Source organism: Henckelia pumila, chromosome 2 (assembly GCF_033568475.1).
Source record: "Henckelia pumila isolate YLH828 chromosome 2, ASM3356847v2, whole genome shotgun sequence".
In the NCBI taxonomy this organism is placed as follows: Eukaryota; Viridiplantae; Streptophyta; class Magnoliopsida; order Lamiales; family Gesneriaceae; genus Henckelia; species Henckelia pumila.
The window spans coordinates 114066812-114168220 of record NC_133121.1 but is presented as its reverse complement, the minus strand read 5'-3'; the positions used below and the strand labels follow the sequence as shown (position 1 = coordinate 114168220).

The window sequence follows — 101409 nt, the reverse complement described above, 5'->3', positions numbered from 1 at the left end:
TTACCAGCCAATCTAAAATATGTATTTCTAGGAGAGAATGAAAATTTACCTGTCATAATTTCTTCTTCTTTGACAGGTGAAATGGAGGCCAGACTGCTGGATGTTCTCAAAAGTCACAAGAGTGTGTTTTCCTGGAAGGTAGCAGATATCAAAGGCATTAATCCATCTATCTGCATGCATAAAATATTAATGGAAGAGAACATCAACCCCTTGGTCCAACCGTAGAGGATATTGAATCCCAAGATGCAAGAAGTAGTGAATGTTGAAATGATAAAACTTCTGGATGCATGTATTATTTATCCCATTTTTTATAGAGCATGGCTGAGTTCAGTTCAATGTGTACCAAAAAGGGGGGATAACGGTCATTAAGAATGAGCAGAATGAGCAGATACTTATTAGGACAGTTACAGGTTGGCATGTGTGTATAGATTATAGGAAATTGAATGACGCAACCCGTAAAGACCATTTTCCCCTCCCATTCATTGACCAAATGCTATAAAGACTTGCTGGGTATGAATTTTATTGCTTTTTAGATGGGTATTCAGGATACAATCAAATTGCGATTGCATCTGAAGATCAGGATAAAACAACTTTCACTTGCCCATATGGTACGTTTGCCTATAGACGTATTCCTTTTGGTCTTTGTAATGCTCCAGCAACTTTTCAGAGATGCATGACTGCTATATTTCATGATATGGTTGAAAACTCTCTAGAAATATTCATGGATGATTTTTCCATTTTTGGTCAGTCTTTTGATGCATGTATGAATAATCTGAATAATGATTTGATGAGATGTGAGGAGACGCACTTGGTACTCAACTAGGAAAAGTGCCACTTCATGGTGACCGAAGGTATTGTACTAGGGCACCGAATATCTGAGCAGGGAATAAAGGTGGAAAGAGCCAATGTGCAAGTCATTCATAATTTACCTCCACCGACGATGATCAAGGGAGTCAGAAGTTTTCTAGGCCATGCCGGGTTTTATCGGTGATTCATTAAAATTTTTTCAAAAATTGCAAAACCTCTGTCTTATTTGTCGATGAAATATACACCTTTTGATTTTGATTCCATTGTTTACAGGCATTTGAATCTCTTAGAGAAAGATTGGTGACTGCTCCAGTACTGACATCACCTAACTGGGGTCTCCCATTTGAGGTCATGTGTGATGCAAGTGACTCAGCGGTTGGAGCTGTATTGGGCCAAAGAATCGACAAGGTATTCCGTACTATTTTTTTAAAGGAGTATTCCGTACTATTTACTATGCTAGCAAAACCTTAAATGAGGCTCAATTGAATTATGCTACCACTGAAAAGGAGTTTTTAACTGTAGTTTTTGCACTTGACAAGTTCATTCATACCTTGTACTTTCAAAAATCACTATATACACTGATCACTCTGAAATAAGACACTTATTGGCTAAGAAAGATGCAAAACCTATGTTGATTAGGTGGATCCTTCTCTTACAAGAATATGATTTAGAGATAAAAGATAAGAAAGGGGTAGAAAATGTTGTCGCTGATCACCTATCTAGACTAGAATGCATTCCTGATTGTGCACAGAATGATAATGAGGATATAGATGATTGGTTCCCTGATGAAAATTTGTTTGTCATAGAACACTCTCCATGGTATGCTAATTTTGCAAATTACTTGGTCACGGGCACACTTCCACATAACTTTTCTTTTCATCAAAAGAAAAAGTTTTTGTAAGATGTAAAGCATTATCTTTGGGAAGAACCTTTCTTGTTTAAAATTTGTGCTGACTCTATGATCCGAAGATATGTGGAGGAAGGAGAGATGAAAAGTATCCTCAATCATTGTCATGACCGTGAGGTAGGTTGCCATGCTGGGTGTAGTAACCCGTACACTGTTTTAAGTTAATTAAATATTAATCGTGATTAAGGGTTACTAAATATATGATCAAGGTATTAAATGAGTTGAACTAATTTTAATCGAGTCAAATTTGAATCCCGAATGAATGAAAGAGTACACACAGTTAAACATGTATACACGATTATATTGTAATATATACATATATAGATATCACGAATTTACACGTGCCATCACTATTCACGGTCACATCATCATCTTCAAATTTCCTGATTCACGTTTCTCTCTCCTCGCGCCGCCTTCAAACCTTCGTAACTCCACCTTCGGTTACCAAAACTCGAAACCAAATATATCGTTGGACTCCTCGCGACGAGGGCTATCCACGGATATCCACTTTGGCCATTTTAGACGCACCCCGACGAACCCGACTCTAGAGCCGCCGCTTTATTGTCGTCGTTCAGCCGTCTCCGGCCACCGAAACGTGAAATTGAATATATGGTTGGAATTGTCTCGATGAGAGCTAGCTATTGATACCAATTTCGCAAAGTTTCGTCGCGATTGCCAAAAACCCATTTTTTCGACCGCCGCCGTAAGTCGCCGGAAACTTGAAATTGATTGAGGCGTTTTTTTCCTTATGTCATAAGCTTCATTTTGATATAAATATTTTGCAGAAATACCCAACTCCGACGACGACTGATTTTTCGGCCGCTCCACTGTCGCCGCCGGACCGCCGCTGTGCCGCCGCCACTGTCGGACATAGTTGTTGATTTGGTTTAGTTGTTGGGCTTGTTTCGACGCTTTGACATATAATTGGGAACACATCAACGGCCTAACTACGGACGAAGGTATGATCCGGGAATCCTATTAAAAACTAGGAGTATCTGCTAGCTTAGTTAAGGCTTGTAGATAATAATTAGTGATACAATAAATATTTGATTGTAGGCTTAAATCTAGGTCCTGACGTAGACTCGAACTATTACGTAGAAGGTAGTAAATATTGACTGAGATAGCCAACGAGTATGCATGTTTATATGTTGCATTTTTACGTGGCATGATGTATGTTTTACTGATTTTATATTCATATGTCATGTGTACATACACGTTGAGCCTATTTTCTTTGACATACCTATGATAGTAGGGCCACTCAGCTCTATACCAGTATATGGTCTAGCACTAGTAGTGTAGCGGAGATGGATACGTCTGGCTACTACGGTGTTTTAGACGAGTGTGGCTGTACCCAGAGGTTGATCCGAGAGGTTCAGACACTCATGTAGACGCCTAGTATGAGCATGATTTGATGGATTACCCGATGTCCAGTCATCATATGCATGCATCATATTTATATGTTTACTCATGTTTACGTACTGGGCGTTAATCACTCACGTTCTTGGTATTATCTTGGACAACCCATTCGACAGGACAGGTTCCGGGTTGGACAGAGCAGGAGATTCGAGGCAGGACTAGAGCGCAGGAGTTGTTAGCTGTATAATAATATCTTTTAGTTTTTATTGTATATAGATCGATATGGTTGTATCACTACAGATTTGGGTTTTAGTACCGGTTTTTTTCTGCTGGTTTATGTATATTATGGGTTTTTTTTTCCGTAAGTTTTACTCTGATAATTAAGTACTTTTTAAGTTGATTGCATGCTTGTTAGTAGGTGACTCAAAGAAGGGTCACTACACTGGGCCTCTCAAGACGGCTGTTAAGGTACTTGAATGTGGCTTTTATTGGCCAAATATTTTTAAGGATGCTCGTGCTTATGTCCTTGCGTGTGATAGATGTCAGCGGACAGGTAATATCTCAAACCGTAATGAAATGCCTTTGAATAATATTATTCAGTGCGAGACATTTGATGTGTGGGGAATCGACTTTATGGGACCATTTCCAAACTCGTTTACAAACAAATACATTTTGGTCGCCGTCGATTATGTTTCTTAATGGGTAGAGGCTGAAGCTTTTGCAACTAATGATGCACAGGACCAATTTTTGAAGAAAAACATTTTTAACTTGTTTGGTACACCCCGTGCAATTATTAGTGATGGTGACACCCACTTTTGCAACAAACTCTTTCAAAAAATTTTGAAGAAATATGGTGTCATGCACAAAGTTTCTACATCCTATCATCCCCAAACTAGTGGCCAAGTAGAAGTTTCCAATCGAGAAATCAAACAAATTTTGGAAAAGAGTGTGAATACGAACAAGAAAGATTGGGCACTTCGACTTGATGATGCTTTATGGGCCTATAGAACAGCTTTCAAAACTCCCATATGCACCTCTCCATATAGACTGTTGTTTTGTAAAGAATTTCATTTGCGAGTTGAGTTAAAGCATAGAGTGTATTGGGCCATTAAGACACTAAACTTTGAATTTGCTGCCGCAGGTGAGAAGAGACTGCTCGAACTGAATCAATTGGAGAAATTTCGAGACAACACATATGATATAGTGGTATCGTACAAGGAGCGGACTAAGAGGATACATGACAGACGTATTCTCCATCGAGAATTCAGAGAAGGAGACATTGTCTTGTTATTTAATTCCCGGTTGAAGCTCTTTCCCGGAAAATTGAAGTCTAGGTGGTCCGGCCCCTACAAAATCACCAGGGTATATCCATCGGGGGCCATTGAGATCAAAGATGCCAGAAATGAGTCTTTCATAGTCAATGCTCAAAGGCTAAAACATTATGTGGGAGGTGACATTGATTCCATGCCAGTCATCACCACGCTGACTGTTCAAGACTAGTTTGGGGAGGAGCAAAGTCAAGCTCTAGACTTTAAATTGAGAACTACTTTATTCACTCTCTTTTGTTTAGTTTTGTCAGACTATATTTTTTAGGTTTTTGTTCAGTTTTTTTTAGTTAGTGAATTTTAGTATTGTTTTCAATTTTTTTAGATGCGCTCGCGCGGTCATTTTCTACCGCCCGAGCGTCCAATCTTTGCTTCAAGCCTTTTATTTCAAACTAGGGTGCGCCCGTGCGGTGGTTTTCTATCGCCCGCGCTCGTACCCTCTGTTTTCAAAATTCTTTTTTAATTAGGGTGCGCCCGCGTGGTAGTTTTCTACCGCCCGCGCACACATTCTTTGTTTTGCCAATTTTTGCTCAAAAAAAGGGTGCACTCGCGCGGTCATTTTTTACCGCCCAGGCGCCTCGCGCAGTTTCAGAATTTTAAAGCCCCAATCCCCTTTCCTTTCTTATCTCTTTTTTTCCTCTTCTTATCTAAAACCCTACGCCTCCTCTATTTCTCCCTATTTCTCACTTTTTCTCCTTCAAAACGCAGGTATCTATCTTTTAATTCCCAAATTTTGCTCAAGATGGGACCAAAGAGAGAAACGATTGCTTCCTCTCGTGCTTCTTCTTCATCATCCACCATTATCGACGGCAAGTTCATCTCCATGGAGGCTAAAGCATGATATGAAGCCGAAAAGATCAATAGGAATCCGATCCCCGAGAGAGGAATCGATCTATCCGAGAACCGCACCATCTCTCTCGGCATCCCGGAGTGTGGATGTACTGAGTTCTGCCGCCAACCTCAGGCGGCCATCGTACCTTTGGTAAGGGAATTCTATTCTAACTCCCCTGAACGAACCGACTACAAAGCCTTTGTGAGGGGTAAATTATTTTCTTTCGACCCTGAAACTATTAATGCTTTATTGCAAACACCAGAGGTCGACGAGAGCCAATTTCAAGCGTTTAAGGCTAGCCCGGATTATAATCTAGTCTCTGCTGAACTATGCTATGATGGGAACGTTTGGAAAGATTCAGTAAAATTTATGTCGTTTAAAGAAAAGTTTTTGAATATGGAACCGACATTGTGGTATGCATTTCTAACTCACAGGATGATGCCGGTGTCCCACACGCATGACATGGTGATGAGTCGGGCGTTGTTGTTGTTTTATTTGCACAAACACTGGCCAATCAATGTAGGCAAACTTATCAACAGGGAGTTGTACACGTCCATCCGCTCGACGAACATTGGCATATTTTTCCCATCTATTATATCCACCCTTTGCGTGCGAGCCGGAATAGTAGTGCGAGATGACGAAGCATGGCAACATCCAATGCAAGATATGGACAATTCAATTTTGAAGACAAAGCACACTTTCAGACTGCAGGAGTTTACCTCGCGTGGGCAGGCGAATTCTGGACCCGGTCAATCTTCGAGGCATGTACCAAAACCAATACCCAATCGTCGCCCCAGTACTGAGATGACTACTGAATTATATGTCTGGGCTCAGTATCAGAATGAATGCCAAAACGTCACTTTTTCCCACCTGGAGTCTCAGAACGATATGCTTCGAGGGTTAATCTCTTATGTCGGGTTGGACCCTGTGGCCTTTCCTACTCCACCACCATATCCTCCTCTGTTCCATTTCAAATGCACTGCTCTCCGCCATAATCTGCCTGATGATTCAGATGAGGAAGCCGATGGGGACGATGAGGACCAATGATCAGGGGAGTTTATGTTTTTGTTTTATTTTGTTTCTTGTGTGTGTTTTGCATCTTTAGTTATGTTTGTCATTTTCCATCCTTTTGGGTTGTTTTTTTTTGTTTGTTTAGCATTGAGGACCATGCTTGTTTCTAGTTTTGTGACGGTGTCTTTTATGTTTTCATGCATTTTTGTCTGGGACTTTTGTTGTGTGTTGTGTAATGCATGCTGTATGTGGATGAATTCATAAAAGCCAGTGCTGATGCGTAGGAATAAAATGCTTAAAACAATTGTGAAATAATTGTGACCTTTGGATTGAGTGTGAACATTTAATTGCACTATAGTTTAACTAGTGAAATGCACTAAGAAAGAAGAAGTTTCAGTGGTTAGATCATTGCACGACACTAAGGGTTTTTTGAACTCGATTAAATACTTTGTAATTTCGGTTAACTCTACTAACGCACTAATGAGTTTGGAAAAGTGAATGATTCATAGCGCACCCGTAAAAAAAAATTTAAAATTTTAATGTTACATCCGGGTTTTATTTAGGGATTGAAATCCTAATTTCGAAATTAAAGCTACGTTTGCGGATTAATTGGACATAAAAAAAACTTATTTCTTGCAAAAAGAAATCCAAATTTTTTACAAATATACTCCATCCGGGCTATAGACGGATTGAAATCTGAATCATATCAAAGTTATAGCTAAATCTGCGGGTTAAATGGGGTATAAAATTTTTTTTAAAAAAATTTCCATTCGAGCTTGATTTGGGATTGAAATTATAATCCTAAAATCATAGCTAAGTTTGCGGACCAAATGAGATTATAAATTTACCGGATGTAAAATTCGATGGTGCGTAACTAATATATATGAATCATTTTCTGCAAATTTTGAAGGAGGTGAAAAGGTGGAGAACATAACTGAGAGAACAGGTGTTTACGAGTTAGATTTACCCTGATATGTCATTTAGATCTTATAGCCCAATTAAACTGAGTTTCTTCAAGGTGCGTGACATTGGGGCCACTGTCCACACACTCACGTTCACATGAAATCTGGAGGGCACACTAAATTTTTTTTATGCAAGGCAAGGAAATATCGGAGGCTTCAAAAATATGAGTTTATCCATTTTTGTTTTGTGTTGTTTTTGTGTTTTATGTTTTGGATTTGTTCTAGTGTCACCTATTTTGCTTGAGGGCAAACAAAAGATTAGTTTGGGGAGGTTGATAGGAGTCATTTTTGTGTGTTTTATTGTTTGTTTTTTTATGTATTTAGCATTAGTTTTTTGTCATTTTGTTTATTTTAATTTATTTTTTTTGAATTTTAGTGTTTTCTCATGCATATCGTTCACTCCTCTGGTTTTTATTGTTATTTAGCAGGAAAACAAGAAAAAGAATTTTTTATTTTGGAAAAGTCAGAGTGCACCAGAGAGCAGCAAAGGCAGTGGTTCACAGGGGGTGCGCCTGAGCGGTAGTTTTCTACCGCTCGCGTGCGCACTCGATGCATAAAACAGTAGCAAGGAAGAAGGCTTGCGCCCGCGCGGTAGTTTCTATCGCTCGCGTGCATGCCTGTTTGAAATAAGGGATGTAAGGCAGAAACCAGCACCCGAGCGGTTGTTTTCTATCACTCGGGCGCCCGCGCGTAAATTTGGAAATTTTATTTCGGAAGTTTTATTTGGAAAGGACTTTGATGGTCACTATAAATAGGATTTTTCAAACTTTGCAAGGGTTGGATACGCAGAGAATTGAGGAGAGGCGGCTGCTGAAGATCGATGAATTCTTCTTCTCGTTGGGAGTTCTTCTTCTTCACAATATCTGGATTTTTATGTTGAAAAACTTTGTTAGATTTAATTTTCATGATGAGTATTAGTAGCTAAACTCTATTTTGTTGAAATTTAGGGGATCTGAACCCCGAAACATGTTTGTGTGATTGAATCTTTGGACGAATTGATTTTGATTTATACGAGTATTTGATTTTTTCATGGTTTATTATTCTATGTTGAGGAGTAGCTAACTTTAGCATAGATTCGTAAGTTGTGAATTGCTGTCGAGAGATAGATTCATGATTAGGACGAGTGATAAAATCCATAGACTTAAAATATGCATAGAGATATGATATTTAGTACATGTTGATAACCATAAACCACCAGGTTGAAAATTATAGGAATTCAAAGAACGCAAAGCAATCAGTAATGATAAATAACTAAAGAGATTTAATTGTTTCATTAACTTGAATTAGATTGGCATAAACTCGAGAGAGAGTGTCGATATATCAGGAATTCTTGTCAAATTTATGTGTGTAAAAGTAAATTTCAATCGTCCAATTCAATTAGGGGGAAGGTGACCGAGATTCCAACAAAAATTCCTCATATTATATTTTTATGAGCTAAGCATTGTTGTGGTTAATTTTATTTTCATTCAAGTATTTTAAGTTGAATTCTTTACTTTATAATTTTAGTATATTCAATCATTAATCTTTTGTTACTTTGGGTAGAGAAATAAAATAATTGAGTTATTGTGTCGTAGTCCCTGAGGACGATACTCGTACTCCGTACACTTTTCTATAACTTGAGTCGTGCACTTGCGATAATTTTTTAGCATAAAAAGGAAATATTTATATTGATTTTAAGTGTTGGTATTTGCTCGATCATTCTATCACTGTCATCATCACAAGGGAAAACATTGAAAATATATTATTATTAGAAAATTTAAAGTTGAATATTGAATGTTGAAAATTGAGTTGTAAAATTTTGAAAATTACTGTGTGATGATGTAGATAATTTTTTATTAATTTTTGGATTAATCTTCAAATGAGATCTATAAATAAGTTTGTGTAAAAAATTACAATTTGAGAGAAAAAATTTTAAAGTGTGGAGTTTGATAATATTTTGAGTTTTTTAATTTTTATCTTTTTACAATAAATTTTTATTTTTTCAAAATATCATGAAATATTATAATTTCCCAAGAGGCAAAAGGATGAAAGACAAATGTAATATTCTTTGACTAGATAAATGTGTTAAATGTCTTTTATATTAATTGGATAACTAACAAATCATAATTATTATCAAATAATAGTTATAGAACTTATAATAATGATGATGATGATGATAATCATAATATTATAAATAATGCAAAAGACTATATAATTTGTGTAATTAAAAATTAATTAAATCTCATAATTTCTAATTTATTGACTAAACAATATCTATCGAGTAAAGTTTATTGTGTAAATTATGAACTTAACCAAAATAAACCTAATGGTGACAACCAACGCTATGAAAATCGCTATAAATATATGTGTAATTTCTGATCTTTGGTCTTTGATCATTTGTTCATTTGTTGGTCTACTTTCGATAAAGTTGATAATTTACATAAGACAACTTTACTCCATAGATACTTAAATTAATTAGAAATTATTAAACAGGGCTCTAATTAATTACACAAATTAGATAGTCTTTTGCATTATTAATATTAATTACAACGATTATTATTATCATCAGTATTATTATTATTATTATTATTATTATTATTATTATTATTATTATTATTGGTTAGTTATAAATCAATGACAATTATTCAATAATTAATATTACTTGTTTGTTAACTAATTAATTTAAGAGACATTTAAGGTATCCAGTCAAAGAATACATTAATCTTTCATCCTTTTGCCTGCCTCTTGGGAAGTTAGAACGATTCATATTTATAATACTCCCTCCGTCCCAATTATATTGTTCACGTTTCCTATTTTGTTTGTCCCAAATATATAGTCATATACCATATTTAGTAATATTTGTTTACACTTCTTTACTAATATACCCTTATTAACTACACCTTAAAAATTGTGCAATTATTTTTTAATCCGTTAAATAGGGATAAAATAGAAAGTTTATATAAAATTTATTTTCCCAATAAATTTTTCTTAATTCGTGTGGAAAAAAAACAAGACAACATATATGAAACGGAGTGAGAACTTTTTTGACAGAACACATACATACATATATATATACATATCATATAATTGTATTTCCTTTAATTTCAATACATTAGTTGTCCTATCTAATTCAGTGTCAATGATAATAAATAATTATTTTAGAATAACAGTTTTTTTTATATAGTTTTCATTATCAAAATACCCTTAGGTTGCCCTTGGATGTAGTGATTTGGATTTGAAGGTGGATTGATTTGAAATCTTATATTTATTAAATTCTTGCTTGGATGAACATAAAATTCGAAAGTGAATTTTAAATTCGTTAATTCGAAATATTTAGCTTTGCTAAAAAATTTGAGAATTTCAAATCATAAATTTGTTTACTCTATTATTTTTTATATATTATGAAATTAAAACAAATATTATGATTACAAAATAACCATTTTAAATTTAAAATAAATAAATTTAAATTTTATTTATTTAAATTGGATAAAATACTAAATTTATATAAATAAACATTCAACAAAATATTTCCTTCTTCGCTTCGTTTCTTTAAGAATTATAATAAACAAAATAAAGGGCAAAAAAATCATTGTACTGAAAAGTAAGGACACGAATATCAATCTAACGAAAAGTAATTGTAACGAAGGTGAAAGTAACAAGAGATTTCAAATAACCGGCTTTAGGAATTGATTTCAAATCAGCTTGAAATTAGAGTGAGCCAAATCAGCTGATTTGAAATTTCAAATCATTCATTTTGCCAAACGGTTAGAGTGGATTTGGGATGAGAATTTCAAATCCAAATCCACTTATCCAAACGAACCCTTACTGTTGTTATTATTTGACGTTTACTCATTTATTATATTTAAAATTTTACCATTGTGATTTTCATCACAAAACGAGCCATATAGACAGAACTTATTTAATTAATGATAAATAATAAACAATGGATTAATCTAATCACAAAGCAGTAACTATTGCTCATTTCCGTACAAACAAAATAATACTACTATTGTGGCTCAAAAAAATAATAATAATACTACTATTGTTGTTTTTGATGGTACGTATGAAATATGGGTGCAAACGAATCGAATTGAGTCGAATAATGATAAAAATTTTAAGGTTCGAATTCGGCTTGATAAGAGTATATTCGAGTTCGAGTTCGAGTTCGATTTAAAACTCGATAATTTCAAATATTTTGGCTCGAGCTCGGCTCAAAATAAAATTCAAGATCAAGCTCGACTCGAAATATTCGAACCTATTCGTGAACTATTGCTCGGATATTATGGTTTGAAATGTTCGACAACGTTCGAAATGTATATATTTATTATATTATTATAATTAAATATTAAGGCTCGCAAACTATTCGCGAACTATCGAACAAAATAATTTTAGCTTCGAGCTTGACTTGAAAAAAAGTTCGAATTCGGCTCGAGTTTGATAAGCTCGAATACGAATTAAATATTTATCGAGCGAGCACGTAAAACTCACGAACCGACTCGATTCGTTTGCACCCCTAGTACGAAAGTAACCACTTATACGAAAAACTATTTTGTTTTTCTATTAGGTTATTCCATTGTTTAATCATTGTTAATTAATGTAGTAACCCGTATCCAAAATTAACGATTAATGTGTAATTAATCATGTGATCATGTTTGGATTAAGTTAAACATGATTAAGGAAATTTTTGTTTGATTAACCGACTTCGAAAATGGATCCAGGACACTTGAAAATAGCCGAGAGAGTCCCAAGACTTGAGTGGCATCGGAACCATCGTTCCAGGATCGGAGCTTCCTATCTTGAGGAGTTCGGAACCACATAGGAAGCAGGACGATCGGAGCTTCCGATCAGCAATCGGAGCTTCCGATCGGCCGTCGATGACATGTGTGTGGTTGCATGTAAAAGAATCGACGTGTGGCAATCGGAGCTTCCGAAGCAGGAACGGAGCTTCCGATCGTGGAACGGAGCTTCCGATCGTGGAACGAAGCTTCCGATCGATGTCTATAAATATGTGTGCGAGGGCCTCATTTCAAAGCGCACCGAGTTCCTCTCCTTCGCCCACGTGGCTCTATTTTAGGGTTTTGGGTACTCTTATTTTAGAGTTGGAGTAGGGAGTATATTTTAGTATAGTCAGACAGTGTCTGACATAGTAGCAGAGCAGTGCTCGTGTAGTAGAGCCGTGCTCGAAGCTGTGGAGCTGCAGCAGGGGTGTGCCCCTAGTTGCGGGATAATCACCATCAGCGGGCTGACGACGGACGCAGGTATAGGTGTGGCCTCCTTAAAATATTTAGGAGTATGCAATAGCTTAGTTAAGGCTTTTAGAACTTATTGAATGATGCATGGGTATTTGCATTGTAGGGTTAATGATAAGCTTGGAACCTAGAATGGGACTGCTAGGAACTGCCTGTAGAAAGGTACGTAAGTACTGACTGAGATAACCAGCGGGTTTTGCATGCTTATGTGTTGCATTTATGTGTCATATTTGCATGGATTATTATGCGGCATTTGCATATCATATTGTGTCTGTACATCTTTTGAGATGAGCCATGGAGGGCCGCTCTGTAACACCCGGTATTTTAAATACGTAAATCCGCATGCATAATTAGGATATTTAATTATTTAAATTTTAGATTTATGGGTTAAATAATTATGTGAATTATTTGTGCATGATTTAAATTATTTTTAAGCATTTAACCCATAATTAGTAATTTTATGATTTTTTTTAATATTTTAATTATTTGATCGCGTAGACGGGACCGTGGACGGACGAGATGACAACTTTCTAGCCAAATTATTTTATGAGCCTTTTTAGAGCCCTAAAATATTATTTTGAGTTTTATTATCTCAAAATTTTAAGTATTTAATTTTATATAATTTTAGGAGTCCATTTTATCCAAAATTAGCCAAGATAATGACTTTTAATCACTTTTAAAAATTCCCTTAATTTTAATTTTGGGATTTTTATTAATGTTTCAGATTTTTAAATATTTCTTTTAGAGTTTTGTGTTAAGTTATAATTTATATATATATTTAATATCCTTAATAATATATTAATTACCCTATATCCTAAGTATTATTTTTTAAAACCTAATCTACCCACACACACACACGACCCAAACCGATCACTCCCTGCCTCTTCAGCCCCGGGCGTCACATGCCCACCAGCTTCCGCTTGGTTCGTCTCCGAACCATACCGTACTAAGAGAGGTCGTCTCTGATACCATTTGTAACGCCCCACTGTATCAAGACGGGTCTTTTCAGCGTGCTTATGTCCTCACTCACACGCACCCTGGAAAAGTTCCCAGGGCGTCACCCATCCTATAATTGCCCCAAGTCAAACACGCTTAACTTTGGAATTCTTATGTGATGAGCTTCCGAAAAGAAAATGCACCTTCTTTATATGAGCAGTACATATGAAATCTTTTAAACCCTCCTCAACTATGTAGTCCCATACCTACACAGTCTCAGAATCCCCTCTCATTCCGGCACGAGATCGGTTCATTCATGTCTCCCTCCGCCAAGAAGCCTACCAGGTGTAACACCCGGTATTTTAATTACGTAAATCCGCCTGCATAATTAGGATATTTAATTATTTAAATTTATGATTTAGGGGTTAAATAATTATTATTTGTGCATGATTTAAGTTATTTTTAAGCATTTAACCCATAATTAGTAATTTTTATGATTTTTAGTATTTTAATTATTTGATCGCGTAGACGGGACCGTGGATGGACGAGATGACAACTTTCTAGCCAAATTATTTTATGAGCCTTTTTAGAGCCTTAAAATATTATTTTGAGTTTTATTATCTCAAAATTTTTAGTATTTGATTTTATATAATTTTAGGAGTCCTTTTCATCCAAAATTAGCCAAAATAATGACTTTTAATTATTTTTAAAATTCCCTTAATTTAATATTTCGGGATTTTATTTTTAGTATCAGATTTTTAAGTATTAGTTGGACTTATAAATTTTATATTTTAGTATTAAAATCATTATTTATATTTTAATTATCCTAAAATCTATTTTAGTTAAAATAAAACTCTAAACCTAATCTACCCCAAACCCCTTAGCCGACCGTTCACCCCCTTAGCCGCCTCCATTCTCCATATTCATCTTCTCCACCTAGCAAGCCAAGGAAGAACACCATAGCCCCACTTTTGAAGGACCAAAGCTCGTCGTCGTCGCCCCGTTGTCCCGGAAACGTCCTACGTGCGTGCTAATCGACTTCTACGGTGAAAGGCATGATTTCCTTCTATACTTTCATGCCTATCAGATATATTAGCGTGTATGTTGTGTATGCATCGAAAATCATTAAGACTTTTTTTTTTTTTTTCAGAAAATCGATTTGAAGGTGGGTTGTATGCGCATTGTTCTTTGCTTTATTAATCATGCTCACGTTTTTGGCTAACCATGGCTTGGATGACTGTTGGCTAGGGTCCCTAGGGTGTCCTAGGAGTGACTGGACTCGAGTGGCTTGAATGGCTCGAGCCAAACGAGCCCAGGGAAGCAATTACAAGCAGTTCGGCCGAGAAGGGTGCAGGTTAGGGTTTGGGGGAAGGGCCTTCGGGTTTGAGGGTCTAGGCTGCATGGGGGCTGGGGTCAGGGCAGGTTAGGTCCGCCCGGACGTGGGCTACGTTCGGGCGGCGGCGCTTCGGCCAGGGGCGGCCGGAGCAGGCCGGCAGCAGCCATGGAATGGCTGCTGCACACGGCCGCGGCCAAGGAGAGCCTAGGGCTTCGGGTTCTAGGGTTATCTGTGGTCCGGGTCGGGTTCTTGGGTCCGGGCCGGGTCAGTAGGTTAGTGGGTCGGATTAAGTGAGTCCGGGTCCGGGTTAGGTGGGCCGGGCTCGAGTCTTTTTATTTTTAAAATATTTTATGAATTAATGGGTTTTTTAGTCAATTAATTTGAAATAAAATTATTTGGACTCTCAAATAATTTTATTTGAACTTTTAAAATTTTAATTAAGTTAGTCCATTAATTTTATGGCCTTTTGAGCCCATAAAAGTTATTGGGCCAGTCTTTGGGTTTTTGGGCCTATTGGGCCAGTTTAAGTCGTTATTGGTGTTGGGATCGGTTCAGAGGGTAGAGGGGGGGGGGGGTGAATACACTCTGAAACTTTCTTCTTCTTCTTTTAAAATGATCAAGTGAGGTTTAGTTCACTTAATCTGTTTTCTCAACTTCTAAAACGTTTTGAACAACTTAAATAGTGCGGAAATAGTTCAGAGGTTTTAGTGATGCAAAGTTTATAATGCAAAGTATGAGCAGAATGTAAGATAAATGGCAGTAAAGGCTAAAGCACGATTTTATGGAAGTTCGAAGGCTTAATCCTTCTACGTCTCCCCTTCTTCCACTTAGGAAGGAATTCACTAGAAGACTTTGGTTATTACAACGTCTTGTAATACACCCACTTCAGACTTAGGACTTATCCAATGCCTAATCCGAAACTCCTAGATTTACACAGATAAGATTCTCAGTTCTTATCAGACTGGTGGAAGCTTTCAGAGCAGCTTCAAGTCTCTTCAACACTGGGTATAGTTGAGTTGAGCTTCTCAAACTGCAGAGCGGTCGAGAGGCTTGAAAACCCTAAGATGATCCTTGATGATCAGATACGTGAACTTGTAGGCGAGGGTTTATTTGAGCAGCAGATGAATAATCTTGAAAGAGTGCTCAAGTATATCAGATGAGGACTTCTGATATTACTCAAGTGATTGAGATTTCTCTGAATTGCTTGTCTCTCTTAGTTGTCTCGTATCACTTGTTGTTGTATCTCTTTTCGTGTTCGTCCTTCTTGTTCTTGTTGTTGAGCAATCCTCCCTTTAAATAGGTCAATCATCAACGTCTTTATTTTGAACGTTCTGATGCTGCATTGAATGCACATTTAATGCTCATAAATGCATTGATGATTCTGCATGAGGATCGTACACTGCAGACAACTTCCAGGGTCCAAAACTGGAATAAACGGTCGAATGCTTTATCTGCAGTCATTCTGTGTTTTTGCCATTTTGGTACAATCTGTTGTCTTGATTTGCAGGAGTCAACAAATCTTCTGATACGCCGGTTCTGCTTTTAATAAAGGATCCTGCAAAGAACATCTTGTCACAGGTACTTGTCACGAGATATCTTGATAGGCAGTTGGCATTCTACTGGTAGAGATATTTGTCCTCTGCTGGTTTGAATAACCAGTCGATAGGCTTGAGACTTCAACCGGTCAAGAGACATAGGCGGTTGACAAGCTTCCGGTAGATGGATTTATCTTTGTATCTTCAGCCGGTCGAGAGCAAGGCGGTTGAAAGGCTTTCCTGAAATACAATGATTGGCAGCACATTCCTATACAATGAGTTGTTGTTTGTTATCACCAAAATATTGGATTCAACAATTTCCCCCTTTTTGGTGATGACAAAACTTAAGTGCCCCAAGAATAATATGAAAGCAGTAAAATGAACTTCATTGAGAGAATGAATTTCATTAAGTACAATAAACATTTTTATTACACCTACAAAAGAAAGGCAAAATGAGATGCAGCTGAGATAAGTGAAGAAAAGACAAGTTGTTCATCTTTTGAACCAACTGGCTCCTCCCGACCTATCGCCTTCTCTTCTTCTTCTGTCGGCTTCTTCTTTTCTTCTGGACTCTTCTTCTCGTCTTCTTGCCTCTGCTGCTCTACGTTGCTCTTCTTCCCCCTTTTTGGCATCACCTTGGTTGAGTCGAACGATGACTTCAGTAAGTTGAGTGCCAAGGCAGGCTTGCATATTGTCAATCTTTGCATCGAGATGAGCAAGTAGAGTAGCTTGCATAGTGTCAATATTTATGACAGTGTAAAAGCTAAGCTATTAATGTCATAATGGCAATTATTCCCCCTAAACACATGCATACTAACTCAGATCTGCTAAGCCAAGAATATTTCGAAAATAAGAAAACTTAGCGTCCGGTAGAGGCTTGGTGAATATGTCTGCTGCTTGCTGATCGGTAGAGATGTATTCCAGCTTAATTTCCTTCTTTAAGACATGATCTCGGATAAAGTGATGCCTGAAATCAATGTGCTTTGTCCTAGAGTGCATCACTGGATTGTGAGTGATGGCTATGACACTTGTATTGTCACAGTAGATTGGAGCTTCACTCGACCGGATTCCATAATCCTTAAGCTGCTGTTGAATCCAGAGTATTTGAGCACAACAGCTGCCAGCAGCAAGGTATTCTGCTTCGGCGATCGAGGTAGCAATTGATGTCTGCTTCTTATTTGACCACGAAATCAGTCTATCTCCAAGGAATTGACATGTGCCGCTTTTACTTTTGCGATCAATTCTACACCCTGCATAATCTGCATCTGAATAGCCAATAAGATTAAGTCTTGAATCTTTGGGATACCAAAGACCCACATTAGTAGTTTCTTTAATATATTTAATTATTCGTTTGGCGGCAATGAAATGAGATTGCTTAGGTGCTGCTTGAAATCTAGCACATAGACAGACTGAATACATAATATCCGGTCGACTGGCAGTCAAATAAAGCAATGAGCCAATAAGGCCTCGATACATGGTTACCTCGACCGGAATTCCCCCTTCATCTTTATCAAGCTTGATTGATGTACTCATGGGGGTAGATGCAGTTGAGCATTGTTCCATTCCAAACTTCTTTACCAATTCCTTGGTATACTTGGACTGATTGATAAATATTCCAGTTTCAAGTTGCTTCACTTGAAGTCCAAGAAAGAAGTTTAGCTCGCCCATCATGCTCATTTCAAACTTCTCCTGCATTAGCTTAGAAAACTTTGAACACAACTTGGGGTTAGTTGACCCAAATATAATGTCATCAACATATATTTGTACTAATAACACATGATCACCTTTTACAAATTTAAACAGGGTCTTATCGACCGTTCTAATTTGGAAATCATGTTCCAGTAAAAATTTTAGTAAAGTGTCATACCAAGCACGTGGTGCTTGTTTTAATCCATAAAGAGCTTTGTCAAGTTTATAGATATATTGAGGATGAGTAGGATTGACAAAACCTGGTGGTTGTTCAACGTACACCTCTTCTTGAAGTAGACCATTGAGGAATGCAGACTTGACATCCATTTGATAGACTTTAAAATCCTTAAAAGCTGCATAGGCAAGAAAGATGCGGATTGCTTCTAGTCTTGCAACTGGCGCGAAAGATTCCTCAAAGTCTATGCCTTCTTCTTGTCTGAATCCTTGAGCAACAAGTCGAGCTTTGTTACGTACAACAGTGCCATGTTCATCGAGCTTGTTACGAAACACCCATCTAGTTCCAATCACATTTTGATTTTCCGGTCGAGGAACTAGATGCCAGACATTGTTGCGGGTGAATTGATTCAGTTCTTCTTGCATTGCCTCGATCCAGCTGGCATCTGATAGGGCTTCATCTATCTTCTTGGGCTCTACCTGAGATATGAAAGCTGCATGCAAGAATTCATTAATCATTTGACCACGTGTTTTTCGAGGCGCAGAAGGGTCACCTATGACCAACCCAGGTGGATGATTTTTGTTCCACCTAAAATAATTCCCTAAAGGGTTGTCATCAATTGGTTGATGAACGTCCTCGTTTACTGGATCATCATTGGCAGGATGATCGTTATCAACCGGTGGATCCACTTCTGGCCTTGTTTGATCACAAACGGTAGAGGGAGCTGGATCATCCTTCTTTGGAGGATATAGATCACTGTCACTCTCTTCTTGTATATTTGTGTTTTTCAATCTGTGACTCAGATCATTTATGCTCCCTTGAGTTTGTTCTGTACAAAGAGTAGATTCATCAAAAACAACATGAATGGTTTCCTCGACCGTTAGTGATCTTTGATTGAACACTCGATAAGCTCTGCTAACGGCTGAGTAACCAATAAAAGTTCCTTCGTCTGCTTTGGCATCGAAGGCTGTCAAATGGTTTTTGCCATTGTTGTGGATAAAGCATTTGCACCAAAAATTTTGAAGTATGAAATATCAGGTTTTTGCCATTGTTGTGGATAAAGCATTTGCACCCAAAAATTTTGAAGTATGAAATATCAGGTTTTGTGCCATTCCAGATCTCATATGGAGTTTTGTTAAATCGTTTATTAATCATAGATCTGTTTTGAGTATAGCAAGCTGTGTTAACTGCTTCTGCCCAAAGCCTTTGAGAAACATTTGAATCAGCAATCATAGTTCTGGCTGCTTCTTTTAAAGTACGGTTCCTTCTTTCAGCCACCCCATTTTGCTGTGGGGATCTAGCAGCTGACAACTCATGCTTGATTCCCAGATCATCTAGATAGGTCATAAGAGTAGTGTTTAAAAATTCAGTCCCTCTATCACTCCTGATCCTATCTATCACAGTGGATTGTTCATTTTGCAAACGTTTAAAAAGCTTAATTAGGTGAGGTGCAGTTTGATCTTTTGAAGAGAGAAAGATGACCCAAGTAAATCGAGAAAAGTCATCTATAACAACAAGAGCATATCTCATTCCCCCTAAGCTTCTTACTGGTATAGGACCAAATAGGTCCATGTGAAGTAAGTCTAAACATTTGGAAGAAGACATACACCCTTTATTTTTAAAAGTTGCTCTCACCTGCTTTCCTAGTTGACAAGCAGGACAAACTTTGTCTTTTATAAAATCTCCTTCGGGCAGTCCAGAAACCAACTCATGCTTCCTCAAGTTAGAAATGGACTTAAAATTTAGATGATTTAATCGCTTATGCCACAACCAATGTTTATCATGATGAGCAGTAAGACAAGTAGGTGAAGAAATGTGTGAGCAGGACCAGTTTACCTTGTAGGTGTTTAGGTCTCGTACACCGGTCATAAGAGTCTCACCTTTGATATTTTTTATGATGCAAGTATGTTTGTGAAACTCGACCGAATGATCATTGTCACATAGTTGACCAATACTTATCAAATTATAGCATAGTTTGTCAACAAGTAACACATCTTTAATAATGATGTTACCATGGATAATCTTACCCTTACCCACGGTTTTACCTTTGGAGTTGTTTCCAAAGCTGATCTTTGGTCCTTTGCACAACACCACTTCTGTTAGAAGTTCTGGATTCCCTGTCATGTGTCGTGAACAACCGCTATCTAAATACCAGGTAGTGTCCTTGATAGAGGTGGTTTTCTCGCCAGTTTGGACTTTTAGTACCTGCAAAGAGTGAAGAACTTTTGGTACCCATATCTAGTAGGGTCCAGGTCGGATTAGCCCTTTCGGGATACACACCTGGAACACCCTTACAGGTTTGCCCGTGTGTGTGTCCAGAAATCTGTGCGGTCGATAGGCAGTATATGTGTGTGCTTGTGAGGTTGCTGTGTGCTGCTTGCTCTTTTGATTTTTATCAGTTAGCCTGTACCTCTTTTGAACTGGCCTGCAATTAAAGTACTGGTAAGGCTTCTCCTTTGACCATCTTTTCTTAGAGTAGTTAGGCTCATTCCATGGCCTTTTGAGATTAGATTGGTTTCCCTTTCTTCTTTCATTAGGTTTAGGTTTGATCCAAGTTCCTCTTTGATTAGAAATCTGGGGATCAACATATCCCAGCCCTCTATGCTTAGAGCTTCGTTCGTTAGATACTTTCTGATTTTTGTCAAAGCTGCACTTATCGTGTTCATATATCGTGCTGGACCTGACGAATCTTATTTTGTTAAGATTGCCTTTGTCCAGGCTTGACTGAATACAGGACTCCATAGACTGTTCATTAGTTCCAAACCCTAGACCGGTCTTATCATGTGCCGGTCTTTGGATTTCTTGAATCTTGTCAATGGTTACAGAAGATTTATTCCAAGCCTTAATGGTTTCAAGAAGTTTTTTATTCTCAATCAAGGTAGCTTGGAATACTCTTTTCAAGGTGTCGTTCTCAGTAGCCAGCAGACTTAGCTTGACCTTAAGACCATCAAGCTTTTTTTACTGCATGCAGCTTGATTTGCTTGACTTATCTTTTAGGTCGGCTCTTTCTGCCTTTACTTCCTCGAACTCCTTGGATAATGCTTTGTATTCATTAGCCATTTCGTGTAAAGCAGTAACCAAATCACTGTGAGTAAATTCAGGTGAGCCAAAGTCAAATACCTCCTCAGCTTCTTCTTCGATGTCAGCCATAAGGCATTCCACCTTTTCATCATCGCTGTCATCTGAAGAGCTTCCGGTATTGGAGTTGTCAGAGTCAGACTCAGCCCACTTGCTCTTGCTTTCGTCTGCTACTAGAACCCTTTGGTCTCTTCCTTTTCTAGAGATCCTCTTGTCCTCCTTGCCCCTTCTTCTTTCAGAAAATTGTTTCTGATAATTGCTTTTAGGCTTGGTGCACTCTGCAATGAAGTGGCCTGGCTTGCCACAGTTAAAACAAGTGGGACCATCGTTTGTATGGTCCGATTTATGATAGTTTTTAAATTTAGAATTGTTTTTACGCATAAATTTACCAAATTTCTTGACAAAGAGTGTCATTGCTTCATTGCTGATTTGCTCAGCTGATCTCTTTGGAGCTTCCTCGACCGGTGGACGTATCACGGTTGAGGTTAAGGCCTTGGTTGGTTGAGAGGTAGATGGTTCATCTTCTGTTCTCATGTTGAGCTCGAACTCGTAGGCTTTGAGATCTGCAAAGAGATCATGCAGCTCAACCTTGCTCAAGTCTTTTGACTCTCTCATGGCCACCGTCTTGATCTCCCATTCTTTGGGCAAAGCTCTCATAACCTTCACAGCAATTTCACGGTTAGTATAAGTTTTACCTAAAGCAATAAGATCACAAATGATACTACTGAACCGTTCATCAAATTCAGCCATGGTTTCCCCTGGCTTCATTTTGGCGTTGTCATATTTCTGAATGGCCAAGATGAGCTTGTTTTCCTTTGTCTGGTCATTCCCTTCACACAGCTGAGTGAGTTTCTCCCAAATCTCCTTTGCTGTGGAGCATGACTTGATTTTGCTGAACATATTCTTGTCCAGTGTTTTGTATAGGATGTCCCGGGCCACATTGTCAAGATTGGCCTTCTTTTTGTCCTCAGTGGTCCACTCAGCTCTTGGTTTCTCAATCATTTGTCCTGCACCATCGGCTAGAGCTGGGTTGACCTTCATAATTTTGATAGGACCGTCTGTTATGACATATAGCATGTCATCATCCTGTGCTGCAAGATGTGCCTGCATGCGAATTTTCCAATCATCATACTCTTCTTTAGAAAACATAGGAATTCTGTTGAAAGAAGTCATGATTTTAAAACTTTAGATCAGCAGTTGAGAAAGGAACCCGCTCTGATACCACTTGTTGGGATCGGTTCAGAGGGTAAAGGGGGGGGGGGGGGGTGAATACACTCTGAAACTTTCTTCTTCTTCTTTTAAAATGATCAAGTGAGGTTTAGTTCACTTAATCTGTTTTCTCAACTTCTAAAACGTTTTGAACAACTTAAATAGTGCGGAAATAGTTCAGAGGTTTTAGTGATGCAAAGTTTATAATGCAAAGTATGAGCAGAATGTAAGATAAATGGCAGTAAAGGCTAAAGCACGATTTTATGGAAGTTCGAAGGCTTAATCCTTCTACGTCTCCCCTTCTTCCACTTAGGAAGGAATTCACTAGAAGACTTTGGTTATTACAACGTCTTGTAATACACCCACTTCAGACTTAGGACTTATCCAATGCCTAATCCGAAACTCCTAGATTTACACAGATAAGATTCTCAGTTCTTATCAGACTGGTGGAAGCTTTCAGAGCAGCTTCAAGTCTCTTCAACACTGGGTATAGTTGAGTTGAGCTTCTCAAACTGCAGAGCGGTCGAGAGGCTTGAAAACCCTAAGATGATCCTTGATGATCAGATACGTGAACTTGTAGGCGAGGGTTTATTTGAGCAGCAGATGAATAATCTTGAAAGAGTGCTCAAGTATATCAGATGAGGACTTCTGATATTACTCAAGTGATTGAGATTTCTCTGAATTGCTTGTCTCTCTTAGTTGTCTCGTATCACTTGTTGTTGTATCTCTTTTCGTGTTCGTCCTTCTTGTTCTTGTTGTTGAGCAATCCTCCCTTTAAATAGGTCAATCATCAACGTCTTTATTTTGAACGTTCTGATGCTGCATTGAATGCACATTTAATGCTCATAAATGCATTGATGATTCTGCATGAGGATCGTACACTGCAGACAACTTCCAGGGTCCAAAACTGGAATAAACGGTCGAATGCTTTATCTGCAGTCATTCTGTGTTTTTGCCATTTTGGTACAATCTGTTGTCTTGATTTGCAGGAGTCAACAAATCTTCTGATACGCCGGTTCTGCTTTTAATAAAGGATCCTGCAAAGAACATCTTGTCACAGGTACTTGTCACGAGATATCTTGATAGGCAGTTGGCATTCTACTGGTAGAGATATTTGTCCTCTGCTGGTTTGAATAACCAGTCGATAGGCTTGAGACTTCAACCGGTCAAGAGACATAGGCGGTTGACAAGCTTCCGATAGATGGATTTATCTTTGTATCTTCAGCCGGTCGAGAGCAAGGCGGTTGAAAGGCTTTCCTGAAATACAATGATTGGCTGCACATTCCTATACAATGAGTTGTTGTTTGTTATCACCAAAATATTGGATTCAACAATTGGGCTTAGTGAAATTTTAATGGGCTTTATTAATTTAATTGGGCTTAGAATAATTATTTGGGCTTAAGTATGTTAATGGGCCAGATTTAAGTTAATGGGCTTGAGTGTTAGGGCCAGCAGTCCAGGACCATCCATGATAAAATTTGCATGTGTCCTGAATATATATTTAATTATTTTTATGCATTTAAGTTATTTTTATATTTATATGTTAGTAAGAAAATTAAATTAAATATATATGAAGGACACACATTTTATTCAATTACATGCATTCATGAAATAATATTTTATGCATGATTTAATGTTTAAGTTGAGCAATAAAAATATTTTATGTTGGAAGTTGAAGTAGTGTGACAATTTAAGGGGGATTCGTCCCCATATAATTGAAGGACAGTTTACTGCCAATTTAAGAGGCGATTCGTCACCGACCACGTACGTAGGTTTCCACGCTGATCAGTATTTAATGTATGATTTAAGGTTACACTACGGATACAACCATGCTATGTTAGAAAATGAATTGCTCAATAATGTTATGTATTATGTTATTTATGTTTATTTAAGTTAAGTTATGTTATGTGATTTTTAAGCATGCTCATTCATGTATATGTATGTATTAGTATTAAATTGATTTAAATTATTTTAAACCCTTGTTATGTTAGCATGTTGGGCCTCTAGGCTCACTACACTGGTATGGTGCAGGTGAGTACGTTGAGGATGATATTGTACCCACCGGAGGCGAGGACGTATGAGCAGACATGCAGTGGCCCCGTGACCGTGAGAGATGTCTGAGCCACCATGCATGTTGTTTTGAATATTTTAGTATGACACGTTTTATTATTTTCAGTGGTTGAGAGCCTAGAATATTTATTTAATATTTTCAGTGCATGCAAACTTTTTATTCACTTATGCAGTATATTTTTAATTAAATGTTTGACTCAGATATTTATTCTATTTTAAAGAATGCAACTTTTATTTAAGTATTTATTTGTTTAATTATTAATTTAGTTATTTTTTAAATCTTTGTATTTTGTGCATATATGTATGGGCATATATGTACAGATTTTATTTAGTAAGTATAAAAAAATTTTTTTTTTCCGCATATTTATTTATTATAGAGTTAGGGTCGTTTCAGTTGGTATCAGAGCACGGTCCTCGGAGTGGTCATTACTGCTATGCGAGCTCAGAAATCCACGCTACCGGTCTGTAAGTTTTAAGTGTTTATAGTATGATTTATTTTAAGGATTTAAGTTAGCATTAATTTTTAAACTACTTAGTTATGCATGGCGATTTACGTAAATAAATATGTGGTGGTGCAGAATGCCTCCAAGACCAGTTAACAGACGTGGGAGACCTCCACCTCCACCTCCACCGCCACCTCCGCAGAACCCTTTATCAGCATTGGAGCAGGCCAATGCTACTATGATGGCGGGGATTACTGCTCTGTTGGAGCAGCAGGCTGCACGTCCCAGACTATCCCATGAGGAGGACGTGGCTGAGAGGTTCCAGAAGAAGAGACCTAAGGAGTTTGTTGGTACCACCGATCCTTTGGTGGCTGAGGGATGGATTCGCTCTCTTGAGTCCATCTTTGATTATATGGGGATCACAGACACCGACAGGGTGAACTGTGCGACTTACATGATGAGAGGAGATGCAGCCCTTTGGTGGGAGGGTGCAGCTAGGGGAGTTCACTTGCCTACACTGACGTGGACAGAGTTTAGGCGTATCTTCTACGCCAAGTACTTTACTGAGGATGTGCGCAGCCGCATGATCCGTGAGTTCATGAGTCTCCGACAGGGGGACAAGTCTGTTGTGGAGTACGTGAGCCAGTTCGAACGGGGCTGTCGTTTTGTGCCTATGATTTCAGATAGTCCACCTGAGAAGTTGAGGCAGTTTGTAGAGGGTTTGAGGGCGGATATCAAGCACGATGTTCGCATGGCAGACGTTCTTACTTATGAGTCTGCAGTCAGTAGAGCCTTGCGTTCCGAGGAGGGTCGGAGAGAGATCCAGAGGGAGCATCAGGGGAAGAGGCAGTTTCAGGCTGCATACCAGCGACCATCTTCGCAGCCTCCTGCGAAGAAGCAGTATACCGGGCCGGCTAAGGGCCCGAATCAGCAGCAGAGGCCACAGCAGCAGAGGGGCGGGGCCCCTAATGCCATAGCTTATCCCACTTGCCCGAAGTGCCAGAAGATGCATTCGGGACCTTGCCTATTGGGAGCAGGAGTTTGCTTCCACTGTAGGGAGCCGGGGCATCAGATAGCTAATTGCCCCAGGAAAAAGAACACCGCTGGTAGGGTGTTTGTGATGCAGGCTGAGGAGGTAGATCCAGACACCTCCTTGATCACCGGTATATCTTATCCCTAGCATTTTAATAATTTTTCCCTTGGTTTAAAAATTTAGTCTTTAATTTGGAATTCTTGTTATTTGGGTTCTTTGACTGCATGTTAGAATAGGAAGCATGTTTTACTTGTGATTAGAATTAAGAACTTGTAGTGACTCGTTGGGAAAATTTAGTAGTGGTATGAAACTGTTGGGAATTTTCTGCGTGCAGGGAGAATTCTAGTTGGAGGCAACTCCACGTTTGCGTTGCTAGATTCAGGGGCTACGCATTCGTTTATCTCCCTGGAGTTTATCAGACGGGTAGGCATCACACCTGAGAGTAGTGACAGTGGGTATGATGTTACTATGCCGTCAGGACAGATTATTTCTACCTCGAAGGTTATTCGAGGACTGGAGTTAGAGCTGCAGGGACACTCCATTCGAGCAGATGTAGTAGTGTTACCTTTGAGTGGATTTGATCTTATTTTGGGTATGGACTGGTTGACAGTCAATGGAGCTTCGATTGATTTTCGTCGGAGATCAGTGTCAGTGAGACCTGCAGTGGGCGACCCGTTCACCTTTCATGCATCTCAGAGCAGCGATATTCCTCAGGTGATATCTTATATTCAGGCAAGGAAGCTGTTGAGACGGGGTTGCCAGGGGTTTCTAGCGAGTATTGTCACGACTTCAGAGCCATCTAGCAGATCATTATCAGAGATAGAGGTGGTTCGTGACTTTCCGGATGTCTTTCCGGAGGAGGTTGCCGGAATTCCACCAGTGAGAGAGGTGGAGTTCAGCATCGACTTAGTGCCAGACACCGTGCCTATCTCTAAGGCACCATACAGGCTTGCTCCTACCGAGATGAAAGAGTTGAAGGAGCAGATTCAGGAGTTGTTAGAGAAAGGCTTTGTTCGACCTAGCTTTTCTCCTTGGGGAGCTCCGGTGTTGTTTGTGAAGAAGAAGGATGGCAGTATGAGACTGTGAATCGATTATCGAGAGCTTAACAGGGTCACAGTGAAGAACAAGTATCCACTGCCGAGGATAGAGGATTTATTTGACCAGTTGCAGGGAGCTTCAGTGTTCTCCAAGATCGATCTGCGATCTGGTTATCATCAGTTGCGTGTTAGAGAAGCAGATGTGTCCAAGACTGCTTTCCGGACACGATATGGGCATTACGAGTTCTTAGTGATGCCATTTGGGATGACCAATGCTCCAGCGGTTTTCATGGATCTCATGAACCGAGTCCTTCAGCCGTATTTAGATCAGTTCATCATAGTCTTTATTGATGATATTTTGATCTATTCTAGGAGCATCGGGGAGCATAGACAGCATCTTCAGACCGCCTTGCAGACTTTGAGGGAGCATCGTTTGTATGCCAAGTTCAGCAAGTGCGAGTTTTGGCTTGAGCAGGTGGCATTTCTTGGCCACATTATTTCGATAGATGGGATTGCAGTCGATCAGTCTAAGGTTGAGGCAGTGCAGAATTGGGGCATTCCGAAGAATGCTTCAGAGATTCGCAGTTTCTTGGGTTTGGCCGGATACTACAGGAAGTTCATCAAGGGTTTTTCCTCTATTGCAGTACCCTTGACTTCCTTGACCAAGAAGAATGCGAAGTTTATCTGGAGTTCAGACTGTCAGAGGAGCTTCGATTAGTTGAAGGAAGCACTTACTACAGCACCAGTGTTAGCGATGACAGTACCACACGAGGAGTTAGTGGTGTACACCGACGCGTCTAAACTTGGTTTAGGCGCAGTTCTTATGCAGTGTGGTAAGTTTATTGCGTATGCGTCGAGACAGTTGAAGATTCATGAGCAGAACTACCCGACGCATGACTTGGAGTTGGCAGCAGTGGTTTTTGCTTTGAAAATCTGGAGGCACTATCTGTATGGCGAGAAGTGCAAGATTTTCACAGACCACAAGAGTCTCAAGTACTTCTTCACACAGAAGAAGTTGAACAAGAGACAGCGCAGATGGTTGGAGTTGGTGAAAGACTATGATTGTGACATTAGCTACCATCCGGGTAAAGCTAATGTAGTGGCCGATGCTTTGAGCCGGAAGTCGTCAGTGGTATCATGTTTGACCGTACAGTTACCACTACAGAACGAGATTCAGAGATTTGGCTTGGAGTGTTATCCGAGTGGCCATGCACCGAGCTTGTCAGTGTTGACGGTGCAGCCAGTTCTGCGAGATCGGATTAGAGAGGGACAGTCCACTGATGAGGAGTTACAGCGATGGAGACAGAGAGATGAGGCTAGAGGTAATCTCTTGTATACAGTGGAGGATGGTATCGTTCAGTACCGTGGTAGGATGTGGGTACCGAACGTCGATCAGTTGAGAGCTGAGATTTTAGCAGAGGCTCACACATCTCCGTACTCCATTCACCCCGGAAGTACGAAGAAGTACAAAGATTTGCAGCTATTGTATTGGTGGCCCGGGATGAAGAGTGACATCGGGAGAGTGGTGTCAGAGTGCTTGACTTGTCAGCAAGTCAAGGCAGAGCATCAGCGTCCAGCAGGACTTCTTAGACCTCTCCCTATTCCGGAATGGAAATGGGAGAATATTACGACGAACTTTGTGGTTGGCTTACCGAGGAGTACCAGAGGTTGTACAGCGATTTGGGTGATTGTGGATAGACTCACCAAGTCAGCTCATTTCTTGCCGGTGAGGACTACTTATACTTTGACACAGTATGCAGAGCTTTACATCAGAGAGATTGTTAGACTGCATGGCATACCAGTGTCGATTGTGTCAGACAGAGATCCGAGATTCACATCAGCGTTTTGGAAGAGTCTGCACACAGCGTTGGGGACGAGACTTTTGTTCAGTACAGCATTTCATCCCCAGAAAGATGGTCAGTCTGAGAGGGTGATCCAGGTTCTTGAGGATCTTCTGAGAGCTTGTGTCATTGATTTTCGGGGCTCTTAGGAGACTAGACTGCCATTAGTGGAGTTTACCTATAACAACAGCTTTCAGTCGTCTATAGGTATGGCTCCTTATGCAGCATTGTATGGGAGGAGATGCAGATCTCCTGTGCATTGGGATGAGGTTGGTGAGCGGATTTTGCTGGGTCCTGAGATTGTGCAGCAGACAGCTGACATTGTGACTCAGATTTGAGATAGGATGAGGACTGCTCAGAGTCGTCAGAAGAGTTATGCAGATGCCAGACGACGAGATTTGGAGTTTGCTGTAGGTGATCACGTATTTCTGAAGGTGTCACCTATGAAGGGAGTAGTGCGTTTTGGCTGGAGAGGCAAGCTTAACCCGAGGTATATAGGGTCATTCGAGATCTTAGAGAGAGTTGGCACGTTGGCCTACCGTTTAGCTCTACCTCCAGGGCTAGCGGCAGTGCACAACGTTTTCCATGTATCCATGCTTCGGAGATATGTCTCCAACCTGTCGCATGTGTTGGATTTCGAGCCCTTACAGTTGCCACCAGATCTAGTGTATGAGGAGAGGCCAGTACGGATCTTGGCAAGGGAGGATCGGAGGCTTAGGACGCGGGTCATACCGATGGTCAGAGTCCAGTGGCTGAATCACTCGAAGGAGGAAGCTACTTGGGAGACCGAGGCAGACATGAGGACTCGCTACCCGGAGTTGTTCGGGTAAGTACTTTAATTTCGATGACGAAATTCAATTTAAGGGGGGGAGAATTGTAACACCCGGTATTTTAATTACGTAAATCCGCCTGCATAATTAGGATATTTAATTATTTAAATTTATGATTTAGGGGTTAAATAATTATATGAATTATTTGTGCATGATTTAAGTTATTTTTAAGCATTTAACCCATAATTAGTAATTTTTATGATTTTTAGTATTTTAATTATTTGATCGCGTAGACGGGACCGTGGACGGACGAGATGACAACTTTCTAGCCAAATTATTTTATGAGCCTTTTTAGAGCCTTAAAATATTATTTTGAGTTTTATTATCTCAAAATTTTTAGTATTTGATTTTATATAATTTTAGGAGTCCTTTTTATCAAAAATTAGCCAAAATAATGACTTTTAATTATTTTTAAAATTCCCTTAATTTAATATTTCGGGATTTTATTTTTAGTATCAGATTTTTAAGTATTAGTTGGACTTATAAATTTTATATTTTAGTATTAAAATCATTATTTATATTTTAATTATCCTAAAATCTATTTTAGTTAAAATAAAACTCTAAACCTAATCTACCCCAAACCCCTTAGCCGATCGTTCACCCCCCTTAGCCGCCTCCATTCTCCATATTCATCTTCTCCACCTAGCAAGCCAAGGAAGAACACCATAGCCCCACTTTTGAAGGACCAAAGCTCGTCGTTGTCGCCCCGTCGTCCCGGAAACGTCCTACGTGCGTGCTAATCGACTTCTTCGGTGAAAGGCATGATTTCCTTCTATACTTTCGTGCCTATCAGATATATTAGCGTGTGTGTTGTGTATGCATCGAAAATCATTAAGACTTTTTTTTTTTCAGAAAATCGATTTGAAGGTGGGTTGTATGCGCATTGTTCTTTGCTTTTTTAATCATGCTCACGTTTGTGGCTAACCATGGCTTGGATGACTGTTGGCTAGGGTCCCTAGGGTGTCCTAGGAGTGACTGGACTCGAGTGGCTCGAATGGCTCGAGCCAAACGAGCCCAAGGAAGCAATTACAAGCAGTTCGGCCGAGAAGGGTGCAGGTTAGGGTTTGGGGGAAGGGCCTTCGGGTTTGAGGGTCTAGGATGCATGGGGGCTGGGGCAAGGGCAGGTTAGGTCCGCCCGGACGTGTTCTACGTCTGGGAGGTGGCGCTCCGGCCAGGGGCGGCCGGAGCAGGCCGGCAGCAGCCATGGAATGGCTGCTGCACACGACCGCGGCCAAGGAGAGCCTAGGGCTTCGGGTTCTAGGGTTATCTGTGGTCCGGGTCGGGTTCTTGGGTTCGAGCCGGGTCAGTAGGTTAGTGAATCGGATTAAGTGAGTCCAGGTCCGGGTTAGGTGGGCCGGGCTCGAGTCTTTTTATTTTTAAAATATTTTATGAATTAATGGGTTTTTTAGTCAATTAATTTGAAATAAAATTATTTGGACTCCCAAATAATTTTATTTGAACTTTTAAAATTTTAATTAAGTTAGTCCATTAATTTTATGGGCTTTTGAGCCCATAAAATTTATTGGGCCAGTCTTTGGGTTTTTGGGCCCATTGGGCCAGTTTAAGTCGTTATTGGGCTTAGTGAAATTTTAATGGGCTTTATTAATTTAATTGGGCTTAGAATAATTATTTGGGCTTAAGTATGTTAATGGGACAAATTTAAGTTAATGGACTTGAGTGTTAGGGCCAGCAGTCCAGGACCATCCATGATAAAATTTGCATGTGTCCTGAATATATATTTAATTATTTTTATGCATTTAAGTTATTTTTATATTTATATGTTAGTAAGAAAATTAAATTAAATATATATGAAGGACACACATTTTATTCAATTACATGCATTCATGAAATAATATTTTATGCATGATTTAATGTTTAAGTTGAGCAATAAAAATATTTTATGTTGGAAGTTGAAGTAGTGTGACAATTTAAGGGGGATTCGTCCCCATATGATTGAAGGGCAGTTTACTGCCAATTTAAGAGGTGATTCGTCACCGGCCACGTACGTAGGTTTCCACGCTGATCAGTATTTAATGTATGATTTAAGGTTACACTACGGATACAACCATGCTATGTTAGAAAATGAATTGCTCAATAATGTTATGTATTATGTTATTTATGTTTTTTTAAGTTAAGTTATGTTATGTGATTTTTAAGCATGCTCATTCATGTATATGTATGTATTAGTATTAAATTGATTTAAATTATTTTAAACCCTTGTTATGTTAGCATGTTGGGCCTCTAGGCTCACTACACTGGTATGGTGCAGGTGAGTACGTTGAGGATGATATTGTACCCACCGGAGGAGAGGACGTATGAGCAGACATGCAGTGGCCCCGTGACCGTGAGAGATGTCTGAGTCACCATGCATGTTGTTTTGAATATTTTAGTATGACACGTTTTATTACTTTCAGTGGTTGAGAGCCTAGAATATTTATTTAATATTTTCAGTGCATGCAAAATTTTTATTCACTTATGCAGTATATTTTTAATTAAAATGTTTGACTCAGATATTTATTCTATTTTAAAGAATGCAACTTTTATTTAAGTATTTATTTGTTTAATTATTACTTTAGTTATTTTTTAAATCTTTGTATTTTGTGCATATATGTATGGGCATATATGTACAGATTTTATTTAGTAAGTATAAAAAAAAAAAAAAATTTCCGCATATTTATTTATTATAGAGTTAGGGTCGTTTCACCAGGAGCCGCTCATTGTCCGTGCAACCTCTTGGCACCGGCGATCACTCTCTGCCTCTTCAGCCCCAGGCGTCACATGCCCACCAGCTTCCGCTTGGTTCGTCCCCGAACCATACCGTACTAAGAGAGGTCGTCTCTGATACCAAATGAAACATCCTAAAACTACTACTGAATTTTTTTTAAATCTCTTATTATAAAATAATGAATATAAATATATATATGCCCATACATATATATATCGTACTTAAAAATAACTTTACTTAATTTAAAATAAAAATACACAAAAAATACAATAAAGGTACACGCATGCAATTAAATACTTAAAACTAATTACTAAATAATAATTTATAAGAATGTCATAATAAAATTCCTAAATAATATTTCTTTCACAAAAATTCATGAAAAATTAGAAAATAATTACTTAAATGTAAAATCCATGCATATACTAAAAATCTATAATAATAATACATATGCGGAAATATATGTTCTAGTCTCAACATAAAAATCATCTTAGAGCAATGGTCACGGGTTCTAGCCGCCTGGATACTCATATGCCCTCGCCACCAGTCGGGAACACATTAACTTCATTAACATTCTGCTCACCTACAACATTTAAATCTAGTGAGCCTAGAGGCTCAGCACGTTCTATCCTTATATAACAAAATGAAACCACACACAATCACACATCATATAAAATACGTGAATAATAATTATACGTGCATGCTCTTAAAATATTATGCATATAAACATGAATAAATAATTATAATGCTTCATCATCATGCTAAACATAAACATCATATTTAATAAATCTCATAAAATGTCTTATCATAATTTCTTAGTTCTCAACAGGTCGTATCCATGTCGGTGGCATCATACTGAGCGATTGATCAATCTATAAACCAACGTACGCGGCGGTGGGGTTTTCACCTCTGTGCTGCCACTTCACCAGCCCTCTCAGCTGGATCCATAAGCTCATCATACTTATACATAATTAGAAAGGTCTCCGGGCCCAGGTATCCCGGCCTCCAACCACATCACTTTCCACCTTCACTTCAACTTCCATACAAATATATTTTTCTTAACATACATTTAAACTTATCATAAAAATTCTTACATGATGCATGAACTTAAAAAAATATCATTTATTTCTTTATTTCATGAAAATTTGTCCGTAAATATATATTTAATTTATTTTCTTAAAAATCATACTTATATATCTAATAAAAATGCATGCATGAATTAAATATATATTTACGGACGTTTATTTTTCCAAAGACTTGTTCGAGCTGCTGACCACTAGACTTAAACTTAAAAATTCCTAGACTGGCTCAAAAACCCAAAAGCCCAACCTGACCTGGCCCATTAAGCTTCATGGGCCCCCAGGCCCATGAAAAACTAATGGGCTCACTAAAAACATAATTTAGGCCCATCAACTTATTAACTTAAAGTTAAATTAATAAAATTATTAACTAACCATTAACTTATAAATTTGACTGATAAAATTACTAAACCCGAAACAACTTGGCCCAATAATTTTCATGAATCACACGGCCCATGAAAAATTAGTGGGCTCACTTCATTAATTATTTAAGCCCAAAATTAATATTAAATTAGTGTAATTAATTAATTAAGTCAAGCCCAAACCCATAAATTATTAACTAAATTTCTTATTTAATTTAAAATAAAAATACCCGAGTTCAACTAATATACCCCAGACCTGGACCAAACTAACTCGACCCATTATATTTTAGACCCAACCCGGACTCGAAAAGCGGAGCCCGGCCTGCCAAAACACAAGACACAACCCTAGCTTACCTCTCCCTAAGCCCAACTCGAGGCAGCCCTGAGCGGCTTCAGAAAATCTGATCGTGCCACCTGCTCAGGCCACCTTTGGCCGTGAAACCACCTCTCATACTTAGCCAACACCCAGAAGGTTCTAACCCAACAACTTTTACCTCAAACCGTGGTCTGTGGAAGAATAACGAACCAAAACACTCTAGACCTAGTTTCTGCTCGCGTGCAGAACGCGAGCAGCCACTTCCGGCCGTTCGGCCGCCAATATCCGGCAATAACCGGCCGGATAACCACCTGAAACATCTTCCTCAAGGTCTTGGGGTTCTAACCAAACTGGAATCACCCTAAAATACGCTCTATGGACCGAGAACGAGCAAATCTCCCAACCTCGCTCAACCTGCGCGACCTGCTGCGCACCAGAAGATATGGCCGGTTCCAGCCCTTTCCAGCCATGAAACAGCCCTCCAAACCGACTCTAAGGACCCTAGATCAGACCCCTAACAAAGGTGCAGTAGTCCCGATCAAGCCGTGGTCAGAAAACTCGTCAACATGAGCCTTATGCATAAAAAACGTGATTACATGCATGAATCATGAATAATATCCTTAAATTCTGAAAACACATGCATTAACAAATCGTTCATAGTAAAAATCAGTGTATATGATTTAAATGGTGGCCAAGAATAGATTCGAGACGTGCCTTGATGAATATTTGCAAGAAATAACGTTTATGTCGCGTCGTACGGCTCTCCGGGACGAACAAATCTCCAACCAATATAAAATCTTAAAAACTCGGCTACGGGGCTGTGAAAATCTTGCTGGAACGATGAAGATGATGGAGAAAGGTTGAGGGAGGCGGCTAGGGAGTTGAGGCGTGAGATAGGGTAGAAAATCTTAGGATAATATTTGGGTAGTCTAGGTTAAATATTTAAATAAATACTTTGGGTAGATAATTACTAAAATTTAAACTAAAAAATACATGATAATTTGCTAAAAACTTAAAAATCTCGAAATAATAAAATAGGTGATTTTTAAAACTTAATAAAAGTCATTAAAATGATTTATTTTGGGTAAAAACGGACATCTAAATATACATATATATAAATACCATAATTTTCTTCAAATTATACCTTAAAATAATATTTTAAGGCTTCTAAAAATCTCCGAAAATATTTTGGGTGAAAACAAACATCTCGTCCGTCCACGGCCCCGCCTACGCGATCATAAAATAAACTTTCTCAAATAAATTCATAAACCACAGAAAACATATTTAAATGCCGAAAAAAATATTTAAAACATGAAAATAAATCACATAATTTAAATAATCACTTAAAAATAATTTAACACATTTTCACATTATTTTAAACTTATTAAATATCTTAGTTATGCATGCGGATTTACGTAGCAAATTTCCGGACGTTACAATTCTCTCCCCCTTAAATGGAATTTCGTCCTCGAAATTTGATTTAACTTAGTCGTCTAATAACACATGACTAAAATGTTTCAAAACTAATTTTTTAAACTTATATCCCAAAAACATAACTTAATTTATATATCTAAAATTCAACTTAAATCTCAAAAAGAAAAAAAAATTCCTAACTTGTCAAACTTAAAATCTAAAATCATAACTTAATCTACAAATCTAAATGTCAAACTTACGTCTCATAAATTATCAAACTTAATTTTTTAAACAAATATCATTCTAGTCATCCTGGTGTGTAACGTATCTCAGAAACATACTGTAATTTCCATAAATTCTCTACGTAACCGCATTGCATAACTATTTTTTTTTTTAACTTTAAGACTTTCATAACTTAAAATTATCATTTTCATAAATCATTATAACAAAAATCATGTGTCCCATGCATAAAACATAATTTAAAACATTTAAAACTTACAGACTGGCAGTGCGGCTTCTGAGCTCCGTGTAGCTGGCTAGTAACCGTCCAAGGACCATGGCTCTGATACCAACTGAAACGACCCTAACTCTATAATTTAATAAATAAATATGCGGAAATTTTTTTTTTATACTTACTAAATAAAATATGTACATATATGCCCATACAGATATGCACAGAATTAAAAGATTTAATATAAATAAATACATAAATAAGTAAACACTTAAATACTTAAATAAGAATGCATTCTTTAAACTAAAATAAATATCTGAGTCAAATATTTAATTAAAAGTACTGCATAAATAAAATGATTAACAATATTCCATAAAATATTCAAAATTCCCAACCACTGAAAAATAAAATAAAATGTAGCAGGCTGACAAAAATAAACATGCACATGACTCAAACATCTATCACGGTCACGGGGTCACTGCATGTCTGCTCATACATCCTCGCCTCCGGTGGGTACAACATCATCCTCAACGTACTCACCTGCACCATACCAGTGTAGTGAGCCTAGAGGCCCAACATGCTAACATAACAAGGGTTTAAAATAATTTAAAACAATTAAATACTAATACATACATATACATGAATGAGCATGCTTAAAAATTACATAACATAACTTAACTTAAATAACATAATACATAACAATGTTGAGCAATTAATTTTCTAACATCGCATGGTTGTATCCGTAGTGTAACCTTAAATCATACATTAAATACTGATCAGCGTGGAAACCAACGTACGTGGCCGGTGACGAATCACCTCTTAAATTAGCAGTAAACTGCCCTTCAATCATATGGGGACAAATCCCCCTTAAATTGTCACACTACTTCAACTTCCAACATAAAATATTTTCTTGCTCAACCTTAAACATTAAATCATGCATAAAATATTATTTCATGAATGCATGTACTTGAATAAAATGTGTCCTTCGTATATATTTAATTTAATTTCTTACTAACATATAAATATTAAAATAACTTAAATGCATAAAAAAATAATTAAATATATATTCAGGACACGTGAAAATTTTCTCATGGATAGTCCTGGACTGCTGGCCCTAACACTCAAGCCCAATTACTTAAATCTGACCCATTAACACTGATACTGGCCCATTAACATTTTTAAGCCCAATAAAATTATTCTAAGCCCAATTAAATAATTCAAACCCAATAAAATTGATCTAAGCCCAATTAAATAATTATAGCCCATTAAAACATTCTAAACCCAATAACAACTTAATCTGGCCCAATGGGCCCGAAAGCCCAAAGACTGGCCCAATAACTTTTATGGGCTCAAAAGCCCATAAAATTAATGGACTAACTTAATTAAAATTTTAAAAGTCCAAATAAAATTATTTGGGAGTCCAAATAATTTTATTTCAAATTAATTGACCCAAAAACCCATTAATTCATAAAATATTTTAAAAATAAAAAGACTCGAGCCCGGCCCACCAAACCCGGACCCGAACCCACTAAACCCGACCCACTACCTTACTAACCCGACCCGGACACCCAGACCCGACCCAGGCCCAGTACCCAGCCCAACCCGATCCCCCCCCCAATCTCAATTCCTCTCGGCTGCGTGCAGCAGCCCTTCAAATCAAGACGGGTCTTTTCAGCGTGCTTATGTCCTCACTCACACGCACCTTGGAAAACTTCCCAGGGGGTCACCCATCCTATAATTGCCCCAAGTAAAGCACGCTTAACTTTGGAGTTCTTATGTGATGAGCTTCCGAAAAGAAGATGCACCTTCTTGATATGAGCAGTACATATGAAATCTTTTTAAGCCCTCCTCAACTATGTAGTCCCATACCTACACAGTCTCAGAATCCCCTCTCATTCCGGCACGGGATCGGTTCATTCATGTCTCCCTCCGCCTAGAAGCCTACCAGGAGCCGCTCATTGTCCGTGCAACCTCTTGGCACCGGCGATCACTCCCTGCCTCCTCAGCCCCGGACGTCACATGGCAACCCCGTCTCAACAACTTCCTCGCCTGAATATGAGATATTACCTGAGGAATATCACTGCTCTGAGATGCATGAAAAGTGAATGGGTCGCCAACTGTAGGTCTCACCGACACTGATCTCCGACTAAAATCAATCGAAGCTCCATTGACTGTCAACCAGTCCATGCCCAAAATCAAATCGAATCCACTCAAAGGCAAAACTACTACATCTGCTCGAATGGAGTGTCCCTGTAGCTCCAACTCCAGTCCTCGAATAACCTTCGAGGTAAAAATAATCTGCCCTGACGGCATAGTAACATCATACCCACTGTCACTATTCTCAGGTGTGATGCCTACCCGCCTGATAAACTCCAGGGAGATAAACGAATGCGTAGCCCTGAATCTAGCAACGCAAACGTGGAGTTTCCTCCAACTAAAATTCTCCCTGCACGCAGAAAATTCCCAACAGTTTCATACCACTACTAAATTTTTCCCCAACGAGTCACTACAAATTCTTAATTCTAATCACAAGTAAAACATACTTCCTATTCTAACATGCAGTTAAATAACCCAAATAACAAGAATTCCAAATTAAAGACTAAATTTTTAACCAAAGGAAAATTATTAAAATGCTAGGGATAAGATATACCGGTGATCAAGGAGGTGTCCGGATCTACCTCCTCAGCCTGCATCACAAACACCCTACCAGCGGTGTTCTTCTTCCTGGGGCAGTTAGCTATCTGATGTCCTGGCTCCCTACAGTGGTAGCAAACTTCTTCCCCCAATAGACACGGTCCCGAATGCATCTTCTGGCACTTCGGGCAAGTAGGATAAGCTATGGCATTAGGGGCCCCGCCCCTCTGCTGCTGCGGCCTCTGCTGCTGATTCGGGCCCTTAGCTGGCCATGTATACTGCTTCTTTGCAAGAGGCTGCGAAGATGGTTGGAGTTGGTGAAGGACTATGATTGTGACATTAGCTACCATCCGGGTAAAGCTAATGTAGTGGCCGATGCTTTGAGTCGGAAGTCGTCAGTGGTATCATGTTTGACCGTACAGTTACCACTACAGAGCGAGATTCAGAGTTTTGGCTTGGAGTGTTATCCGAGTGGCCATGCACCGAGCTTGTCAGTGTTGACGGTGCAGCCAGTTCTGCGAGATCGAATTAGAGAAGGACAGTCTACTGATGAGGAGTTACAGAGATGGAGACAGAGAGATGAGGCTAGAGGTAATCTCTTGTATACAGTGGAGGATGATATCATTTAGTACCGTGGTAGGATGTGGGTACCGAACGTCGATCAGTTGAGAGCTGAGATTTTGGCAGAGGCTCACATATCTCCGTACTCCATTCACCCCGGAAGTACGAAGATGTACAAAGACTTGCAGCTATTGTATTGGTGGCCCGGGATGAAGAGTGACATCGGGAGAGTGGTGTCAGAGTGCTTGACTTGTCAGCAAGTCAAGGCAGAGCATCAGCGTCCAGCAGGACTTCTTAGACCTCTCCCTATTCCGGAATGGAAATGGGAGAATATTACGATGGACTTTGTGGTGGGCTTACCGAGGAGTGCCAGAGGTTGCACAGCGATTTGGGTGATTGTGGATAGACTCACCAAGTCAGCTCATTTCTTGCCGGTGAGGACTACTTATACTTTGACACAGTATGCAGAGCTTTACATCAGAAAGATTGTTAGACTGCATGGCATACCAGTGTCGATTGTGTCAGACAGAGATCCGAGATTCACATCAGCGTTTTGGAAGAGTCTGCACACAGCTTTGGGGATGAGACTTTTGTTCAGTACCGCATTTCATCCCCAGACAGATGGTCAGTCTGAGAGGGTGATCCAGGTTCTCGAGGATCTTCTGAGAGCTTGTGTCATTGATTTTCGGGACTCTTGGGAGACTAGACTGCCATTAGTGGAGTTTACCTATAACAACAGCTTTCAGTCGTCTATAGGTATGGCTCCTTATGCAGCATTGTATGGGAGGAGGTGCAGATCTCCTGTGCATTAGGATGAGGTTGGTGAGTGCTACAACTTAAATTGTAATTCACCCAAGTGTAGGTTGTCTGCAAGTAATATACTCGTGAGTACGAGATCGATCCACGGAGAGGATGTTGTAAGTTTAATTTTAGCAATAATATATTATAGATGAAAATATTATTATAAAACTTCAAATACACAAATTATAAAATTGTCAAGGTTTCAAAGGTTCATTGTTGGTTTAATTAAGATTGCTAAATAAAAATAAATAAAAGAAACTAAAATAAAAATAAACATAAAAGAACAATGAAATATTTAAACAAGTATATCATATAATATAGTTCCCACTATATTAATATCAGATTAACCGATATTTAATACATGGTACCCATAATATATATATAGATGAATAAATATAAACATAAAAAGAACAATTAAATATTTAAACAAGTATATCATATAATATAGTTCCCACTATATTAATATCCACCGATATTTAATACATGGTACCCATAATATATATATAAATGCATAAATATAAATTGACATAAAAGTAAATGTTAGATCAAATCACAATATTTTATTTAGAACAACCGGCAGAGCCACGCTATCGTCTAAATAAAATATATGACTTTATGTTAGATGCGATAAAGTAAATGTTAGTTGCGGAAAAGTAGAAGTTAGATGCGAGAAAGTAAATGTTAGTTGCGGAAAAGTAAATGTTAGTTGCGATAAAGTAAAAGTTAGATGCGATAAAATAAATGTTAGTTCAAATCACAATATATTATTTAGAACAACCGACAGTGTCACGCTATCGTCTAAATAATATATATGACTTTATTATAAATAGATACATATATTTATAGTATATAATTATTGTAGTAATTATTGTATCATATTTGATAACAAATCAAGGTAACCACATTCAAGGTACCAAGCATTTGATGTAAATAGATAACAACAAATCATTCAAAATTATACCTACAAATAAAGATCAATTAGTAAAAATAAAAATAGAAAAGAAAAGAATATACAAAATATAGACAATCTTACTTGACCAACAATGAAACCTTTTCACCTTGACATAAAAAGATTTAGCTTTCCATGAACATGAAACTCAAGAATAAAGATAAAAGAAATTTCATACTTGAACTTGAGAAACTTGCACACTCAAACTTTTATTCTCACACACACAATATTTATTTTACAAATGAAGAATTCTCTACACTCTTGCACACTACAAAGCTTATACAACACATCTATTTATAGGCCAAATGAGAGCAAGAGTCCAAGGCTCATTAAATGTGAAATAGTAAAGTTGGTGGGTGCTTGTCTCCTTGAATGTCAATACCATGACCCAACTTTAATTGGCATGTTTGATACCTTAGACCACCGATTCAGCCTTTCTTTTCAACATAAAACACGTAGGATATTTTGTGTAGATGTGTTTGGACAACTCATTTACCCCTTTTGGATAAAATATGAAATACTTATGATATTTTTACTCAAAGCTGGTCATAGTAAAAGTAAATCTATCTCCATTTTGATTTTTTATTATTTTGATCATCTTAATGAAGTTTTTGGAATTTCTTGTCTTCTACAAAGTTGAAGATGCCTCTTTTGTGATTCTACAGGTTTTGAGATTACTCCATTATGACCACTGTAGCTTGAGTAATTTTATTTTTACCAAACCTGCGCAAACCGTAAAATACAACATTTTAGTAAAACATTTAAATATAAACACATAACACTAAAATAATACAACTTCATAATTTTAATTAAACTTAAATTTTAAAACACACTTTTTAACATATAAATAATTACAAATTTTAAGTTTCATCACACCCCCAAACCGGCTAATTACTAGTTCCTTAGTAATAAAATATCATAAAATATCATAAAATATCATAAAATCACAAGTTAGATTTTTATTCCTTAATATATATATATATTCAAATTTGCAAACTTTAAAATTTTAAAAACACATTTGTGAGGAGATCATATGTTTATTTATAAATCTCATTATCAACCAATATATTAATATGTAATTGGATGGGCTATACATATATATTTCACACAATATCAAAATATTAAATATATATAATTTTTTTTTTTTTTTTACATAAATATTTTCTAAAAACTTTGAGAATAATATAATTAAAAGGATAATAGAAATCATTTTCATAACATGTATATCATCAGGAATATTAATGTAAAAGTCTCAACTCCATATTCTCTCGGGTTAAAGTATTTCATATATAGCTGTTTTTCACTCGTGGAGTTGGAAGAAAATTATGCACTCTTTGAAAATGGCTAGTAAAGCAGACAATCAAATAACCTAATATTGAAAATAAGATAGGATGATTTATAAAGAATAAACCCATTTTTTTTTTGTTTTTTTTGTTTTTTTGTTTTTTTTGTTTTTTTGCTTTTTTGCTTGGCTGCAAAATTGTTTTTACATAATCAAATACCTCCAATAAACTTTGAAAATGTAACATTTTTTTTCAAAGTTTATTTATTTTTTTATTTTTTATGAGGTAAATCTATTACATTAATAATTATAGTAGAGATATTAATACTCTACATCTTTACAATCAAACTTCAAACAACTTTGCAGCCAATTTTCATTTTTCTTTTTTTTTTTTTTTAAAATGGGTTTAATCTAGTAATCAACCATTTCTTAATAATCAATAAAAGCTTATAAGTTGTTTTCTCAATTCTTACCCCTCACTCACAAAATTTATGTGAGTAACTATTATACTTTTACAAATTAATTCCCTCAATTATACATGTTATTATTTATTCAATCAATATCACTTTAATTATATACTCATAAAAGTTTTAGAAAATATATATTTGAAAACACACAATTATATATTATTTATAACTTATATCCCATCAATTATATATTTTCTATTAAATTGGTAAAAAGAAGAATAAATAAACATCTATACAAAAAGACTTCATTTTCTTAGTAGTTTGCAATTTAAATATATACGGAATATTAAAATCTAATCTATTGTGATAAGATGATAAATAAAAACTAATGCGTGTCAGGAGTTTTTGACTCCTTACTCTGCCATTGAAAAAGAAAAATAATATTATTATAGAAATATATTTTTTTTAAATTTTAAATTTTTTTTTTTTTTTTTTTTAGAGATAAACCCTCCCCCAAACCTGAATATGACATAGTTTTTAATTTTTTTTTTAAAGAAAAATAAAGAGTACATGATGAAAGAGATATCACCTGGAATTATTGAAGATGAGGAACAAACACAAACCATTTCATGACATGTTGAATCAATGATCCAGTTTTCTTTTCTTACTGGTTGGTTGAGACCAATTGATCTTTGTTATAGCTGAATCAGGTTGATGAACAAAAGCTTGGAGATCATCAATTAATTGGTCTTCATTCGAAGCAGAGATGAGCATCCTTCGTGAATTTTCTGAAATAAAATTTTGTTCCACGGCTACATCGAGAAAAGTCAACAAACCATCATAATAGTTATTGATATTCAACAAGCCAACAGGTTTATTATGGATATTAAGTTGTGCCCAAGAAACAACATGAAAAATTTCTTCTAAAGTACCAAAACCACCAGGTAAGGCAATAAAAGCATCAGAATTTTCTATCATTTTAGTTATTCTCTCGTACATTGATGAAACTTTCAACTCTTCCCCAACCGTAACACCTGTAATATTTCCTTCAGCTAAAGCTGTAGGAATAATACCCAAAACCTGACTACCTCCAAGATGAGCTGCTGTTGAAATAGATCCCATTAACCCTATATTGCCTCCTCCGTAAACCAAGTGAATTTTTCTCTCTGCTAACTTTTTTCCAAGATTAATTGCTGCATCAACAAATATTTCATTCTTTCCAGTATTAGAACCACAAAAGACACAAATATTTTTCAATTTTTGTGAAGAAGATCCTGTCATGTTTTTTTCTTTTCTTTTAAAAAATATAGAGAGAGTTGAGTAATTTTATAAGAAAAACAAGGAATAAGACAGAAATAGGAATACAGATGTGAACAAAATGATAAAAATAGTAAAAAAAATAATAATATATAATAATAACATGCATGCGTATAAACAGTGATGTGATTGTGGCTCACAGTGTTCCTTCAATATTTATGAGTCGAGGGTTGGCTTACCATCCAATTTTCTTATAAATTGGCAAATAGGGTCTTTTTTAGTCAGATTCCCAAGACCATCACCATGACGCTGCGCTTGGAATAGTTTCCATAAACGGAGAAGTTGACCTTTTACATCTCCACTAGAATGCGTCTCAAGAGTCAATGAGATATCATCCAATGACTCTTTACTCAGCCCATTCTTAATGAAATCAATTTTATCTTCTCTATTTGTGGAAACATATCCCAAAGATCTGCATTGTCTATTACAAGTCCATCTGGCACAATTATGACAAACATCTAACCTTTTAGCCCTTCTTTTCTTCGCATAGGTACTTTTTCCTAGTCCAGACATATTTCGAACAAGTAAGAATTTTGGAACTTCACCACTTAATCGAAACCTTGGCTTCAATTATAAGACGAATATCCTCCGGGATTCCTTTTTGCATAAGCATTCTCAATCTTTCACATCTGCCTTCATAAATCATTCTCAGAACTTTTTTAGAAACAGATGGAAAATATTTACCAAGTTTTTTGATATCTTCATCCATAATATATATTTATATATATATATATATATTCAATTATTTTGGGAAATTGAAATAAAACCGACTGAAAGTAGTCACGGAGTACCGTTATCCGCCACTTAACCGGGAAGTGAACTCAATTCTGCAAAAATAAAATAAAAATATAAGTAACAATTAAGTTGGATCATATAAAGGCATAAACTCTTCATTAAGAACTTCATTTTCTATAAACGGTTTAAGTCTTTGCCCATTAACTTTAAATACATTATTATTTTTAGGATTTTCAACATCAACAGCACCATGAGGATAGACAAATTTAACAATAAATGGTCCAGACCATCGCGATCTAAGTTTTCCTGGAAACAAATGCAAGCGAGAATTATAAAGTAAAACTTTTTGTCCGATTTCAAAAGATTTTCTCATAATATTTTTATCATGAAATGCTTTTGTTTTATCTTTATAAATCTTTGCATTTTCATATGCATCATTTCTTAATTCTTCTAGTTCATTTAATTGCAATTTTCTTGATTTAGATGCATCATCTAAATTAGTATTAAATGCTTTAATTGCCCAATAAGCTTTATGTTCAATTTCAACAGGTAAATGACAATGCTTTCCAAAAACTAATCTATATGGTGACATCCCCAATGATGTTTTAAATGCAGTTCTATATGCCCATAATGCATCACTTAATCTTAAAGACCAATCTTTTCGATTTGGATTGACTGTTTTTTCCAAAATTTGTTTTATTTCTTTATTTGCAAGTTCAACCTGACCATTCGTTTGAGGATGATATGGAGTAGAGACTTTATGTGTAATACCATATTTTCTTAACAACGAAGAAAATGATTTATTTATAAAATGACTTCCCCCATCACTTATTATAGCTCTAGGTATTCCAAATCGACTAAAAATATTTTCTTTCAAAAATTTTATCACAACTTTATGATCATTAGTTCTACATGCAATTGCTTCAATCCATTTTGAAACATAATCGACAGCTACTAAAATATAAGTGAATCCAAAAGATAATGGAAATGGACCCATAAAATCTATTCCCCAACTGTCAAATATTTCAATAGTCATGATTGGATTTAAAGGCATCATGTTTCGTTTTGAAATTGAACCCATTTTCTGACAATTTTCACAAGATTTGCAAAATGAATGTGTATCTTTGAATAAAGAAGGCCAATAAAATCCACATTGAAAGATTTTTGCAGCTGTTTTCTTTGACAAAAAATGACCTCCACATGCCTCAGAATGACAAAATTTAATGACACTACTTACCTCATTGTCGGGTATGCATCGTCGAAAAATTTGATCAGGACAATACTTAAACAAATAAGGATCATCCCAATAAAATTTTTTGACCTCTTTCAAGAATTTATTTTTATCTTGTGAACTCCAATGAGAAGGCATTTTATTTGTCACAAGAAAATTTACAATATTAGCAAACCAAGGCATAGTAGTAGCATAAAATAGTTGATCATCCGGAAAATTTTCATTTATTGGTATTTCATTTTGAGATGATTCAGAAATTATTCTTGATAAATGATCGGCTACTACATTTTCTTTTCCTTTTTTATCTTTTATTACAAGATCAAATTCTTGTAACAACAAAATCCATCTTATTAATCTCGGCTTAGCATCTTGTTTATTTGATAAATATTTTATGGCAGAATGATCAGTGTAAACAATAGTAGTAGAACCAATTAAATAGGATCGAAATTTATCTAATGCAAACACTACTGAAAGTAATTCTTTTTCAGTTGTTGAATAATTGATTTGAGCACTATTTAAGGTTCTACTTGCATAATAGATCACATAAGGTTTACCTTCTTTTCTTTGTCCTAACACGGCTCCTACAACATAATCACTTGCATCACACATTAATTCAAATGGTAAAGACCAATCAGGAGGTTGTAAAATAGGTGATGTAGTTAAAAGATTAATTATTTTTTTAAAAGCAGTTTCACACTCTTGAGTCCATTCAAATTGTGCATCTTTTGTTAAAATATTTGAAATTGGTTTCGATATTATGCTAAAATTTTTTATAAATCTTCTATAAAATCCCGCATGACCCAAAAATGATCGAATTTCTTTGATCGTGTTTGGTGATGGTAGATTAGCAATAACATCAACCTTAGCTTTATCAACTTCAATTCCTTTTTCAGATATGACATGCCCTAACACAATTCCGGATTTAACCATGTAGTGACATTTTTCCCAATTTAAAACAAGATTTTTTTCTTCACATCTTTTTAAAACTTCTTCCAAATTTTTAAGACAGTTTTCAAATGAGTTTCCAAAAACAGTTATATCATCCATAAAAACTTCCACAAATTCTTCAATCATGTCACTAAAAATACTTAGCATGCATCTTTGAAAAGTAGCCGGGGCATTACATAAACCAAATGGCATTCTTTTAAAAGCAAAAGTTCCGAACGGACAAGTGAAAGTAGTTTTTTCTTGATCTTCTAATGATATTGGTATTTGATAATACCCCGAATACCCATCAAGAAAACAATAATAAGGATTACCTGCCACTTTCTCTAAAATTTGATCTAAAAATGGTAACGGAAAGTGATCTTTTCTAGTTGCATCATTTAATTTTCTATAATCAATGCACATACGCCAACTAGATGGAATCCTAGCTTGTAATAATTCTCCCTTTTCATTTTTTATAACAGTGATGCCTGATTTTTTTGGTACTACTTGTGTTGGACTTACCCATTTACTATCCGAGATTGGATAAATAATTCCGGCATCTAATAGTTTTAAAACTTCATTTTTAACAACTTCTTTCATGTGTGGATTTAATCTTCTTTGTGGTTGTTGATATGTTTTAGCATTTTCTTCCAAGTGAATTCTATGTGTGCAGATTAAAGGATTTATACCTTTTATATCTTGCAAAGTCCATCCAATTGCATTTTTGTGTTTTTTAAGTAGTGTTATTACATCTTCTTCTTGTTTTGGTAAGAGGGTAGAAGATATTACAATAGGATATGTTTGATTTTCACCAAGAAAAGCATATTTTAGTTCTATTGGCAAGGGTTTTAATTCAAGTTTTGGATGATCATTTTCTTTTACTTCTTCAAGTTCATTAATTTCTTCAAATAACTTTGATTTAAAAAAATTTTTTGAATCAAAACTTTCCACTAAACAAACTTCAGATTGTTGATTTAAGTTTTCTTGGTGTATATTTTCTTCCACAATTGTTTCTATTGCATTATCATCTTCATCTTCATTAATACTTGGTTGTTTACATAAATTGAACACATTAAGTTCTAAAGTCATATTTCCAAAAGACAATTTCATTATTCCATTTCGACAATTAATTAGAGCATTTGAAGTTGCTAGAAATGGACGTCCCAATATTATTGGAATTTCGTTATGTACTTCTATTGGTTGTGTATCCAAGACAATAAAATCCACAGGATATATGAATTTATCGACTTGAACTAACACATCTTCTACGATACCTCTAGGTATTTTGATTGACCTATCGGCTAGTAAAAGAGTGACAGATGTAGGTTTTAAATCTCCCAACTTAAGCTTTTCATAAACTGAATAAGGAATTAAATTCACACTTGCTCCCAAATCTAACAAAGCTTTTTTAATTTTATTTTTTCCAATAATACATGAAATTGTTGGACAACCGGGATCTTTATATTTCAAGGTAGAATTATTTTGAATAATAGAGCTTACTTGCTCCGTTAAGAATGCTTTCTTCTTTACATGCAATTGTCTTTTTACAGTACATAAATCTTTTAAAAACTTTGCATAAGAAGGAACTTGTTTAATAGCATCTAATAATGGAATATTTATTTTTACTTGTTTAAAAACTTCATAAATATCAGAATCATTTTTTTGTTTTTTATTATTTACTAATGCATGAGGAAAAGGAACATGTTTATTTATTTTATCATCAATTTTCTTATTTTTAGGACTCAAAGCATCATCTTTCTCAAAAGTATCAGGATTTGAATCCTTACTCTTTGAGTTTAATTGATCTTTGTTTTCATCACTATATGGATCATTAACTATTTTACCACTTCTAAGAGTAATAACAGATTTTACTTGATCAAATTTTTCTTGATTTTGATTTTTAGGATTAGGTTGTGGTTGAGATGGAAATTTTCCTTTTTCATGAATATTAAGTGCAGATGCAAATTTTGCAAGAGTTTCTTTCAAATCATTCATAGATTGAATGTTTTGAATATTGATAGACTCTTGCTTTTGAATGTATGCATGAATTTCATCTTCAAAATTTTTTCTTGGAGGTGGGATATAAGGAGCATAACCTTGATGATTTTGGTTATTTTGAAAAGGTTGTTGTGAAGGTTGTGCATTATTATCGTTCCTCCAACTAAAATTGGGATGATTTCTCCAACCAGGATTGTATGTTTGTGAAAAAGGATCTAATGTTGGTTTTTTAAAATTGTTAACATAATTGGCTTGTTCATGGAGACATTCTTTAAATGAAGGCAAAGTAGGACAATTTTTTGTAAGATGATCATGTGTGTCACATATATGACAAACAATTTCTTGAACACTTTTTAATTGATCACTATTTTTCATTTTAATGACTCGATTTTTCTTGCTAAAGATGCAAGTTTAGCTTGAATATCTACATCATCTTTAAGATGATAAATACCACCCCCATTTGTTGAATTATTGGTTTTACTTGGTGGTTCAATTGAGCCTATATTATCCCAATTTTGAGCATTTTCTGCTAATGACTCCAAATATTCCATAGCTTCATTTGGGTTTTTATCTTCAAAAGTTCCATTACACATGAATTCTATCATTTGCCTATCTTTAGGTATTAAACCTTCATAAAAGTGAGAAATTATTCTCCATATTTCAAAACCATGATGTGGGCATGTATTAAGTAACTCTTTATATCTATCCCAACATTGATAAAATGTTTCCCCTTGTTTTTGAGAAAAAGTTGTAATTTGTCTTTTAAAAGAGTTTGTTCTATGGGAAGGAAAAAACTTTTTTAGAAATTGTTGTTGCATTTCTTCCCATGATCTTATTGAACTTGATCTCAAATTTTGCAACCATGTTTTACCTTTATCTTTTAAGGAAAAAGGAAAAAGCTTTAATCGAACAGTATCCATGCTACAATTTTGATCATTATAAGTGTTGCAAACCTCCTCAAATTCTCTTAAATGCAAATATGGATTTTCAGAATCTAAGCCATGAAAATTTGGTAAAAGTTGAATGACTTGTGGCTTAAAATTGAAATTAGATGCATCAGGAGGAAAAACTAAACAAGATGGTGTACTAGTTCTTATTGGATTCATATGATGCCTAAGTGTTCTTGGTTGTTCATATTCTTGATGATGATGATTATTATTATTATCATCTTGATTATTAGAATTATCGTCCATGTTTAAAATATTTTCAGTTACTCGAACAAGTCTACCACTTTGTTTACGACTCCAAACAATCATACAATTAAAAACAACATACTATTTACATAATAACAAAATTAAACTTAATTTATACCTCCCCGGCAACGGCGCCAAAAACTTGCTACAACTTAAATTGTAATTCACCCAAGTGTAGGTTGTCTGCAAGTAATATACTCGTGAGTACGAGATCGATCCACGGAGAGGATGTTGTAAGTTTAATTTTAGCAATAATATATTATAGATGAAAATATTATTATAAAACTTCAAATACACAAATTATAAAATTGTCAAGGTTTCAAAGGTTCATTGTTGGTTTAATTAAGATTGCTAAATAAAAATAAATAAAAGAAACTAAAATAAAAATAAACATAAAAGAACAATGAAATATTTAAACAAGTATATCATATAATATAGTTCCCACTATATTAATATCAGATTAACCGATATTTAATACATGGTACCCATAATATATATATAGATGAATAAATATAAACATAAAAAGAACAATTAAATATTTAAACAAGTATATCATATAATATAGTTCCCACTATATTAATATCCACCGATATTTAATACATGGTACCCATAATATATATAAATGCATAAATATAAATTGACATAAAAGTAAATGTTAGATCAAATCACAATATTTTATTTAGAACAACCGGCAGAGCCACGCTATCGTCTAAATAAAATATATGACTTTATGTTAGATGCGATAAAGTAAATGTTAGTTGCGGAAAAGTAAAAGTTAGATGCGAGAAAGTAAATGTTAGTTGCGGAAAAGTAAATGTTAGTTGCGATAAAGTAAAAGTTAGATGCGATAAAGTAAATGTTAGTTCAAATCACAATATATTATTTAGAACAACCGACAGTGTCACGCTATCGTCTAAATAATATATATGACTTTATTATAAATAGATACATATATTTATAGTATATAATTATTGTAGTAATTATTGTATCATATTTGATAACAAATCAAGGTAACCACATTCAAGGTACCAAGCATTTGATGTAAATAGATAACAACAAATCATCCAAAATTATACCTACAAATAAAGATCAATTAGTAAAAATAAAAATAGAAAAGAAAAGAATATACAAAATATAGACAATCTTACTTGACCAACAATGAAACCTTTTCACCTTGACATAAAAAGATTTAGCTTTCCATGAACATGAAACTCAAGAATAAAGATAAAAGAAATTTCATACTTGAACTTGAGAAACTTGCACACTCAAACTTTTATTCTCACACACACAATATTTATTTTACAAATGAAGAATTCTCTACACTCTTGCACACTACAAAGCTTATACAACACATCTATTTATAGGCCAAATGAGAGCAAGAGTCCAAGGCTCATTAAATGTGAAATAGTAAAGTTGGTGGGTGCTTGTCTCCTTGAATGTCAATACCATGACCCAACTTTAATTGGCATGTTTGATACCTTAGACCACCGATTCAGCCTTTCTTTTCAACATAAAACACGTAGGATATTTTGTGTAAATGTGTTTGGACAACTCATTCACCCCTTTTGGATAAAATATGAAATACTTATGATATTTTTACTCCAAGCTGGTCATAGTAAAAGTAAATCTATCTCCATTTTGATTTTTTATTATTTTGATCATCTTAATGAAGTTTTTGGAATTTCTTGTCTTCTACAAAGTTGAAGATGCCTCTTTTGTGATTCTACAGGTTTTGAGATTACTCCATTATGACCACTGTAGCTTGAGTAATTTTATTTTTACCAAACCTGCGCAAACCGTAAAATACAACATTTTAGTAAAACATTTAAATATAAACACATAACACTAAAATAATACAACTTCATAATTTTAATTAAACTTAAATTTTAAAACACACTTTTTAACATATAAATAATTACAAATTTTAAGTTTCATCAGTGAGCGGATTTTGCTGGGTCCTGAGATTGTGCAGCAGACAGCTGACATTGTGACTCAGATTCGAGATAGGATGAGGACTGCTCAGAGTCGGCAGAAGAGTTATGTAGATGCCAGACGACGAGATTTGGAGTTCGCTGTAGGTGATCACGTATTCCTGAATGTGTCACCGATGAAGGGATTAGTGCGTTTTGGACGGAGAGGCAAGCTTAATCCGAAGTATATAGGACCATTCGAGATCTTAGAGCGAGTTGGCACGTTGGCCTATCGTTTAGCTCTACCTCCAGGGCTAGCGGCAGTGCACAACGTTTTCCATGTATCCATGCTTCGGAGATATGTCTCCAACCCGTCGCATGTGTTGGATTTCGAGCCCTTACAGTTGCCACCAGATCTAGTGTATGAGGAGAGGTCAGTACGGATCTTGGCAAGGGAGGAGCGGAGGCTTAGGACGCGGGTCATACCGATGGTCAGAGTCCAATGGCTGAATCACTCAGAGGAGGAAGCTACTTGGGAGACCGAGGCAGACATGAGGACTCGCTACCCGGAGTTGTTCGGGTAAGTACTTTAATTTCGAGGACGAAATTCAATTTAAGGAGGGGAGAATTTTAACACCCGGTATTTTAAATACGTAAATCCGCATGCATAATTAGGATATTTAATTATTTAAATTTTAGATTTATGGGTTAAATAATTATGTGAATTATTTGTGCATGATTTAAATTATTTTTAAGCATTTAACCCATAATTAGTAATTTTTATGATTTTTTTTAGTATTTTAATTATTTGATCGCGTAGACGGGACCGTGGACGGACGAGATGACAACTTTCTAGCCAAATTATTTTATGAGCCTTTTTAGAGCCCTAAAATATTATTTTGAGTTTTATTATCTCAAAATTTTAAGTATTTAATTTTATATAATTTTAGGAGTCCATTTTATCCAAAATTAGCCAAGATAATGACTTTTAATCACTTTTAAAAATTTCCTTAATTTTAATTTCGGGATTTTTATTAATGTTTCAGATTTTTAAATATTTCTTTTAGAGTTTTGTGTTAAGTTATAATTTATATATATATTTAATATCCTTAATAATATATTAATTACCCTATATCCTAAGTATTAATTTTTAAAACCTAATCTACCCACACACACACACACACGACCCAAACCGATCACTCCCTGCCTCTTCAGCCCCGGGCGTCACATGCCCACCAGCTTCCGCTTGGTTCGTCCCCGAACCATACCGTACTAAGAGAGGTCGTCTCTGATACCATTTGTAACGCCCCACTGTATCAAGACGGGTCTTTTCAGCGTGCTTATGTTCTCATTCACACGCACCCTGGAAAATTTCCCAGGGGGTCACCCATCCTATAATTGCCCCAAGTCAAGCACGCTTAACTTTGGAGTTCTTATGTGATGAGCTTTCGAAAAGAAAATGCACCTTCTTTATATGAGCAGTACATATGAAATCTTTTAAGCCCTCCTCAACTATGTAGTCTCATACCTACACAGTCTCAGAATCCCCTCTCTTTCCGGCACGAGATCGGTTCATTCATGTCTTCCTCCGCCTAGAAGCCTACCAGGAGCCGCTCATTGTCCGTGCAACCTCTTGGCACCGGCGATCACTCCCTGCCTCTTCAGCCCCGGGCGTCACATGCTTGTAACGTCCGGAAATTTGCTACGTAAATCCGCATGCATAACTAAGAGATTTAATAAGTTTAAAATAATGTGAAAATGTGTTAAATTATTTTTATGAGTGATTATTTAAATTATGTGATTTATTTTCATGTTTTAAATATTTTTTTCGGCATTTAAATATGTTTTCTGTGGTTTATGAATTTATTTGAGAAAGTTTATTTTATGATCGCGTAGGCGGGACCGTGGACGGACGAGATGTTTGTTTTCACCCAAAATATTTTTGGAGATTTTTAGGAGCCTTAAAATATTATTTTAAGGTATAATTTGAAGAAAATTATGGTATTTATATATATGTATATTTAGATGTCTGTTTTTACCCAAAATAAATCATTTTAATAAAAGTCGCATGTGACGCCCGGGGCTGAAAAGGCAGGGAGTGATCGCCGGTGCCAAGAGGTTGCACGGACAATGAGCGGCTCCTGGTAGGCTTCTAGGCGGAGGGAGACATGAATGAACCCATCTCGTGCCGGAATGAGAGGGGATTCTGAGACTGTAGGTATGGGACTACATAGTTGAGGAGGGCTTAAAAGATTTCATATGTACTGCTCATATAAAGAAGGTGCATTTTCTTTTCGGAAGCTCATCACATAAGAACTCCAAAGTTAAGCGTGCTTGACTTGGGGCAATTATAGGATGGGTGACCCCCTGGGAAGTTTTCCAGGGTGCGTGTGAGTGAGGACATAAGCACGCTGAAAAGACCCGTCTTGATACAGCGGGGCGTAACACGCTCAGCCCTGTTCGGACGATTGATGTCGAGCTCCCCGCGATCGACGGGTTTTCCGGAACTTGCATCTGTGAGATACGATCTACGTCCATTAGGAATGAGCAGTGTACGCAGGGTTTGCTCGCCGGGTTTAACCACTCATGTCATAGGCGTCATTACTGAGCAGTTGTATACAGTTATCCCAGATATGGATATCCTGTCATTTGCATGCATCATATTTGTATGTTTTACCCGTGCTTTTGTATTGAGCTTAGAGCTCACGTCCAGTCTTTTTTGTGTATCTGGACACCCCATTCGACGGGGCAGGTGTAGGTGCAGTGTTGAGCATCAGGGGCTTGGAGTAGACAGTGACCAGTGAAGATAGCAGGAGTAGCTGTAGGTTTTTGCCCTTTAGGCTTATTTATTCGATTGGGTTGTATAATCGAATTTGTTTAAACGATTGTATTCTGTCGGTATGCATTATGTAAGTCTTTCGCAGCTATTTATTTAACGCATGCTTAATTATGCTCTTAACTCTGATTAGGTAGTAGATCTGGGTTAGGTCGCTAAATTTATTGTATCAGAGCATGCATACAAGAGACTTGGGATATATTATTAATAATTTGGGTTATCTTTATAGGGTTGATGAGACCTTGGAAGAGGTGATGATGCGGCGATTAGGTTGCCCGAAGACTATCATCATCTGCAGGATTTCTGAAGATTTGGTTTATGGGAATCCAGCAAGTGCTAACAGGAGCGAGAAATCGTGTCCGAGCTTTTGAGATTTCTACTCATGTAGATCCTAGCTTTGGATCAAGTACCGAATTCCAGAGGCAGTGGCAGAGGATTGGTGGGGACTCACTTGATGCTTGCATCTGCACCATCTTTACCATGATGACACTACTCTGAAGATTCTCCAGTCGTAGTTGGAGAGATTTTCATAAAAACCTTCACCAGGGAATGCCTCGAGTGGCTAAGGCATGACATGTTTCGAGCATAAAGTCATTAAACTAATGTAGAACATGGTTGTGCCAGTATGTTTGTATCGATGCTTTCGGTAGACATACGAGAAACTTCATGTTCAAAAGCATGATTTGATTACAAGAAGAAAGCTGACGGTAAATCATGAGCAGAAGAGGTCGACTGACATGCACTAACGCAGAGCATAGCTGGATAGCTATCACGTGCCATTTCTCCGGAGTTCCTTGTGGGAGGACATATAGAGAGAATTGGACGGAAGTACGCTTGCATTGACACGTGTGTCGATGAGAAGCTTCATGCTTAAGAAACAAAGACGAGTACGATGATTTAAATACTGTATTGTTGTAGTTGTAAACAGTATTTTAGTTGTAATGAATCATCAGACTCATATTGTATCATTCAAGTTATTGGTTGTACATTTTGTTGTACTCGAAATACTGTAATTGTATTACATGGGATTGTAATCAAGAAATTGTACATATCTTGAAGAAATGATACATGTATTATTTATCCAGCAATTCATGAATGATTGCTAGTGATTTTGCTAAGTTTGGCTTGGTTTTAGGTAGATTATTGTTCAACTATTGTAGCTCATGGGATTTGAGTGGGTCGACTGTGACTGTTTGACTTGCGGTTAGTCTAGGCATTTTTCTAGGATTGACCTAATGAGTCAGTGGACTAAGATAGTGTCAGCGATGAGTGGACTCATCTAGAGCATTAAGGGTCTTGTTCGATTTAGAACATTGGGCTTTGTTCTAGGTTGTTTCCTTAGAACAGTAGGATGTCTGACCTTTGTTAGGTTTATACTTGTGATGATTGGGTTTTCATCAGGATACCAGGTTCAGTATATGCCGAGAGTTGGGGACTATGACCATTGCTAGACGTGATGGGGCGCGACCCTATGCCAGTGTTACCTGGGAGCCTTTGTGCTTTAGGATTGGCGGTGGGAAGACTACTCAGTCTAGGGATTTGGTAGCAGTCACAACAGGGTATGACCTTGGATTGGATATCAGGTTTGATGGCATTGGCTAGATATCGTCTAGTGTGCCAAAGATATTGGTTTGAGTGTTCTGCTATGAGAACCAGTTTTGGAGGGATTTATTTGACGAGTGTGTACTCTGAGCAGATAGGTTTTAACCATTGGGTTACTGCTAGATGTGTGGATCTAGTAGGTAGATTGATTTCTACCAGTCGCGATTGGGATTCCTTGCGTTAGGATTCACCCAGGTTTGGATTGTAATCTGCCTTGGGTATTGTGTTGCTCTGTGATGATGGACTTCATCAGTAGTGGCTTAAATCGGATGCTAAGGATTGGACCGAACTATTTGAGGCGTGAGGATAGCGTGACTTGTGCCAGTGTACACTTGATGGTGATTTCAGGTGGGACATCATGGTAGGATACCTCAGTCCTAAATGGTGCACAGTCTTAGCAAGTGATATATATGATCAGGAGCGTGTCCGAAGATTGTAGAAATCTTTGGGATTTGTTAGTTATGATTCTTGGACTTGACGAGCCGTGGTGTTCATTTTGAATGAACGAGGCAAGGATAGTGAGTCCAGTGTTTACGCTAAGTACTGTCTGATATTTTCAGAGGTTGAGCGTAGAATTTTCCATGGGATGGAAATGGTCTAGGTTGATAGATCGCGAGTAAATCTTGGGCTTAGTCTTGATGTTCGCCTTGGGTGAACAAGACAACGATTGGTAGTGCTAAGGTGGCACAGGATTTGTGCTAATGACTACTAGTGACTATTGTTTAACTCTGTCAGATTTAGGTTGATTAAGTTCAGTATACGAGACAGCTATCAGTAGTAAGGCACGAGATTGTGTCGATAGGCTACTAATAGCTATTTTCTGGTTATCAAGAATGAGTATGTTGAAACCAGAGCGATTTGGATATTCCAAGTATTTGGAAATAGTTCTTCGTGGCAACTGAGTCATGGTTATTGATTGAGCCACGTAGGTTTAGATGATCGGTGTTTGTCTGATCGAATGAGTGGGAGCATCAGTAGTTCGACGAGATCGATAAGGTAAATCCAATCAGTGATGATTTGGATATAGCAATCGAGAAATACTTGAGATAGTATTTTTTCGCTTAGTGATTAGGAGATGAGTACTTGGTACAGTCTCGGAGCAGGTGATGCTTTGGAGTCTCTAGGTTTGCCAGAGACGAATCTACCGAGAGATTACAAATGACTTGTATGGTCAAGTTAGGTGTTAACTTGACAGGAGAAACATGCGAAGGAATTGGTAGTTCTCCGGATAGTGTTCTTGTGATGATGTCTTAGTATACCGTTGGGTTTGAGATCCAACGAGAATTGTGTACTCGTATGAACATCAGTTGTCTGATCGTGAAGTGTGACATTAGCTGGGATCTAGTTCTCGAGATCCAGCAGGGTGTGTCACTAAATTTTAGCGTGTGGTGCGTGAGGTCATTGAGATGATCGAGGCAGTCGTTGATCGACTTAGTGGCCAACAAATATTGTTGTGGGAACTGAAGACTTCGCAAGGTAGCGATGAAGCAACTTTGTTGTGAGACCTCAATTCTAAACAACTAATCTCGAATTAGACAACAATTAAGCAAACAAGATCCAAGACTAAAAGCAAGAAATTTTTTTTTTTTTAAAGAGGGTGCGCCCGGGCGGCTAAAAACTGCAGCCCGGGCACCCCCTGCTGCAGAACAAGGAAACAGCAGAAAAACAAAGAGGCTCGACTCCAACACTTTCAAAACAAAAATCATGCATTACAACGCAACTCAAATCGTTAATACCCATGCATACTCCAATACAGAGTAGTTCTAAAGTTATACAATATCAAACTAATAGAACATGCTTCAATCTAGCTTATTCAATGCAATACAATACAAGTTCGAATACGATCTAAGTTCAATTACATATTCGACTTCTAAAACAACAAGGCCTCACTCTATCAACTCGACCACCTATCCATGCGATCTCTGACTCGGTCCTGCCCCACCTGTTGCCAAGTACACATACAAACAAAGAGAACAGCTGGATAATCCGGTGAAAATAACATTCTCAGTAAAAGAGACTATCATGCAATATCATAAAAACATCTCAAACGAAATGTATCATCTTACAGATATTCAAATAACAACCATGCAATTCCACAAGCATGTTTAAAACTCAATTCATATGCATAAATGCAATGCATATCTTTAAAATCTGGGATTATCAAGTCGGATAATCAAAAGAGTTGCTGCTTTTGCTTTTGGGATCCCAAGAACGAGATCACGTAAACAACTCACCGACTCTCCCGATCGAGGTGGTGCTATGTATCTCCATCCTCTAGACTTTGGTGCGACTATAAGGAGTATGCTAGCACTAGGTAAAACGGCTACACCCAGGCCACTGGCAATATAATCCCCAAAACGTCTATCATAAAAGGGCCATCCTGCCCGCTGCTCAAATCAATGATTCTTGGCTCAAGATGAATGCAATGCAAACATAACTCAATCAACTAGGTTCAAGTAAAAGCAAATAACATGCAAGTATGTGATTCTTCGGAACACTCGAATCAAGTCGGATTCGAGTCACACGTTCCATTCCAATCTAAGTCATCTTATACCTCTTTTAACAACGTCGATGCTCCAAACCTGGAAACAACAACGATTCCTCAAACAAGATTCAATCAAACTTTCTCAATCGATAATAAGATAATTGATACTATACCAGCTCCAATCTCCAAGTTGCACAAAGCTGAAATCTTGCAACTCCACTGGCCTCAAATCAATCTGTAAAAGAAGTAATAAAGGCTCGAGATTAACATACAACTCAATCGAATGCTTGGCTCAAACAATTCAAACCGATAGACAATCCAAAACTCAAACCGGCGGCATAACGGTTGTATTCTGATCAAACCGAAAACGCAGACAACATAATATCAATCCAATAGACTCAATTCAATCAACATTCCACCATAACAATCCAATTCTAACAAATCATAAAACTCAAATTTTTGAATAATCTTCCAAAATTCACAACAAATCCAAACGACGCTCTATTTCAAAACCGGCAGATAATAAACGATCAGAACTCTGCCAAGAACAACATACACCAAACTCAATCGATTCTAACGACATCCCAAAACTAGAATGTATCTGATCTTAGAAAAACTTACGATAGAACGAAGCTCTCGCAGTCGTGATCGCTAATATGCCTTCAGAAATAATTTCTAACGGACGGATCGAGCTCGGGATGAAATCACAAATCTTGGAAAGCTTTGGAGTCGCCTTCAATGGAGGGAGACGGCTTGGAGGGGAAGGATGAGTGAAGGAGAAAAGTCAAAGGAGCTATAAATATCTAACAAATCCAATATTTGCATTTTAGTCCCTCAAAATTCCAAAATTTGCAAAAAGGACCCTGATCAAAATTAAGTCGGCTCTTGAACTCTGGAATCTCCGATTATCTCAAATAAATTCGATTAAGATAAAATCGGGGCGTTACAATTCTTTCCCTCTAAGAAAAGATTTCGTCCTCGAAATCAAACACGGTTCCAACACGAACTGTGTCTCTCAAATTCTCCTTCAAGTCCTTCAATCAAAAGTCGACTCATTCTCATCCGAATAATATTCCTCTGCTCAGTCACAATCCAATCGTCTATGGTTTCAACTCAAGGCATAACATCTAAGTTCTACTCGTTTGATCTGGCTGTCCGTCGTTCTGAGGATATCGAACTAAATAAGTTGAAATCAGACAACAAAATCTCATCAAAGTCCTTGCCGAAAGTACGAGTGCATCAAGGATCTCTGTCTAAACTGACAGACTTTGGCAAAACATGACATCCGACGACCTCTGACAAGATCTCAATCCTCTAGTCTTGACTGAAAGTCATTACGTACTGAATACGGTAGCAGATTCCAACAATCGGTCAATCAAATCAGATAGTAGATAAAATAAGAACAGCTCAAAACATCGGTTGCTGCATACAATTCCTCAAATAAAATTTCGCAGTCAGAAATCTCATACAATCTGATCTTCTTCTCTGTTTCCAAATCAATTCCGTCTGCTAAAACAATTTCTCTAACTCTTAAGATTAGAACAGATCACGTGAATTTCCTCATAAGACAATAGAAAACAGATCTTCTAATCAATAAGATCGTTGAGAGCTCAAAGTCCAGATTCAGACATTGAGTCTCGAGAGTCTTCAGCTGTCTCGAGGTCTAGAATAGAGTGAGATTTCTTTGAATAAGAATACATCCCAGAAATCTCGATAAGAAGAGATCGTTGATCGACAGAAATTCCATTACCAGCTCATAAAAATCGAGGAAGAAATTTCGATCCAAACAAAATTCAGACATCAAAGAATAGCATACAACTGCTTGGTACCTATATCTGCTATTCGATTCTCAAAAACTCTGAAAGATCAGTATAATTCTCATTCCAAAAAGATAAGAAATCAACGATAAGAATTCATAGTCTCAACTAATTCTTCTGAAAGATCCGGTTAACAGAAGTTAACAACACTACTGGAGTATTCATCAATTCGAACGATTCAACAATTTAATAGAGGCACGTGAAACATATACAAATTCTTCAATAAGAAGGCAAGAGACTCGCCAGTATCTAACAGTCCAATAAGAATAGGAAACTCAAAATCGAATGTTACCTGATCTGTCATTATCGGGTGCAGCCTGAGTCTGCGGATCCTCAGACAGAGTGAAAACTCGTGCCTGTTGTCTGGGAGGCTGGCTTCCATACTGATTACCTTCCTGAATATTCTGCTGCTGAGGTTGGAAAGAGTGGACAGTAGGTGCTTGCTGCTGAGGCTGAGTTGTCTGTCTCGGGAAAATTCCACTCTAAGCTTGCTGAGGAACACGCTGAGGACACGTTCTCGCAAAATGCCCCGCCTGGTTACAAATATGACAGCTTCCAAAAATACCTATACACTGATCACTGGAGTGACGACCTCCGTAGTTGGCACAAGACATGTCTGACTGTCCCGAACTCTGTCCCGCTCCAAACTGCCTCAAGCCACTAGAGCTCAAAGAACTGGTTCCGTGCTTCTTAAACTGCTTCCCTTTCGGATGATAGTAGTCCTTCAAATTACCTCCACTGCTACCACCTTAAGAACTCGGTGGTTGGTTCTGAAATTGAAAGGACTGGTTCTGGTAATACGATGGTTGGTTCTGGTATTGAGAAGGTTGTGCCTGAAACTGTCCTTGCTGCTGCTGTGGCACAAACTGACCTCCTCTCTGTCTCCACAAACCTGCTTCAGCTCCTTTTGCATGATTCATGGCATCCGCAAAATTATCTGGCCTTGCAGTGTTTACCAGTGTGAAGATGTCAGGGTTCAGACCATTAATGAATTGATCCGCTTTTGCTTCTTCGTTGTCGGCAATGTGCGGTGCGAATCGCAACAAACTATCAAACTTGGCTACGTATTCCTCAATGTTCAATTTTCCTTGTCTCAGATTTGCAAATTCGGCTCCCTTATCCTTACGGTACAAGATAGGGAAAAACCGCTTATAAAATTCAGATTTGAAAAGAGTCCAAGTAACTTCCGTACCTCTATTCTCCATTGCTTTCTTCGTCATGATCCACCAGCTCTTAGCAACCCTACGAAGCTGATGAATGACTAACCTGATTTGACGGTCATCTATGTAATCGATGGAATCGAACAACTGATCGATATCATCCAACCAACTCTCACAGTCAACTGGATTTTCTGAACCCATTAACAATGGCGGATTGAACGACTGAAACCTCTTCAGCAAGGTTTCCATAGGCGTCGTTGTAGCATCCATCTCAACCGTTTCATACTAGCTTGCTAAGTTGTAGGAATAACTGGCGGTGGATTCCTATTAATAACTCGTCGAGGACCCATATGATAATCAAAGGTTAGGACACAAGATATCTCAATCGCTACAATTCGGTGCCCTAGCAACCTCTCAGAATTCCGGATACAGGTGAAATACAGTTCATATCTCAAATAATTCATGCTTTATAATTCAAATCACAAAATCATGTAACTCAAATAATTCTCAACAATAAGCATGCTTGCATGGTATTTAAATAAATCAATTTAAATAATTCAATCACATGCGAGAATCAATTCATGCGAACTCGATCTACCCCGCTCACTCCTAAATTCAGTCCAAGAATCTTATCTCTCTGATACCACTTAATATGAGACCTCAATTCTAAACAACTAATCTCGAATTAGACAACAATTAAGCAAACAAGATCCAAGACTAAAAGCAAGAAATTTTTTTTTTCTTTAAAAGGGGGTGCGCCCGGGCGGCTAAAAACTGCAGCCCGGGCGCCTCCAAAAACAGCAACCTGCTGTCTGGCACGAAAAGGTGTGCGCCCAGGCGACTAAAAACTGCAGCCGGGCGCCCCTTGCTGCAGAACAAGGAAACATCAAAAAAACAAAGAGGCTCGACTCCAACACTTTCAAAACAAAAATCATGCATTACAACGCAACTCAAAACGTTAATACCCATGCATAATCCAATACAGAGTAGTTCTAAAGTTATACAATCTCAAACTAATAGAACATGCTTCAATCTAGCTTATTCAATGCAATACAATACAAGTTCGAATACGATCTAAGTTCGATTACATATTCGACTTCTAAAACAACAAGGCCTCACTCTATCAACTCGACCACCTATCCATGCGATCTTTGACTCGGTCCTGCCCCACCTGTTGCCAAGTACACATACAAACAAAGAGAACAGCTGGATAATCCGGTGAAAATAATATTCTCAGTAAAAGAGACTATCATGCAATATCATAAAAACATCTCAAACGAAATGTATCATCTTACAGATATTCAAATAACAACCATGCAATTCCACAAGCATGTTTAAAACTCAATTCATATGCATAAATGCAATGCATATCTTTAAAATCTGGGATTATCAAGTCGGATAATCAAAAGAGTTGCTGCTTTTGCTTTTGGGATCCCAAGAACGAGATCACGTAAACAACTCACCGACTCTCCCGATCGAGGTGGTGCTATGTATCTCCATCCTCTAGACTTTGGTGCGACTATAAGGAGTATGCTAGCACTAGGTGAAACGGCTACACCCAGGCCACTCGCAATATAATCCCCAAAACGTCTATCATAAAAGGGCCGTCCTGCCCGCTGCTCAAATCAATGATTCTTGGCTCAAGATGAATGCAATGCAAACATAACTCAATCAACTAGGTTCAAGTAAAAGCAAATAACATGCAAGTATGTGATTCTTCGGAACACTCGAATCAAGTCGGATTCGAGTCACACGTTCCATTCCAATCTAAGTCATATTATACCTCATCAACAACGTCGATGCTGTTGGAAAACTGGCGTGTTCCCAGATCAATCACGATTGATACCCAGTGCAGCGGAAGTTTAAAAATTTATCATGGAACAATTCCATGGTGTGGGTATCAACCATTCAACGATTAAATTATATTGTGTGTGTAAAATTCAAATAACAATTAATTAAATTTTACCTTCAATCTCGAAGCGAGATTATTGGACACCAACAGAATTAATCTGCTCTTATTGTCTCTCCCTGGAACCGATGAACTCTTTCAATCAGGTCCACGAATGGGGTTTAAATCCCTCTGATAGATTGCACTAGAAAATCTATCAGAAGTTTTTCTGCGAAGAGATTAAACGAATCTGATTCGTTATTCCTGACTGCAATTCAAAATCACAGACCGGAATTTCTCGGGCAGAGATAGGGAGTGTTCGGCCGATTGCTTTTGAGAGAGGCTAGGGTTCAAAATTTATCTCTAAAAAATAATGAGCTGTTGTGTCTAATTTCTGTACTGCAATAACTTATTTATAATGCAGGCCACTAACACCTTAGGGCCCATTAGTCATAAGTTGAGGCCCGACAAGCAAAGCCCGCACGTTCAGAAATTAATATAAAATTCATCGTGACTCCGATTGATGAACCGATTTCACCAATGTGCACAGAAACCATTTCTGCACATTTTAAAGTCAAAATAAATTTTCCTGAATCCGAATTCAGTGGTTTCCAAAAATGTCCATCCCTATGTCATTTTAGGAAATCCTACTCCCTTACTCTTATTTAAGAAGTCCAACTTCTTAGTTCATTAAATTTAACTCTTTAAATTTAACTATCTCAACGGGGATTAAAACTCCATTACACTGTGTGACCCTCAATGGTTCAGGGATACAGCTAGCCGTGGGCTCACAACTCCTTGTGACTCGGAACAACACTTTCCGACTTGCCCAACGAATCATGGTAAAGCGTCTAGCAACATCGCCCCATGATTCCCTAGGTATCACTGATAGTGCCTACAAGAACCAGTAGATTTTGGTTAGCGTACAGTACGGTCCCTTCATCCATATATCCCAATCGAATCAACAACCATTGGTATATCGAGAGTCGCTCAAGATTCGATAACTATGCAATACATCTTGAAGATCAAATTAGTGACATCGCATGTGCTACTAAGAAACCATTTCTTAAATCACATCAAGTACTCTGGCCAGAGATTTGTCACACTAATATCTCCTCAGATCGCATAGGATATCCACACTCGCAAGTATGTGGTGAATCCTTGACAACAATGCATCGACTCCTATATGTGTCGTAACTGTACCCAATCCCGACACCTGATGACCCCCATAGAGTCGGTAAACGAGTCAAAGCACAGTACTAGCATATAGAGTCTCCATGATGTTTCAAGTCGTAAGGACTAATGGTGTACAACCAAAACCGCGGACTTTATCCACTCGATAAGTGATAACCACTTGGAAAGTCCGGATAGGGTAGTTCGATTATTCATCCTATGAATATCCATTTGCATGCTTCGAACATCTCCATGTTCCCTACCAATGAAACGTGGTACTCCGCATCGCAAATGCTAGTCTCAAACTCGAGCGATCCTTATCCTTATTCTCGGACGGCTCAATCAACTAGGAACAGTTTAGAATATACAGTGACTATAAGATGTATTTCATGATAGACATCCCTATGTTCTACCACATCTTACATACACTATAGTATATTCAAGGTCTTTATCAAAACAACAATAGTATATCACAATATAACAATATGAAGTAATATAAAGTCATTGCCATTAATAAAAGTGTAAATTACATTAAACAAAAGATTGTTTTTACAAAGAGTCATCAAAGCCCATAGCTACAAGTTGGCTCACTGGGCACCCACTCTTTCAATCTCCCACTTGCCCTATAGCCAACTAGTCATACTACGTAGACCCATTGCTTCGCGATGTTTGTCAAACAATGGTCCTGGCAAGGCCTTAGTAAGAGGATCAGCGATATTGTCTGCAGAGGCCACTCGTTCGACAGTGATGTCTCCTCTTTCCACAATCTCCCGGATGATGTGGTATTTCCTCAGTACGTGTTTGGATCTTTGATGAGACCTTGGTTCCTTTGCTTGAGCAACGGCACCCGTGTTGTCACAGTACACCGGGACTGGACCAACAAATTCAGGAATGACGCCCAACTCTTGGACGAAATTCCTCATCCAAACGGCCTCTTTAGCAGCAGCTGATGCTGCAATGTATTCAGCCTCAGTGGTGGAATCCGCTGTGGTGTCCTGCTTGGAACTCTTCCAAGAGACAGCACCGCCATTGAGCATGATTTGAATCCAGAGGTTGACTTTGAGTCATCCATGTGACTTTGGAAGCTAGAGTCGGTATAGCCTTCCAATTTGAGTTCTCGTCCTCCATAAACCATGAACCTATTCTTAGTCCTTCGTAAGTACTTAAGAATGTCCTTCACGGCTTTCCAATGCATTTGACCAGGATTAGACTGATATCTGCTCGTGACACTCAGAGCAAATGCTACATCCGGTCTAGTAGATATCATCCCATACATGATACTACCTATAGCTGACGCATATGGTACATGTGTCATATTCTCTATCTTTGCATCAGTCTTGGGACACATAGACTTGGATAGAGAAACTCCATGACACATGGGTAGATGTCCTCTCTTGGACCCATCCATTGAAAACCGTTTCAATATGGTGTCGATGTAGGTTGATTGAGTGAGTCCTATCATTCTCTTAGATCTATCTCTATAGATCTGTATCCCAAGAATGTAGGATGCCTCACCCAAATCCTTCATTGAGAATCTACCTGATAACCATATCTTTGTTGACTGCAACATCCCTACATCATTTCCAATGAGTAGGATGTCATCAACATAAAGTACTAAGAATGTCACAGCATCCTTAACTACTTTCTTGTACACGCATGGTTCCTCCGGGTTCTTGATGAAACGAAAATCTTTTATTGTTTCATCAAATTTCTGGTTCCAACTTCTTGATGCTTGTTTTAGACCATAAATTGATCTCTGAAGCTTGCATACCTTATGCTCGCTTCCCATGGATGTGAACCCCTCAGGCTGCCTCATATAGATTTCTTCCTTAATGTCTCCATTAAGAAAAGCAGTCTTCACATCCATTTGCCATATCTCATAGTCATACCATGCAGCTATGGCAATAAGGATTCTTATGGACTTGAACATTGCAACTGGTGAAAAAGTTTCATCATAGTCAACTCCTTGCCTTTGAGTATAACCTTTTGCCACCAATCGCGCCTTGTAGGTCAATACCTTACCATCAGGCCCAAGCTTTCTCTTGTAGATCCATTTACACCCTATTGGAACAATTCCATCAGGAGGATCTACTAAAGACCAAACTTGGTTTGTATGCATCGAATCCAATTCAGACTGCATAGCTTCAAGCCATAAATTCGAATCCGCATCAGAAATTGCTTCCTTGAAGTTTCTTGGATCACATCCAATGTCGGGTTCATCTTGATCCCCTTCAAGAAGAAGACCATATCGAATAGGAGGTCTAGAAGTCCTCTCGGATCTTCTAGGTTCAGGCGTGTCCAGCAATGGTTCCTGAGGTGTAGGATCGTTATTTTGTATTTCGGGTTCTTCTCGAACTTCTTCGAGTTCCATCATCTCGCCTTTCTTATCCAATAAGAACTCCTTCTCCAAGAAGGTGGCATTCCTAGAAACAAACACCTTTGTTTCAGCAGGATAATAAAAATAGTATCCGATTGAATTCTTCGGATACCCCACAAAATAACATAAGCTGGATCGACTATCCAACTTGTCTCCCACTGTCTGCTTCACGTAAGCAGGACATCCCCAAATCCTCAAGTACGAATACTTAGGAGCTTTGCCATTCCATAACTCGTATGGTGTTTTGTCCACTGCTTTAGTGTGGACGTTGTTCAACAACAATACCGCCGTTTCAAGCGCATAGCCCCAAAACGATGGTGGAAGCTCAGTGAAGCTCATCATAGATCGAACCATGTCCAACAAAGTTCGATTACGACGCTCCGATACACCATTAAGCTATGGTGTCATAGGAGGAGTCCACTGAGAGAGAATCCCATTCTCTTTTAGATAGTCCAAAAACTCGGTACTCAAGTATTCTCCACCTCGATCTGATCGAAGTGCTTTAATACTTTTACCTAGCTTGTTTTCTACTTCAGCCTTGAATTCTTTGAACTTTTCAAATGCTTCAGACTTATATTTCATTAAATATAAATACCCATACCTAGAATAATCATCAGTAAAGGTAATGAAGTAGGTGTGGCCATGTTGAGTCCCTACTCTAAATGGACCATAAACATCTGTATGGATCAAATCCAACAGATTCTGACTACGCTCAGGTTTCCCCTTAAAAGGAGATTTAGTCATTTTTCCTTTTAGGCAGGATTCACAAGTAGGTAGAGAGTTAATATCAGACATATTAAACATGCCCTCTCCCACTACCTTGTTCATCCTTCTTGAGGAAATATGACCTAGTCTAGCGTGCCAAAGGTTTGCCGGGTTTTGACTATCGATTTTCCTTTTGTTTGTTGTCGCCGGTTTATCAACATAATTCATTGGAACGTCTTTTAGTTTTAAGTTGTATAGATCGTTTTCAAGTTGTCCATTTCCAATCAAACATTCATTCTTGTAAATATTGCAAATCCAATTCACAAAATTGCAAGAATAACCATCTCTATCAAGCATAGAAATAGAAATAATGTTTTTAATTAAATCTGGAACAAATAAAACATCTCTTAACAATAATTTAAAACCGTTCTGCAAAGTCAAATAAACATCTCCAATGGCCGTAGCTTCAACTTATGGTCCCGAATAATATCAGCCAACCATAATTCTCAAAAGGTAGAGCCCAATTGCTTCCTAAGCAACCCCCATGTTTTTACCTCATGTCCAATAAGGGCCCAATAATATGACGTCGTTTAAAGTGACATGTCAAGATGACCCATCAATATTAAGTTGTGATGGACGGTCGCCATGTGGATCCCCCAATAATATGAGCCGATCCCATGGGAGTTCCACCCAACTTACAACATTTGTCGATCCAATGTACAGCTTTCCGACGGATGGGCCCCCCCAATAATATGAGCCGGACCGTATCCGCGGGTAGCATCACATACATTGACCGTTGATGGAAGGTAGGAACATTTAAACAAATTTAAATTTCCTTTATTTATCTTGATATCAATTTTAAATCATATTTAAAATGAGGGATTTTTAATTATAAAAATATTTGTCTCATCATATTTAATTTATTGCATGCTTGCCGGATTCACGCAATTATGTCTAAACATGCATACAATCATAATATCATATATTATATAGGATGATCGATTCCATTTCTAATTGACCCGTGGTTGCCAATCACGGGTCTTAGTCCAATCCTAGGTAATATGCATTATGCAATGCAATCCTATTACATTTGCTTCCAATTTACATTTCTTCAGTCTTTATTGTCTGCTGGGCCCACCATCTTCAAATCTTGATCTCCCACTAAATCTAATGTATTTACAATAAATAACAATGACAAGTAGGGGATACATTTTTAGGGGGTGGGAACGGGCCATAAACCAAGCCCACTTTTATTACATATGACATTCATACTGGGCCATAAACCAGGCCCATTAATAAAACCAACAACAATAAAAACAAATGTAAATTCCTAACATACACCTACAAAATTGGTCATGGCAATCGATCATCCTTATCCAATAACATTTAATTCAAAATTAATTTATTGGATAACATGCAGTGGCAATTCAAATTTAAACAAGATAAAATCATATTTTATATATAAAATCTCATTTCACATATAAAATCATATTTTATCTCTTTATCAAATAAAATCATATTTTATCTACAAAATCCAATTTTATAGATAAAATCATATTTTACTTAATATATCATAAGATCAAATCTTATCATCAATTGTAGCAAAATAATTGATTTCAAAATTCAATTTAAGGATAAAATATTAAAATTTTCCAAAAATTCAAATTTATCCAAAAATCAATTTTAAAATTTACGAACTCGAACAATTCGATCCGAAATCTCGTGAACCAATCAAAAACAATTTTTGACCGGACCATAAATAAAATTTTAAAACATTAAAATTAATTTTTAAATAAAAATATAATTTTTCCCGCGGGCCGCCCGGGACACTCCCGGGCCGGCCCGCACCCGTGGGCGCGGGCCGGGGGCAGCCCGGCTGCCCCCTTAGGGCAGCGACTCTCGCTGCCCTGGCGGCGCCTGGCGCCGCCCGGGGCAGCAACGATTGCTGCCCCACCGGGCAGCGATCCAATCGCTGCCCGGGTTTTGCCCTGAATTTTTTTTTTTTATTTATTTAAAAAATATTTATTTTGTTTTCCAAAAACCGAGACTCAAAAATTTTGTACAATCGATTAATTTAATCGTTTGATCTGAGCAACCTGGCTCTGATACCACTGTTTGGAAAACTGGCGTGTTCCCAGATCAATCACGATTGATACCCAGTGCAGCGGAAGTTTAAAAATTTATCATGGAACAATTCCATGGTGTGGGTATCAACCATTCAACGATTAAATTATATTGTGTGTGTAAAATTCAAATAACAATTAATTAAATTTTACCTTCAATCTCGAAACGAGATTTTTGGACACCAACAGAATTAATCTGCTCTTGTTGTCTCTCCCTGGAACCGATGAACTCTTTCAATCAGGTCCACGAATGGGGTTTAAATCCCTCTGATAGATTGCACTAGAAAATCTATCAGAAGTTTTTCTGCGAAGAGATTAAACGAATCTGATTCGTTATTCCTGACTGCAATTCAAAATCACAGACCGGAATTTCTCGGGCAGAGATAGGGAGTGTTCGGCCGATTGCTTTTGAGAGAGGCTAGGGTTCGAAATTTATCTCTCAAAAATAATGAGCTGTTGTGTCTAATTTCTGTACTGCAATAACTTATTTATAATGCAGGCCACTAACACCTTAGGGCCCATTAGTCATAAGTTGAGGCCCGACAAGCAAAGCCCGCACGTTCAGAAATTAATATAAAATTCATCGTGACTCCGATTGATGAACCGATTTCACCAATGTGCACAGAAACCATTTCTGCACATTTAAAGTCAAAATAAATTTTCCTGAATCCGAATTCAGTGGTTTCCAAAAATGTCCATCCCTATGTCATTTTAGGAAATCCTACTCCCTTACTCTTATTTAAGAAGTCCAACTTCTTAGTTCATTAAATTTAACTCTTTAAATTTAACTATCTCAACGGGGATTAAAACTCCATTACACTGTGTGACCCTCAATGGTTCAGGGATACAGCTAGCCGTGGGCTCACAACTCCTTGTGACTCGGAACAACACTTTCCGACTTGCCCAACGAATCATGGTAAAGCGTCTAGCAACATCGCCCCATGATTCTCTAGGTATCACTGATAGTGCCTACAAGAACCAGTAGATTTTGGTTAGCGTACAGTACGGTCCCTTCATCCATATATCCCGATCGAATCAACAACCATTGGTATATCGAGAGTCGCTCAAGATTCAATAACTATGCAATACATCTTGAAGATCAAATTAGTGACATCGCATGTGCTACTAAGAAACCATTTCTTAAATCACATCAAGTACTCTGGCCAGAGATTTGTCACACTAATATCTCCTCAGATCGCATAGGATATCCACACTCGCAAGTATGTGGTGAATCCTTGACAACAATGCATCGACTCCTATATGTGTCGTAACTGTACCCAATCCCGACACCTGATGACCCCCATAGAGTCGGTAAACGAGTCAAAGCATAGTACTAGCATATAGAGTCTCCATGATGTTTCAAGTCGTAAGGACTAATGGTGTACAACCAAAACCGCGGACTTTATCCACTCGATAAGTGATAACCACTTGGAAAGTCCGGATAGGGTAGTTCGATTATTCATCCTATGAATATCCATTTGCATGCTTCGAACATCTCCATGTTCCCTACCAATGAAACGTGGTACTCCGCATCGCAAATGCTAGTCTCAAACTCGAGCGATCCTTATCCTTATTCTCGGACGGCTCAATCGACTAGGAACAGTTTAGAATATACAGTGACTATAAGATGTATTTCATGATAGACATCCCTATGTTCTACCACATCTTACATACACTATAGTATATTCAAGGTCTTTATCAAAACAACAATAGTATATCACAATATAACAATATGAAGTAATATAAAGTCATTGCCATTAATAAAAGTGTAAATTACATTAAACAAAAGATTGTTTTTACAAAGAGTCATCAAAGCCCATAGCCACAAGTTGGCTCACTGGGCACCCACTCTTTCAGATGCTCCAAACCTGGAAACAACAACGATTCCTCAAACAAGATTCAATCAAACTTTCTCAATCGATAATAAGAGAATCGATACATACCGGCTCCAATCTCCAAGTTGCACAAAGCTGAAATCTTGCAACTTCACTGGCCTCAAATCAATCTGTACAAGAAGTAATAAAGGCTCGAGATTAACATACAACTCAAACGAAGGCTTGGCTCAAACAATTCAAACCAATAGACAATCCAAAACTCAAACCGGCGGCATAACAGTTGTATTCTGATCAAACCGGAAATGCAGACAGCATAATATCAATCCAATAGACTCAATTCAATCAACATTCCACCATAACAATCCAATTCTAACAAATCATAAAACTCAAATTTTCGAATAATCTTCCAAAATTCACAACAAATCCGAACGACGCTCTATTTCAAAATCGGCAGATAATAAACGATCAGAACTCTGCCAAGAACAACATACTCCAAACTCAATCGATTCTAATGACATCCCAAAACTAGAATGTATCTAATCGTCAAAAACTTACGATAGAACGAAGCTCTCGCAGTCGTGATTGCTAATCTGTCTTCAGAAATAATTTCTAACGGACGGATCGAGCTCGGGATGAAATTACAAAGCTTGGAAAGCTTTGGAGTCGCCTTCAATGGAGGGAGACGGCTTGGAGGGGAAGGATGAGTGAAGGAGAAAAGTCAAAGGAGCTATAAATATCTAACAAATCCAATATTTGCATTTTAGTCCCTCAAAATTCTAAAATTTGCAAAAAGGACCCTGATCAAAATCAAGTTGGCTCTTGAACTCTGGAATCTCCGATTATCTCAAATAAAGTTGATTAAGATAAAATCGGGGCGTTACATTTGTTCTTTCCAGTCGGTAAGCCACATCCGTGCGGACTGTTTGTCAAGGATATTGCGCTTTAGCAATGGACAATATTCAGATGTGTGTAGGGTTACAAGTTACTTCTAGTATGAAATGTTCCACAAGTAATTTGGTAGCAAGCGAATTTTCAATATTCCAGGTATGACATGTTCATCAGGAATCTTAGTCCTTTCGGCGCTAAGGCTGATGCGTTCATAAAAGGAGCGATTTGACTGTTGAAATCCGTTGGGATTTAGTTTCTAGGATCTTCATGTTCAACCTTGGGAGGTTGGGACGAGCAATGATGGTATCATTAGAGACTCTGTGATGAGTAATAATAAATGCAGTGATTGTCGAGTTTTGAGACGGAATAGGAAGCGTTTCCATATGTCTTTGCACTGTGGAATGTCCCAGTCAAGAATATTGGTGGGAGCTTGCCTTATTCTTGATATGTGTACAGTATCTGCAAGCGGGTATAACTATCGGGAGGATGTCCCAGGATGGCTAATTCCTGTAGAGATATTTGACCAGCTCATTGATTGAGACTTGGGTGAATATTCAGTTGTAGAGACGATGAAGTTCATCGTAGGCGCGATGATTTCCATTGCAGTGTATGCGTGATTCCACAGGCCAATGGGTAAGAGATGACTTAGCGTCATTATTGGCAAGCAATGATAGTTTTCATCAAGGCATAGTGTTGAGTTATACTTAAAAAGAGGAACTGTGATTCACACTGGACATGGTGGATTGAATTTTCAGCATTGTTTGGGAAGCTTGTTTGCTTTGGTGGTACATGGGAAGGATGACCAGTCTGGGGAATCGTGTTAAGCAGTTACATTGGAGTATAGCTTTGTGTCAGTAGAATTCTCTCAAGGAGAAAATCGATGTTGTGTCAAGCGCAGTGTTGGGAATGGTGTTTCATGACTAGAGGTGTTGAGTACCGAGTACTTTTGAAACCATTAGGTGGTTAGATTCAATTAGTGATTTGACGAATGTCGTAAGCCGGTCAGGTTATAACTTGGTCTTTGTCAGTCTAAGACTTTTTCTTGGGCCGATGATCTTAATTAAGAGGGCGTTGGTATCCTTTGTGATCAGAGAGATCGTGGTCAGGATGGAAGACGTATTGGTGTGGTGATACATTAGTGCCGAGAAGTTTGACCGTCGACCAGTAGCGCAGTAATCCTTAGTGGGAGAATGTTAATACGGTTCAGCATTAATGGAGCTTGCAGGGAATTCGACAAGATTCTGAGTGTGTCGAAAGCTATTTCGACCAGACACATGAGCAAGGGTCTTTGGTATGTTCTCGAGGTTCTACCCTAGATTTCGAGGACGAAATCTTTTAGGGGGGGGGGAGAATGTAGTAACCCGTATCCAGAATTAACCATTAATGTATAATTAATCATGTGATCATCTTTGGATTAAGTTAAACATGATTAAGGAAATTTCTGTTTGATTAACGGGCTTCGAAAATGGATCCAGAACACTTGAAAATAGTCAAGAGAGTCCCAAGACTTGAGTGGGATCAGAACCACCGATCCAGGATCGGAGCTTCCTATCTTGGGGAGTTCGGAACCACATAGGAAACAGGACGATCGGAGCTTCCGATCGGCCGCCGGTGACAAGTGTGTGGTTGCATGTAAAAGAATCAACGTATGGCAATTGGAGCTTCCGAAGCAGGAACGGAGCTTCTGATCTGCGGCGTTTGGAGCTTCCGATCGATGTCTATAAATATGGGTACGAGGGCCTCATTTCAAAGCGCACCGAGTTCCTCTCCTTCGCCCACGTGGCTCTATTTTAGGGATTTGGGTACTCTTATTTTAGAGTTGGAGCAGGGAGTATATTTTAGTATAGTCAGACAGTGTCTGACATAGTAGCGGAACAGTGCTCGTGTAGTAGAGCCGTGCTCGAAGCTGTGGAGCTGCAGCAGGGGTGTGCCCCTAGTTGCGGGATAATTGCCATCAGCGGGCTGACGACAGACGCAGGTATAGGTATGGCCTCCTTAAAATATTTAGGAGTATGCAATAACTTAGTTAAGACTTTTAGAGCTTATTGAATAATGCATGGGTATTTGCATTGTAGGGTTGATGATAGGCTTGGAACCTAGAGTGGAACTGCTAGGAACTGCCTGTAGGAAGGTACGTAAGTACTGACTGAGATTGCCAGCGGGTTTTGCATGCTTATGTGTTGCATTTATGTGTCATATTTGCATGGATTATTAGGCAACATTTGCATATCATATTGTGTATGTACATCTTTTGGGGCTAATTGTATTCACACCCCCTGTGAAAAGTCTAAAAGACATAAAACCCCCTAAGAAATATTAATAGGCTAATGCATCCCTCAGTTTTTTAAAATGTAGCATATTTCACCCCTATGTTATACAAACTCGGGCACATTTATACCCTCTCATAGGGGTTTTTATGCTAATTTTTTTAAAACATAGGGTCTAACATGCTATTAATTTTACACAGGGTGTTTTATGCCTTTTAGACTTTTCACAGGGGGTGTGAATGCAATTAGCCCACATCTTTTGAGATGAGCCATGGAGGGCCGCTCAGCCCTGTTCGAACGGTTGATGTCGAGCGCCCCACGACCGATGAATTTGCCGGCACTGGCATCTGTGAGACATGGTCTACGTCCGTTAGGAATGAGCAGTGTACACAGGGTTTGCTCCTCGAGTTGAACCACTCATGAAAATAATCGAGATAGTTACTTCAATAACTCATCTCAAAAGAACGTCACGAACCACCCACCAAAAAGGCAGCATGAAAATACGAGTGAAAATGAAAATCACTCAAAAAGAACTGAGAGTGTTTGTTATAGATGTGGCACTCCAGGACATTGGTCACATATTTGTCGAACCCCTGAGCACCTATGTAAGCTCTATAAAAAATCGACAAAGGGGAAAGGAAAATAGACCAATTTTGTTGAAAATAGTGACCATTTAATTGGTTCAACTAGTTTCAATGCTGCAGATTTTTTGAATGATTTCGAAGACATTGATTAAAGATTGGTGGAACTAGATTGTAACAAATTTGTATTTTTCATGCATTCTTGTTTATAAAGCATGTTATATTTTGCATTTGTATTGAACTTAATTTTTCTTTATTGCATTTTTGTGAAGTTTGATATGGAAAATGCTATGAGCAAACATGGAAATAATATCATGGAAATTTGCATACCGGATAGTGGTACAACGCACACTATTCTGCGAGATGAAAGATATTTCTTGGAAATAAAACCAACAAAAACAATGGTGAATACAATATCAGGTCCTGTAGACTTGATTGAAGGTTGTGGTAAAGCACAATTTTGGTTACCAAATGGTACAAAATTTCTGATAAATGATGTTTTATATTCACCACAATCGAAAAGAATAAGTCAGGAAAGAAATATGTGGTTGAAAAATTATCAATGCTCCCTACTGGATTGCATTATACACATATAAGGCCAATCAAATCAAATATGGTGGTTAATAGTTCTTCAATATTAATCAATTGGCATGATCGATTGGGACATCCTGGTTCAATAATGATGCGAAGAATTATTAAATACGCATGGTCATCCATTGAAATACCAGAAGATCTTTCAGAATAATAAGTTTCAATGTAAATCATGTTCTCTTGGAAAACTTATTATAAGACCATCGCCAGCTAAAATCCAAACACACTCACCCATATTTCTTGAACGTATTCAGGGTGATATTTGTGGGTCAATTCATCCACCATGTGGATCATTTCGATATTTTATGGTATTGATCGATACCTCCAGCAGATGGTCACATGTATGCTTATTGTCAACTCGGAATGTGGCATTTGCAAAACTAATGGCTCAAATAATAAAATTGCGGAATCAATTTCCCGATTATACAATTAAAAAAATAAGACTTGATAATGCTGGAGAATTTACTTCCCAAACTTTCAATGACTATTGTATGTCAATGGGAATTACTGTTGAATATCATGTTGCTCATGTTCATACACAGAATGGATTAGCTGAATCATTGATTAAACGTCTACAACTGATTGCTAGACCAATGATTATGAGAACAAAACTCCCTATTTCTATATGAGGACATGCAATTTTACATGTTGCGGCATTAATTCGCATCAGACCAAGTGCATATCATAAATTCTCCCCATTGCAGCTTGCATTTGGTAAAGAACCAAATATTTCTCATCTGAGAATTTTTGGATGTATGGTGTATGTGCCTATTGCATCACCTCAACGATCAAAAATGGGTCCTCAAAGAAAAATCAGTATTTATATCGGTTATGATAGCCCATCAATCATTCGATATCTTGAGCCTCAGACAGACGATGTGTTTACAGCACGTTTTGCTGATTGTCATTTTAATGAATAAATTTTCCCAATGTTAGGGGGAGAAAAGAAACACATCGAAAAAGAAATCACATGGTATGTACCATCATTGTTACATTTGGATCCAATGACCAAACAATGTGAGAAAGATATACAGCAAATTGTGCACTTGCAAAGAATTGCAAATCAAATGCCAGATACATTTGCAGACACAAAAGAGGTAACAAAATCATATATACATGCTGTAAATGCCCCTGCTCAAATTGAAATTCCAAAGAAACAAATTGAAGACACTCATGATGTCATAAAACGCTTGAAGCGTGGAAGGTCAGTCGGTTCCAAGGATAAAAATTCTCGGAAAAGAAAAGGCATAGAGAAACACGATGATCATAAAATAGAAAATGGTGTTCTAGAAGAAACATCTGATGATGAAAATGTTCTGTCAGAACCACAAACTGACGAGAATCATGAAATCTCTATCAACTATATTAATACTGAAAAATATGGAACCGAAAAGATATAGAAGATATTGATGAGATATTTTCTTATAATGTGGCATGTCACATCATAAATAAAAACGAGGATCATGAACCAAAATCCTTTGGTGAATGTAAAACTCGTCATGATTGGGCAAAATGGAAAGATGTCATCCAGGTTGAATTGGATTCGCTAAATAAACGCAATGTTTTTGGACCTATAGTCCTCACACCTGAAGGTGTAAAACATATTGGATACAAATGGGTTTTTATTCGAAAACGAAATGAGAAAAATAAAGTAGTAAGATATAAAACTAGACTTGTTGCATAAGGTTTTTTTCAAAGGTCTGGAATTGATTATGAAGAAACGTATTCTCCTGTTATGAATGCAATTATGTTTCGATATTTGATTAGTTTGGCAATGTCTGAAAATTTGGAAATGTGTCTGATGGATGTTGTTACGGCTTACTTATACGGATCACTTGATAGTGATATATACATGAAAATCCCTGAAGGATTTAAGATGCCTGAGGCACAAAGTTCAAAACCTAGAGAATTTTATTCTGTAAAATTGCAAAGATCATTATATGGGTTAAAGCAATCCGGCCGAATGTGGTATAATCGGCTAAGTGAGCACTTGATAAAAAAGGGATATGTAAATGATCCAATATGCCCTTGTATTTTCATCAAGAAAACAACATCCGGATGTATAATTATTGCTGTATATGTTGATGATTTAAACATCATTGGAACGAATAAAGAAATTCAAGAAGTTATGATGTACTTGAAGGAAGAATTCGAAATGAAGGATCTTGGAAAAACTAAGTATTGTCTGGGTTTGCAAATCGAACAAAAAGAATGTGAAATTTTTGTTCACCAGGCAAATTATACAGAAAAGATCCTTAAACGTTTTAATATGGATAAATCAAATCCATTAAGTACTCCAATGGTTTTAAGATCATTAAACATAGAAAAGGATCCAATCCGTCTATGTGAAGATGATGAAGTTATTCTTGGTCCAGAAGTACCATATCTAAGTGTCATTGGTGCTCTTATATATCTTGTAAATTGCATTAGACATGCTATATCTTTTGCTGTAAATTTATTGGCAAGATTTAGTTCATATCCAACAAAGAGGCACTGGAACGGAATTAAACATATATTCCGTTATCTACGAGAAACAACAGATTTGGGACTTTTGTACTCAAAAGACACCAATCAAAGTATCATTGGTTATGCTGATGCTGGATATTTATCTGATCCACATAAGACACGTTCTCAAACCGGATATGTATTTACTCGTGGAGGCACCGCAATTTCTTGGCGTTCACAGAAACAAACACTCGTAACAACTTCATCAAATCACGCCGAGATTATTGCATTACATGAAGCAAGTCGTGAATGTGTATGGTTAAAGTCAATGACCAAACATATTCAAATATCGTGTGGATTGACAGTAGACAAGAAGCCTGTGACACTATATGAAGATAATGCTGCATGTATTACTCAAATAAAAGAAGGATATATCAAAAGTGACAGAACCTAACATATCCCCCCAAAATTCTTTGCCTACACTCAAGAGCTTGAGAAGAATAAAGATATTGATCTCTGTTACATTCGATTAAGTAAGAACTCATCAGATCTCTTCACAAAGGCACTTCCCACGACGATATTCAGAAAACATATATACAATATTGGGATGCGCAATCTACGGAATATGTGAAGAATCACTCATGTTATATGAGGGGGAGTTTACGTGGCTGCACTCTTTTTTTCTTACTATGGTTTTTATCCCACTGGATTTTTTCTAGTAAGGTTTTTAACGAGGCAGTATAAAACACGTAATGAAGATAGTCATCATATCACGATCATCATCATAAGGGGGAGTGTTGAAAAATATATTATTATTATTATGTTGAATATTGAATATTGAATGTTGAATGTTGAATATTGAGTTGTAAAATGTAGAAAATTAGTGTGTGGTGATGTAGATGATGATGTTTTAATTTTTGGACTAATCTCAAATGTGGATCTATAAATAGGTCTTCATTTGTGATGAAAAATATAATTGAGTTGAGAGAAAAATATTATAAAGTGTATAGTTTGATATATTTTGAGTTTTAAAGTTTTTACTTTTTATCATAAATTTTTACTTTTTCACAACACATATAATCTTTTTAAAAACAAAATAAAATAAAATAAATAAAATAGTTGAAACACTGTCGAGATAAGGGAGAGTATATGCTCCACCGGAGGAATACTCTCTATAACTCATTCGATTGACATGTGTCCTGTTTTGTGTATTATTTTTTTAATTTCTCTCTCTTGCTTATTATTTCTTTAACCATGGTTCTGTTTTTTTTTTTTTATCTTTCTACTTTTTTTTTTTTTTTTGTTTCTCTTTTTTGATTGCTCTCGGAATTCTCTGAGCATCCCGTTTACCCTTCTTTCTTCTTATTTTTAATTTTTTAATACATTTCTTATTATTTGCTTCAAAAAAGAAATTTCTTATTCTTATTTATTTACTATTTACGTTTTTTTTTTCCAACTGTTACTATTCTTATAAGACTGGAAAACTAGATTTTGGGTGATTCGATTAAACATTTAAAACATTAAATTATAAAACTTAAACATTTTATATGATTTATAAACGTTTAAGATATAATATGAAAAAAATTTAAACATTATGAGGGATTTATATTTTAAAATTTTATATGAATAAAGGTTAGAATAAGGATGTCAAACTTCAATACAACCCGCTAATCTGATACGAGAGGACTCGAGAAATATCGGATGAGGTTTGGAGTTTTTGGGTTCTGTCTAATCGGGTTGACACGAATGCTAACCCAATAATCGGGTTGGGTTCGGGTTAAAATGGGTTAACCCAAGATGATCCGAAGATTTTTATTATTATTTTTTTAATATAAAATTAAAAAATATTTGCTACATTTTTTATAAATTGTATGTTTGAAAAATTTTTACTGTGTATTAATATAAAATATTTTCGTTATTTAATGTTTATTTTGTACAAATTTAAATTTTTGTAGTAAACATATTTTAAATTTTTTACAACTAGACTTTCAGATTTAAATTGTATATAAACTTTGATTTTGTTATTATGTGATTAAATTACATATTATTATTATTATGTCTTTGAATTTTTATTTAATTATTTTGTTAAAAAATTATAAAAAAATCGGATTAGTTCTGGTTGATCAGAGTAGTCAGATTAACCGAGTCCGAGTTCGGGTTGACCAGTTTTAGGTTGATTCGATTTCGGGTCAGGCTCGAGTTGAGAAATTTTTTAAAAAATTTCGTCAACCCAATCCAATTCAATCCAAAGAAAGAGTAAATAATAAACATTAAAAAACTTAAAAAATTTAAAAAGCAAAAACAAAATAAGAAAAGAACTATAATAAATAAAAGGAAGAGGAACCGAAAAAGAATTGGGGAGTAAAGGAAGAAAGAGAAAAGGGAATTGAGGAAAGGTTGTAGAAATTAATAATTTTAGTTTTCATATTATGAATATAAACTTATTATATTATTTATTTATATTTAAACTTAAAATATCTAATTTTAAAATTCTCAATGTTAACACAATTTAATTCCTTCTAACTTATAAATTTGATCATTTTGAATTTTATTTTTTTAAACCGAGCTTTGAAATTTTTAATACCATCTTACTTTACCGTAAATATATTGATTGGAAACTTTATAGAAAAAATTACAATATTTAGGAAATAATAAATTCGAGAAAAAATAGCGAGGGAGCAGAAAATGTATTATAATTCAAAGTGGAAAATTAAGAAAAGAATAAGAAAGAAAGAAAAAATAAGAGAAGAAGAAAGATAAATGATAAAGAAGATGGGACACATGTCACTCAAAGGGCTAAGGGGAGTAAAACTCTTGGAGTAGCATAGACTCCACCCTATGCTCCTCCTGAAGCTATACTCCCCTTCTTTATTTGTTGACATGTGTCCCATTTCATTTGTTTATTACTTTTTCTTGTTTATTTTATATCTTCTTTCTCCTTTTTCCACCTTTTTTTTTTTGGTTGTCTTTTTTCTTATTTTCTCTTCTTTTTACTAATGTTTTTTTTATAAAAAATTATATTTAATTATTTTTCTTTTATTTCTAAGTTCTAACCATGGTTATTCCTACCATCATCAACAAAAATACATCATTGATGTAGCCAAAAATCACGTGTATGGGACACGTTGCTTCCGCAAAATCCGGAGTATCAGTAAGTCCTTGTATGTTCCCGGAGGAGATCTTCAGTGGGTTGTTCCTACGTCACAAAACAAAGTCAGAGGAGCCGGGAGGGTTCTCAGCGAAGGCACTCCGACGCTCAAGTCAGTTATTACTCAAGGAATAATAATCGAGAGTAGAGCGATATATTGCTTAAGAAAGTGTGTACCTTAATAATGAGGTGACTTGAGCTATTTATAGATATTTGGAGAGCCTTATGGGCTTGAGCCTCTTATGGGCTTTTGTAGAATTCAGGGCCTGCTTGATTTAAATATATAATACTTAAATAAGCTTGGGCCTTAAAAATATTCGGAGTGGACCTTCATTATTGGGCTCAGGCCCAGTTGAATTTTTAGGTGTAACCTATCATAGGCCCCCCACTCTCGGGCGTGTCGCATGTGTTGAGAGGACCGAGAGTAGATTTTTATCGGAGTATTGCCAGAAATTTATCTGCCAAAAATGAATATTTTTTGCCACTGCGAAAATTACGGGGATCGACCTGGATATACCAAGATAGAGAAATCGTAGTAGGACTGGGATGCAATAGAATTAAAATCCCAGCAGAATAATAATTAGAGCGTAATTGATAGGAATCAAAATCCTACTAGAATATTAATTGTAGACTTCTAGTAAAACTCTATCAACTACTATCATTATAAATTCAGCACCGTAATATGGTTTCACCATAATTACTAACGCAATTCGATTTCTGACTTGTGATTGCAGCACGTTTCATCACGTTCAATTGAAAAGGAGCAAAGGAAAAAAAATCCACATGGCAGGTACCCATCAATGTGCCTTCACGTGTTGGCCTTAAAATTGACCAGACATGTGCTTATTATTTTAGTTTATTCCTTGTTGTTCTCCTCTTCCTTCTTTTATTCATTGAACGTATGTATTCCCAAGTTTCTTCTTTGTTTTGTTTCGTACACTTCGTCCCTTATATGTGAGATTATGTGCGTATGAATATGTTGAATATATGTGTGTATACGCGTAAATCCCTATCGATCTATCAATCCACCATCTCCATGGATCGTCGTCCCACTATCCGAGAGGCGGCGACGATGGTGAAGAAAAGAACCAACAGCAACGGCAGCGGCAGATCGAGAGAGAAGAGGCGACGCGCAACTGTTCCAGAAGGTAGGAGACGGTGATGTGAAGGAGGAGAAAAACGCACTTGGTCGATGCTCTGCGAAGAAGAAACAGCACGTTGCAACTCCAGATCGGGAACAGAGGCGGTGGCTTTGGACTTGCTGAGATGCAGCTGCGATGAACAATTCCAGAAGAGGAGGAAAAGCAGCAGCGGCTATCTTAAGGAAGAACGAAACAGCAGCAGCAGATCCATCCGTTGTGAGATGACGACGACGAACAGCGGGTCGAGATCCACAAAGAAGGAAGAGTAGCGGTCCGCGATTGTTCCTGGCGGTCTATGTCGGCAAGTCAGCGCAAAGGTGGCTAGATGGCGGGCGGTGACGAACTCCATGGGCCGTGTGAAAGATAGATGGATATACGGATACCCGCACACATATATACGCATATATATTTCTTATTCTGCCATATAATTCTTACGTGACCTGTGAACAATAATTATGCATGTTTTTGTTTGAATGTATATATATAACCTTGTGTTTCCCACTCCGAATGTATATATATAACCTTGTTAAAATATATATATATATATATATATATATATATATATATATATATATATATATATATATATATATATATATATGTGCAGGGTGTCCACCTCGGGGTAAGATACTGTCCTTATTAAAGGCAAACCGGAGCGATATACCTCCTTATTCGGAGTCCAGTGACGATAGTGATTCTGACGGCTGTTCTTTGCCTTTGAGTGATATAAGCGTTCCTTTGCCACGTGATCCAGAGAATCCGACCAGCTTAAAAACTTTTAGTAAACCTGACTATTATGAGATGAGTAGACCCGAAGGTTTATCGAAGGTGGTTGAGGAGTGTGTATTGGAAAATTCAAAAATTTCATCCTCATGCGAGAAACTTGAATTATTGACAAAACATATTATGAAAATTCCGAAAAAAGATGATTCTTGCCAATGCCCTCCTGCGGGTTATTTCACCGCTTACTTGGAGTATTTTAATTATGGGCTTTCGCTTCCTCCTAATGCCATTTTAGTAGAAATTGTTCGTAGGCTTGGTGTGAGTTTTAGTCAGTTGACCCCGGGGGCTATCCTTGTTTTTTCGTGTTTTATTTGTAGAATAAGCAAAATTCAATTGACCCCGAGCGCGGAGCTATTTTTCTCGCTCTTCGTGGTGCGTCGTTCCATGCCCGAATCTTATATCTATTTTCAACCTCGTGTGGACTGTAAATTTTTATCCCGTTTCTCCTCTCCAAAGAGTTCGTGGATATCGGAGTTTTTTTACGTTTGGGATTATAGCGGGGAGGTTCCCACGAGTTGGAGTCCGGGGCCTAGAAAAATCATACTTGGTAAAACTCACCGCACTTTGCAGCTTGACTGTCGATCCTTAGGTCTTTTTGATGAAATAGTTGATCCTAGGAGTTTGGTTCCTACTGGTAATTCTTTGTCCAAGCTGAATTTTGATGACTGTATTTTGCGTCTTCTTTGGATTCTTTTACTTGTGTTGATTTAAAATTTTTTAAATTTATTCACTGATCATTGTCACTCTTCTCTTTGTGTTTGTTTGTAGGTGACAAATTAAGTTTGGCGGAGGTTCGCGCTTGCATAGAAAAAAACGAGAAAACTCCGTCAAAGATATCGAGAAAAGAGTCACCAATAGATCGAGGTAATCACAATTCCCAAGGGCTTCCAAGGAGGAGGAATTCTCCCGGGCCATCCGACCGTGTCAATTGTTCTGGTCCTCCATCTAAAAATAATGACACTTGTGACCGAAGGAATGGTGGTAGAAGAAATGATGCTGACCGTGATACCCGTATTAGGGAGAATGCTAATGGTAGAATAAATCCAAAAAGAAGACGTGATGATGAACGAACAGTTCCTCCCGACACTCGTGAGGGTCGTCACTTGTTCTTGGAGGGTGTGAATCATAAAAGTAATGCTGGATCTTTTTGGGATTTGAAAGATCCAGACATTGGTTGGAGAACTGGAGCCAACCTCCTTGGAGATCATGACAGGTTGCATCTACTGCCTCAGCCTACCGAAGTATTAACTCGGTCTCTTGCCTCGTCTGCCTTCCAGGTATATTATTATACGTTTGATACTTGTTATGATTTGTATGTAGTAAACAATACTCTTTATCTATGGGTCTTTGCAGATTTTATCGCTTGCCCAAACTTTTCAATTTCGAGAAGAGAGGTCTCGAAATTCCGGGAAAAAATTTGATGACGAGCTGGCGTCATTAAGGGGTGAGTGCAAAAGACTCGGCGAGGAAGGTGCCAAGGCCCGAGATGATTTTCTCAAATCGCAAAAGGAGCTTGAAGAGAAATCCAAAAAGTATGATGCAATGTGCAAGGATATGGAGCTATTTAAGGGAAAATATTCCCATGAATCGGAGACCGGTGAGACTTTTCTCAATTCGTCAATAGGCAAGAATCTCTTGCGAAGTACCGGAGAAAAAGCAATTGAATGCTACCGAGAGTCCACAGATTTTAGAGATGAAGTGATTCAGCGGGCGATCGTTATTCATGATGAAGTTGTAGTGGATTGCCGCAAGGAACTACGGAAAACTCAACTAGTTCCAGAGGAAATTATTATGATGATTCACCCAAACATTCCGGAGCCTAGTCTTGCCAGAGTTGAAGATGACTCGGATCCTCCCTTAGGAGATTTACTGGGAGGTCTGGGTGATGAGGAGATGATCGAAGCTTTGCGTTCGAATTTTTAGCTTATACAACCAATAATGACGGTGTGTGTCGAAGCTATATGGAGACTAAACCGTGGAACAGTTTAGCTTTATTATTTCTTGCCACTTTCGGGCAAAATTTTTTTGTGACAGAGTCACAGTCATAGACTTTTTTTTGTTCTTTTTGAGTAAGTAAGTATTTGTCGATTATCATATCTCTTTTGCATTTTGAAGTTGCTATTGCATACTTGTTTGATGAATAAAATACTATCGCTTTAACAATGGAGTACTTGGGAGGGGATCAATCTCCCAAGATTTTGTCTCATGGGGAATTCCTAAACCCACTTAGTGCGTGGTGAGGTATCCCGGGACTTATAATGTTATTATGTCGTCCTGACCTCTTACAGCATCATAAGTTCAAATGTCCCAAGGGGCCGGCCAAGCCTCTTATTGTTGGGAATTTTTTATGATTGCTAGGGTCTATGACGTTTATGTCGTAAGTAAGCGTTAGTATAGGAGAGGAGATATGATATGCTTTCGACAAAGTAATCTGTTTATATAAAAACAATAATCAAATTAGTTGAACAATGTATCACAAAATTGTAATATGAAAACATAAGGAAAATATGCTAATAAATTTAGCCTATTATTGACGAGAGCTGCAGTTTATGCATAAAACTTCTTCAGGTTGGCCACGTTCCAAGGCCTGGGAAGTATTCTTCCATCTGAATGTTGGAGGCGATATGTTCCCATCTTCACAATCTCAATTACTTTGTAGGGGCCTTCCCATTTCGGATCCAGCTTGCCCACAGATTTCAAGATGTCAGATTTTCTCAATACAAGATCTCCTACTTGGAAAGATCTTGGTTTGACTCTGTCATTGTATGCTTTAGTCATACAAGCTCGATATCTCTCGGCTCGTGTTGAAGCTTCATCTCTCAGTTCATCCACCAAGTCCAATGAAATTCGGAGGGCTTGGTCATTCCCAGATGAAGTGTACTGTTTCACTCGCCATGATTGCTCTCCGATTTCGGCAGGAGCCACAGCTTCCGCTCCGTAGGCCAAGTTGAAAGGAGGTTCTCCAGTTGAAGAGCGTGGAGTGCTTCGATATGCCCATAGAACACTTGGCAACTCATCCACCCATTTTCCTTTGGCATTGCCTAGGCGTGTTTTGAGGTGCTGTAGAATGGTCCGGTTGGTGACCTCGGTTTGCCCATTTGCTTGAGGATTCCCTACAAAAGTGAAGAACTGCCTGATAGAGAGTCCTCTGCACCAGTATTTTATCTTCGCTCCAGAGAATTGAGTTCCATTATCTGAAACCAAGGTTTGAGGAATGCCAAATCTGCATATTATATTCTTCCATAAGAAATTGATTATATCTCTCTCGGATATTTTGGCCAATGGTTCAGCTTCGACCCATTTGGTGAAATAATCCACAGCTACTATCAGAAATTTTCTCTGTCCGGTAGCAGGAGGAAAAAGACCTACCAAATCCATTCCCCATTGAGCAAAAGGTAGAGGACTTTCCAGAGGCTGTAAGGTTGTAGCCGGCTGGTGATGGAAGTTAGCATGCTCTTGACATGCATGACAATGTTTTGCTAACTCCATAGCGTCTTGCTTCATCGTTGGCCAAAAGTACCCTTGGCGCAATGCTTTCCCCGCGAGAGCTCTGTCAGCTAAATGATTTCCACATATTCCTTCATGAATTTCACGGAGCACATAGTTTCCCTTAGCTGGCGTTAGACACTTTAGGTAAGGTGAAGAGAAACCTCTTTTGTACAGTTCTCCGTCAATGATTGTGAACCGAGCAGCTCTCACTCTAAGTTTTCGAGCTTCGACTTGGTTAGCAGGTAGTTTCTCTTGCTTTAAATAGTCGATTATTTCATCTTTCCAACTAGGCTCTTTGTTATCAGCACAGAAGATTGTAACATCACTTCCATCAGTTTCTTCCTTGCCATAAGTTAGGAATGTAATTTTCCTATTATCAATGTTGGCCAAGGAGCTTGCTAACTTGGCAAGGCGGTCTGCCGACTCATTTTCCCCTCTAGGTATCTGCTTTATATCATAGCTGTCTAAACGCGAGAGAAGCTCGTTTACTTGAGTGAGGTATGCAAACATTTTATCTTCCTTTGCTTCATAATTTCCATTAACTTGACTGACGATAAGTTGGGAGTCACTGTGTATCGTCAGTCTTCTTGCTCCGACTGACAGGGCCAATTTAATTCCCATGATGAAAGCTTCATATTCTGCCTCATTATTCGTTGCAGGGAATAGAAATTTGACGGCATATTGAAATTTATCTCCCTGTGGGCTCTCCACAACTATACCTGCACCGCTTCCCGTAGAGGTTGATGACCCGTCGACATAAACCATCCACGTTTGGGTGGGCCTCTCTTCTTGAGTTACTGTCATTTCTACTAGAAAATCAGCCAGAATTTGTGCTTTAATCGCTGGACGCGGGCGATATTCAATTCCATATTGGCTCAGTTCAACAGCCCACTTAACCATTCTTCCTGATGCTTCAGGACTCGAGATAATTTGTTTGAGAGGATGATTGGTGAGTACAATTATTGGATGAGAGTGAAAGTAAGGACGTAATTTTCTCGCTGCAATTACCAAAGCCAGTGCCAGTTTCTCGATCTTTGTATATCTTAATTTTGCTCCGTGTAAAGTTCGACTGATATAATAAACTGGTTTGTGCTCACGTCCCACTTCAGAGACCAATACTGCACTTACCGCCTCCGCAGATATTGCCAGATAAATTAACAGGGTGTCACCTTCATTTGGTTTCACCAACAACGGCGGAGAGGTCAGATGCACTTTCAACTCGTCAAATGCTTGCTGACACTCTTCTGTCCATTGAAAACCTTTCCCACTCCTCAACATTTTGAAAAATGGTAAACCCTTGTCTGCAGATCTTGAGATAAATCGGTTGAGGGCGGCCAAACGTCCTGTCAATTCTTGGATGCCTTTTACATTCTTCGGAGGATTCATGTTTAAAATAGCTTTGATTTTTTCAGGGTTGGCCTCTATTCCTCGTTCTGACACCATATAACCGAGAAATTTGCCTCCTCGTACACCAAAAGTGCATTTATCCGGATTAAGTTTCATCCTGTATTTTCTGAGTATACTGAAACATTCCTCAAGATCTTCCAAATGATTAGATGCTTGAATACTTTTGACGAGCATGTCATCTATATAAACTTCCATGTTACGCCCGATCAATTGTTCGAACATGCTATTTACCAAACGCTGATAGGTAGCTCCAGCATTTTTTAGACCAAACGGCATTACATCATAGCAATAAATTCCTCGATCAGTGCTGAAACTTGCTTTTTCTCGGTCTTCTAGCGCTAGGCCGATCTGATTGTATCCTTGATATGCATCAAGAAAAGTGAGCAGCTCGCATCCTGCTGTCGAATCGACTAACAAGTCAATTCGAGGGAGTGGAAACGGATCTTTGGGGCATGCTTTGTTGAGATCAGTGAAATCTATACACAAACGCCACTTTCCTCCAGGTTTCGGTACTAAAACCACATTTGCAAGCCAATCTGGGTATGAAACTGGCCTGATGTACTTTGCTACTAAGAGTTTCTCCACTTCCGCGGCTATATGCCGATTTTTCTCTGCACCAAATGCTCTTTTCTTTTGCTTCACCGGTCTCATTTTTGGATCAACACGGAGGTGATGAAGCGCATATTCATGAGGTATTCCTGGCAGATGCTCATCACCCCAAGCAAACACGTCCAGATTGCGACCAAGAAAATTTTTCAACTTCTCTTCCAGCTCAGGAGGTAATTCGGTCCCAATCTTTAGGGTTTTCTTGGGATCAGTTGGAATGATTGCCACATGTTTCAGAGTTTCAGTTGCTGTTATTCTCTCTTTGCTCCCAGCTTCTTCATCCACCAAATGAATTCCGTTTTCACGCAAAAGCTTTCCAGGTTTTGGTGGTTTTTCCTCGCTAGAGACTTGTCTTTTCCGATTTTCTGACGAACCCCGCAGAGTCACTACATGACACTCTCTAGCTAGACGATGATCACCAAGGGCTTCTCCTACTCCTCCTGGAGTCGGAAACTTCAGCTTCATATGATATGTCGATCCGATGGCTTGGAATATATTGAGACTTGGTCGTCCCAATATCACATTGTACGCGGATGAAGCTTTTACCACAAGGAATTTCACCATTTTAGTAGACCGCTTGGGGTAAGAACCCAAGGATAGAGGAAGCGTTACCTCTCCCAAAGCTTCAACTATTTCTCCGGAAAATCCGACTAGTGGAGTGTTGACTGGAGTTAACTGTGCATTACTAATACCCAACTTTACGAATGCATTATGAAAAATTATGTCGGCCGAACTTCCTGAATCCACTAGAATTTTCTTTACCCAAAAATTGGAGATTGTGGCTGAGATGATTAAAGCATCATTATGGGTACCCCGAGGGTTCTCCAGATCCTTGTCACTGAATGATAATCCATCTTGAATGGTTCCAACTTCACATATTGACAAGGATGTGGGGCTGGATAAATTGTTGGTACCTTTTGCTGCTCGCAGAAGAGCTTTTCTTGCATTGTTCGAGTCGCCACAAGCAGGCCCCCCAGTGATTACGGCGATTACCCCTCCCGAGGGCAAATTTTCATCCGCTCGTTCATGCTGTTTCCCAGTTTCGTCATGGCGCTTTTGATAGTCATGTTTTGGTTGTTCGTCCCGACGCCTGTCGTCTCGTTTTTCACCGCGGGACTTGTCCACGAAATTCCCCAAATGTCCGCGCTTTATGAGTTTTTCAATTTCTGCTCGCAAACTGAAGCAATCTTCTGTAGTATGGCCTTTATCTTTATGAAAATGACAATACTTTTCCGAACGTAGGCGCTTTGGGTTATTCTGCATTGGGCGAGGGGGACGTAACAATCCTTGTTTTTCAGCCACTACCAGTATATCGGTCAGACGTGCATTGAGAGGTGTATTCTGGAGACGGGGGCTCTGTGCTGTTCGCTTCTCGTCTCGCTTTCTAATATCTGGTTTATCTTCTTCTCTCTTTCTTTTATTCAGGTAGTGTGGTTCAATAGATTCCTCAACCCGAATGTATTTCTCAGCTCTTTCCAGTAATTCCTCTAGGTTTTTGGGCGGCCTTCCCGCTATTGATTCCTTGAACTTCCGATGACGCAAGTTTTGCTGCATTATTTCGGCTAACAAATCATGGTTCACATGTAAGACTTCGTGCACCGCATGAGTAAATCGCCGAACATAGTCCCTCAGACATTCTCCTTCTTTTTGAATGACTGTGAACAAATATGCTGCTGTTTTTGGGTATTTTTTGTTAATTGAGAATTGCTGGATGAAGCAGTCAGTAAGTTGCTCCAAATTGGCAATAGATCCGGAGGGTAACTTGTTGAACCATGTGAGCGCTCTTCCTGATAATGTTGTTCGGAAAATTTTGCAGTATGCAGCATCTGTGATATCATACAAATCCGCTTTCGCGTAGAATTTGTCAATATGGTCTTGGGGGTCACTCGTTCCATCGAACTCAGGTAAGCTGGGGATTTTGACTCCCTTTGGTAATGCTTCAGATAATATTTCATCAGTGAAGGGGCTTCGGCGTGACGGCAAAATTGCGGAAATATTCTCTCCAGTTACATGTGTGCGAGATCCATCCTTCCGAGCTGGATTAGTGATCTTGTTTTCGCCAGAAATGTCATGAACTGTGTGAACACTTGCTTCGCCGTCTTTCTGAGTAGTATTTTTCTTGGTCCCCCCTTGATCTTTATCATTCACTTTAGATTTATCTTTATTTGGGTCTCCGTTATTAGGGTCAAGAGATGACGAGCCTTCAGTCTGAGCCTTTTTCTTGCTGCTTTTGCGCTTGCGAGTTTCTAGGTACTGAGCAACTGCATCTTTTGCTGCGAGTGCGGCTGTGTTTTCCATTAGCGCGGTCAAGTCTTCACGGGTGAGAGTAATACTCTGCGGTGCGTTTCCATTGTTAATATTTCCTTGAGACATTTTTGAAGTAATATGTGTTCTCAATGACGTAATGAACAGGTTCCCACGGACGGCGCCAAGCTGATGTAGCCAAAAATCACGTGTATGGGACACGTTGCTTCCGCAAAATCCGGAGTATCAGTAAGTCCTTGTATGTTCCCGAAGGAGATCTTCAGTGGGTTGTTCCTACGTCACAAAACAAAGTCAGAGGAGCCGGGAGGGTTCCCGGCGAAGGCACTCCGTTGCTCAAGTCAGTTATTACTCAAGGAATAATAATCGAGAGTAGAGCGATATATTGCTTAAGAAAGTGTGTACCTTAATAATGAGGTGACTTGAGCTATTTATAGATATTTGGAGAGCCTTATGGTCTTGAGCCTCTTATGGGCTTTTGTAGAATTCAGGGCCTGCTTGATTTAAATATATAATACTTAAATAAGCTTGGGCCTTAAAAATATTCAGAGTGGACCTTCATGATTGGGCTCAGGCCCAGTTGAATTTTTAGGTGTAACCTATCAATCATCATAATAAATTCTAAAAATTACGAGGAATTTATATTTAGTAGAAAATTTTTTTGACTTCTTACCAATTTTATAATCATCCACAAAAAAATCATCATTACGTCTTTCAATTATTTGTAATGTTTTTGTTAAATTTTAGAATTTTAAAGTAAGATAGTTTAACATTAAAAGTAATTATAAATTATATTTGACATTGAACAAAACTAAAAATTTAACTAATGCTAAAATTACACGAGAATGTACATTTATTTTTAACTTCAAATTCATATAGTTTTTTGTTTTTTTAACACAGATCTTAATTTTTTTGTAACTTGTAATTGCGCGAAAAAATTAATTATATGTTAAAATTTCTCCACCCAGTTTAAAGGAGTCTTGGTTAATAATAATTTTTAAAATTATTTAAAAAATGTTTCGTTTATACTTTTATTTTATTTATTTATAATTTAGCTTAGATAATAATAAATAAACTACATAAATAAAAAAATTATCTATTATTTTTTAGTAAATATTTTACAAGGAATTATTTTTTAGTAAATAAAAATTCCTTGTAATTTTTAAATTTTTATGTTCTATCAAATAAATTTATCATTTTTAAATTTATTATCCAAAATCAAATCTTAATTTTTTAAAAGGATATCTTGTTATAATTTATAAATATTGATGGTTAAAAAGAATGATAAGAATAATATGGTTATATGTAAAAGTTAATAAATAAAATAACAAAATTAGCAAAAGATATCCTTTTGAAATGCACGGCAAAACCATAAAGACATTGATGATGCCAATTTTGTTATTAATAATGAAACTTTTGAATCCGAGAGACTCAGTCCCGGATTTAACTGATGTGCTGACGTAAAAAGAATTTGTTTTTAACTTAAGTACTTAACATTTATATTAATAATGTAATTAATAAAACTAAATCTAATTTAGAAATTTAGTCAATTAGTTAATTTATGAAAGATCAATTAATTAAATGGAATGACTTTTATTTTATGGTTATTATTTTAATATAAAAATCTTTAAAATCTTTGATTTATTAATTTAATATTATTTACTAGATTTTATTTAATATTTTTACTAATTTCAAATTAAAAAAAAAAAAAGAAATCCAAAAAATGAGATTGGCAGCAGCCTGCCAGAACCATGGCAGAATCCCCTGCCAAATTAGTATAGTTTTGTAAAGTTTTTTTAAAATGGTATATTTTTATAATATTTTTTATGTTAATTTTATAAAAAAGCCGGATACAATACATATACATATTTGTTGACGAATGAAATTAATTATTAATTAATATGAGAAATAATCAGAAATTGAAATGCACGCAAAACCATAAAGACATTGATGATGCCAATTTAATCGAGACAAATTTTGAAAATATTTGATTTAAATAATTAAGATTGTAAACAAATAATTTTATTTTGTACAGAGTCTATGATATTTTTTAAATTTTAATAGTTTAATATATACTATTGTTGTTATCCGAGAAAATATTTCAACTCGAGCCCGTTTATAATGGGTCAACCCGATATGGCCCAACATGTCAAGGTCCAGCCCAGTTTGGGCTATGTTGGACTTTGATCAAAGCTGGTCATTATAGGCCGAACTAGACTGTTTCTAATGAGGCGCAAGTATTCTTTTCGAGTTCAAGTAAGACTCTGATATATATGAGATAAGCTTGAATCTTTTCAAATATTCACAAGCTAAAGATAAACTTAAGAAGGATCCAATGGATGAACAGTCCTAGTACAGGACATATTAGAATTCGACTAGGTAATTTATTCTATTTTCTCCTATAAATACAGGTACTGTTATGGTTGTGTTAATTCATTATTCATTACTCACTATTCATTATTCATCAACACTCACTCTCACTTTTACATTCACGCACTCATATCTCTCAGTTTTCGCATTAATCATACCCTCTGCCTTCAAGACACTGACTTAGGCATCGGAGGGGTCACGCCGAAAACACCTTCGGCGCCCCTTGACCTAGCTGTTGCTTGCGCAGATTTCATTGATACCCGACCAGACCTGTTTCATAGAAGATTTGGAGGATCCGTTCTACCAGACCGAACCCGAGGTAAAATTTCGACATCATCAATTGGCGCCGTCTGTGGGAATCGACAATGAAAACCCATGATTATTCTCTACCGATCAAGAGAATCAGACGAAAAAATTTATTGAAAAAAAAAACAGAAAAAAAAAGTGTTATCCATTGCCTCCACCCTACACTGTGTCACCATGAACCAGCCCGTTGGGGAATGGGTTGCTCCACCCATCACCTACAACATCTCCCATAAAAGATTCCCAAATACCAAAACAAAAAGAATCAAAATTCACTTCTTTTGGACAAAATATCGTATGCCGCGTTGCTCTATTTTTCTTCCAAGTGTTGCTACGCTGGCGCACCGTACAACCTTTGTATTGGGTTCTCACTACAGCCCCAGCCATGCCCCATCGTTTTTGGAATTCTGTTGGCATCGCATCGCTTCCAGAACCCATTGAATTCTCTCATCGGGTTTGTTATCGCCTATCGGCTCTGTTGTCGGCTCACAGAAGCTCATCGATTAATGAATCGGAAAGGCTGAGGCTAGGGCTCGATCGTTTTCCTTTTTTGGACACCTTCGTTCGCAATATTACTGCACCTTAACTATTCGATGAATGGCTCAAGAAATTGAAGATAATTATCTTCGCTAATGGATCACCCCAATCACTCATGGTGCTCCTAATGCTTCTCGCCATCACTTCGTGCAAGCATGTTGTGAGACCCCGATTCTAATCTTCTAAAATCGAATAATTAATCATAATCGAACATAATAAGCCGCGGAAAACGAATCAAATTTTTTTTTTTTTAAAAGAAGCCTTGCCCGCGCGAGGTCATCACCTCGCGCGCGCGCAGGCTACGCGAACAAAGATTCGCGGAGATGCTCGCGCCCGCGCGAGAAGGGAGCTCGCGCGCGCACGAGCAAAATCTCCAAAGCCTCTCAAACTCCTTGCGCGCGCGCGAGGTGTTGCCTCGCCCGCGCACAGGCAAAATGGGCAGAGGGGTCGAGGAGCCTGCAAAACAACCAACATGGAAATTCTAAACATTCCAAGTTCATAACATAATACAAATCAATATTTAAAACATGCCAAATCTAGGTTCTGCCCAAAATACAATAACCAGTCGAGTTTTATAAATGAGTTCCACCGACTCAACAAAGCTAATACAATTCCAAATAGACTCGACCCTACGACCCGGAGTCTCACTTCTATCAATCTCACCCCCAAGCTAACCAGGACGACTCGGTCCAAATCCTGATCCTCCTGTTGCCAAGTTACACATACAAAACAAAGACAACAGCCGGAATAATCCGGTTAGAAATATAATTTCTAAGTAAAAGAAACAGGCATACAATATCAGTTAAACATTCTACCTTGAAATGTAACATTCATCAATCAATACAAATGAGAGTGGATGTATGCATGATTTCAAACTCAGGACTATCAAGTCAGATAATCGAAATGTCAATCAGTATTCGGTTGGGATCCCGGGGCCAAGTCTTCACAACAACTCACCGACACACCCATTCGGATGGATGTCGTTCAACTCAACCTTTAAACTTCAGAGCAACTATAAGAAGTATTCTGGCACTTGAAAAAACTCGAAATCCAAAGCCACTTCAATATAGCTCCCTAAATCATCTATATTCAATATGAATGCAAGTGTAAACGAATAATCAGTCAAGTTCACACAAAAAAATAACATGCAGTATATGATTTTCGGGGCTCAAGAATCAATCAAACTCGAGTATTCAACCCCATTCGAATCGATGTAATCTTTTACCTTTTTCTCGAAGCTTCAATCAATCCTGTCAAACAAGAGACAACTCGATTCAAACTCTAAACAATTCGAAAATCAAAGTCGATAAATCAAACAATTTTCCACCGTCTTCAAACTCTTCGATTGGTAATCGATCTCCAAGTCCTCCAATTCCAATCTCTAATCAACTGTCAAAATATCGAGACACGGATTCGATATCAACTCGGATTTCAACTCAATCAAATTCGATATACAAATCAAACCGAACCAAAACCGATAACTCAAACTCGATTTCGACGGCATAACGGCTATAAACTGACTATCCGGAAATACAAACCATCAAACAACAATAACCATAACTCAATCATCATCCCAATCCATCAAAACAACTCAAATCCAACCTCAATCAAAATCACCATTTTTGAAAATATGCCTCTAAAATCATATAAAATCCAAACTTCGTTCTTTTTCCAAACCGACTTCGAATACACAATCTATACTAGCTCAAGAACGACATACTCCAATATTATCAAATTCTGACAACTCAACAAAATCAAAGTTCAAGAGATCGTAGCAAAACTTACGTCTAAATGAAGCCCTCGTTGCGGTGATCGTGAATCTCAACTCGGAATGAAAATCTAACGGTCGGATCGAGCGAATCGGGCGGAAGAAAAGCTTGAGAAATGGGTCGGCTATGGCTTCCGGGTTTGGTCGATGGAAGGAGAGGAAGGAGGGAAGGAGAGGTGATGTGATGTGATGGTGAGGCAAGTTGCCTAAGATAATATATAAAATCCATCTTTTGCATTTCAGTCCTTTATTTTTCCAATCTTGCAAAGTAAACCCCTGCTAAATATCAAAACGATCCTCAATCACTAAAAACTCTGATTATCTTGATTAAATTCTATTATAATAAAATCGGGGCATTACAATTCTCCCCCTCTAAGATTCGATTTCGTCCTTGAAATCTGACAGATCACAGACTGAACAAGAACGAAACAAACTGAAAACGAACTCACCTCAATCGAATAACTTTGGAAATCGCTGCCTCATATCGGATTCGGTCTCCCAAGTTGCTTCTTCAACTCCGTGACGACTCCACTGAATTTTCACCAACGGAATCGACTTGTTTCTGAGCTGCTTCTCTTTTCTGTCAAGAATCTGAATCGGTCGCTCGAAGTAACTCAGAGTCTCATCAAGTTCGGACTCATCTGGTTGAAGAAGATGAGACGGATCCGGATGGTACTTACGAAGCATCGAAACGTGAAACACATCGTGGATGCCTGAAAGAGACGGAGGAAGAGCAATCCTATAGGCGAGATCGCCTATCTTCTCCAGAATTTCATACGGACCAATAAACCTCGGAGACAATTTTCCTCTCTTCCCAAATCTGACAGTGCCTCGGAAAGGAGAAATCTTCAGAAACACACGGTCTCCCTGCTCGAAACACAGTGGTCTGCGTCTGACATTCGCATACTTGGCCTGTCGATCTTGGGCCGTCTTCATTCTGACTCGGATCAACTTCACCTGCTCTGCCATATCACGAATCATATCTGGACCCAACTCAGGTGATTCTGAAATCTCATCCCAAAATAACGGAGATCTGCACTTTTTCCCATACAAAGCTTCAAAAGGTGTCATTTCAATACTCGCCTGAAAGCTATTATTGTACGAAAACTCTACTAGAGGCAAAGAATCCTGCCAACCTGAGCCAAAATCAAGTACCACTGCTCAAAGCATATCCTTTAAAGTCTGGATCGTACGCTCTGACTGATCATCTGTCTGAGGGTGATATGATGTGCTCAAGTGTAACCTCGTGCCCAAGGCCTCCTGTAGACTGTGCCAAAAATGAGAAGTGAACCTCGGATCTCTGTCTGATACGATCGACTTCGGTATGCCGTGCAATCTCACAACCTCTCTGACATACAACCCGGTCATCTGATCGTGACGGTATGTCATACGGTAAGGAATGAAGCAAGCAGATTTCATCAACCGATCAATCACTACCCAAATCGCATCACAACCTCTGACTGAACGCGGTAGTTTGGTGACGAAGTCCATAGATATATGATCCCACTTCCATTCCGAAATAGGTAAACTGTGCAATAATCCTCCGGGCTTCTTCCTCTCGGCTTTCACCTGTTGACAATTCAGACAACGGGATACAAACCTCGTGACATCTCCTTTCAACTGTTTCCACCAGAACTGAGTCTTCAAGTCGTTATACATCTTTCGGCCTCCAGGATGAACACTGAACCAACTACAATGCGCCTCTCAAAGAATACACTGTCTCAACTCAGAAACATCGGGCACAACAATATGGCTATTCACAAATAACACATCATCCCTGACCTAAAACTCTGACTGGTGACCTGATCTGACCTTCTCTATCGAACTCTGAATGCTCGAATTGGACCTCTGTGCCTCTTTGATCAACTGAAACAACTCTGGCTTGGCCTGAACCGCAAAAACTCTGATAGATCACCTATCAGTCTCAAAATCCAAACCAGAAGTACAACAGTCTTCAATCAATTGAGAGGCACCCATCGTAGCAAGAGACAAAGAACAAAGCTTCCGACTAAGAGCGTCTGCAGCTGCATTCGACTTTCCCGAATAATACTTGATCTCGCAGTCGAAGTCCTTAAGCAAATCCATCCATCTCCTCTGCCTCATGTTCAGCTCGGACTGGGAAAACAAGTACTTTAGGCTCTTGTGGTCAGAAAATATCTCAAACGGCTCGCCATACAGATAATGGCGCCAAGTTTTCAAAGCAAAAACGATTGCAACTAGCTCAAGATCATGGATCGGATAAAGAGTCTCGTGATGCTTCAGCTGCCTTGAAGCATAAACTATGACGTGCTTCCTCTGCATGAGAATGCATCCAAGACCACGGTGAGAAGCATCGCAGTACATAGAGAAACCTCCAGTACCTAATGGAATAGACAAGATCGGAGCGCTGGTCAATCTCTTCTTCAGCTCAATGAAACTAGCCTCACACTGTTCGGACCAAACAAACGGTGCATTTTTTTGGGTCAACTGAGTAATCGGCTTTGCAATGGAAGAGAATCCCTCGATAAATCAGCGATAATACCCCGCTAAACCCATGAAGCTTCGGATCTCTGGCACTGATGTCGGTCTCTGCCAATTCATAACTGTCTCGATCTTACTGGGGTCAACAGATATTCCATCTCCTGATACAATGTGGCCTAAGAAAACCACTCGGTCCAACAAAAACTTGCACTTCGATAGCTTAGCATACAAATGTTCGGCTCGCAAAGTCTGCAATACGATTCTCAAATGCTCGGCATGATCAGAACGGTTCTTCGAATAGATCAGAATGTCGTCGATGAATATGATGACGAACTCATCTAGATACCGCTGAAAGATACGATTCATCAGTCCATAAAAACTGCTGGAGCATTGGTCAAACCAAAAGGCATGACTACGAACTCAAAGTGCCCATATCTGGTTCTGAAGGCTGTCTTAGGCACATCCTCGTCACGAACTCTCAGCTGATGATACCCTGATCGCAGATCTATCTTCGAATACATTGAAGAACCTTGTAGTTGATCAAAAATATCGTCGATTCTAGGTAGAGGATACTTGTTCTTGACCGTCGCTTGATTCAACTGGCGGTAGTCGATGCAAAGTCGCATAGAACCGTCTTTCTTCCTCACAAAAAGCACTGGTGCACCCCAAGGCGATACGCTAGGTCGGATGTATCCCTTGGCAATCAAATCTTCTAACTGTTCCTTCAATTCTTTCAACTCTAATGGAGTCATTCGGTAAGGTTCTTTTGAAATAGGCTGAGTACCTGGTGCAAGTTCGATGCTAAATTCTATGTCTCGAATAGGCGGTAAACCAGGAATCTCGTCTGGAAAAACATCAGAAAACTCGCTAACAACCGGTATTTCAGACAACTCAGGACTAGACCTCTGAACATCCATTGCATAAATCAAGAATCCCTCTGCTCCTTTCTGTAGCAAATGAGACATGGATAACACAGAAATCAACGGAATTTTGGATCGAGAACCCTTACCGAAAAACTTCCAATCATCTGCCATCTCAGGCCTAAATCGAACCACTTTCTGAAAGCAATCTACTGTCGCCCTATACTTGGTCAAAGCATCAATCCCGACAATACAGTCAAAATCAAATAATCCAAGAACGATGCAGTCAATCTCAATCGAATTCCCTTCGGATTCTATTACACAATTTCGGACCATTCTCACCGAAACAATTCCTCCACCCAAAGGTGAAGTAATAGAAAAAACATCAGATAATGGCTCAACAATTAAATCATGCATCACAACAAATCTTTCAGAGATGAAACGGTGAGAAGCACCCGTATCAATCAAAACAAACGCAGGATAACCAAAGATCGAACAGTTACCTGCTATCACGTCGTTCGGGGCTGCATTGGCTTGATCCTCTGTCAAGGCAAACACCCTCGCCTGCTGTCGAGGAGGTTGGTTCTAGTTCTGATTACCTCCCTGACGAGTCTGCTGTTGAGGTTGAAAGGAATGAACTGCAAAAGCTGATCTCTCGGGCTGAGCTAGCGGTCGAGAAGAACTGCCGCTTTGAGCTCTATCGGATCCTCGCTGAGGACAAACTCTAGCAAAGTGACCCGGCTGCTGGCAGATATTGCAACTACCAAACACGCCTCGACAATGATCACTGGGATGACGTCCTCCACACTTGCTGCACGAAGCTCCAGAAAACCCTGAACTCTGCCCAGAATTGAACTTTCTAGAGCCACTGGAACTCGATGAACTGTTACCAGACTTCTTGAAATTCTTCCCCTTCGGCCGATACTGATCTCGCCTGTTTCTGCCACTGTTGCCTCCCTCAAACCTTTGAGGCTGATTCAAATGTTGAGATGGTGGGTACTGATACTGAGACTGTTGAGGCTAAAACTAAATAGGCTGGTTCTGAAAAGATCTCTGCTGCTGCTGAGGAGCTACCTGATTACCTCGTTGCATCAAGAATCCGGCTTTGGCTCCCTTAGCCTGGTCCATAGCATCTGCAAAGTTGTTGGGTCTCCCGGTATTGACCAAAATAAAAATCTCAGGATTCAAGCCATTGATGAAATGGTCGGCCTTGGCATCCTCGTTATCTGCAACGTGAGGTGCAAACCTCAAGAGACTGTCAAATTTTCTCACATAGTCCTCAATGCTCAAGTTCCCTTGTTTTAGATTCGCAAATTCGGCACCCTTTTCCTTTCGATATGAGACAGGAAAGAAACGCTTAAAGAACTCATTCTTGAATAAGCTCCAAGTGATGGCGGTGCCTCGGTTCTCATTGGCCCTCTTGGTCGAGGTCCACCAATTCTTGGCAACACCCTGCAACTGATGACTGACTAACCTGATTCTGCGGTCATCGGTGTAGTCGAGGGAATCAAAGAGCTCATCCATTTCATCTAACCAACTTTCACAAGCAACGGATTTCTCAGTACCCGATAAA

At 37.9% G+C, this 101409-nt stretch overlaps 1 protein-coding gene and 1 non-coding gene across 2 annotated transcripts; one reads left to right on the top strand and one right to left on the bottom strand.

Annotated features, from left to right (window-relative positions):
• Positions 1-16663: 16663 nt before the first annotated feature.
• LOC140878204 (uncharacterized) lies at positions 16664-83340 on the bottom strand. The gene is made up of 7 exons (XM_073281815.1): positions 83228-83340; positions 82943-83110; positions 47346-47488; positions 46428-46622; positions 45870-46226; positions 45391-45623; positions 16664-16669 (listed from the first exon to the last, which is right to left on the bottom strand). The coding sequence occupies exons 1-7, from the start codon at positions 83338-83340 to the stop codon at positions 16664-16666; spliced, it is 1215 nt and encodes a 404-aa protein (XP_073137916.1).
• Positions 49489-49599, top strand: LOC140885795 (small nucleolar RNA R71). Its single transcript, XR_012151211.1, has one exon. It is a non-coding gene; the product is annotated as a small nucleolar RNA R71 (small nucleolar RNA).
• Positions 83341-101409: the final 18069 nt, after the last annotated feature.

Excerpts from the sequence above, each read along its gene's own strand:
- LOC140878204 (XM_073281815.1), bottom strand. The coding sequence starts at position 83,340 with ATGGAGTTCGTCACCGCCCGCCATCTAGCCACCTTTGCGCTGACTTGC. Across the intron at positions 47,489-82,942 it reads GATCTGCCGCTGCCGTTGCT|AATTCACTTGGAAGAAAATG; the intron begins GTTGGTTCTTTT and ends CTGCACACATAG. Across the intron at positions 46,227-46,427 it reads TTATGTGATCTATTATGCAA|AATTTGATCTTGTAATAAAA; the intron begins GTAGAACCTTAA and ends TGTTGTTACAAG.